At 35.2% G+C, this 110,821-nt stretch overlaps 8 protein-coding genes, 3 long non-coding RNA genes and 1 other non-coding gene across 17 annotated transcripts; 6 read left to right on the top strand and 6 right to left on the bottom strand.

Moving 5' to 3' along the window:
• Positions 1–10,763: 10,763 nt before the first annotated feature.
• On the bottom strand, positions 10,764–14,613 carry LOC140029771 (uncharacterized). The gene is made up of 2 exons (XR_011833735.1): positions 14,278–14,613; positions 10,764–11,047 (listed from the first exon to the last, which is right to left on the bottom strand). It is a non-coding gene; the product is annotated as an uncharacterized lncRNA (long non-coding RNA).
• Positions 14,614–17,693: 3,080 nt separating this feature from the next.
• Positions 17,694–28,410, bottom strand: LOC113724506 (general transcription and DNA repair factor IIH subunit TFB2-like). The gene is made up of 16 exons (XM_072073374.1): positions 28,182–28,410; positions 27,643–27,929; positions 27,375–27,542; positions 26,209–26,277; positions 24,185–24,278; positions 23,907–24,010; positions 23,768–23,816; positions 23,639–23,698; positions 22,266–22,334; positions 21,973–22,056; positions 21,793–21,876; positions 21,448–21,533; positions 19,412–19,502; positions 18,347–18,427; positions 18,164–18,238; positions 17,694–18,074 (listed from the first exon to the last, which is right to left on the bottom strand). The coding sequence occupies exons 2-16, from the start codon at positions 27,753–27,755 to the stop codon at positions 17,937–17,939; spliced, it is 1,365 nt and encodes a 454-aa protein (XP_071929475.1). The 5' UTR covers positions 27,756–27,929; positions 28,182–28,410; the 3' UTR covers positions 17,694–17,936.
• Positions 28,411–37,599: 9,189 nt separating this feature from the next.
• Positions 37,600–43,348, top strand: LOC113724513 (bifunctional protein FolD 2-like). Of its 4 annotated transcripts, XM_072073364.1 has the most exons (8): positions 37,604–37,866; positions 39,144–39,653; positions 39,779–39,861; positions 41,050–41,287; positions 41,521–41,704; positions 41,982–42,139; positions 42,278–42,490; positions 42,955–43,348. In XM_072073364.1, exons 4-8 carry the CDS (start codon positions 41,174–41,176, stop codon positions 43,183–43,185), a joined length of 900 nt encoding a protein of 299 aa, XP_071929465.1. In that variant the 5' UTR covers positions 37,604–37,866; positions 39,144–39,653; positions 39,779–39,861; positions 41,050–41,173; the 3' UTR covers positions 43,186–43,348. The 4 variants fall into 4 exon arrangements, with proteins under 4 accessions (XP_027103209.2, XP_071929465.1, XP_071929469.1 ...); XM_072073368.1 differs by lacking the exon at positions 39,144–39,653; XM_027247408.2 differs by lacking the exons at positions 39,144–39,653; positions 39,779–39,861 and having other exon boundaries at positions 37,600–37,866.
• Positions 43,349–44,962: 1,614 nt separating this feature from the next.
• On the bottom strand, positions 44,963–50,666 carry LOC113724529 (dephospho-CoA kinase). Of its 2 annotated transcripts, none has more exons than XM_027247423.2 (6): positions 49,507–50,666; positions 47,445–47,614; positions 46,942–47,296; positions 46,669–46,829; positions 46,240–46,385; positions 44,963–45,458 (listed from the first exon to the last, which is right to left on the bottom strand). In XM_027247423.2, the coding sequence occupies exons 3-6, from the start codon at positions 46,946–46,948 to the stop codon at positions 45,023–45,025; spliced, it is 750 nt and encodes a 249-aa protein (XP_027103224.1). In that variant the 5' UTR covers positions 46,949–47,296; positions 47,445–47,614; positions 49,507–50,666; the 3' UTR covers positions 44,963–45,022. The 2 variants fall into 2 exon arrangements, with proteins under 2 accessions (XP_027103224.1, XP_027103236.1); XM_027247435.2 differs by having other exon boundaries at positions 46,669–46,826.
• Positions 48,581–49,560, top strand: LOC140029067 (uncharacterized). The gene is made up of 3 exons (XR_011833021.1): positions 48,581–49,085; positions 49,288–49,329; positions 49,428–49,560. It is a non-coding gene; the product is annotated as an uncharacterized lncRNA (long non-coding RNA).
• A 1,432-nt stretch (positions 50,667–52,098) lies between the features above and the next one.
• On the bottom strand, positions 52,099–56,579 carry LOC113740521 (proteasome subunit beta type-4-like). The gene is made up of 7 exons (XM_072073348.1): positions 56,444–56,579; positions 56,278–56,354; positions 55,905–55,981; positions 54,312–54,441; positions 53,998–54,157; positions 53,726–53,911; positions 52,099–52,476 (listed from the first exon to the last, which is right to left on the bottom strand). The coding sequence occupies exons 1-7, from the start codon at positions 56,444–56,446 to the stop codon at positions 52,363–52,365; spliced, it is 747 nt and encodes a 248-aa protein (XP_071929449.1). The 5' UTR covers positions 56,447–56,579; the 3' UTR covers positions 52,099–52,362.
• A 1,860-nt stretch (positions 56,580–58,439) lies between these two features.
• Positions 58,440–58,512, top strand: TRNAV-UAC (transfer RNA valine (anticodon UAC)). Its single transcript has one exon. It is a non-coding gene; the product is annotated as a tRNA-Val (tRNA).
• An 18,879-nt stretch (positions 58,513–77,391) lies between these two features.
• Positions 77,392–82,467, bottom strand: LOC113724498 (protein GAMETE CELL DEFECTIVE 1, mitochondrial-like). The gene is made up of 3 exons (XM_072073344.1): positions 81,422–82,467; positions 78,625–78,814; positions 77,392–77,997 (listed from the first exon to the last, which is right to left on the bottom strand). Exons 1-3 carry the CDS (start codon positions 82,153–82,155, stop codon positions 77,779–77,781), a joined length of 1,143 nt encoding a protein of 380 aa, XP_071929445.1. The 5' UTR covers positions 82,156–82,467; the 3' UTR covers positions 77,392–77,778.
• A 2,622-nt stretch (positions 82,468–85,089) lies between these two features.
• Positions 85,090–85,793, top strand: LOC113724213 (eukaryotic translation initiation factor 1A-like). Its single transcript, XM_072048715.1, has one exon. It carries the CDS (start codon positions 85,209–85,211, stop codon positions 85,638–85,640), a length of 432 nt encoding a protein of 143 aa, XP_071904816.1. The 5' UTR covers positions 85,090–85,208; the 3' UTR covers positions 85,641–85,793.
• Positions 85,794–90,251: 4,458 nt separating this feature from the next.
• On the top strand, positions 90,252–91,345 carry LOC113724491 (eukaryotic translation initiation factor 1A-like). Its single transcript, XM_072073329.1, has 2 exons — positions 90,252–90,381; positions 90,537–91,345. The coding sequence occupies exon 2, from the start codon at positions 90,566–90,568 to the stop codon at positions 90,980–90,982; it is 417 nt and encodes a 138-aa protein (XP_071929430.1). The 5' UTR covers positions 90,252–90,381; positions 90,537–90,565; the 3' UTR covers positions 90,983–91,345.
• A 194-nt stretch (positions 91,346–91,539) lies between these two features.
• Positions 91,540–97,071, bottom strand: LOC113724152 (uncharacterized). Of its 2 annotated transcripts, XM_072073334.1 has the most exons (7): positions 96,542–96,881; positions 96,209–96,292; positions 95,241–95,294; positions 95,106–95,163; positions 94,408–94,448; positions 92,033–92,092; positions 91,540–91,877 (listed from the first exon to the last, which is right to left on the bottom strand). In XM_072073334.1, exons 2-7 carry the CDS (start codon positions 96,272–96,274, stop codon positions 91,809–91,811), a joined length of 348 nt encoding a protein of 115 aa, XP_071929435.1. In that variant the 5' UTR covers positions 96,275–96,292; positions 96,542–96,881; the 3' UTR covers positions 91,540–91,808. The 2 variants fall into 2 exon arrangements, with proteins under 2 accessions (XP_071929435.1, XP_071929434.1); XM_072073333.1 differs by lacking the exon at positions 91,540–91,877 and having other exon boundaries at positions 92,040–94,116; positions 96,542–97,071.
• Positions 97,072–98,085: 1,014 nt separating this feature from the next.
• LOC140028014 (uncharacterized) lies at positions 98,086–100,455 on the top strand. The gene is made up of 2 exons (XR_011832012.1): positions 98,086–98,520; positions 98,805–100,455. It is a non-coding gene; the product is annotated as an uncharacterized lncRNA (long non-coding RNA).
• Positions 100,456–110,821: the final 10,366 nt, after the last annotated feature.

The raw sequence follows: 110,821 nt of genomic DNA, 5'->3' as shown, positions 1-110,821 counted from the left end.
GATATTGATCGAGCTCGAGTCGAGCTCGAATCGAGCGGCTCGCGAGCGGCTCGATTCGTTTGCACCCCTATGTAATAGGTTCATTAGCTTGATTGCTTGCTTTTGTTGCTATGTGTTAATTTGCTTTATTAGGCTCTTGCATCTAGTCAAGCATGCTAAGTGTTATGTGCTATGTGTTTATGGGTGTTTGGCATGTCTACTCGCTTTCCATAGGCATGAATAAATGTGATGGATGAATGTACGTTTCCACTAGTCCAACGCTAGTAGGAATTCATAGAATGGGTTAGTCTAACGCTAGACCCTTAGGGATTTCTCTCGTGAGTCCATACTTGCATGTTTCACTTCATTTCATGCATTTTTTCTTAGTTTTTTAGCATTTGGTATGTTCCTCCGATCCTTTCCCTTTCATTTTAGGTTTTTGCATCTCATGCTAGTTATAGTGACATTTGCTTGACGAGTCCCCTTAAATATGGGATATAGACGAGTGTGACTTCTTCTAAGCCTTAGCACGCTTGTATTCCCTCTATAAAAGGGCAAATTGAGTCACGATTTAGGTCTCCCCGTACCCAATATGCATGAATTCCCTAGGCTCATGCATTTTTTAAATCCACTCTATCATTTTATACTCTCATCACACTTTCATTTTTCCTCACATTTTGCACACATGCACCTTTATGTTTCTTCACTTGCACACGAACACTTTTATCATCACTTGCACACATGCACTTCATATTATCATTTCACATACCGTACCTTGCCCACTCACGTGCACATTTTCATTTACATATTTATTGCCTTTTATTACTTTTTCAAACTCATGTCCTCACATTGCATACATGCATTCCATTCATTTGCATCTCACTCGCATTATTCGTGATTTCTTCAAAGGATCGTTATTGGGATTCACAATTAATGTGATTGGCACCACTAAACCTTTGAAGAGAAATTTCCCCAATACCCCTAGGTCTAGGATTTGCATTCATGTAGTGCATCCAAATGTAATAAATTCTTTGGTTAAAACAAGAAAATCTTTGATTAAATCATGCAACTAGCCTTGGCTAGGTCAAAGGGGTGCCTTGGATTTTATCCTTGCTTTGTCAAATGTGACTCCCGAACCTTTTTCTTTGGTTTACGTGGACTAGAAGTCGTTTAAAAGGGGTTTCTTTCTACTTTTTCTGATTTTTTTTTTTAAAAATTCATTTTTTGGTGACTTGGTACACCTTAACTCATTACCAAGTGGCGACTCCAATTTTTATTTCAAAAAACCCTTTTTAAACTATAATTTTGGGTCAAATCGTCGCATTCTCAATCCCCCATTTAGACCCATTTTTTCTTTTAAATCACAATTCATTTTCCAATCACAAATTGAATCAAAAAATACATTTTTAAACCATTTTATTTATTTATCAAAAAATGGGGCGCGACAGTTGGCTACTCCACTGGGGAATTCGAGAGTCCGAGGAAATTTGATTTAATCAACCTTTTTTTTCTTTTAATCTTTTCATATATCACATTTGGGTGTTTAGGATTGCATTTTTCCTTTTATTAGGATTTTTGCATTTCACGCGTACCAACTCCTTCACTTACTCATTTGGCGTATGATTGTTTTGATTGATGAATGGTTTATGTATGTGATTCCGCGCTTTGCATTGCATTTTGAGTGGGGGACTTCACTTTAGAGCCTCGCGTTGGTTCTTGATCCCTCCCCTCCAAACGAGTACTAGCATACGTGCATACGCTTTAATTATTTTTACCCCTCATTTATTTTTCTTTTAGTGGCTTGTCACGCCACTCCACCCTATTAGGATTTTAGGCGACCCACTTGGACGTGTGATCACGACACGATGTGTGTGTAGCATGATCCGATGGGTCACTCGACCTTCCGCTTTAAGCTTTGGTTGATAGCCTTTAGCTTTTAGTCGAAAGTTGAGGATTTTTGATAGATTCACTCAAGCACGTAGCCGTGACACGATATGTGCGTAGCGGTGTTTTGGGAATCGCTCGAGCCACCGACAAAGAACCTTGGGATTGATGACCCTTGGTTTCTAAGTCTGAAGGCTCGGGGACCTATGACCTATCGAGTCTAGATGCATTAGTAAGCCAAGCCTCATGCATCCATATTAGAATTGTCTAGGGTAGAGTCTACCTTACCCTAAATTAGGAAACACTATTCACGAGGGGAGGGGTCCCAACCCTCTTTCCTTATTTATTTTTGTTGCCTTTTATATTATCTAATTGTCCAAATGTGTTATGTGATTATGTGTTGAGCTCACGTTTCCTTGTCTTTTGTCTTTTGCATTCACAAACATTAAGAGATAAAAGGTCTGGCATGACTTTCTTTTAGGACCTACCCTTGTAGATAGGCTATTGCACGTTTGAATTTGTGGTGTATTTTGTTCATAAATTAATAATGCCATACCATTTTAGACCTACCCTGGCAAATAAAGGGTTCCTTAGGTCACGTTTTATTTCGAATTGCATATTCTCCTGCTTTGATAAAAATGGCATCATGCATCCACCTTAGAAAGGGAATGCCATTTAGGGGATCCCGTGTTAGGAATAAACCACCCTGTGTCTCGGATACTTAATCCAAAGAGACTTGCACGTTTACATTTTATACCATCCAAAGGGGGAGTGCACAAGGTAAGGTAGGATCCGATCATTTTCATAAAGCGATCTTAGGAATATGAGCGTCTAATGATCACTTTTTTGGCCATTTTATCAAACTTGGTAAAAATCCCTTGTGTAAAGGACATTAATTTGAAGAAATTCACAACTAATTCCTCCTATTGAGACGATATATAAATTGAGGCCAAAACTTGATTTTAGAAGGCTCATAGACTAATGCATCGCAATAAATTTTTGAAACTACCAGTGGATGGTTTGATGTTTTTCCATTCAATCCATTGGACCATTTCATTCATCAATTTCATTCAGTCTATTTTATCAATTTACCCTTTTTAGGGTCATCTGGTCGATTTTGAATAAATTGTCAATTCATTTGACCAATTTACCCCTTTTAGGGTCATCCAGTCGATTTTTGAATAAATCTTCGTTTCATTTGGCCAATTCACCCATTTTTAGGGCAATCTAGTCGATTTTTGAATAACCCACCAATTTCATTCAATTCATTTGATTATTTAGAGCAATTTTGTCGATTTTCGATAAATCATCAATTTTGTCCGATTCATTGGACCAGTTTACCCTTTTAGGGCGATCTGATTAATTCTAAATAAATTCTCGATTTCATTCAATTCATTTGACCAATTTCATTTTTTAAGATGATCCAGTCCATTTTGCATAAAATTCTCAATTTCATTTGATCAAATTCCTTGTTTAGGATAATTCGGTCAATTTTGAGTAAATTTTTAAATTCCACTCAATTCATTTGACTAGTTTCCCTTTTTAGGGTAATCTGGTGGATTTTTAATAAATGGTCAATTTCATTCAACCCATTTGATCAATTAGGGTTTCAATGTCGAATTTCAAATAGGGAAACCTAGTTGATTTTGAGAAAACCATCCATTGCATCCAGCCATTTGATCAGTTGGGGTTTTTGACCCGCGCTTCACTAAGAAAATTTGTCAATGAATTCCAATCTCTCCGATAGGAAGTTCGTCAAGGTCAAACCCGTGCGTTTTGCAAATTCTTGTATCGATTAAAAGTGATCAATCCATTCGGACGTTGTCCTCAGTTAGGACAAATGTCTCTTTTCACTCCAAATTGGCCAAATTTTTCAAATCATTTTTCACTCAATCAATTGATCGGATTCATCAGGTATGGTATAGTGCCTACCCTAGAGGATTGCATTTTCATGCTAGGCTTACCCTTGGCACAAAAAGGGCTTTCCCATAGGATATGAATCCGATTTTTTTGGATATTTACTAACTCTTGTCTTTTTCTTTTCATTTTCTTTATTTTATTGGAATAACTAAGCAAGGGTTGAATCTAAAGGCAATCTTTTCAAAAATTCTCAGGTAATATTTAAACATAGCTTCTCGTCGAAGCCCCATCATAACACGATCCCGTAGTCAAGCTCAGAGGAGTCGTGTAAACATGAGTTCACAACCGGAACCATCAGATAGGTCTGCTACTACCGCCCAACCCGAGACCATGAGTTTGGGGGTTCAGTTGACTGAGATGCTCACTAAGTTCGACAAGATGACCACTGAGATGGCGGCCCAAAGGAAATTGATTGACGAGCTAATCAGCAGCGGAGTTCAACCTGAACCTATACCCGTCAAGCAGGCTGAGCCAGAATCGTTTGTCATCCCTTCAACTTAAGTCACTGTTACTCCATCATTCCCTATTCTACCCGAGGAAACTTTCGCCTATCCCACCACAAATTTGCCATACGCTTACCCTCCTAATCCTTCATCTTTTCTTACTCGCAGGCAAGGCCCACAACCCCAAGCTACTTCAAATATACCACCTGAACCACATACCTTTTATTACCCTGCTGCTGAACCCTTCCTACCAGACCACACTGTTCAAACCAAGCCAGAAATGGGGGAATCTTTCGCTCCCATTGGTATGAAGCTGCTCAAGCGCCTTGACCGCTTTGATGAGTTTATGAGGAAAAGTCAGGGGTTGAACAAGCGAGGAGTTTTGGATTACGATGAGCTTTGCCTTTTTCCGAATGTGCGGTTGCCTGAGAGGTTCAAAACCCCTAAATTTAACAAGTATGACAGGACGGGTAATGTCCCTGCCCTCAAATCGCAGTTGGATGCTTTGCAAGGACAAGGGAGCAGTGGGAAAAAGCAACAATTCCAAAAGGAAGAGGGGGAAATCGTTTTTGTTTGTGATCGAAACCGTGTCCCAAGCTCCAGGCCTAGACAACACCCTACCTACTCAAACTCCTACCCTTATTATTCAAACCCTCATCCTGTTCATCACACTAATACCACTCAACTTCGACCTCGCCCTAAATACACCAACTCGTCTATAGCCCCTTTTCAAATATCTCAGCCTAACTTCCAACAAGTTCGACTCCGACCTCCCTACAATCAACAATTTTCTCCACCAAATAGACATACCTACAACTATCCCCAACACACTAAAACCTACAATCAAAGCCGTACCCGAATATTCACCAACCTAGGCAGGCCTCTGGACCAATTGTATGAACAATTAAAGGCTGCCGGTAGAATTGGCATAATTCCCCCTCCAACTTACTCTCATGGCGTCCCTGCCGGATACAATCCTCAGTACACTTGCGCCTATCATTCGGGAGCACCCGGCCACCCAACCACTGATTGTAGAGCACTTAAGCATAAAGTGCAAGACATGATCGAGGCAGGGGAAATAGTGATTAGAGAAGGGGCAGAACAAGGACCAAATGTGGATAAGAACCCCCTGCCAGAGTACGATAACACCATTGGGGTTATTATGGACAATACGGAATTTAAGGAGCCTGCTAAAAACTCATCAAGTGAGGCTGAAGTGTTTGGAAATGACGCAGAATTTCCCGATATCTCTGAGGGATCAATTTCCAATTGGACAGCCGAATTTCTACCCATTCAGAAGGAGTTTCGGTAAACCTAAAGGGGGTTTGTCATTCATGCGAATTCATGAGGAAAAAACTTTTGCATCTGTACTTTTGACCAAAATTTGCGCATGTAAATATTTTTAAGTTTTCATTTTATTTCCGTTTGCTTTCAATCAAAGGTTTTATGAAAATGAACAAGTCATTCTTGTCATGTTATTTTGGTTTATTCGTTTGTTTATACTTCGGTCATATTGCTTGATTCATTTGTTTGTTGTATACTTGATTGTTTATTATCCCAAATTCGTTAATTCTTTCAGATGGCCAAAAATAAAAATATTGGACCCTTTGGATATCACTTTTCTGGAATTCAATAATGGCAATCTTTATCACTCACGACTTGAGAATTTTGAACTTAAATTTCAAAGCGAGAGTGATAATGAGAAAGTATTTGATTCTTTTCAAAAATCTTGAACAACATGAGGAGAAATTCGAACCAAACCTAGAAACCACAACATTTGTTCACATTGGCACTGAGAATGGAAAAACATCATCATGAATCAGCATTCGTTTGGACAAAAGCAGAAAAGGAGATGATTAAGAGTTTGACTATGTGTCAAGGTGTACAGATGGTTGGAGGCAGGCTCGTTTGCAGCAGCAGAAATTCAATCTTTGCACACTCTAATGGGAGTTCAACCAAAAATACCGTTTGTCATGAAATGTTACAAACATGCCTGGCCTGAGCCTACGACAAGAAGTTTCATCAGCATACATTTTGAGGAAGGCGACAAAGAACTCAAGCGAACTTAGCCAATATAAGACGAAGGCAGAGGCAAATTCGCTCAAAATCAGAAAGGGCCGTTTGTTGTCCAAAAGGTATTACCTGGCGGAACAATCATTTTGGCGGAAATGGATGGTCAAACATTCCATCACCCATCAAATCAGACATGCGCAAGAAGATTTTCATTTGATCATGCAAATTTTCCTTAGAAATTCATGCAAATGACGAAATGCAAGTCAGGCCCTCTTCTTTTACATGTAAAGCATTTTATCCCTACTTGTCCCCTTTGAGCCATCAGAATTGACAAATTTTTCGTTTGGCAGCCCCTGAGGATTGCAAACCCCACACTGGGGCAAATTCATTTTGAAAAGAGATGATCGGAAAGAAAAGGAAAACCTCACACTGGGGCAAATTTATCTTTGAAAGAAAGATGGAAGAAGAAAGAACCCCACACTGGGACAAATTTAGTTTCCAAAGAAAAATGCAAAGAGTGAGAAGAAAGCAATGAAAAATGCAAAGAGAGAAAATCCTATCGAACTGGAGCAAATTTTCCTCAGTTTCTTCAAAATCGGAGACAATTTCAAAATAGTGCAATCTCAAGTGATTTCACCCCTCGTATCAAATCTGCTTTCAAACCTCAACTTTTCTTGAAAAACACCCCACCTAACCTCATTACAAAGCCTAAAGTCCTGGCTTTCGTCACTTGCTGCATTTCTATTAGAAAATTTGTTAATCAACTGGCAGGTGATGTCTATAATGCTTTCGCCTAATCTCACAAGGGAAATGCATTTTACTGATGCCAGAAATCTTTAATTCATGTTTCTGAGTCGATCATGGTCGAGATATTTCTTTTATTCTTAGGTGAAAGCCCGAAAGGGCACCTAAAAAAAAAAAAAACACAAACACAAAACAAAACACAAACAAAAAGGGTGGGGGCAACCTTGGTGAAAACCCGAAAGGGCGCCAAGGTAGGTTTTTTGCAACGAGCAAGCATGAGGAGGAACAACTGGTGACTTGGTTCATTTGGATTTCTTCTCATTTTTGTCATACTTCTGCCAATATTAAATTCAAGAACAAAGATATCCAGAGATTTGAATATGATATCTGTTGGCCAAAACTGTGTCGCTTTGTAAAAATATTCTTTTCCAAATACATTCTCATCTTTCCTCATTTGCTTGTATTCATGCCATTTTGTAGGATTAAGCACAGTTGGTGGTGTTTTACATTCTTTAGCATATTCATTCCATGCATAACATAGGAAATCATCTTGCATATATTTGATTTTTCATGCATCATTCTCTTACCATTGGATTCAGATGAACGATAAACCCTAAGGTTTGTGCAAGAATATGGGATTCAATCATCTATTAAAGTGAGTAAAATGCAACCAAGCTGCTACATGGATTTGGTGACAGGGTAAATGCGCACTTTATTGGTCTCCAGAATCGAAAGGTTTCAAAATTACAAATTCAACCAAAGCAGATGCCGCAGCAAAAGTTGGCAAAGACATCAAAAGACTCATGTTTACACGATTTTCAAGGCAAACCGGATCAAATGATGGTGGCAAGTCCATTATTTCTTCTTTTCTTGCAGGAACGTTGCATTTACAAACACAAACAACCACACTTCTTTTCGTACCTGAATCGACGTCAGAAAAAGCTCCCCAGTAAGCAAAGACGAAATGATAATTTGGCAAAGGTTGGGTGATAAGAAACAACATCAGCTATCGTTCTAGCCATAGAGATCCAAATCTCCCTCTTGGTACAAAATTTGAACTACTCTCAGGTAAGAACTCAATTCATTGTTTAAAACTCCCCAGTGAAGTCCCGTTTTTAATTTTTTATTCGGGTCTATCCCATTTACATTTCTGTTCGGGTCTATCCCGTGGGTCTATCCCATTTACATTTCTGTCCGGGTCTATCCCGTGGGTCTATCCCATTTACATTTTATTCGGGTCTATCCCATTTACATTTCTGTTCGGGTCTATCCCGTGGGTCTATCCCATTTACATTTCTGTCCGGGTTTATCCCGTGGGTCTATCCCATTTACATTTCTGTCCGGATCTATCCCGTTTACATTTCTGTTCGGGTCTATCCCGTGGGTCTATCCCATTTATATTTCTGGTCGGGTCTATCCCGTGGGTCTATCCCATTTACATTTCTGTCCGGGTCTATCCCGTTTACATTTCTGTCCGGGTCTATCCCGTTTTAAATTTTCTGTTCGGGTTTATCCCGTTTTAAATTTCCTGTTCGGGTCAGTCCCGTTTTTACATTTCTGTTCGGGTCAGTCCCGTTTAAATTTCTGCTCGGGTCAGCCCCGTTTTAATTTCCTGTTTGGGTCAATCCCATTTCAACATTTTGATAAAGAGGTCAGTCCTTGTTTCAAGGGCGGCTATCGTTGGAATCATTCGCAGCCGAATAATGCAGGTAAGTATTTGGTGTCTACTTCTTTGTCTCAAGTTTTTTCAAAACTCAGACAAAGAGGGGCAAACTGTAGAAACCAAATTTTTGGTGTAATTTCATTTACTTTTTATTTTTAGTTTTTTATTTGTAGTGTTAGTTTTAGTTTTTAGTTTCTAGTTTTATTTTGTTATTTTATCTTTAAGTTTTTAGCATAGAATTTCTCAAAAAGAAAAGGAAAAACATTCAAAAAATATGCTTTAGTCGTTTTCTTTCTTATTTAAATTCAATGTTTTCTTGAAAAATAAAAAAAAAAAGGGGAAAAGAGGAAAAAGAGAAAATTGTTCACAAAATATGTTTATTTCTTTTAAATTCAACCTTTTGGCATTTTATTTATTTTTATTAAGTTATTTTGAAAAAGAAAAGAAAAAAGAGAAAAATGATGAAAAATGAAAAATGAAAGAAAAGATTGAAAATAGTAACTTTGTTGTTTTTAGTTTATTTATTTTGATGTAATTGTACTTAAAATTGTTGTTTTTTATTATTTAGTTTTACTATTATTTTTTGTTAAATTATTAAGTTGAAAAAAAAAAAAAGAATACGCGACTTGCAAGCTGCAAAACGCAGCTTGCAAGGAAGGGCTCATAGCAGCCCCTTAGCTGCAAATACAGAGGAAGTTGCTGAGTTGTTTAGGGCTAGGGATTCCCATATAAATAGAAAAGGAGAGGGCAGCCGCAAGAGGGGAGGAACGGGAAGAGAGTTTGAGAGATTGACGGCTAGGTTTTAGAGATTGTGGTAAGGGCGGGCTGGTTAAGGAGATACGCAGCTTTCAGGGACAGTTTTTGAGAAAAAAAAAAACACCGAGAGAGGGTGGAGAAAAAGGAGAGGCTCATTGACGGCTGAGGGAGGAACGGAAATTAGAAAAAGAAAACAAAGAAAGTAAGAGAGAGCGCGAGGGAAAGGGCGAAAAAGAAAGAGCTTCAAGAATGGAGGAAGCATAGGTCTGCAGAAGGAAGTTTGGCGACTAAGCTTTGAGGGAAGGAACCATAATAAGGAGAAGGGAAGCTGCGGGAGAGATAAATAAGGAGAGACTAAGACAAAGTGAAAGTTTTCGGAAAGGAAAAACCAGCGGCGAAGGGAAGAAACGGCATCGAAAGGGCGTAGCTTTGGGCATCAACTTGATTTGCATCCATTTTTGCTTTCTTACGGTAAAAGCTCTTGCCTTTTCCTGGTGTTTTAGGTCTTAATATTAAGGTGTCGTTTCTGGTTTTGTGAGAGGAGTCTCAATCAGTTTCTAGTTGTTCGAAGTTTGCAAATATATTCTCCATCATCCCGTGGTTTGTTGTTTTATTTTTACCTTGCATTGGTTTTGTGTGTTACGGCTCCACAGATGATGCCTTTTGCTATTTATTTGTATGTTTAAGCATGTTAATGTTTGGGATTTGTGTGGGTCAGTCATTTTAGGTTTTGTTATTAGGTTGTAGATGCTGAATGAACCCAGAAAGAATTTATATTAAAAATCCGTGAACTGAAGAAGTAAATTTTTGAGAAAAGATTGCATTTTTGAGACTGATTTGGGCATGTTTAGAGGTTGAATGTTGTTGTTTTTCTGGTTTAAAATCAAGGCTTTGATGTTTGATAGAGATGTTAGTTGGGTTTGGATGAACAAATGGAATTTGCATGAACACAACAATGGTAGAGAAGTGTGGCTGGGAAATTGCCGCAAGTTGCGGTTTTTCTTTCTTTTGATGCATTTTGTACCTCGTTGCTTGAACTGAGTTTTCTGGATTTGATAAAATTCTGTTCTTGGTTGGGTTTCAATAGAGTTCAATGTGTGTGTTTGGGATTTTATAGGAACAAAGGTTAATCAGTTTTCTTTGTCTTCTTTCTTTGGAAAGTTTGAATTGACGAAGCTTGCTGTGACAGAAAATTTCTTCGAGTTTTTGCATAAAAATTTCATAAGAATTTGCGTAGTTTTTCTGCTATGTTTTTTATTGCTGGTTGTGAAAGTTTTGGTCTTTGCTGGCTTTTGTTTGAAGTCTCCTATGAACCCTGTATTTGAGAGCTTAAAGTTGCAAAAATAACTCTGGATGAATGCTGTAGCAGAAAATTTGCTTCGTTACTTCGCAGGCTCCTTTTGCTTGATTGATTCTTTTGTTGCATTGTAAAGCAAGTAGATCAGGTGGTGGCTTATTGTTTTGTGCGAATTACATTCGGTTTGGGCTGTCAAATGCGTAGAGTTTGTTTGAGTTCTCACACACAAACATATCTAGGCTGAAGTAGAAAAAAACTGCTGCATCCGTTCCTATACCTCTGCTGTTTTCTTCTCCGCAACAGCTCGTCAAGTGAGCTTTGTCATCTAATGTGCTAGTTAATCTTGTTCTGAAAAGGAAGAAATTAGATAAGTAGTGTTTGAGTTTGCATGCCTAGGGTCTAAAACAAATGAATCATGATCGAACACCTTGCTGAAATGCAAACAAGCAGGCTGCCGAAACCATTTCTGCATGTATGTTTCAGAGTTTTGGTATGATATATTTCCATGTTTTCTGGTCATTTGGATTGTGATCATTATGTAGTCTTTTACTTGGTTTAAGGTTGTGATGTTGGGTTGAAAAATATCTGATCAAAGCCGTATATTTGAATCAAATCTGGTGTACATGATGAAATGGAAAGAAAAAGCCGTGGCTGGAAAAGAAAAAACTGCAGAAAGCTTCATACGTGAATTGCAGAAGTAATGAAGGCTTTAGTTATCGTTGCATGCATGAAAAGTTTCCAAAAAATTGCCTTTTAACCCCCCAAGCTTCCCTTTATGCTACAAAGGCCCAATTACATTCCAATATCTTGCAATTTGGTCCTAGAAGTAGTTGCATTTTAACCTTTACTTGACCTTTTCTTTGCTCTTGGGCCCTTGAAGTTCCTAAAATGTTTAATTAGGCTTGAGTGCTTGGTTAATGTTCACAATTGAGTCCTTGGTAGCCTCAATTTTTCAATTCGATTGCTTGTTTGCTTTCATTAATGATCATGTTTTGTTAAGGTGGTGCTTAATTGCATGAATTTGTGAACTTTGTGTCTAAATGAGCTTGTGTTTGCCTATTTTCTTTAATTTTTCCAAATAAATTGGTACCTTAACCATTTCTTTTATTTTGGAGGATAAATAAGCCATTTAAGTCTTGTCCACCCTATTAGCACCACAAAAGGAGGCGGTATAATTTCTTTTATCTTTTTTGTCTCTCTTATGTGATCCAACGTGCTACGTGAGAATTGCATGTCTACTTGCTTTACTAGTTTTTCCTTAATTCCTTTTATTTCATTTACTCTTGCTTTTCGTTAAGTTATTCTATTTATGGGGTATGTGTACACCTCTTGGCTTGTAATAGATAGGACTTGGAGGAGCACTTGATGAAGACCTATTGAAGACATGTGCCTAGCTAGCAAATGTAATAGGTTCATTAGCTTGATTGCTTGCTTTTGTTGCTATGTGTTAATTTGTTTTATTAGGCTCTTGCATCTAGTCAAGCATGCTAAATGTTATGTGCTATGTGTTTATGGGTGTTTGGCATGTCTACTCGCTTTCCATAGCCATGAATGAATGTGATGGATGAATGTACGTTTCCACTAGTCCAACGCTAGTAGGAATTCATAGAATGGGCTAGTCCAACGCTAGACCCTTAGGGATTTCTCTCGTGAGTCCATACTTGCATGTTTCACTTCATTTCATGCATTTTTTCTTAGTTTTTTAGCATTTGGTATGTTCCTCCGATCCTTTCCCTTTCATTTTAGGTTTTTGCATCTCATGCTAGTTATAGTGACATTTGCTTGACGAGTCCCCTTAAATATGGGATATAGACGAGTGTGGCTTCTTCTAAGCCTTAGCACGCTTGTATTCCCTCTATAAAAGGGCAAATTGAGTCACGATTTAGGTCTCCCCGTACCCAATATGCATGAATTCCCTAGGCTCATGCATTTTTTAAATCCACTCTACCATTTTATACTCTCATCACACTTTCATTTTTCCTCACATTTTGCACACATGCACCTTTATGTTTCTTCACTTGCACACGAACACTTTTATCATCACTTGCACACATGCACTTCATATTATCATTTCACATACCGTACCTTGCCCACTCACGTGCACATTTTCATTTACATATTTATTGCCTTTTATTACTTTTTCAAACTCATGTCCTCACATTGCATACATGCATTCCATTCATTTGCATCTCACTCGCATTATTCGTGATTTCTTCAAAGGATCGTTATTGGGTTTCACAATTAATGTGATTGGCACCACTCAACCTTTGAAGAGAAATTTCCCCAATATCCCTAGGTCTAGGATTTGCATTCATGTAGTGCATCCAAATGTAATAAATTCTTTGGTTAAAACAAGAAAATCTTTGATTAAATCATGCAACTAGCCTTGGTTAGGTCAAAGGGGTGCCTTGAATTTTTTCCTTGCCTTCCCCTTTGTCAAATGTGACTCCCGAACCTTTTTCTTTGGTTTACGTGGACTAGGAGTCGTTTAAAAGGGGTTTCTTTCTACTTTTTCTGATTTTTTCTTTAAAAATTCATTTTTTGGTGACTTGGTACACCTTAACTCATTACCAAGTGGTGACTCCAATTTTTATTTCAAAAAACCCTTTTTAAACTATAATTTTGGGTCAAATCGTCGCATTCTCAATCCCCCATTTAGACCCATTTTTTCTTTTAAATCACAATTCATTTTTCAATCACAAATTGAATCAAAAAATATATTTTTAAACCATTTTATTTATTTATCAAAAAATGGGGCGCGACAATATTATTCAAACTGTTAGAATAATAGTTCTTCTTTAATTAATCATAGTTACTATTAGACTATGATTGTATAATGTAAATTATTGTAACTTATATTTTTAAAAATATTAGTATTATTTACTAGTTATTATTCTTATTAATATTACTAAACCATATATTAATAGTACTGGTACTATTAAATTATCAGTTACTATCTCACTATCTCATATTGCATTATTGTTATTTTTACTATTTAATTTTAACCACTTACTATTTACTATTTACTATTTATTATTTACCATTTACCACGTACTTTTTACTATTTACTATTTACCATTTATCATTTACTACTATTTACTATTTACCATTTACCATTCATCATTTATTATTATTCATTGTTCACCTTTTATCATCTACTGACTTACGACTTAATGGCATCATTCACCATTTATCATCTATTGACAGTATATTTGGCATCATTCACCATTTATTAGTATTTATCATTCACCTTTTATTCATCATTCACCTAAAAGACTACTACCTCTATAAAATTAATTCTAAAATCAAACAAATCGTCTTCAAAAATGTAAATTATCATGAAACAAACACACTTGTCACATAATCTAAAAATCAAACAAATACTTGCCACATTATCTTAAAATCAAACAAATTAAATAATCTTTTAAAATATAAATTACACATTTAATCTTAAAAACAAACCATAAATAAACATCTGACTATTAAATTGAATAAATAAAAAGCAATATAATATATAGAACTTAAAATAACTGCAAATATTATAAAATTATTACTAATAAAACTTTAAATAAACTAACCTTATCACCGAGAATATTGCTTCTTTAAAAAATTTCTTTCCGATCCACCACTCAAATCGTAATATTGCTTTTCTCGATTTAAGCCGTCTTAATCCACCACCTACCGTCGAAAATCCAAGAGATAATTATAGATATAATGGGGAAATAGGTAGAAGATGAAAAAGAAGATGAGGATTCCACACCAGAAAGAGAAAAGAGAAAAGTTTTGAGAGAGTTGGGGTTCTCTCAAGTGAGTAGATAGAGAAGAGAAAAAAGTTGAAGTTATCCGTGAATATGAGGCATGAGTCGTTATTGTCGATAACATAACATAATAGGAGTAGTGTTACTTTGACTGGAAATTGTTTTTTGACTAAATTAGTACCTTTGATTTTGTAGATCTAAAAACTTTGTGGTTGATCAATGGTGGAAAAACTAACGCCGAAAATTCAAATTGGGGCGTTAGTTTAAAAAAAAAATAAGGGCCTGGCCGTCAGCCTTTTTTTTATCAAAAAATAATAAGAGGCGCAATTGCAACCGTTGGTTACCATTGTTAGGTGGGATGGACGGTAGCAAAACTATCGCCGCAATTGAGATTTGCAGTTTTACTTAAAAAAATATTATTTCACTTTAAAAAAAATTGCTTTTTCACTTAAAAAAAATATTTTGGCCGCAATCTGCGTCCGTTGATCACAATGTGATGAACGGTGCATCACTGACGCGTCAGGGGAAAAAATTTGACGTCGCAAATTTTGATTTGTGGCGTCAGAAAAAAAACTGAAGGCATTAGGAATAATAAAAAAATGGCCGAGTGCCGCAAACCGTTGATCATATCCTGTCATGTCCTGATGAACGGTCGTGGTGAATGTCGGCAGAGATGCTTCGCCGCTCATCAAAGCTTGAAAAAAAATGGGGAGAAAATATAGAAAACTAAAGCCAGCAAAAATAAATACAAATTAATACTACTTTTATTGGTAGCCTCATATCATAATTGCGACGACCCTTGAACCAAAAACAATCCTCAAATCACACTAATTTTATGACAATTTTTTATTTTGGCAATGTTCTGAGAAATTCGCCTCGACGCACTCTATGTGTGTACATATTTTAGGGGAAAAAATAAATAATGAAAAAAATACAATAATAGATTAGTTGCAACAAAAGAATTAATTATGAGATTCTTTTATATTGAAGTTGGTATGAAGATTTGGGATAAATATCTTATCTTAATACAATATATAAAGCAGGAGCGTGGGTTTTGAAGTAAACAAATTATATCATTTAATGTATTACCTAATATGCTCTTACTTCTAAATAGAATTATATCATTTTAATTATTCACCTCTCTACAACCACTCCATATCCGTTGAATTAACTACTACTTCTCTTAAAAAAAAAAACCTACCATTTTTTAAACATATTACAACAATTTAACTATTTCCAACAAAACAATAATACTAATCATTTTCAATATCTTTTTATGAGTTGCACACACGGTGGGTGTGCCTAAACTAGAAGTGGCAAAATGAATTCATATCCACCAATCCATCCATATAAACCAACCTTAAATAGATTTGGATGATCCATATAAATTTAATGGTTTTAAATGGATAACCATTTCAATCCAATTATGTTGACGGATTTAAATGGATTATCCATGTACATCCACTTAACTTAAAAAACAAAAAACACATTTATAAAAAAGTGAAATAGAATCTTGTGAGACCCTCTATTCTTTTCTTCATAAGTTCCTCATATGTCAAATTAATTTTGTGGGACCACCTATTCTTCCTTTTATAACTTTCTCACATGCCAAGTTGCCAATAACATTAATTGCATTTTATTTGCTTCTAGTTCCTAGACTTCTTCCATCCTTTTCAAAATTATATTTTAGTCTCTAGTCTTGTTTTTTTTAATTAAACTCTCATGTAGTAATGATTGCAAACATTTATATTCTTAAGTAAAGAAAAAGCAAGAATGCATCATGCAGAGTCAAAATAAGTTTTTTTTTATTCTTTTATTTATAAAAAGAATTTTTCTAACGAGTGTCCCCGCAACATTGGTTAAGATACGTAAATGACACCTTCTTTTTTTTTTCCCCAAATCCTCATACTTGCAATCCCTCTCCCCTTATCACCCAACCCAACTATCCAAAAAAAAAAAGACACCTAATTTACTAAGTAATATAAGGTAGTCTGTATATCAATGGTATAATAAGGAGTTTCATACATTTTTAGGTACTACGTGCACATGTGATGAAAATATTTTACTTATCAAATAACATAAGATTTCTTATTAGAACTCCACTTTTATTCAAGACATCCCTCTTGAACAGGCGTGCAAAAAATTGGAAACGTAAACTTTTTTTCACTGTAAAGCCATATTCAATTCATCCAAAAGTTATAAAAATATGGTCAAGTTCTTAATTGTTCATTACTTTACAAAATGATACTTAAAGTAATGATGAAAGGTTAAATTGACCACATTAGTTAATTTTTCTTGGAACTAAACTAATTTTATGAAGAATTGAAATAGAGTAGTAGTACAAGCATTTGTTATTACCAAAAGGTTTTAGGTGATTTAAGGATAGCACTTTGGGGATCTGTATTTTTTGAAAAAAAACATTTGGATCTTAAATTTAGGATTTGGGAGAGTAAATGGATAAATGGAAGGATCATGGTTTACACTATCCATTTAAATGACATCCATTTAGATCCATTTACTAAATGGTTTTAATTGGATTGGATCAATTTGATCCACTATCCATTTAACTAAAACCATTTATCAACTATATATCCATTTTACCACTTCTACCCTAAACCATTAGTAGTAATAGTAGATTATTAGTCGCAAGTATATGAACGTAACAGTATATAAGTGTTGTAGTAGCAATTATGTAGCCGTACAAGTATGGAGTATGAGCTAATTATCTATTATTTTATCTTACGATATAAGGGTAAATTAAAAATAAAAAATGAGGATAATTTTTTTTATAACACAAGACCCATTGCTTAAGAATCATACATAGAAAGATGTAACAAATTTGAAGCACTTCCACCATTCCATACACGTTCATGCCGTGTTTTAGGTTTATTACTCCCAACTCATCGTGACTAATGCGCATTTCAGAATTTTTGCCTCTAGGATTTGATTAAAGCGAAACAATTTCATCAGCGTATTTATGTAAAAAGGAGGGTGAGAAAGAAAAGCTTGCACACATGAAAAATAAAGGGGAAAAGCTAACCAAAAGGCAAACCAGAAATATTTCGAGTCTTCGAAAACTATACCTTGATTTGCTTAAAGAATGTGACAAATTAGAAAGCAAATTAAACTGAAAATGAAAGAACTAGAAATTGCCCATAATCATGCGAGTATGAAAAACATAACGATGGGAAACCAAAATCGCTTAATCCAATTCATAAGGAAAGGACCAGAAGGGAAAAAAAATGGTTGTCTTATTAAAGACAATACAAGAAAACAAGTATAAAAGGTAAATAAGATCCAAAATTAACAAAATAATTAGTAGATATTCAAAATGTTTCCTTTCTTAAAGAACACAATTACACTGCTCTGTCAGCTAAAATTTTGATTATGATTTGTTTTAAATTCGATTTTTCATACACTGAGAGGACCTTTTGCCAACAAACTCCTCCTTTCCAGAGTTCAAGGAAAGTGCCAAAAGACTATTGCTTCTTTCCACGAAGAAACTCCTTCATGTAGGCAAAACTTTCTGCTTTCACTACAAGCCACATTTTTTTAGAATTTTCCCAGAGGAAACCACCACATTCTCTTGCATGATCGCATGCAGCCTCGAACACTTCCTGGTAGACAAATGCACAAAGTCACAATAATTTCAAATCCAAGACCAACAAGAAAGAACCTTGGTTCTGAGAATAAGCTTGATGCTTACCCTAGAGGGGAACTCTTCAAAGAAATGTGCAGGTATACACTCCACCCTATTCAAATCTGATTCCCACAACCTTATCTGTAGGATTTAAATTCAGTGGAACCAGGAAGCATGACACATCAAAAAAAGAAGCAACAAATATGGATGTATAACATATCAGACTGAAATGCCACAAGATAGAAGAACCTGATCAGTGACATTCTCAGGCACAGTAGGTATTCTCTCTGCAACTCGAGGATGTGCATTCTGTTGAAGAAAAGAAATAATCTGCAATACCGCAACAAAAAAGGAGAATGATTTTCGGAGACAAAAGATAATGCTGCATGACGTTATAGTCAATTAGTAAATTGACCAGCTAATGTTGGAAAAAATAATTAAAAAAGGACATATTACATAATTAACTGTCTAGCTACAGAATTAACTAAATCCTATGCAAACTCCATCCCCCGCTAAACATATTGAGTAAACATTTAGAGACCCATCATGAGATCTTCTGCCAAAGAATAGTAACTTTGATCTCTCTCATGTATAAGATCTCCTATTTTTTTAATTTGTTAATAACAAACTATTAACATAGAAGTGAAAATATAATAACATGCCGCCCAAACTCATCCTATAGACAGATCAAACATTATTTTGAAGTGTTTGTTGAAATAGACTGCAAAAAATTTTGGAAAGAGAGATTGCTTTTTCATTTTTGCGATAACTTGTTTGGGCCAACCACAGACAACATCCAGAAAATGAAGCACTGGATCCATTCAAGTCACACAGGGAAAGAATGCTAAACTAACAAATTTCCAGAATGTTCAACTATCGTAACTTGTGTTCCACTCGCTACTAAAGGTTCAAGTAACTTTGTTGATTTATTATCATATAATGTAACACACATAACAGATACAAATGTCTTGTGACAACAAAAAAATTTGTGTGCTCGCGTAATTTATACGTAACAAAGTTAGTTAAAATATGATTGTTAAGTCAAACATGCACAATCAGTTAGAAACTATGGGAACAAGACCAAGCCCAATTAACCACAACTACGGTATGCATGAATGCCTCTTGATAATCATTAATCACACCTATGAAGAAAATCACTCTCTACCATACATTTCTCTCTGGAAATATATATCCACACATTGTATCAAAACATCGAAATCCCACATACCATTTTATAAATTGCAGAAGTTGAGATTGGAAGGAAAAAATTTTCAAGTAACATTAAAGCTTGTAAAACACCAAATAAATACTTACTTGTTCTGCAGTTATACCATTTTGAAAAGCTTTATATAGACTCTCTTTTGTAATTGCTCCAACAATCAAGTTAGGAAGCTGGTATTCAACCCTGTAATTTGAACCAGATAGTTTATAAAGAAACAAGCAATATAATTATATAATAGGATTTAAGGACTAAAGCATATGAACTTGAAGTCAGTAACGTGCGTTTCCCAGTAAACTGTTTCTTCCTTTTCAGGAGATGATCATAAATCCCTTTTATGCAATCTAGCTTTGTATCCCAGATGGTAAGACAGGCTATCATTCTTTTTTTTTTTTTTTTTTGGTCAAAAAGTCAGACTATCATTCAACTCCATAAACTATCACTACATTCAGCAAACTATCAAATAGGGGACACAGTAGGCAGAAGTTGCAAAATCTATGTTAGCCAAATCTCTCTCTCTCTCTCTCTCTCACCCAAAAAAATAAATAAATAAATAAAAAAGTCCTTCAACGATTACATTGAGGTCCTGCAAGCTGTAAAGCTACATGAGAAAGACTAGCCAAAAACAAACTAGAGAAAGAAAGATGAGTTCTCATTTGCTCGAAGGAAAAACCAAGAACAAGAATACGACTCAATTTTTTACGAGTAAATGGACATATGGAACTACGGATGGTTCTCTAATTCCTCAATGCAAATGTGGAGCTCAAATAATTTAGGGAAAAAATAGTCAGGTCACACTATAGGACTATAGGCAATACAAAAAAACAAGAGAAAAGGAAAGCTTTGATGTTTGATTGCACTATCAGTTGCAAAAGAAAATTTCAGTTTTATTTTTCACCCCATAGAACTTTTCCACCATTCTTTCTTCAAGCCTCAAGAGAACTGCTAATGGAACTTGTGAAGAAGATTGCAAAAACGAGATGGTATAAAAGAAGTTTTCTCGTAGTCCTGCTTGACATGCAGCCTTACACAAGCTCAAGGGCAACTGTAGCACAATTACTTTGAGATTCAACGATCAGCATTGTGAAATGCTGATGGTGCTAGGAAATTTAACCTTTTTAACTTGAATATGTAATATCAGAATTGTTTTGTTAACTCAACTATGAGAACCAAAACTGGAATAATTCTGGACTACTCGCATCCTTAATGACTATCACATTATAGACAAGCGCACCTTTTAACTCAAGCGTACATAATTTGAAGTCTTCTCTATATTTTACTCGAGCAACAATATATATATATATATATATATCTTCTAACCCTTTTCTACCAACTATGGTTCCCAAAATCCTGCTGCCCTACCCTGCTGTATAAGACAAAGCTTTGCCTAATTGCTGGAAATGCAGTCAAGAGATATCAGTTTACAGGACAGGACAATTAAACCTGGCATAAACATTTAGATCAATGTTGTGTTAAAAGCTAAACTAATGAGGCAAATTTCAGGAGGATCTTTGACAAAATGTACAAGGTTCAAAGATGGATGAGAATCTCTGCCATAGAAGCTGACTGTCACCACATCCAAGATATACTAGTGTCACAAGTTGCAGGAGGATCTATCTAAAAATATATTCCCCCCAGGTTCAAAGATGTTCGAGAATAATGTCTGCAGAAGCTGACTAGGACCTCATCCAGTAAAAGACTTTTCAGATGGCTAGCAAGCTAGGAAATTTAAGGGTTATAAGTAGTTTCAGTCATTTTCAGCATACATAGTAAGCAGAGCAACCATGAATGATGGCCAAAAACTGTACTCCAACCTCTTCATTTGGTCAAGATCTAAACTTCTATGTAACTTAAACTTGTTGGAGTACGTTTCTAGATATAGCCGGTCTCAACAGACTTGTTTCAATTTGGTACAACATAACATAATTATCTACACTGCTCTACAAAATATCCTTGTGAATAGTTGATCACTTACAAAAGCATTTCTCATGAGAAGATATAAACTATACACATAAAACTGTTTAAAAAAAAAAAACTCTATTTTCATCAAGAATATCAAGTGTATCTTTTATCTTTTCTTCCTCAATGATGTTGATTTCAAGAAACTTAAGCAAGCACGGTAACTTCATACCTTGCAAATAGACGTAAGATTTCACAGTGCAATTTGGAAGATGAATATGCATACATCCTGAAATTTGTCTCTACAACAACATACCCCTGATAGGAGTAAAGTTGAATAATAATCAGTAAAAAAAATCTGCTATTTCATCAAAGTCAACTGAGAAGCCATGACATATATTAAGTTAGCTAAAGAAATGTACAAGCAAATCCACGTTTAGAGGAAGTTCCTTTGAAATGTCCAGTCCAAACAATGATAAGCACAATTTTTTTTAAGAACACAGATAATTGGGAGTAACGGCTGGACAGCATGGTAAACAAACAAAGTTCTAGAATATCACAGATAGGCTGGAATTACCTGTTTCCTGGATGATGTATCTGATAAGCTGATAGATAGATTTGTAGCCAACTTTGTGGGGATAAACCAACTCTCCTTTCTTCCCTGATAAAGAGCCAAAACACAATAAGAACTGCAGGCGGAGCACAAATTCTAGAAGACCAGCATTTGAAACACCCAATAAGCGCAACTAACACTTACCTGCTGAAGCCTCACAAGGCCCAAATCAGCAAGATCCCTAATTATAGCCCTCTGTATATCACTCAATGTGTTTATATTATAAGCCTACATTAAGAACTAAATCAAATCAAATCATGATAAGTATATTGACAAGTTACAAAATATTTCAGGGGATAAAAAGTGGGACCAAAATCATGTCCATGCCAAAAATCAGCTTACACAAAGTGATGGAACCAATATAGTTTCCCAACCCCTTTGAAGAAGTAGCTGATCAAGCAATAGAACTGATGAAACCAAACATTCTTACTTAATACCTCTCCAGTAGCATGGAAGCTTAGTTCCAGAAGAAAGGATACAAGATCCGCTGAGTCCAGGCCTCGCTCCTGCACCAAGGTGAAGAATACAAGTAAAAGGTTAAGCGTTGGTCAGTAGTATTTAAAACCTTTTAGTTGGTCATAGTTGTAGGCTCAATCACTAACAGCATTTTCTTAGCCCTAAAAGAAGATTTCCAGTGCAGTTTTATATCTTAAACCAAAACAAAGCTCAGAAAAGATTCAAATCTTCAATTAGAAATATAATCCACCTGAGATATGTAATTGAAAGATGACAAGTAAGACTAACGACTCAATAACACAACTAGTGCAATTTTGTCAAAAGCAGCGTATAGTTTTTAGTTCCCTTTCTTCTCGTTTCCCTTTTATTTTTCTCTTGTTGGTGCAAGGTTCACTCCAATATCACAAGTAGCAAAAGATAATCATTCTTTTTGTCCTTGCATGGATGTTAAAAGGATCACCCTGGAAGCACAAAACTATGGTTCAAGATAATAAAGTTTACAGTTTATTGTGGATTTGCACTTCATTGGGTGTGGTGATAGGCATAGTTGTTTGCAGGGGTCAGGGAAGGGTGTCAAAATTAAAGCCTGCTACTTGATAAATCTATCGAACTCATTTTAAGGTAATTTGTGCATTAAAGGAATAGGAGGGAAAGGAAAGGAAAGGAAAGATTTGTAAAGCCATGCCATTTTTGAAGTATATGATCCCCAGTGATTTCCTGGTTCATGAATTTGAACCATATGGCTTATTAACCTCCATTCATCTATCGCAGGTCTTATTGGAAAGACAAAAGCTCAGTCTCGATTAATGAGGGAACAGCAATTAACCAAGGAGAACATTTATCCACTCCGATTCTTTGGTCTTCAGATCTGCCCAATAATTTATTGAGCCAAGAAATTTCTTTGAACAATCTCTATCAATATAATTGCTGAATTCTACAAAAGTCAAGGCATAGTAAATTTTGAAAAGACTTTCATGGAGAAATACATATTCAATATTTTTCTTTTTCACACTTTCAAGGTGTCGCTTTGGATAATAAAAGCAAATCTTGAGCATTCTGTTTGAGCTAACTACATCATATGCACTTGCACCGCATATTAACTTCAGTATCTGTTGACATTTAAATTACTAGATTTTCATTAGCAAAGGCAAGTACCATTAATATGCATACAATATGATTGAAAAAAATATCGTGCAACCTTGCAAACTTTAAAACTAGTTTAAAATAGACTGAATTCTATTTACTATTCAAATTTTTCTTAATCTCGCAAGGATGACATTGCACGCTGGATTATCTAAGTGAAAATAAAAGCCAAAAGCCACATAAGACAAAACAAAGCCTCATGAACTGATACCTCAGAGTTGCCGATATATTCCCTGATGATATACCACAATTGTGCATTTGTATCCATCAGCTGGCACAATCATGAATCAGCATATTTTCATAAATGTAACATAGCTGAGAAAACTTGATTCCCACTCACCAAGAATTGAAAACCACCTTCAGTCAATCTTGGAGGTTCTTTGTCATCTCTGCTAACAATACGTGCTAATATTGATCACCTCTTAAAACATTTTATTCAAAAATTGAAAAAGTATGAAAAACCCGAGTAGTAGATTTACTTCTGACTCAAAAGGCCACGTTGAAAAACTTTCATCATGGAAGAGCTGATATTTGTTGTTGCCTTTTCAGCTTCACTGGAGCTTATCAGATGCAGCAAAAAACACTGTTTTGCCAAGCCAGTTATTATTAAAACAGTGGCCAAAATATTTACCAATCACTGAAACTGCAGAACAAATAGCAAGTACACTAACTCGTCAAACATTCGGATAGGAAAAGAAACAACGATTCCTACAGTTCCATTTGCAATAGCAGAGTTAAGATGCAGATGACTTCATACCTCCCATTGCTGAACTGCGTAGGCATCCAACTCCTCCAGGCTAGGCAGCCTGAAACCAGCAGTTGATGGCATAGGCTCTCTTGGCAAAACTCCACTGAAATATTCAGTCTACCGGTCATGCATATATTATTTGCTCAACAAATGCAAAGAAGACACAGCAACTGCAATACTGCCACAATATAAAGGGATACAGGTTTTACAAAGGTGCATATATTCAGCAAGAATACTGCATAGGATAACTAACTCAGAAAGAAGTTTCTGGCACAAGAACTCAAATTTAGCTAGAATGCTTCAGTGATATTAGAGCATATGCACCTACACAATTATTTATCTTTAAACATGTATTTATACAAAATAGAAGAGAAGATTGTTTTGTATTCCATCCAGCACACTTCTTGTTACTGGCAAAGGGACCAAATCAAAATATATGCAAGAACATCTAGATAACAAGTGCAGCTTCTGTGGCTGTCAATTGTATAACTCACAAGTTGACCGTCAATAACTACTACCAGCAAGTTTAAAAAGGCAGAAACATTTCTCCTTCTCTCCCAAAGCAAAAGAAGATGAGCAAAGGCAAAAAATGAAAGAAGAAATGATATTAGAAAACCCGAGGTCGAAGCATCTAAATCTCTCTGACAAGGAGGACTGGGACTCAAAAGTTTCTAAGTCTGGACTAAGGCACTTGCACTGATGCACATTTGGATATCTTTCATGAGAAAGATTCCCTGTGGATCAAATGGGTGCATCCATATTGCTGAAAAATGGGAGCTTGTGGAATGTCCAAGCCATGTCATATAGCTCTTGGTGGTGGAAGAAGATACTGAAATTAAGGCCTGTTGCTCATGATTGTATTAAAATGATCATTTGGGGATAGTTCTCAATCTTTCCTATGACTGGTGGCATTCATTAGGCCCCTTGAAGGATGAGTTCTCTCCTCCCTACACTTCTGAGGCGCTCTGAAAATGATAGTCCCGGCTATTATCTGGGATGATAGCTGGACTTGGCCATACAAAAGACGAAGAAGAAGTGAATTGCTGCAACTAATGGAATCTACTCCACCTCAGCTCTTACCTATGCATGACTATCCAGATTATACAACCCGGACTGTAGATTCTAAGGTCGTCTATTCTGCTAAATCAGCCATGAGGCACTTATCCCCTCCTGGAAACAAAGTTACCTGGTTCTCTAATTTTTGGGGGAGAAAGCATAATTCCTTGCCTGTCACAAAAGGCTGTTCACAAAGGACAGATTTTATTCTTGGGCAATTGATATTAATCCTGTATGTGAGTAATGTTATGGCACAGAGGAGACTCTTAGCCACCTATTTTCCTTATGCCCCTCTTCTGCTCAAGTGTGGCAGTATGTTTAGTCTAGGTGTTTGGTGTACAGCAGTGCTGCAGGGTAGGGATTGAACTTCAATGGATGATCAGGCATTGTTCCCAAGATAGCTTCAATAACCAGGTAATTCAGGTAACCTTTGCAGCCACAGTTTATCACATTTGGTGTAACAGGAACAAAAAGGTGTTCAGTCAACTGTTTGTCCCCCCAGAGATGCTCATCCAGAGGATATTGAAGGAAATTACGATAATAGTTGCTGGATAGCAGAGAATTCCACAAACTGTAGGAAACTACTCTTTATGTTCTGAGCTGAGTATACCCTTTTCTGTTTTTGACAGTTAACAATATTAGTAATTGTGGACATGTTGCTCTTCTGATATATAGTTGTTCTCATAGGTCCTTACAGGCTCTCTTGTCTGTTTCTGTTGTATTTGGCTTAATGGGGATGGAACTTACTTTGTGTAAATATCTGGCTGAACAATAAGAGGATAGACCTATATACATATATATAAATATTCATATGCATATATATAGACCTTTACATGTGCGTGCATGTGTGTGTGTTTATTTGTATGTCTATGCAGATATAACAACCTCTTCCAACATGAATGGGGGAAAAGACCCATTAAAGCATCTCCCAATTGTGAATAAAACAACAAAGCACACATGATAGATCTAATTCTTACCCATGCACAATAAGCTTTTGAACATTTATCTGAAATGTAGGGTTCATTCTGTAAGTAGCTTCTTTTTTCCTGCAAATATGATGAATAGCTTTCTTTAGCAGGTGAGCCAAGTCCAGTGGAAAGGGAATAAACAAGAGGCAATCAAACCATCAAAGGAAATAACCAATGGCCTAAGAAGACTAATTTAGAAACAGTGTTGACAAAAATTTGATGTTGTCAGATATTCACAGTTTGAGACATATTTTGAGGTCAAAACAACAAAATGAATAACTGGATGGCATACACAAAAAGCAGCTATGCATATATTGCTTATATATGATTGAAAAAAAAAATATTGCTTATACATGTTTAAGGAAGGTCATGCAGTAGCCTCTGCCATGTAACTTCTTCTTCATGATGCTCTATATTACTCATTTGTATCACTAATTGACTTCTGAAGAACAAAAATCTCATACTAAGAAGAAGAAGGGAGGACCACATTAGAAATTAACCATGTATCTGTCAAATAGGTTTTAACATGGCATCTATGGAACTTCATAATTTAGTTTCTAAAACAAAGGTTCATTAACAAACTTTTCAAGTCAAACGATGCCTTAGCACTTTGAGTTTGAAAGTAAACAGAAAAAGATAAAAGAAGACAATTCCTCTTAAATATATGACTGTATTTACCACGGTCTTCCCTGACAACTCTTTGCTAATTCATACAAAAAAAATAATATTTGCAAAACAAAAAAGACAATCATTCATGTCCATACAAATCTTCAGCTATCATCATAACAATCCTAATTTTCTCACTATTGTATCTTGGAAGCTAGAAAAGCATTTCTATACCAACTAAACTATACAATCATTCATGTCCATAAAAATCCTTGTTTCTCTCCATAGGAATCCTAAATTTCTCAACTTTATATATTGAAAATTGGAAAAAATATTTCTATCCCAAACTAACTTAATTTAGAATGAGTTATACATAGATAACACGATCAAATTTATCTGTATGGAAAGACTAAAAAACTACTTTGCACTGTCTCTCTACAGACCTTTCATGCTGAAACAAACAGACTGTTTCCTCAGAGTATCAACAAGAATTACGCCAACAATATCACTCTTTAGATTAAATAAAATAAAAATTAAGAACAAAAAAGGTCTAAAGGGGTCCAATTTACCGGTCAAGAGCTTCAGTCAATACTCTCAGCTGAACTAATCTATCAATAGCTACTTTGTGCTTTGACAACCCATCCGCAAGCACAGACTCTTCCAACATTTTACCAGTCACAGGCGCATCTATGAACAGCAATTGTAGAACATACCTCTTTGCCAATGGCGGCATTGATCTAAGCATAACAACCAATAACAGTGCATTAACGAATCTTAAAACACACGAAATGTTACCCAGAAACTAAGGCGTTATGATAGAGGATTTACAGTTCTAACCTAAGGATAGCTTGACAAATAAAGGCATTCTGATAAAGTTTGTCAAGCTTCATTGCAGGCAATGAAGCCACCATGTCCATAAAATTCTTCGCGACGATTTTCACTTGCGGCATCTTTTCCTTGCTTACAATCCTGACTTCTTTTTCAACAATGAGGTTGGAGAGCTCAAAAAATACTTTAGACAACTGTTGTTTATGATCTTAGACACAGTCTTAGACAACTGTTGTTTGTGCTCTTCTTGGCAGCTGGTCTGCTATGTCTTTTTCTCACAACGAGCACGCACAAACCTACACAATCCAACTGGGGCTCATTAGAAATCACCTAAAATAAGCAATAACAAAATTTTTTTTTTTTTTTAAATGATCCCCTCTCTCTGAATTTCAGTTGGGGACTTTTATCAAATAGTTGGTACCCAATGAAAACCGATCCCACAAATGCACCAGAGAAACGAAGAAAAACCAAGAATAAGTCATAAAAAATTCATGGTATAATCACAGATGAATTTGAGAACACAATATGGATTGAAAGAGCAACTTTACTGAGCTATTTCGTGTGATCATCTCCTCTGCGGATGGTGGCGGATTCACTATTGGGCTTTTTGCGAATGTGTATCTAACGTTTAACAGTGATAGATTTTATATATATATACATATATAAAGACGGATACAGAATCGATTATGCGAATTTGCCCGGTCCTCGACTTCTTGAATTATCAATTAATTATGTCAAAAAGAAGAGAGAGAGAGAGAGGAGCAATTATTAAGCATTAACAAAAATATCAGACATTATTTGGACATTTTATAATAAAATTTTTCTCGACGAGATCCTTCAACTAATTTATTTTATATACATTACGTTGTTAGAAAAGTTAAAATAATTAAACTTTTTTTTTTATAAAACTTTATAAGGTTATTTACTAATACATTCTTGGATATTTTTTTTAGAGCAAATTGCGCGAAATGTCACTAAACTATTCCGAAGTGCCGGTTCTAATCACTAAACTTTTTTATTAGCCAAAAATGTCGCTGAACTAATAAATCTGTACCGTTTTAGTCATTCCGTGTATTTATGCCGTTAGGAGAGACGGAAAGTCACTTTTTTAGGGGCAATTTCATCTACACAACTGTTAAAAAATTTATACCCTCGTGCTTCTTCGTCCTCATCTTCTTCCTCAAAGTCACAGCAAAAATTAGACCCACCTGAATTCCTCTGCCCAATTTCTGGGTCTTTGATGTCTGAAAATCAAAGACCCAGACTCCCTGGCCAGCCCTCTGAACCTCAGACTCCCATGACTTAGTGAGTACAAAGCTGCCATACAATTCTCACGTGTTGACTCCGACGAGTCAGACTCACTTCCATCCCGCAAAATTGCCACCAGGCTGGCCACCGCGCTGCCATCCAACAATGCCGACCGTCCCTCTGGTGATACCGCCAAATTGCAGACCACCAACACCACCTTCCCCACCAAAACCCCACTCCTCAGCATCCCCAACAAAATCCCAACAGCTCCAAGCTTAATGAACTTTACCCTATTGCTACTAACAAAGCTCAGATGATACAACACCAAGGCAGAGTCAACTCGGTCCCGGACCTCAAAGCATGCAACAATGGCTCCAGTGTAGACACCAAAATTTTGGTTTCGAATTTTACTTATTTAATTAGTTTAATTTGAGTTTTATTTGTTTCAATTTTAGGTTTAGTTTAGTTGATTCTTGTTTCATGTCTCTTATTTTAATTAGTTTACGAACATTTATTTTATCTATTAATTCAAAAAAAAATCATGAAAAAGAGAAAAAGAAGAAAAACGATGAAAATGGAAAAAAGAAAATGGAAATCGCATTTTTGTTGTTTCTAGTTTATTTATTTTTCATCCGATATTAATTAAATGGTTTTGTTATTTATTTTCAATTTTGTTTTAATTAAAAAAAAAAAAAGGGTTGCCGCCGCATGCAAGCTGCGTTTTATGCAGCTTGCAAACATAGGACCGAGCAGCCCCTTAGCTGCAAATACAGAAGAAGTTGCTAAGGGTTTAGGGTTGGAAGTACCCATATAAAAGGAAAAAAAGACAGCAGCCGCAACAGTGAAGGGGGGATAAAAAATACAGCGTTGAGAAAGGCAAACGGCTACGAGTTTCCATTGAAGAGAGCACGAGTGGAAAAACTGAGGATTTCTGGGGAGAGTTGAGACCGAGAGAGGGTAGAAGAAAGTAATGGAAAAAGAGAAAGTTTCAGCAAGGAAAAACTAAAAAGCTGAAGGCAAGAGAAATCGAGAGGGAGTTAGAAAAATCTGGGTGATTAAGAGAGAAAGCGACGGGGTTGAGAAAATAGGCTCGTTTGACGGCTGTGGGTAGAGAAAAACGTTGGAAGCTACAGAAAGACTGAAAGAACCAGAAAAGTTGTAGGGAAAGGGTTGTTGAAGAAGGACGGATTGAGTGGGAAGAAGGAAACCAACGTTGAAGGAAAGGAACGGCATCAGAAAAGGCATAACATCAGGCATCAACTGGGTCCGCTGCTAAAAATTTTTCCTTTTCTTACGGTAAAAGCTCCCGCCTTTTCCTGGTGTTTTGGCTTTAATATTAAGATGTCATTTCTGTTTTCTGTGGGAGGGGCTTTGATCATTTTCTAGTTGATTGAAGTTGGTAAACATAGGCTACATTATCCGTGGGCTGCTTATTTGTTTTATCTTACGCTGGTTTGTTGTTTTACAGCCCCAAAGATGATATATTCTGCTGTTTATTTGGATTTTAAGCTATCGTTTAGACTTTTGTTATTAGGTTGTGGTTGTTGAACGAACCCAGAAAGTGGTTTATTTTAAAAATCTGTAAACTGAAGAAGTAAATTTTTAAGAAAAGATTGCATTTTTGGGACTGATTTGGGCATGTTTAGAGGTTGAATGTTGTTGTTTTACTGGTTTAAAATCAAGGCTTTGATGTTTGATAGAGATGTTAGTTGGGTTTGGATGAACAAATGGCATTTGCATGAACACAACAATGGTAGAGAAGTGTGGCTGGGAAATTGCCGCAAGTTGCGGTTTTTCTTTCTTTTGATGCATTTTGTATCTCGTTGCTTGGACTGAGTTTTCTGGAATTGATAAAATTCTGTTCTTGGTTGGGTTTCAATAGAGTACAATGTGTGTGTTTGGGATTTTATAGGAACAAAGGCTAATCAATTTTCTTTGTTTCTTTCTTTGGAAAGTTTGAATTGACAAAGCTTGCTGTGACAGAAAATTTCTTCGAATTTTTGCATAAAAATTTCATAAGAATTTGCGTAGTTTTTCTGCTATGTTTTTTATTGTTGGTTGTGAAAGTTTTTGGTCTTTGCTGGCTTTGTTTGAAGTGCTGTAGGAAAATTTGCGTTTCAAAAGTTTGAAGTTGCAGAACACTTTGAATGATAGTTGCAGAAAATTGTTTCTTCATGGCTTTTTGCATCAGTTTCCTTCTACGCTTATTGCTTGTTGGGATGTCAACTTTGTATTGTGTTGGTTAGTTTAAAGTTTGGGTGATGAATGTTGGATTTGATTTCGACATTTGAAGTTGGAATAAAAGATCAGTAGTCCGTTTGTTTTGATTACAAAAACATAGCTTTAGTTGCGGATGGCTTTTATTTGCATGCATGGATTTTCTCTAAAAATTGCCTTTTAACCCCTCAAGTTTCCCCTTATGCCACTATGACCCAGGAAATTGGAAAAACTAATCAATTTGGTCCCTTTGATTTCAAAGCAATACTACAAAGGCCCAATAATGTTCTAAATTCTAGCAATCGAGTCATGAAGTAGTTGCATTTTGAGCCATTACTTGATTTTTTCTTTGCCTTTGGACCCTTGAAGTTCCATAGTGTTTGATTGAACCTGAGGGTTTATTCATGTTTGCAAATAAGTCATGTAAGAGTGTTTTAGGACTTGGTTGGTAATCTCTTTTTCTTGGTAACCGTGCATTACTTGATTGCATTTTGAGATGATTTTGATGATCGATTGGTCTAATTTGTTTTATTTGATCATTTCTAAGTTGCAAAGTGAGGAAGAATTCAATGTTTAATGGATTTCGATTGTCCTATTTACATTCTATCATTAAATTGGTGCATTAATCCTTTGCTTTGAATGGTTTTAGCTCGAGTTATCCCGTTACTTGGTGACTTTAGCTCAATTTAAGTCTTGTCCACTTTATTAGCACCACAAAGGGGGAAGGTATAATCTCTTTTATCCTCTTGCATCTCCTACGTGATCTAACGTGCTAAGTGAAAATTGCATGTCTACTTTGCTTTCCTTGCTTTTCCTTAATTCCTTTCATTTATTTCCTTTATTTTTGCTTTTATTAAATTATTTTTTTATGGGGTATGTGTACACCTCTTGGCTTGTAATAGATAGGGTTTGGAGAGTATTTGATGAAGACCTACTGAAGACGTGTGCCTAGCTAGCAAATGTAATAGGTTCATTAGTTTGGTTGCATGCCTATGTGTTATGTGTTATGTGTTACTTGCTTTATTAGGTTCTTGCATCTAGTCGAGCATGCTAAGTGTTATGTGCTATGTGTTTATGAGTGTTTGGCATGTCTACTTGCTTTCTATAATCGTGGATGAATGTGATGGATGAATGTACGTCACCACACTAGTCCAATGCTAGTTGTGGCTCATTATTCCGTTAGGAATTCATAGAAAGGCCTAGTCCAACGCTAGACCCTTAGGGATTTCCCCTCGTTAGTACATATTTGCGTGTTCACTACATGTCATGCATTTTTCTTAGTTTTATCATTTGGCATGCTTCTCGAACCCCTTTTCCCTTCATTTTAGGATTTTTGCATTTCATGCTAGTTATAGGGTACATTTGCTTGAGTGTCCCCTTTCGATAAGGAAAACGAGCGAGTGTGGCTCAAAATAGCCTTAGCACGCTAGTTCTCCTTTCTAATCAAAGGGAAAATTGAAGTCACAAAGATAGGAGTCCTTCTCGTGCCCAACTTGATGCATCCCCTTAGGGTCATACACTTGCATTCTTTTTATATCACCTCTTCACCTTTTAACCACATTTTCTCACTTTTCTCAATCCACACTTTCTCAACATCTTTTTATCACTTATTTATTTCTCATCTCACAAATGGCACTAAAAATTGCACTGATATGTATCTACTATTCTATTTTTTTTCATCCATTTACACACGAACACCTTTATTTTATCACATTTGCACACTTGCGCTTACCTTGTTTTTACATTTCGCATCCTTCATACATTTTCACACTTGCACATATTTGAGTCTTCATTTGCATTTTCCTATGACCTCTATGAGATTCTTCCTATTGGCCTTCACAAACCCATGTGATTGGGACCAAAAATCTCATAAGAGACATTTTAGATTTAGATTTGCATTTTTCTTTCCATTTTGCATCCATTAGTCATATCCAACATGCGATACATACCTTGGGTAGAAAAATTAGGAAACGTGGGGCTAAGTTGCGCAACTAACTCTTGCTAGGGTAGGGGAGTGCCTTAGGTTCCACCTTTGCCTCCTCCCTTATCAAATGTGACCCCCGATCCCTTTCTTTGGTTACGTAGACCTAAAGTTTTCAAAAAGGGTTTGTCTACTTTTTTTTTCATTCAAAAATAAAAAATCTTTTTGGGTGACTTGGTACACCCTAATTCTATACCAAGTGGCGACTCCATTTTTCATACAAAAATCCTTTTAAACTTTACTTGACCAAAACCGTCGCATTTTGCAATCCCACTAGGGCTGCAAACGAGTCGAGCCGAGTCGAGTTTTGAGCTAATCGAGCCGAGTCTCGACTAAATTTTACCAAGCTCGAGCTCGAGCTCGAGCTCGACGAGCTGGCAATTTTCGAGCTCGAACTCGACTCGAATCAAGTCGAGCCGAGCTCGAGCTCGAGCTCGAAAAAAATAAAAAAAATATTTTTATTAAAAAATAAATAAATAAAATAATATTTTTTCTGAATAAATAATAAAATATTAAGGATATATCCGTAATTTCACTATGAAAATAAAAAATAAAAAAAATATATATATAATATACGTAATTTTATTATTAAATAAAAATAAAAATAAAAAATATATATATACTCAAGCTCGCGAGCCGGCTCGCGAGCTAACGAGCTTAATATTCTGAGCTCGAGTTCGAGCTCGAGTTTGACTCGAGCTGGCTCGAGCTCGACTCGAGCTTGACTCGAGCCGCTCGCGAGCGGCTCGATTCGTTTGCAGCCCTAAATCCCACGGTCTTTTCTTTTTCACTTCCACACACGCTCACACCACATTCACACTACTTCCACACTACTATACTATCAAAAAGTGGGGCGCGACATCCAGAGCTCTCAAAACCCCAATCGCCATCTTATTCTCGTCCTGCAGAGCTAAACTGAAAATCCCACCTGCGGCATGCTCCTGAGACTCCTCAAATCCACCCTTTAGCCATCAGTAAATAACCAAAATTCAGTCAGTATTTCAAGCTTAGCACGTCTAGGAATCCTGTAATACCTCTGCCAAGAAGGAAGGGTGAGCATAGTGTAGGCAAGTTTTATCTTATTTGCAAGCCCAGAAAGAGATTTGAAGGTAGCAGCTGCTTTTCTTACCGCCACTGATCCTAGTGGATGCTGCCAGGCCCACTCAAACTGCAATTCGATTCATTAGACAGCAATTAGTATGCTGCCTCATTTCATAATTAAGGCAAAAAGAACTGGCTCTCATGTTAACATCATTCTAGGCCCATCAATGATCAAAAAAAGTTTGTACTTGCTGTGGGTTACAAAGCTATTAGAATTCAGAAGTGTAACTCAACAGAGAACTATGGCACGAAGAGGGCAAATCAGAGAGGAGAACAAAAGATGGAGCTAAAAAGAACAAATCTATTGCATAGAATCCAGAATCTGCAAAACTGTCTTTGCCTATGCTAACCAAGCGGTCACAGAAAAAAACTTAGAGGGCTGGCCAGGGAGTCTGGGTCTTTGATTTTCAGACATCAAAGACCCAGAAATTGGGCAGAGGAATTCAGCAAGTGGGTCTAATTTTTGCTGTGACTTTGAGGAAGAAGATGAGGACGAAGAAGAATGAGGGTCTAAATTTTTTAACAACTGTGTAGATGAAATTGCCCCTAAAAAAATGACTTTCTGTCTCTCCTAACGACATAAATACATGGAATGACTAAAATGGTACAGATTTACTAGTTCAGTGACATTTTTGGCTAATAAAAAAGTTTAGTGATCAGAACCGGCACTTCGGAATAGTTTAGTGACATTTCGCGCAATTTGCTCTTTTTTTTATTAAAGTCAATTCCTCCTGAATTTTTTTGAGTCAGATTACAAGTGGACAGGATACTAGCTCTAATTTTTCTTCTTGAGTTGTTTAACCTTTAGTAAGTCTATAATTTAATTTTGATGATTCTGTTTAATTTTTTCAAGATCTTTTAATTGTACAATTTTCAATCCGTACACTATCACCACAAATTTTTAAAGTTTAAAATTTCCTCCATATGATCGTCAAGTGAGATTGTGAATAGTTGAACAAGATTAAAAAATAATAATAGCAGTCCAATAATTCATGGTTATTATAAAAGCATTTGACTTGAACGACAGAGTAAATTGTACAAGAAAACATGACCAATTTTCCATGAGTGGAAAAAAAAAAAGCTTCAAATTGTAAGTAGTTCGTCTAAAGAATTATTTTTAGTTTTCAAGTTCATATATTCCTTCTAAAATTCTTGCAACTATCATCAGTCAACGCAATCATTATTTTGAAAACCTTTCTCAATTTTCCACAATTAAGACTTCCTACATTTTTTTTTGTCAATTTTTGAGAGAATTCAGACTTTTAGCAGATAAATCGAAATCTCTGAACAACTTTCAAAAGCCGGCAACTTTTGAAGGAGTCCAGGAGACTTATAAACTAACCCCCCAAACCCCCCATAGTCGATGTAGATGGCAACTTTCTTCTCGCTCGAAGAAAAAAACACAAAAGGAAAAAAACAAAAAGATGGCTGCTTTCCTTTTTTGGGTAATGAAAGCAACTGCTAATCCAATAAGTAGTAAAGAACTACAGGCAGCAACCGCCACTCCAGTGACGAAAGGTTAGCAGGTTGTGGGACAAAATCTGCACATAAAGAAGACTGCAATACATTAAGGTTCCAGGAATCTATTTTGAATGTATTGCAGATTGTGACAAGTTAGTCATGACTTGGCAGAGGCATAAGGATTGGTTCCATTCCCAGTCATGAATTTTCACAAACTGAAGTACAAACTCAATCCAAAGTCATCACCGTCTAGAGCATTATCAAAATGTCTCTAAATCATGTGACAAACACAAGCAAATAAGTCCGCTAGAAGAACAACAGTGTTTGGGAGCTGTAACCCACAAGTCAACTGCATAAAATGGCATTAAAAGTAGGGGTGAGCAGATTCGGTTTGAACCGAATTCATAATCGATTTCAAATTCAATTCGGTAATTTGAAATCGGGTATTTGGTAATTCGGTATCAATTCGGTATATACCGAATTCACCGAATTCTAATATGGTATAAAATAGGTAACGAGATTATGAATTTGGTAATAACCGATTTCGAATTCAAAATTCGGTAATTGAAATCGGGTACCGCATTACCGCGCATTCGAATACCAAATTGATATATAAAATTATATAATATATAGATAAATGTTATTTAGTATTAGTATATACTACTAATACTTTATTATATTATATAGGTAAATGCTATTAATAATAATTAGTAAATGATATTATCATCATATCATGTACTTATAATACTAATAATATATAATAATGTACAATATATTTATATTATTTTAGTATTTATTAATTGTTATATGACTACAATAATGCATAGTAATACATTACAATATAAGATAACTAATTATTTTATACATGAGTAACATACTAACATGACTAGAATTAGATAATAATTAATACATATATGTATAATACTAAATATTAAACAATAAACATAATTAGTAATTAGAATTTAGATATTGGTAATTTGATACATCATTCATATTTGAATTATTGAATATTTGAATGCGTAATCTATAACTTGCAAGTATTATTGTACTCTAAATTTACATTACATATTCACTAATCTTAAGGCTTTAAGTATAGATAAGACAAATAAGCAGTGTAAGTGAATGTATATGAATTGCACATCAATGTATTAGTATATTGACTTTCACAATAACATATGTAAGTAAATAAGTTTAATTTTGATTTGAAATAAATTATAAATTTGTAACTAACATAACTTATCACTAATAATTGTAATTTGTAAGTTTGTAACTAATATTACTTAGTATTAATCATTGTAAATTATAAATTCATAAATTATTACTAATCATTGTATAGTCTAAGGTTTATTCTAGTTTAAATTAATCACTTTTTATGTGTTCCTTAAATCATAAATTAATGATTGTAGGTATAAGTGATCAAATAAGTTAAAATTCATATTATCTATTTACTAATCTTAAGGCTTTAAGTATAGACAAAATAACTAAACAGTGTAAGTGAATGCATGTGAGTTGCAAATCAAGTAAATAAGTTTTATTTTGATTTGAAATAAATTATAAGTTTGTAACTAATGTAACTTATCACTAATCATTGATTCATTGTAATTTGTAAGTTTGTAACTAATATTACTTATTACTAATCAGTGTAAATTATAAATTCATTATAACTTCTAACTAAATTAGTTTAAATTAATCACTTTTTATGTGTTTCTTAAATCATAGACCAAGGATTTTAGGTATAAGTGATCAAATAAATGCCAATTAAACCACAAAATAATTTGAACATAAGTAATGTGTTCAATTATGAATAAATTTGGGATCAAATGAGTAATAAATGTTTAAATCATTGAGGAGCATAATGAATGTATTATAATTTAGGAGCCCCAATTTATAAATTAAAAATTACAAAATCACTTCATTTGGGAAAATTCGGATTTCATCTTCAGCTGATGAAAAGTGAGAAAACAATCATTGCAAATTTGCAATATTGCATAGTGCCGTGACTGCCGTCGCCTAGGGCTCTCACTAACACTCCCAAGTCCCAAGTCCCAATTCCCAAATCGAAGCTGCTCTCCGCCTCTCCGGCATCCGCCAGTCCGCCGCACTTTACGTCTCCTGTCGGCTGTGTCCTGCCGTGCTGGTTCATCGCTGCCGAGTGTCGAAGACGAAGCACCAAGATCTCACTGGTTCATCGCTGGTTCATCACTGCTCATCTCTGGCTCGCTTAGGTAAGTGCTCCTCTGTTTTTGGCTCTGTGTCTCTGGCATTAAAATGGGCCAAGATCGACTAGGAAATTTGTTATCCTGAATTGATAAGGGGACGAAATCTGAGCTTCCACTTGCAAACTCTAACTGCTGTAGTAGTTTAGATTAGGTGTGATATAACATAAGCTTTGTATTTTATACACAAGAAAGCTCTCTCCAGTTGTGCAGTGTTTAAAAGTCACGGCCTTGGGGAAAAATTCCACCTTTTACCCGTTAGAAAAATTAAAAAGGAAAAAACTTGCTAAACTGAAAATTTTACCTCCTTGTCCGTGGAGATTCTCAATCTCTGGTGCACATCTAGTGAAAATACGGCTCCAGAAGTTGTACCTAGGATTCTGGATATGAATTTCTGCAATGTGTAAAAGAAGAAACATCTATGTATAAATAAGCAGAAAGGTCACCTTAATAAGCTCAATACAAGTAATCAGCTCCTGAATAAGTAATGGAAAGCATTGGAGCAAGTCTAGAACATATCGAAGAGAGCAATTTAGCTTTTATAACTACAAACCAGTAGAAGGCCTACATGTGTCTAGCTTCTTTACATATTTTCAGTCTAATATTTGTAGCTTTCTCATGGCTTGCGGGGGTTGGTAGTTGCTGAACTATAAAGATTGGTTTTATATATTCTCTTAATTTGCTTCAGGGTTTTTTTTTACATAACAGATGAATTCGGTTAGACCGAATTCATTACCGTTTTCGAATTTGAAATCGGGTACCGCATGAATTCGGTAATGCCCAATTCGAAAATGAAAATGGTTTAGATTTCTATAGGTGCAATAACCGAAAAAACCGAATTCAGCGCACCGATTTACCGCATTTGCACCGAATGCTCACCCCTAAGACTGATACACAACTGCTGTTAGTAAGATCTATTTTATGTTCTTTTTGTTTCATACATGAAACATAGAGCAGGATTTGGAAAATTAAGCACCAGAAAGGTATCTCAAATATAACAACGTCATATAAGCAAGTTGGGTTATGATGACTTCTTTCACAGACAAGATTCCTGCTTCTCAATATTTGACATTACCCATTTTTTTTACCAAAAACAAAACCTTTGTCAAAGATGCTTGAAGAAAAACCAGCCCGAATATAAACATATACCAAGTAAAAAGAATAAAATTGCATCAAAGGAAATAATACGAAACGCTAGCATATAATATGGGTTAAAACACACAATCAAGAAGCTATCATCATTGTAGACTATCCCAAAAATAACCATGCCTGGAGTTTGTTCACAGCTGATCGATCTATCACGATAGAGGAGGACGCGCATGCACTTCTCCAATAGCTTGACACCTTCTTCAAGGGTCAAGTTTTCATTCCATTCCTCCCTGAGAATGGGTCGTGCAAGGTGATTACCAAAACCAGTTGCAACATGATTGTCCTCATAATGTACACCAACCATATTAACCTGAAGAACCATCACGTATGTCAAGAAGATATCTACTGAATAAATGGTAATTGCTAAACAAATTATGTATGCAATTTAGGGATTACCGTTCCAAGGTACTTCTGTCCATTTTTTACTCCTCCAAGAATAAGAGAATTCCACAGACACAGAGGATCCCCCACCCCACCCCGCCCCATTGCCACCCCTAGGCTCCACTGGTTATCCCAAGCCAAATTCCTAATTTGACACCTCGGACTTCACTTCAGCCCTAAATTTCTAAAATCCGTCGCTTTGTTTCCACCTTCTTGCCGCCGCCGATCTTTGTCGCCATTGCCGACGGCTCATCTGAAATCACCAAGTAAGTTCCCACTAGAGAGTACAAGCTCTATACACCAATTTCCAGTCTCCTCTCCTACGCTTTGTCCAAAGAGTCCAAACCTAACTCCCTATATATTCTGAATCAATTCCTGCTGTCTTCTCCAGTCCTCCATACGATCCCCGGCAGAGTTGCAGAAGTTGGGAAGGTTGGTTGAAAAAAAGGGTTGGAGTGATCTTTGTTTAATCAAGTAAGTTAATGTTCTGCAACTGGCTAATTTGGTGCAAACTAAAATGTTCACTTTTTGAAGATAAATTTGCTTGAGCTACATAAATGCATCCTTTAAAAGTCAGAATTGCATTATTGGGGTAAATGCTATCTAATTTTGATGTACAGATTCATTGAAGTATAAGAAGAAAGGGAAAAGCGTAAATGACCAGCAACATGAAAGCACTCACTAATTTAATTTCACATGGTCTATTTGTTAAATTTCAGGCAAAACACGTGCAAGAACTTTATTGGGGACTTTTTCTTTAATTCTTTTATTTGAATTAATGGATTTCCTTTGTTGCTTTCTATGTGTTTGAGGAAATGTCAAAGTTACTGAAAATTTTGGGATGCACCTCTTTTGGTAACTCCATTGTTGCTTCCTGAGATATGCAGAAATCAGGATGGCTACTTTTAGTCTATACTTTTAGTTGGAATTGCAGAAACTAGATAACTACCATTTTTTTTAAAAAAAAAATTTTTTGGCACAAGTAATGGACACTAATTATATTTTAGACGTTGAAGTTAAAAGCTACCTCTTATGTTGCTTGAAAGTTGAAATCAGTGTTCTAGATTGATATTTAGCATTCACTTATCAATTTCCTTTTTTTTTTTTTTTGCATTCTTGTTTTTCTTTTTCTCTTTTGGCTTAACTGAGGTAGGATGGAAGTAGACTGCTAACTGCTAAGCCAGCTCAAAGGTTGATTAACCATCTAGAAGACTCTATTGATTGACCATGCAACTGAAGATGTCATCAAATTATGTAAATGTAGCGAGAATGTATTAAACTGACTTTTTCTTGTTTGTTTTCTGTTATCTTTATGTATTGCAGCTGAATACATATCAATCTAAGTATAGCTTAGTATGTACTACAAAGTCTTCCACAAAATTGCTTAACAATCTTTGGAAGCAAATTAAGGATGTTCAAATTAAACATGTTCGATTTGGTGAATTGGATATGGATTTGGATCACAGCTTCTTGGTTATATTTTATAAATTTGATTTGCAGGAAAAAGATATATATATATATATATATATATATATATATATATATATAGATATACACATATACATTTATGACGTATTTATGACGTCATCCGGTTCGACCTCCGAATGACTCCGGTTGAACCCATTAAACCCTGACCCCTGAGTTCGGCCGAATCGATGTCAGGTCCGAGTATGAAAACATAGCTGAAAATCCTAAAGTGAACGGAATCTCCACTCAAACTCAAGCAGGAGTACTGAAATTTGTGTGGGCAAGAAGACTAGTCTGAAAATTTTGATTTGGAGCAAGTATGGCATCGTCGTCGGATCACAAGGCAACCGTCATCGACGGCAAAGCAGTAGCTCATACTATACGGTCCGAAGTCGCCGATGAAGTTCGTCAACTGTCCCAGAAGTACGGCAAGGTCTGAACTTGGCGCTCTTTCTTTCTTTCTTTCTTTCTTCTGTGTAGTGTTTGAGAAAATGGCAGCAAGAATTTCAGCAAAATTTTCTTGCTTGAAAATTGAAACGATAACATTTTCCAACAAAGTTAATATATGGTCCTTTGATTATCTTATTTGGATAGGTAGATAGAGGTGAGCTTAACAAAAAGGGCATAAATTGGCCTGATTTTGTGTGGAATTTGGGTGATAAACAGGTCCCAGGATTGGCCGTGGTCATAGTGGGACATAGGAAGGACTCTCAAAGCTACGTGAGTATGAAGAGGAAGGCATGTGCTGAGGTTGGGATCAAGTCCTTTGACATCAACCTTCCAGAGCAAGTGTCTGAAGCCGAATTAATCGGCAAGGTCCATGAGCTGAATGCAAATCCAGATGTTCATGGTTGGTTAGTTATATACCAGATTATTCTTCTTGTTACCTTTACAGCTTTCGGTTTCATCACCAAGCTAATTGAGCTCATAATATTTTGTTACCAAGAGATCCAATATACTAGTGTTTCATCTTGTCGTAACTTTGATTTGCCATTTCTTGTCAGTGTATTATTGCTTTCCACAAATCTATGCTAAGTAAATTTTAAAAAGCAATAATAATAAAAGAGAGAGACAGACAGACAGACAGACAGACAAGTTGGAGATTGTGATTGTCACTATTGTTGCAGGTATATTGGTGCAGCTTCCACTTCCAAAGCATGTAAATGAAGAGAAAGTTTTGGGTGAAATTAGCTTGGAAAAAGATGTGGATGGCTTTCACCCTTTAAATATAGGCAAGCTTGCAATGAAAGGCAGAGAGCCTCTATTCCTTCCATGCACCCCTAAGGCAATATACTTTGGTCTTGAGCACTTAAACGGTTTGATGTAGAAGTTTTCATAATTTTTTTCATGATATGCAACATACTTATATGGGTGAACTACATCGTTACTTGGACATTTTTGAGAGGCTCTATTTCTTGAGCAGGGCTGTCTTGAGCTTCTCTCACGTAGTGGCATTAGCATAAAGGGCAAGAAGGCAGTTGTGGTAGGACGAAGCAATATTGTTGGATTACCTGTTTCCCTACTACTACTCAAAGAAGACGCCACTGTCACTATAGTGCATTCACGTACCAAGGAACCAGAGAAAATTATCCGTGAGGCAGACATTGTTATTGCTGCAGCAGGACAAGCGAACATGGTATCAAGAATTTTTTATACAACTTTTTCCCTGTGATATAATATCATTATTGTTGTGATATGTGGCGAAGCATCTTTTTCACTATTTCCTTTGTCCTATATCCAATTTGATAGTGAAGAACACGCATGTTCGGGGTTGACATCTTATCTGAGAAGAACCCCTTATATATGCTCTTGACTTTAGAACCCTGTATGTGATGGTGACTGGTAATTGAATGTAGAGACTTTGCACCATATGTTTCTTCTACAAATATAACATTACAAAACCAACATTCAAATGACGGGATGATTAGACTCTAATCAATGCAGAGTTTCGGGCTATGTAGCTTCCTTCAAATTTCTTGGATAAATGGATTGTCAATTCTACTTGATAGAATATCACGTGCTTGGTTACATCTTGTCATAGGATGATGGACATGCTGAGATATTTTGCTCACTAAAGTACCTAATAATCTGGATTTTCAGATACAAGGCAGCTGGATCAAATCTGGTGCTGCTGTTATCGATGTGGGGACAAATGCTGTGGATGATCGAACTGAGAAGTCGGGTTATAGGCTTGTGGGAGATGTCGATTTCAAGGAAGCAAGCAAAGTGGCTGGATGGATAACTCCTGTTCCTGGAGGTGTTGGACCAATGACAGTGGCAATGTTACTCAAAAATACCGTGGATGGAGCTAAGCGGGTGATTGAGCAATAATTCCTCTTCTTAATATTTCTCATCCTAATAAAATGTCAATCAAAGCAGTCACTGATACACGGAAGAAAAGTGTAATTTACCGTTTTCCTATGTTTTCAAGAGCATCTATCTATACTGTTCAAAATCGATTTCAGGAAAAATCAGAACCAGATCACTTGTTTCACATTACTTGAGCTTTATTAATCTCATAAATATTGCCACGTTCGCATACTGGGGTTTAGTTCATCCTGCAGACCGAACTTAGTTGTTTGTAATAATCAGAGAAATCACGAGAAGAATTTTTGTTTTTTTTTTTTCTAGGCTCTGTTTAGAGTTCATGGGTTAGTGCGGCGGCTTATAGGGGTTGTGGATTAGGAATAGTTGCCTTGAGGAGGAGACGGAAAGATCAATCAATGGACGCCAAGATTGCTGCATTTGGCTTTTTAGGATCGATAACTTGGGTCAAGAGTACTGCATCAGCATGCTCAGCAGCATGAATGGGTTGCTATAACGTGCATTGTCATGTTCCGGGGGATTTATTAGGGAAACCGAAATTCTCCATTATTTTTTATAAAAATTAAGGGGGGGAAAAGGTTAAAATGGAGCTCGTTGTACAATTCAGCTGGCAAGGATCCAGCAAGGATCGATGTTAGATGAAGCCGTCAAGGGTTCCAGCAAGGATCCCTGGAGCTAAAATAGGAAGCATTGACATTGGAGTTGAGGAGTTTGAGGGCAGCTTTAGATTTGATACACCTTGGAGTTTTATACTGATTAATGGATGCCCCTTGATTGATGAAAAAGTCCTCAAAAATTTATAGACAGGACAAGAACATGACCTTTTTTCAGCAAATTGGTGGCCCTTATGCATACTTGCACGTATCCATATTCCATACACACATGTATAGATTCCTAATTATGTGCTTGACAAGGACCAGCTTCGCCGTGAAAGAGCTACATGCACATGAAAATAATAGTCACGCCGATGCTCATACAAGAAAAGACATCTTCTTTTTTTTTTAAAAAGATAAAGAATCTGATTCCTGCAAATGATCCAAAAGAAAAAAAGGAAGGGAATATAGGCACAAGAGCATCTTTCTTGGATCACATAAACTGAACAACCTTTTACAACTTAATTTTAATGTGACCCAAAAATTCAATTTTGTTAGAAACCCTCGACTCGAGGAAACTCACATCCATTTTTTAAAAATTTTAATAGACTCGAATACAGGAAAAAAGAAAAGATTAGCATTTAGTTCAAGAAGCACATAAATCTACTCCATCAACCGTCTTTTTTTTTATTAAAAAAAAAAAGTCATCGGAATCTACTCAGTGAAAGTCACATCCATTCCTTTTTTTTCCCCCTCAAGTAAGAGGTCTTGAATCCAAGACGTTTTACTTACAATCCCATCCACCTTACCACTCAACACAGCCCTACCCTCTCTCTGTCTCATGTATCAAATATACCTAGAATCCGATCTATGATTCCACCTAATGAGTAACAGCTGGGGACAAAATTTAAATATACATGATCCTGTAAGCTACAGCAGCATACTGTAAGACGTCTTTGGAAGCCCTCTCACTTTTCTTTACCAATTCATATATCACCAGTGACACCATAAATCCAGGTAATATGGGGCTAAGAAAAGTATCAAATATTACTGAACTGAAACAGAAGCTCCATTAAACCATTCTGCATTATTTTAGGTGAGGAACAAGAAGATTAAGTTCCAATTATATAGTACATTAAGGATCAGTCACATCTTCCAAATTTCACAAGGCTGAGCTCAACAATAAGAAGTTTATGAAATTTATCTCAATAAATAAATGAAATTTATCTCAATAAATAAATGAAATTTCATCACAAACATTTCCTGCATATGATGATGCCTAGAAAAATGGATATAGATGCAACAATAGCACCCTGTCTAGATAAAGCAAATTCTGTCCATGTCAAAGGCCTTGTGACCTGGACCAATACCTTCTGAAAATTTTCATTCAGATCTGCCAGTGATCCAGTGTTATCTATTAGAATATCTGCTTTGGTCCTTTTGAGATCAAGAGACATTTGAGAGTTAATCCTGCTCTTAGCATCTTCTTCTGTGGTTCCATCTCTTGCCATGAGCCGATGGAGCTGAGTCTCGGGATCAACCCAAACAACAGCAATAGGATTTGTCCACCTGTCCATCTTGGCTTCGAACAACAAAGGGACATCAAGCACAATAATTTTGCACCCCTTCATCCATAGTTTCAACACTTCCAAGAGAATGCCTGATGAGATGTATGGTGCCAGAAATCTAATTGCATAAATTGCCAAAGTCAAGGTTCACGTAAAGTTCTTCCAAAAGAATCAGTTCATTCAATTCTAATGACTGATGCACATGAATCAGAAAGAGGAAATAAATCTAACAAGCTCTTTAGACTGCCACAAGCTAGAAAATCCAAACATGATTTATATATATATGTATGAAAACTTCTCAACTTCACAGCAGACCATTTACAGGAACAATAGGCAGCAACCGAATGAACTAGTAACATATCATCCAAAATTCGCCCGCTGCAAAGCACATAAACTCTTGGTCCCTGCGAACCCTACCCATTATATCCCAAAATAGTTGGGCAGGGGGGAACTTTCCATGAGTTCAACTCAAAGTGATTCTGTTGTCGTATTTAGATAAGATACAGGCAAAGTCCAACCATAGTCAAACAGTTTTAACTGAGCATCAAACTAACAATATTCAAAGCATCACCAAACTTGAAAAAGCTATTTGTTCATGGCTACTGACCAAACATCAGAGTTTTCACTCTACATCAATGTATCATGGCAATAATTACTTCACTAATATCTAAATGCAACTTTTTCCCTTATCTAAGCAAATCACAAATGAAAAATCCAAAGATAGTTTTTACATTACCATCAAGGAAGCTGATGCCTAGTCAAAGCTTTAATGTAAAACTAAAGGGGGCGCAGCATTTATCCACAAGCTAACTAGTCACATCCGGATGTTGGAAGCTTCCATATACATCAATCAGATACCAGTTAAGAGTATGTACCTATTAAGAATAAAGAGTACGTACCTATTAAGAATCTGGCGTTTTTGTGGATCAGAAAATACAATGCGACCTAACTTCGGGCGATCCACCTCTCCGTCAGGAAGCAGGATGTCCTCCCCAAAAGCAACCACCACCTTTTTCCAACCACCAGTACCTTTTTTCAAAACATCCTGCAAGTTAAAAAAGCGCTACTGAAAGTTGAAACCAGGTACTAGTAGGTGCTCAGGTTTAATTTCAGTATGCAGTAAATTACATCATTAACACTGACTAATATATATATATATATATATATATTAGTGAAAGAAATTAAAGAATAGCAGTTGAGGTACTAGTAGTTGTAGATTTTGGGCTGTTTCAATCGGGAAAGAAAAAGAAAAGAATTGACTAGGGAAGAAACAGAGAGTAGGTTAACGAACGGGAACGATTAATAGGAATTGGAAAAGTGGGGCTTACACGGGCGATGACGTCGGCATCGACGACTGGAATACCATGGGCCTTGAAAAGATTGGAGACGGTACTCTTCCCTGATCCAATCCCTCCGGTCAGCCCCACTATCCTCATTCTCGGACCGATTGATTTCTTATTACTATGAGTAGAATCCCAGTACCAGCCTACTGATTCAACAATAATCGGGTGACTATTTTTGGCGTAACTAAATTAATCGAGTACTAAATAATTACATTAGTCCTACAAAGTGTTCCGTCGTCTTCAATGATAACAACTCACAGTTCATGAATTCTTTGTTTGGGGGGAACCATGATGTTGCAAAGCCGAAAGTAATCTGCTTCTGAGGTCCTGCTAGTAGTGGACTGGGGGTTTGTGGGAAGCGTCAGTTGTCATCTAATAAGAGTAAGGCATTTGATCCACCTAACAAGCAGCGCATCTGGTGTAGTGGTATCAAGCAGCGATGTGTGTTGAGCCCCCTATGTGGGAGCCACAGTTGTTTATATGGAACTTTGACTGCCGGATTGCCCTCTCATTTCTAATTTAGAAATCACCTAAAATAAGCAATAACAAATTTTTTTTTTCCAGAAAATGATCCCCTCTCTCTGAATTTCAGTTGGGGACTTTTATCAAATAGCTGGTACCCAATGAAAACCGATCCCACAAATGCACCAGAGAAACGAAGAAGAAAAACCAAGAATAAGTCATAAAAAAAAATCATGGTATAATCACAGATGAATTTGAGAACACAATATGGATTGAAAGAGCAAGTAGAGCAACTTTACTGAGCTATTTCTGGTGATACTCCTGTGGTTGCTCAATGATCATCTCCTCTGCGGGTGGTGGTGGCGGATTCACTATTTGATGACATCTTCAGTTGCATGGAATATCAACAGTCTTCTAGATGGTTAATCAACCTTTGAGCTGGCTTAGCAGTTAGCAGTCTACTTCCATCCTACCTCAGTTAAGCCAAAAGAGAAAAAGAAAAACAAGAATGCAAAAAAAAAAAAAAAGGAAATTGATAAGTGAATGCTAAATATCAATCTAGAACACTGATTTCAACTTTCAAGCAACATAAGAGGTAGCTTTTAACTTCAACGTCTAAAATATAATTAGTGTCCATTACTTGTGCCAAAAAATTTTTTTTTTAAAAAAAATGGTAGTTATCTAGTTTCTGCAATTCCAACTAAAAGTATAGACTAAAAGTAGCCATCCTGATTTCTGCATATCTCAGGAAGCAACAATGGAGTTACCAAAAGAGGTGCATCCCAAAATTTTCAGTAACTTTGACATTTCCTCAAACACATAGAAAGCAACAAAGGAAATCCATTAATTCAAATAAAAGAATTAAAGAAAAAGTCCCCAATAAAGTTCTTGCACGTGTTTTGCCTGAAATTTAACAAATAGACCATGTGAAATTAAATTAGTGAGTGCTTTCATGTTGCTGGTCATTTACGCTTTTCCCTTTCTTCTTATACTTCAATGAATCTGTACATCAAAATTAGATAGCATTTACCCCAATAATGCAATTCTGACTTTTAAAGGAAGCATTTATGTAGCACAAGCAAATTTATCTTCAAAAAGTGAACATTTTAGTTTGCACCAAATTAGCCAGTTGCAGAACATTAACTTAGTTGATAAAACAAAGATCACTCCAACCCTTTTTTTCAACCAACCTTCCCCAATGTTTTAAAACCCGGACCCTCAATTGAACCGGTGAAGTGAAATGGTCGAGGTTCAACTGGTCGGATCGATTCAACTCCGGTTCAATAAATAAATAAATTATTATATATATATATATATATATATATATATATATATATATATATATATAGACACACACACCTATGCACAGAATAAGATATAAATGCTAAACCACAATTAACATAACAGCAATATCCAACAATTAACACACACACCATTAACATAGTTATCCAACTTACATGTCCAATTGTCTAAATATTAGAATTAACAAAAACCAATACAAGTCTAGAAAACAATCAAAAGGTCCTTTAATCCCTGTATGATGCAATCAAAACTTTCAACCAAATCATTTGAGGCCCAAACCCCTGAAATACACATGCAATTGAGCTAATCTATTTTTCAAAACTGAAATTCCACGCAATGATGATCTATTGCAAGTTAGGCGGCAGCATGGACTCCATATTTGTGGGGTTCCTATACTTTCAACATCCAAATTCATTCCAGAAATAAATTAATAAACCACTCCAGCTCCTTTAATCCTTCATTTACTATTTTTTTTCTATCCATCGTTTGCCCCTTTATTGTGGATTTTATTTTATTCTTGAATTTTGGGGTGTTCTAGAAAGCTTTTGGGGCAAGACCTGGGATCAAGTTCACTAGAGGAACTTCAACAGATTGACAGCCAGCTCGAGAGAAGTCTAAAGAACGTCAGGGCAAGGAAGGTAAAACTGTTCTAGGAAAAAGTGCATTGGATAGGCTGTTCTAGGTGCTGGTTCTTTGTACTTGACCCGAAAAAATTGTCAAACATTTGAAAGTGGACATGATAAAACTGTTGTTTGAGAGATTTCAGTTCTTTCATCAGTTTCGTTGGATAAGAGTTGATGATCTTGACTTTTGAACAAAAATTTGCTTCACTAATTGCAGACTCAGCTATTCAAGGAAGAAATAGAGCGGCTAAAAGCAAAGGTATGATGATAGTACTGCATTTTTGTCGGTGTAGGTAATTGGAACTGCTTCACTTTTTTTTTTTTTTCTCATTGTAATATTCCTACTACTGCTCCCAGGAGATGCTTTTGTTGGAAGAGAATGCAAGGTTATCTCAACAACGAAAGGAAAAAAAAAAGGGAAAAAAGATAAACGAACCTGGTATAAGCTTCAATTCCAGAGTTTTTTTCGGCTTACAATTCCAGCGGTGAGTAGAAAAACTTCATGCTTCGGTGCTTCCTTTTTGCTGATTGCTATGGATCAAGATTGGAGTTTGGAGTTTGGAGAAGGGATTAGGGATTAGGGTTAAGCCATTAAGGGGAGAAGGAAATAGAGACGGCAGGCATGAGGCAACTGGGCAAGGCAATTTCGGCAATTGCAGAGAGAGGAAGCAGGAGCCAGCCGCCAGGAAGACCGAAGCGAAGTGCGAAGACCGAAGAGTAGGTTAATTTCGGTCAAAATTGAAAATTCAGTCAATTTTGACTCAAAAATTGAAAAATCACGCTTCACGGTTCGATCCGATTTTAACGCTTGGAACGGGTTTTTATGAGTTTGACCGGTTCTTGGTCCAAATCAACACAAACTATGGTTTTGTTTGGATTGTAAGTTATTTGGAATTATTTGGAATATTTTTACTGTAGCACTTTTTGTGATGTGATGTATGTGAGATAAAAAGATAATTGGAAAGGTAAAAAGGTGTATTGGAAATTGTAATGATGATGTAAGCAAATAAAACTGGGTAAATAATACTCAATCCAAACAAACCATATGAACCGGATCGGACACATGACCGGATCGCGATTGAACCGATCGAACTGGTCGATCCGGTCCGAATTTAAAAACATTGACCTTCCCAACTTCTGCAACTCTGCCGGGAATTGGATATAGAACCGGAGAAGACAGCGAGATTTGATTCAGAATATAAAGGGGAGTTAGGTTTGGACTCTTTGGACAAAGCGTAGGAGAGGAGATTGGAAATTGGTGTATAGAGCTTGTACTCTCTAATAGGAACTTACTTGGGGATTTCAGATTAGCCGTTGGCAATGGCGACAAAGATCGGCAGTAGCAAGAAGGTGGAAACAAAGCGATAGAGATTTTAGAAATTTAGGGCTGAAGTGAAATCCAAGGTATCAAATTAGAAATTTGGCTTGGGATAACTCGTGAAGCCTGAAAATTCAACAAAAGCCAAATAAAAAAAAAAAAAAACCCGATTCTTACCTGTTTTGACGATTCACGGTTCAACTCAATTTTTGATCGAGTATTAAACAAAAGGATTTTTAGAAGAACTCGGACCGAATCATTAGCCGAATCACGTTTCGATCGGTCAAACCGACCAATCCAGTCCGAGTTTAACAACAATGATTTTCAGTCGATAAACAAGCTTGATTTTTCCATGGACTTTTGGACTCGCCGAATATTTGCAGACTTAGGCCCAAGAGTACATGTTTTTGTCAAGTCCAAGCCCATTTGTAAAATGTCAAGAACCCAATTCCAGGAGTCCAAGTTTCGACCTGCTTTCGCCTCGTGCATCAGCAAATCGCGCGTCACTTTATTCCATCCACTCCTTCAATTTTCTGATTTCAACTCGTAATACAATATCAGATAATCCATTTGTCTTTGAGTTGGAGGTCTCCTCCATTTCTTATTCCGTCCTGAAATCTCATTCACTTTTCTTAAACCAGGATTCGAAAATATACCTTACAAGAATAGAACAAAATTAGTTATTCTTGAGACGAGACCTCAAATTTTCACAAATTTTAAACCAACTGGTAAGCATTCTATCTGTCGTTTTTCTTTGAGGGTGCATGTACATTAAAAAAAAAAACTAAGTACGATTTGTGAAACTCAACGAGCAATCTCTCAATTAATCTTCACTTTCGTTTAGTAACGTATATGTTAAATCACCTCAAATCAAAATTGGTTATGATTCACGAAAACTGCAATTGCATCTCCCGTAAAATGAAAGAGAGTCGATCATATATGACAGTGACATGGAATTTCAAAGTAATACTAAAAAGAAATCACACTAGCCTAGCAAACAAAACAGGTAGTATTATTATTATACCGATCCAAGTTCTTTCTTATTGTGTTCCCAAAATCCGGTGAAGTTGAGAAAGTACATAATAGGTGCAGTTACGCTTGGTAATATTTCATCATTCACTTTGTTTGTGCTAACTAGAGCTGTTAATCGAATTGGATAACTCGCGAGCCGAGCTCGACTCGATTCGATAAGGGCTCAACTCGACTCGTTTCTATCGCCGAGCTCGAGTTCTATATTATACTCGTTTAATAGACGAGTCGAGCTAAAGCTCAACAAGTTCATTCGAAGAATTATTTTTAGTTTTCAAGTTCATACATTCCTTCCATAATTCTTACAACTATCATCAGTCAACGCAATCATTATTTTGAAAACCTTTCTCAATTTTCACAATTTAGACTTCCTACATAGTAGATGGCTATTTCTTCTCGCTCAAAGGAAAAAACACAAAAAAAAAGGAAAGAAAAGATGGCGGCTTCCCTTTTTGGGTAATGAAAGCAACTGCTACTTCAGTTAGTAGTAAAGAACTACAGGTAGCAATTGCCGCTCCAGTGACGAAAGGTTTAGCAGATTGTGGGACAAAATCTGCATATAAAGAAGAGGCATTTTGAATCTGTTTATCCTAGACTGCAATACATTAAGGTTCCAGGAATCTATTTTGAATGTATTGCAGATTGTGACAAGTTTGTCATGACTTGGCAGAGGCATAAGGATTGGTTCCATTCCCAGTCATGAATTTTCATTGAACCAAGATTTCACAAACTGAAGTACAAAATCAATCCAAATTCATCACCGTCTAGAGCATTATCAATGTCTCTAAATCATGTGACAAACACAAGCAAATAAGTCCGCTAGAAGAACAATAGTGTTTGGGAGCTGTAACCCACAAGTCTACTGCATAAAATGGCATTAAAAGGTCGTGTTTCAAGTGCATATTTCCAAACACACTGATTTCCTTTGCATACCAAGAGAGCTGACTACCATGAGCCCTCAGCACCGACTGTTGGATTCTCGAAAGCTTTAAACTTCCACTGAGTCTTCAATGAATACGGCTGAGAAATTGTGAAACCTTCATCTGTGATTTTTGCAATCTGCAAATTCCCCAAGTCAAAGAGTTGAAGCACCAAAACTGGTTTAAATAAATAAATATAAGGGAAAACAAAAGGTTTAAATCCATTCAAATGGAATCAAACATGAATATTAAAAATAAAAGTGGACATATAACTCTAGTCGGAGGAAAAGGTGTGACAAATTTAAGCATTCACATCTCAGAAAAGTATACTTGCAATTAAAAATGGGACGGAGGACGACTAGGGAACAGATGCATTCTGCACCTTAAAACTGAAGCTATCAGAAAGACAAGCAGCTTCCTCTACTTTTTCTTTTAAGAGTTTTTCCAATTCTAGAAGGGTTTAAAAAAAGCAACTCACAGAAAGCTCCTTAAAGAAGAATAGCAACATGTTCCACCCTCCCTTAAACAAACCCGCATAAAAAAAAAAAAAGAAAACATGCATTAAAAAAAAAAAAACCAAAACTGTGCTTCTATCTAGTCTCTGTTTCACTTAGTACTGAAGCCTATAAAGTAGAAGCTGAACCGGTATCTTTTCTTTACTTATAAAAGCAAAATCCAATCAAGGTTAATCCCACAATGGGATTATGGACTCCTTTCTACCTGAAACCACCTTTCAGTTCTATAAACATTAACTGAGGTTATCATCATTAAAGAATGAATCATAAAACCAAGCACCCTTTTTGAAGCGCGCTAGTCACAGATGTTCTTTCTATAAGACACCTCTGCTTCAATCTTTCTATTCTTCTTTTACTAACATATTGAAATGTAGACTTGAATCAATGACACTAGTTACAGATGTTCTGAAGTCTCATTGAAGATAATTAAAAAAAAAATTAAAACCAGCAAAGTAACTGTTCTTGACCGTGAAAATAATTCTTTGAGCAGTAATTGGAGAATGATACCCAACTGCCGTTAGTAAGAACTATTTTATTTTCTTTTTGTTTCATACATGAAACATAAAGAAGGATTTGGAAAATTAAGCACCAGAAAAGGTATCTCAAACGTCATACAAGCAAGTTGGGTAATGATGACTTCTTTCGCAGATAAGATTCCTGCTTCTCAATATTTGACATTACCCATTTTTTCCCAAAAACAAAACCTTTGTCAAAGATGCTTGAAGAAAAACCAGCCTGAATATAAACATATGCCAAGTAAAAAGAATAAAATTGTATCAAAGGAAATAATACAAAACACTAGCATATAATATGGGTTAAAACACACAATCAAGAAGCTATCATCATTGCAGACTATCCCAAAAATAACCATACCTGGAGTTTGTTCACAGCTGATCTATCACGATAAAGGAGGACGCGCATGCACTTCTCCAATAGCTTGACACCTTCTTCAAAGGTCAAGTTTTCATTCCATTCCTCCCTAAGAATGGGTCGTGCAAGGTGATTACCAAAACCAGTTGCAACATGATTATCCTCATAATGTACACCAATCATATTAACCTGAAGAACCATCACGTATTTCAAGAAGATATTTACTGAATAAATGGTAATTGCTAAACAACTTATGTATGCAATTTAGGGATTACCGTTCCAAGGTACTTCTGTCCATTTTTTACTCCTCCAAGAATAAGAGAATTCCACAGAGGATTAAACTTATTGCGGCGATTGTACATCACTCGGGTTAAATAATTATGAACCTCTTTAGGGCCCAAGGAATTTCCATCATCCCACATGCTATCATTTAGTCTGCAGCCAGAAATAGAGATAATAAGGATTTACTACTATTTGCATTACTAGCTAAACCTGATTGACAAAAACACAGGCAAAGGCAAAATGGAAATGCTTCCAACTCATTGTTTCTTAACTGAAACCTTTCAACCAGACCAGGATAGACACTTACATTAGCTCATCAAGATAACGCAAAATCTCCTGGAAATCACTGATTTCTCCACTTGCCCCGATAAGAGAATGTTTTCCTACTGGCCTTATTCGCTCCACATTTTTGTAACGAAGGGTTGATCCATAAGAGCCTGAAGATGGGAAAGTTGTATTACATGACACAACAACTTGAGTAGGATATTTCATCCTTATAGTATATAACATTTCTGTAAGACTCAGCAGTATCCAAAACAAACAAACACCACGGTAGCCCATGCCATCAATACAGAAATTATTGCACTTGAGTGTCAGAATCGTATTACGTTGCTAAATTGTTTGCTAGAACAACTTTACACTAAATCAGAACAATCTTCATATGAAGACAGACAAATAAGAGTTTCTGTAGCCAAAATGTGAAGTATGATAACAGGTTCTTTCGGTTCATTAGCAGCATTTTCATTTACATCTTTTATTTCCTGTCCTCCTAGCAGTGACAGTTGTTTGAGCTGGTTCACTTGTCCAACCAATCTTGCTTTGCAGATTTAGTTATTATTTAACATTACTATGTTTTCAGTTAATGTGATCTGATAAGCTACTAACAGATGAAGCACAATGGTTGGTGTGCATAAACAAATCTTTGCAAATTCACTATCAAAATTTGCTTCTATCAAGCGTGCACCCCCTTGCTTTCTTCTTGTTTTGATAGTATTCCTAACTTCAATGTACAGCTGATTTCTTTGATCTTTCTAAGTGAAATACTTCCAAGATACGAGATTATTAATTGCATTACAGTGTTTTACACCTCTGGAACAATTTGTTCAGTTGCTTTGGAGTTATAGCATGATATCTAGCTTCTAACCAAACAGCTTTTGAAATCTAAATTCCCGTCCTTTTGATTGCTTTTTCTCGTGTTTACATTTATTGTACTTTATGTACTCCTCTTTTAAGAGGAGTCTATTATCACTTCAATATTGTATTTTTACTATTAAGACTTCAATCAGTCCAGTAAATTGACTCCATCGACCTCCAACAGTTACAATACTTAAAGACCTAATTAGACAGTGCACATATCAAATCTTATTGACAGGTTCTCAAAAGAAATGAGATCCAAATCTTATTCTCTACTGATGTGTACATAATACAAAAAAGATGTGTACATGATAAAAACAAGTCATTCTACAACTTCATTGGAGCAATATTCTAAAGCCACACTAACTAGACCACAAACTTGACGGCCCTATTCAAATCTTAGAATGCTATGTAAATAAGAGCAACTAAAAAAAATACAAAATGTTAGCAAAAGCAGACCCAAAATCCAAGTTACAGATCAATGGTCCACAGCATCAACTTTGATTCGTTATAAGCAGCAACCACAGCTCTTTTATTTCCTTGCTTAACTTGCTTCCAAAGTCAATGCTAAGCTAGGAGTATACAATCATATTGCAAAAAGTACAGCTTTATCTTGAAATTCACACACTAATGTCCATCCATTGCACACCCACACAACAAAGCTACTTCTGCAGGCCACAACTGCACGCGCACGCACACACACAAACACACACAGACACACAAAGAAACATATATAGATAAAAAAAAATGTAGTGAGTAATCTGACCTCCCATATCAGCAGCAATAAGAATGCCATCCTTATACTTAATCGCAATCACAGACGTCCCAGTCACATAAGGTGTCCTATTTAAAAAAACCCATAATTTCAATTCAACATACAAGAAATCCCACAAAAATTATTAAACTAAAAAACCACCCTATACATGAGAATCCCACAACGAAACTCTCAAAATCAGAGAAATTCCAAAGTTATTACCTTTAAAAAAAAATCTAAACTTATTGCTTTAACCACAAACCCTACTTAATTAAGAAAAACCCTAGATAACAAGTGATCTCCTCCACTTTAAACAAATAAATCTATAACTCAGTAAATTAATGAATAAATACAAAAAATGAGAACAAGCGAGAGAAAACATTACTGAGTTCTCTGCAAATCGGCTTCCGAACTGAGTAGTAAGCTTTTCTTAGCGGGAGCTGGAGAAGAAGAGTCCACAATCTGCAGAAATTTCCAAATCCCAGAAGATTAATTGAATAAACAAATTAAAATAACCTAATGACAAGAAAAACAAACTCAAAATCACATACCATTTTCGTTAATTTTTTTCCTGGATTTTGATTAATGAAAGATGAAAAGTGAAAATTGGAAGCCGATGAATTTGGGAACCACTTTTATTTGTTTATGTGAGAGTTTTCCTCTCCTTCAAGTAAACATTCCCAGACGGGTCGGGTTTTAGATCCATGTGTATATGGGCTGTTGTTGTAGATCGGTTTATGGAATATGGGTCCTATTTGGGTTGGAATTGGAAAAAGCAATTGGTTTAAATTTCATTTTGGCTCTCCAAATTGATTTTTATTGATTGAACCCCTATATAAGTGAAAGTATTTCAATTTGGCTCCCCTTGAAACAAGAAAATTAAAAAATGTTTGTTCCGTTTTTTAGCAACATGAAAATATATTTCATTTTGTTCTTGATTCCTTTTTTTTTTAGAGCTTATTTGATAACAAGAAAATTGAAAAAAGTTTGTTCCGTTTTTTAGCAACATGAAAATATATTTCAATTTGTTCTTGATTCCTTTTTTTTTTTGAGAGCTTATTTGATGTTTAAATAGTACTATACATATATGATATATGCCCATGGGTAAAGTAAAATTAATTAATAAATGTACATTAACAACAATTTCTCCATATGTTAATTTATTATACGTTTTTCTATTATAATGCATGCGTAGCTTTTAATTAGCATAAAAACAATGTGAAGAAGCTTGAAATATCCATCTCTTATATATAAATAAAGCATGATTAAAAAAAAGACTAGTAATACTAATAGCGTGGCCTTGGAACTCTTTAAATTTGAGTCCTCCCCGAATAAGAACATAGGCTTGGAAATTTGCCAAAAAAAAAAACTATATATTCTTTGGAAGACAAAATTTAAACATTTTTAGGCTTAGAAAAATCATCTAAAATTTGTAAATACTTTTTAACACCAAAATGAAGTAAATCCAAATATGCATATGATAACATAGAAGTCTAATTGTCAATTTTAGTGACAAATTAAATTTAGAGCACTGAGTTCCAAGACCCCCTCCAATGTGTTACCACTGAGCATTAGCTGTGTGAATTAAAGTAATTTATTGCAATTTTATCATAGAACAGTAGATAAGACATTGTATTTACAAAATACCTGAATTTGATAACGTATACCACTTTTTATTTAGGAAATGATGCTTTTATTCAAACTTTATAAGAGAAATGAAAGAGGAGGTAGCTTCGTAGTAACCTAGCTAATTTGGATAAAACGGGAGTTCCAAAACTATTGATGTTGTTTACTTTTAGCCCTTGATTTAAATTTTGTTTCCATTGGTCCTTGAATAATTGAAACAACATACTTTAAGAACTTCCGGTGACTTTAGGTTTAAATTTGGCCAGATTTAAAGGGCATTTTGGTGCATTCATAATTGAAGTATCGAGACCAAAATATAAAACCCTAAAAGAGGTAACCTTTCAATTTCTTTAGCACGCCATTACATTTTTCTTCACAAATCCTATGACCCAAAAGATTTTGATAGTGAATCTTTTAAAATGCTGAAAAAAACACCATATGCAAACCATGGTGCAAGGTTTTTTTCTTATAGTTAAAACTCAATTTTTTCTGAGGATTTGTAAAGAAAAATCTAATGGTGTGCTTAACAAATTGAAGGGTCACCTCTTTTTAGGGTTTCTGATGCTAGTCCGAAAACTTCAATTACAAATGGACAAAATGCCCCTTTAATCACATCAAATTTATGCCTAAAGTCATCAAAAGTTCTTAAAGTGTATAGTTTTAATTATTGAAGGGCCAACTAAAAACAAAATTTAGATGAGGTATCAAAAGTAGGCACTGTCAATAGTTTAGGGGCTCCCTAGATTTTTTTTTACTCAGCTAATTTTCTTGCCAATTGAGTTAGGCGTTGGAAGCACAAGGTTATGATTAGATTACTTCAACCTGGTTCTTGATAACATTGAGAAAGGGAAAAATGGTTTACCTCATAAAGATTAATTCAGCATTAGAAACTTGATTGATGGTTTAACGGATGGCCAATCAGATGCTGTGGTGTAGTGGTTATCACGTTAGTCTTACACACTAAAGGTCCCCAGTTCGATCCTGGGCAGCATCAAAACAAAGACAGGTTCTGCTTTTGAGTTACTTAAAAGAGTTTTCATATCAATTAAATTATGAGAATCAAAGTAGTCTAATTGGTGAGACTACACAAAAACCCCCCCCACTTTGCCTTCGTTGCATCTAATACATAGAATCCATATCAACTGGAGGAAGTTTCGTTGTATCCAATACACAAAATCCATATCAATTCATTAACTTTTGTTTGATTTTCTTATTTGTGATTTTCTTACTATAGCGGGTATGCAGGTATGTTATATATGCATGATGCACTGGTACTATAGTAATATTTTTACTCTAATAGTAATAGCTATGAATATATGTTACATGCATGTGTAGTGATATTTTTACTCTTTTGGATATGGATGTATATTACATGTGCATGATGCACTAATGGTGTAGTGATTTTATTACTCTAATAGTTATGGATGTATATTACATGTGCATGATGCATGGATAGTCTGGTGATTTTCTTACTCTAGCACCTATGGATGTATGTCACATGTGCATGATTTCATGATTTTCTTACTTTAACAACTATGAATATATGTCATATATGCATGATTTAAATTTCAAATTTAAATTCACGTTATGTAACATGAACTAATTCTGTTAGTGTAAAAAAAATTTGTACACTAACAGTAATTTTCTAACTATAGCGATTAATTTTTTATACACTAATAGTGTGGTGATTTTCTTACTATAGCGACTACATGTGCGTTTTTATATACTAACAGTATAGTGATTTTCTTACCTTTGATTTTTTTTACTATAGCGACTACATGCGCATGATGCACTGACAGTATAGTAATTTCAAATCCAAAAGAAATAGCCCATTGCAAATGTATAATTAAAAAGGTTTGCTCCCTAGGAGAATGGGCCTCTATTTATTCAAAAAAGAATTTTTCAGTACGGAGGATTCCAGAAGGATTCACATATCAGGATTACAAACAGGCCTGGTATAGAGCTTTTCTATACAGACCATTTAATCATTCATGATTTTTTATATTCCATAAACATTGCCCAAAGGATTTTTCAATTTGGTTCTATCATTGGTAGAGATATTATGAACCTCAACAGGAGATATATCCTCCAAAAGTGTTAATGGGATTTTAGACTTATTACAAAAAGATTCAAGGAGAAGAATATACTCGTTCAATATTATTTCACACAGAATTCAAAGTACCCTGGATATTTTACTGGAGTTTCAAAATTATGCAAGATTTAGAAGCACCATTACCAATGTCTTTGGTTCGAGAATTAAAAGTTAAATGGTGGGATGAATTCAAACAAGAAATATGCTCCCAAGAGACAGTACTCAAATTTCTTCAAACAGGGGAAAAACTCAAATGGACCATGCAGCAATTAGTGACAGTTCAAACAAAAGAAAAAAGTCCGCTTCAAAAGCCCGCTGCCTCTTCAAGTATTCAAAGGCCAAACACCTCTTCAAAAGGAAAAGTGACGGAAGCAGCAAATCCGGCTCAAGATTTTCTTCTTTAAAAAATGATGACAAATTCGGATATGCTTCAAGAATATCTGAATTATTTTAAGGAACAAACGAAAGAAGACAAAGGAATTTCAGATCAAGGACCCACAACAGCTGGATCTACTACAGCAGAGGAATCTTCGTCACCACCCACTCAAACATCTGACCCTTTTGGTGGGCCATGCGCACAAGATCCGTATGACTACTAAAAGCCAAAAGGATTGTTGGCAACATTTCAAAATCTACAGATAGCTCCATCCAATCAGATAAAGATTTCAAGATTACGAAGATAAAAAGATAAGAAGATAAGATTCAAATGAAATGAGCATTTAAATTCATGTATAAATAGATGTAGAATTTCAAAAGACAGGCATCGATCAATCTATGTGATCTGAGCCTTCCTTATTGTAAACTTTCTCCTAGCCTCCAAGAAGATCAAAAGCTTTCATTCACATTCGCTTCCAAGCCCCATGCTCACCTAATTCCTAAATTCAAGACTAGTCAAGAACTTTAATTACAAGTAAGTTCAAAACCCTCTCTTCATTTTCTTTCAACACGCCTGATTTCAATTATTTATTTCCTTCTTAATTTTCTGTTCATGCCTGGGCTGGTTCTGGTATCAAAGCTTTTCTATACAGACCATTTGATCATTCATGATTTTTTATATTCCATGAACATTGCCCAAATATTAACTTGTGTAGTGACCAAATATTAACAGAACCAGCCATTTTGGTTCTTGGTATCAGCCGGTAATGGTGTAGTGATTTTATTACTCTGATAGTTATGGATGTATATTACATGTGCATGATGCACGGATAGTCTGGTGATTTTCTTACTCTAGCACCTATGGATGTATGTCACATGTGCATGATTTCATGATTTTCTTACTATAACAACTATGAATATATGTCATATATGCATGATTTAAATTTCAAATTTAAATTCACATTATGTAACATGAACTAATTCTGTTAGTGTAAAAAAAATTTGTACACTAACAGTGATTTTCTAATTATAGCAATTAATTTTTTATACACTAATAGTGTGGTGATTTTCTTACTATAGCGACTACATGTGCGTTTTTATATACTAACAGTATAGTGATTTTCTTACCTTTGATTTTTTTTACTATAGCGACTACATGCGCATGATGCACTGACAGTATAGTAATTTCAAATCCAAAAGAAATAGCCCATTGCAAATGTATAATTAAAAAGGTTTGCTCCCTAGGAGAATGGGCCTCTATTTATTCAAAAAAGAATTTTTCAGTACGGAGGATTCCAGAAGGATTCACATATCAGGATTACAAACAGGCCTGGTATAGAGCTTTTCTATACAGACCATTTAATCATTCATGATTTTTTATATTCCATAAACATTGCCCAAAGGATTTTTCAATTTGGTTCTATCATTGGTAGAGATATTATGAACCTCAACAGGAGATATATCCTCCAAAAGTGTTAATGGGATTTTAGACTTATTACAAAAAGATTCAAGGAGAAGAATATACTCGTTCAATATTATTTCACACAGAATTCAAAGTACCCTGGATATTTTACTGGAGTTTCAAAATTATGCAAGATTTAGAAGCACCATTACCAATGTCTTTGGTTCGAGAATTAAAAGTTAAATGGTGGGATGAATTCAAACAAGAAATATGCTCCCAAGAGACAGTACTCAAATTTCTTCAAACAGGGGAAAAACTCAAATGGACCATGCAGCAATTAGTGACAGTTCAAACAAAAGAAAAAAGTCCGCTTCAAAAGCCCGCTGCCTCTTCAAGTATTCAAAGGCCAAACACCTCTTCAAAAGGAAAAGTGACGGAAGCAGCAAATCCGGCTCAAGATTTTCTTCTTTAAAAAATGATGACAAATTCGGATATGCTTCAAGAATATCTGAATTATTTTAAGGAACAAACGAAAGAAGACAAAGGAATTTCAGATCAAGGACCCACAACAGCTGGATCTACTACAGCAGAGGAATCTTCGTCACCACCCACTCAAACATCTGACCCTTTTGGTGGGCCATGCGCACAAGATCCGTATGACTACTAAAAGCCAAAAGGATTGTTGGCAACATTTCAAAATCTACAGATAGCTCCATCCAATCAGATAAAGATTTCAAGATTACGAAGATAAAAAGATAAGAAGATAAGATTCAAATGAAATGAGCATTTAAATTCATGTATAAATAGATGTAGAATTTCAAAAGACAGGCATCGATCAATCTATGTGATCTGAGCCTTCCTTATTGTAAACTTTCTCCTAGCCTCCAAGAAGATCAAAAGCTTTCATTCACATTCGCTTCCAAGCCCCATGCTCACCTAATTCCTAAATTCAAGACTAGTCAAGAACTTTAATTACAAGTAAGTTCAAAACCCTCTCTTCATTTTCTTTCAACACGCCTGATTTCAATTATTTATTTCCTTCTTAATTTTCTGTTCATGCCTGGGCTGGTTCTGGTATCAAAGCTTTTCTATACAGACCATTTGATCATTCATGATTTTTTATATTCCATGAACATTGCCCAAATATTAACTTGTGTAGTGACCAAATATTAACAGAACCAGCCATTTTGGTTCTTGGTATCAGCCGGTAATGGTGTAGTGATTTTATTACTCTGATAGTTATGGATGTATATTACATGTGCATGATGCACGGATAGTCTGGTGATTTTCTTACTCTAGCACCTATGGATGTATGTCACATGTGCATGATTTCATGATTTTCTTACTATAACAACTATGAATATATGTCATATATGCATGATTTAAATTTCAAATTTAAATTCACGTTATGTAACATGAACTAATTCTGTTAGTGTAAAAAAAATTTGTACACTAACAGTGATTTTCTAATTATAGCGATTAATTTTTTATACACTAATAGTGTGGTGATTTTCTTACTATAGCGACTACATGTGCGTTTTTATATACTAACAGTATAGTGATTTTCTTACCTTTGATTTTTTTTACTATAGCGACTACATGCGCATGATGCACTGACAGTATAGTAATTTCAAATCCAAAAGAAATAGCCCATTGCAAATGTATAATTAAAAAGGTTTGCTCCCTAGGAGAATGGGCCTCTATTTATTCAAAAAAGAATTTTTCAGTACGGAGGATTCCAGAAGGATTCACATATCAGGATTACAAACAGGCCTGGTATAGAGCTTTTCTATACAGACCATTTAATCATTCATGATTTTTTATATTCCATAAACATTGCCCAAAGGATTTTTCAATTTGGTTCTATCATTGGTAGAGATATTATGAACCTCAACAGGAGATATATCCTCCAAAAGTGTTAATGGGATTTTAGACTTATTACAAAAAGATTCAAGGAGAAGAATATACTCGTTCAATATTATTTCACACAGAATTCAAAGTACCCTGGATATTTTACTGGAGTTTCAAAATTATGCAAGATTTAGAAGCACCATTACCAATGTCTTTGGTTCGAGAATTAAAAGTTAAATGGTGGGATGAATTCAAACAAGAAATATGCTCCCAAGAGACAGTACTCAAATTTCTTCAAACAGGCGAAAAACTCAAATGGACCATGCAGCAATTAGTGACAGTTCAAACAAAAGAAAAAAGTCCGCTTCAAAAGCCCGCTGCCTCTTCAAGTATTCAAAGGCCAAACACCTCTTCAAAAGGAAAAGTGACGGAAGCAGCAAATCCGGCGCAAGATTTTCTTCTTTAAAAAATGATGACAAATTCGGATATGCTTCAAGAATATCTGAATTATTTTAAGGAACAAATGAAAGAAGACAAAGGAATTTCAGATCAAGGACCCACAACAGCTGGATCTACTACAGCAGAGGAATCTTCGTCATCACCCACTCAAACATCTGACCCTTTTGGTGGGCCATGCGCACAAGATCCGTATGACTATTAAAAGCCAAAAGGATTGTTGGCAACATTTCAAAAGCTACAGATAGCTCCATCCAATCAGATAAAGATTTCAAAATTACGAAGATAAGATTCAAATGAAATGAGCATTTAAATTCATGTATAAATAGATGTAGAATTTCAAAAGACAGGCATCGATCAATCTATGTGATCTGAGCCTTCCTTATTGTAAACTTTCTCCTAGCCTCCAAGAAGATCAAAAGCTTTCATTCACATTCGCTTCCAAGCCCCATGCTCACCTAATTCCTAAATTCAAGACTAGTCAAGAACTTTAATTACAAGTAAGTTCAAAACCCTCTCTTCATTTTCTTTCAACACGCCTGATTTCAATTATTTATTTCCTTCTTAATTTTCTGTTCATGCCTGGGCTGGTTCTGGTATCAAAGCTTTTCTATACAGACCATTTGATCATTCATGATTTTTTATATTCCATGAACATTGCCCAAATATTAACTTGTGTAGTGACCAAATATTAACAGAACCAGCCATTTTGGTTCTTGGTATCAGCCGGTAATGGTGTAGTGATTTTATTACTCTGATAGTTATGGATGTATATTACATGTGCATGATGCACGGATAGTCTGGTGATTTTCTTACTCTAGCACCTATGGATGTATGTCACATGTGCATGATTTCATGATTTTCTTACTATAACAACTATGAATATATGTCATATATGCATGATTTAAATTTCAAATTTAAATTCACGTTATGTAACATGAACTAATTCTGTTAGTGTAAAAAAAATTTGTACACTAACAGTGATTTTCTAATTATAGCGATTAATTTTTTATACACTAATAGTGTGGTGATTTTCTTACTATAGCGACTACATGTGCGTTTTTATATACTAACAGTATAGTGATTTTCTTACCTTTGATTTTTTTTACTATAGCGACTACATGCGCATGATGCACTGACAGTATAGTAATTTCAAATCCAAAAGAAATAGCCCATTGCAAATGTATAATTAAAAAGGTTTGCTCCCTAGGAGAATGGGCCTCTATTTATTCAAAAAAGAATTTTTCAGTACGGAGGATTCCAGAAGGATTCACATATCAGGATTACAAACAGGCCTGGTATAGAGCTTTTCTATACAGACCATTTAATCATTCATGATTTTTTATATTCCATAAACATTGCCCAAAGGATTTTTCAATTTGGTTCTATCATTGGTAGAGATATTATGAACCTCAACAGGAGATATATCCTCCAAAAGTGTTAATGGGATTTTAGACTTATTACAAAAAGATTCAAGGAGAAGAATATACTCGTTCAATATTATTTCACACAGAATTCAAAGTACCCTGGATATTTTACTGGAGTTTCAAAATTATGCAAGATTTAGAAGCACCATTACCAATGTCTTTGGTTCGAGAATTAAAAGTTAAATGGTGGGATGAATTCAAACAAGAAATATGCTCCCAAGAGACAGTACTCAAATTTCTTCAAACAGGGGAAAAACTCAAATGGACCATGCAGCAATTAGTGACAGTTCAAACAAAAGAAAAAAGTCCGCTTCAAAAGCCCGCTGCCTCTTCAAGTATTCAAAGGCCAAACACCTCTTCAAAAGGAAAAGTGACGGAAGCAGCAAATCCGGCTCAAGATTTTCTTCTTTAAAAAATGATGACAAATTCGGATATGCTTCAAGAATATCTGAATTATTTTAAGGAACAAACGAAAGAAGACAAAGGAATTTCAGATCAAGGACCCACAACAGCTGGATCTACTACAGCAGAGGAATCTTCGTCACCACCCACTCAAACATCTGACCCTTTTGGTGGGCCATGCGCACAAGATCCGTATGACTACTAAAAGCCAAAAGGATTGTTGGCAACATTTCAAAATCTACAGATAGCTCCATCCAATCAGATAAAGATTTCAAGATTACGAAGATAAAAAGATAAGAAGATAAGATTCAAATGAAATGAGCATTTAAATTCATGTATAAATAGATGTAGAATTTCAAAAGACAGGCATCGATCAATCTATGTGATCTGAGCCTTCCTTATTGTAAACTTTCTCCTAGCCTCCAAGAAGATCAAAAGCTTTCATTCACATTCGCTTCCAAGCCCCATGCTCACCTAATTCCTAAATTCAAGACTAGTCAAGAACTTTAATTACAAGTAAGTTCAAAACCCTCTCTTCATTTTCTTTCAACACGCCTGATTTCAATTATTTATTTCCTTCTTAATTTTCTGTTCATGCCTGGGCTGGTTCTGGTATCAAAGCTTTTCTATACAGACCATTTGATCATTCATGATTTTTTATATTCCATGAACATTGCCCAAATATTAACTTGTGTAGTGACCAAATATTAACAGAACCAGCCATTTTGGTTCTTGGTATCAGCCGGTAATGGTGTAGTGATTTTATTACTCTGATAGTTATGGATGTATATTACATGTGCATGATGCACGGATAGTCTGGTGATTTTCTTACTCTAGCACCTATGGATGTATGTCACATGTGCATGATTTCATGATTTTCTTACTATAACAACTATGAATATATGTCATATATGCATGATTTAAATTTCAAATTTAAATTCACATTATGTAAAATGAACTAATTCTGTTAGTGTAAAAAAAATTTGTACACTAACAGTGATTTTCTAATTATAGCAATTAATTTTTTATACACTAATAGTGTGGTGATTTTCTTACTATAGCGACTACATGTGCGTTTTTATATACTAACAGTATAGTGATTTTCTTACCTTTGATTTTTTTTACTATAGCGACTACATGCGCATGATGCACTGACAGTATAGTAATTTCAAATCCAAAAGAAATAGCCCATTGCAAATGTATAATTAAAAAGGTTTGCTCCCTAGGAGAATGGGCCTCTATTTATTCAAAAAAGAATTTTTCAGTACGGAGGATTCCAGAAGGATTCACATATCAGGATTACAAACAGGCCTGGTATAGAGCTTTTCTATACAGACCATTTAATCATTCATGATTTTTTATATTCCATAAACATTGCCCAAAGGATTTTTCAATTTGGTTCTATCATTGGTAGAGATATTATGAACCTCAACAGGAGATATATCCTCCAAAAGTGTTAATGGGATTTTAGACTTATTACAAAAAGATTCAAGGAGAAGAATATACTCGTTCAATATTATTTCACACAGAATTCAAAGTACCCTGGATATTTTACTGGAGTTTCAAAATTATGCAAGATTTAGAAGCACCATTACCAATGTCTTTGGTTCGAGAATTAAAAGTTAAATGGTGGGATGAATTCAAACAAGAAATATGCTCCCAAGAGACAGTACTCAAATTTCTTCAAACAGGGGAAAAACTCAAATGGACCATGCAGCAATTAGTGACAGTTCAAACAAAAGAAAAAAGTCCGCTTCAAAAGCCCGCTGCCTCTTCAAGTATTCAAAGGCCAAACACCTCTTCAAAAGGAAAAGTGACAGAAGCAGCAAATCCGGCTCAAGATTTTCTTCTTTAAAAAATGATGACAAATTCGGATATGCTTCAAGAATATCTGAATTATTTTAAGGAACAAACAAAAGAAGACAAAGGAATTTCAGATCAAGGACCCACAACAGCTGGATCTACTACAGCAGAGGAATCTTCGTCATCACCCACTCAAACATCTGACCCTTTTGGTGAGCCATGCGCACAAGATCCGTATGACTACTAAAAGCCAAAAGGATTGTTGGCAACATTTCAAAATCTACAGATAGCTCCATCCAATCAGATAAAGATTTCAAGATTACGAAAATAAGAAGATAAGATTCAAATGAAATGAGCATTTAAATTCATGTATAAATAGATGTAGAATTTCAAAAGACAGGCATCGATCAATCTATGTGATCTGAGCCTTCCTTATTGTAAACATTCTCCTAGTCTCCAAGAAGATCAAAAGCTTTCATTCACATTCGCTTCCAAGCCCCATGCTCATCTAATTCCTAAATTCAAGACTAGTCAAGAACTTTAATTACAAGTAAGTTCAAAACCCTCTCTTCATTTTCTTTCAACACGCCTGATTTCAATTATTTATTTCCTTCTTAATTTTCTGTTTATGCCTGGGCTGGTTCTGGTATCAGAGCCTGGTCAGAAATTGTTTTAATTACAGTTACTATTTATACTATATTTTGACTATTTTCTATGCTGTGTTGGTAAGCCATTGAGACTTAGTGAGACCGTTGGTAAGCCTAGAGAGTTGGTGTTCCCGGCATAAGATTCTGGTGTTCCCATAGGATAGATGAATAGAAGAAATTAGCAAATATGGCAGCTAAGTTAAAACGATGGATGACTAGATCTGATTCAAAGAATTCATACTTGGTATTAAGTAATGAAGTTAAGATGGAAATAGATAGTTCAAATTGGACTATACCTGAACAGAAAATTGAAGAAATTTACAAAGTAGGATTATTTGATTTCAAAGTAGCAATGACTATAAAAATACATGAGGAGACTCGATCTGTAAACGAACAATTTCAAACTATACATTTTTTAAATGATCAATCATTACAAAAATATATTACTAATGGATATAGATATATTCATATAGGCTTGGTACAAGTAGCCGTAAAACTCTTAGTTCATATGGGGGTTGATGCCCCAATTTTCATGGCATTAAGAGATAAAAGACTTAAAAGATATAAAAGCTTTTTATTAGCATTAATTCAAACTAACACATGTAATGGTCCTATTTATTTTAATTGTGCACCTAACTATTCATTAGACATGACATACCCATTAATAATGGATTCATTAGTCTTAGATATTCACTTACAAGGAAACGAATTTCATAAAAATTGTAAAAATTTTGCTATAATATATAAAGTATATTTTAAACTATTATCCTCTCAAATTTCACCAAAATGTATAATGGTACCTAGTTCAAAAGATGAAACAATTTTATTAGAATTACAAGCAGAAAAATCTAATGTATTCACTCCTAAAAAATTAAAATGGAATGAAATAACTATTCCACCAGAATTTTAAATAACCAATCCACAAATTCCTAGAAATAAAGAACAAACTGAAGTAGAACAAATTATTGAAGAAGTAGATGGAACGGTAACATTACAATTTCCTTCATTTAGAGAAAGACCCTCTAGTTCTTATAAATCTTATTCATATACACAACCTCCTAGGCATTCTATGACAGGCTTTCCAGAAACCTTTCAACCAGTTCAAAATCAAGATACGAATTATAAGTTTAAAAGTCCTATTCCAAAAATAATACAGACAAACAAAAGTGAATATTCACCCACACATTCACAAATGGCAGGAGAAATTAATATGATAAACTTAAAAAGAAAAATAGATTTTAATAAATTAGATGAAGAAATACTTGATGAAGAAAATAATGAATATAGAGAATGGTTTTCAAAATTAGACCAAATATGTCAGAAAAAATTAAAAGAATTATGGTATAAAGAAGTAGAAGAAAGACAATTAGAAATTTATTTTTTCAAATGGATAGAATATTATATGATTAAAAATAAAATTACTAATACACCATATAATACCCCTACTATAAATGTTCAAACTAGTTTATACAAAAAATGGACATTAGCAGATAATACTATAATTATTTCAATACATTCTCCATTACAAGAAATCAAAATTAATGATTTAACCACAGCCTCCCCATTTAAAAAAGGCAGAGAAGCACAAGATAATGCAATATTAGTTTATGAAGATATTAAAAAAGTATATTATCAAAATAATTATACAAATCAATTATTACATTCGGTATCCCAAAATGTAGAATATTTAGATACAAAAATCCAAACAATAGGAAATAAATTGGAAAAAAAGGATAGAAGCTATTCCAGGAATTTCCACACTTAAATTTTCTAATGATATTTCAGCACCACATTTCCAACCTAGAAGCCTGCAATATAAACAAGAAGAAGAATTAGTACAAGCACAAATATTAGGAAGAATTCAAAGAAGCTTAACAATTACAGACCCTAGTACATCAAGAATTCAAACATTAGAAGAAGGAAAAATTAAAGAAATTTCGGATTCTGAAGAAACAACCACTCCAGAAGAATTTTCAGACATCGAAGAAGAAGAACAAAACAATAAGTTAATAGATGTAGTTGAAGGACAATTTGATAATACTATAAATAAAATTTCTAGAAAAAAATATAAAAAACCCCAAAGAAACTATAAAAATTGGAAAATGATAGACACTAGAAATTATTATACAAGACCTACACTTCCAGATATTCAATATGAAGAAAGATCAAATTTTCACACCAGTAAATATGATGGAAAATCATTATATGAATGGAATATAGATGGCAAAACAGAATATGAGATATTAAATACATTACAAGAAATGAGAATGGCAAGATTAGCATATAAAGTAAGATATGCAGATGAAAAATCAATTGCAACAATATTAATATTAGGGTTCACAGGCCAATTAAAAAATTGGTGGGATAATGCATTAACATTAAAAAGCAAAACTGCAATATTAAATCACACTATAGAAGTTGAAGATGAGCAAGGTAACATCACTACCAAATCAGATGCAGCAGAATTCTTAATAGTAACAATTGCAATGTATTTTGTAGGTAATCCAAAAGAAGAATTACACTCTAATAAAATGTTTTTAACCAATTTAAGATGTCCAACTCTTACAGATTACAGATGGTACAAAGATATATTTTTAACACATGTATTAAGAAGACCTGATTGTAATATGTCATTGTGGAAAGAAAAATTTATCACTGGACTACCAACTTTATTTTCTCAAAGAATTATGACTAATTTACAAAAAGAAATGGGTACAGATATATTATCATTAGAAGGAGTCACTATGGGACAATTATTAGGATTTATTAAAAAAGAAGGATTAGCATTATGCACAGAATTAAAAATACAACAGAAGTATGGATCACAAAAACAAGAAGTAGGATCATTTTGTGAAGCTTTTGGTATTCAAGGTATTAGATCACCTTCTGCATTAAAAAGAAAATCTTACAAAAAATCTGATTATATTAAAAAAGGGAGAAGACAACCTTCTAGGATTTCCCATGAACCCTATTATAAGAAATTTAAGAAAAGATTTCAAAATAATAGAAATATTACTTGCTGGAAATGCAGAAGATTAGGACATAAAGCTAACAATTGCAAAGTAAAGCAAAAGATAAATGAAATATTTTCAAATGATTCAGAATTAAAGGAGAAAATATTAGCAATTATGATAAATGAGAAAGAGGAAGAATATATATCCAATGGATCTGAAGATTACAATGATGATAAAGAAATAAGTTCAGATGAATGTAATTGCAAGGATAAAAAATATATAAATGTTATAACTACAAAGGAAGATAAAGAATTTTTATTAGATCTAATCGAGAAAATAGATAATATAGAAATAAGGAAAACGTATTTAGAAAAATTAAAAGGGATAATATTAGCACAAGAAAAAAATCCAAAAATAACTGAACCCTTTAGCATTTCTAGATTATTGGATAAATATCCTATAGAAGGAATAATTAAAAAAGATACAACTCATTCTTTACAAAAGGAAATCAATGAATTAAAACAACAGGTAAAAGTTCTACAAAAAGAAATATTAGAATTATATACAAAAGATTTAAGTTTAGAAACTAAGATTACTATATTACGAAGTCAATTAGCCTCAAGTTCAAAAATACCAATAGAACCAATTCATAACCCCATAGAAGACAGAACTGAAAACAAAGAAAAAGATTATGTAAATATCATTGATAAAATAAATTATCAAAAATTGTATGGATTAGTTACAGTTAAAGTATTAAATTTTCAAGAAACATTAATAACTTTATTCGACAGTAGAGCAGATACAAGTTGTATTAAAAGAGGAATAATTCCATTAGAATATTTAGAAAAAACCAATGAAGAACTATATGCAGCTAATGGACAACCATTAATAGTAAAATATAAATTAAAAAATGGAATTATATGTAATAACAATTATTGCATAAAACATAGATTTCACATAGTAGAAAACTTAACAACTGATATGATTCTAGGAATTCCATTCTTTACTCAAATATATCCATTCAATGTAAGTAGTATAGGATTAAGTATTAATATAATGGGAAAAGAAATAATATTTCCATTTATAAGTCCTATAAAACAAAAAGAAATAAGAACATTACAAACATCCTCTATATATCAAACTATCAATGCTATTTAATGCAAAAAGAAATACATATCTGAGTTAAAAAATTTACAAAAATATATAAGAATTGAAGGACAATTATAAAATCCTAAAGTTAAACAAGAAATTAATAAAATAGAGGAATTAATTAAAACAGAAATATGTGCAGACATTCCAAATGCTTTTTGGGAAAGGAAAAAACATATAGTAGAATTACCCTATGAAAAAGGATATTCAGATAGGGATATTCCTACTAAAGCTAGACCTATTCAAATGAATAAAGAATATTTAGAATTTTGTAAAAAAAAATACAAACTTTATTAGAAAAGAAATTAATAACTCATTCAAAATCACCTTGGAGTTGTGCAACTTTTTATGTAATGAATCAAGTTGAAAAAGAAAGAGGAGTTCTAAAACTAGTTATTAATTATAAACCATTAAATAAAATGTTACAATGGATTAGATATCCAATTCCAAATAAGAGAGATATATTAAATAAATTATTTAATGCAAAAATATTTTCAAAATTTGATTTAAAATCAGGATATTGGCAAATTATTATAGCAGAAAAAGATAGATATAAAACTGCATTCACTACACCATTTGGACATTATGAATGGGTAGTTATGTCATTTGGATTAAAAAATGCTCCATCAGAATTTCAAAATATAATGAATGACATATTTCATAATCACAGTGAATTCATCATAGTTTCTATTGATGATGTTCTAATATATTCAAATTCAATAGAACAACATTTTAAACATATTAAAATATTTCTAAATATAGTAAGGAAAAATGGATTAGTATTATCAGCACCAAAAATGAAATTTATTTCAAACAGAAATAAGATTTTTAGGACATAATATAACCAAAGGAACTATTAAACCTATTACAAGAGCTCTAGAATTTACAAGTAAATTTTCAAATGAAATTAAAGATAAAAATCAATTACAAAGATTTTTAGAATGTTTAAATTATGTAGCAGATTTCTTTTCAAATCTTAGAACAGAATGTAGAATATTATTCCAGAGATTACGAAAGGATCCCTCTCCCTGGACAGAAGAACATACCCAAAAAATAAGATATTTAAAAGTTAAGATTATAGAATTACCCTGTTTAGGTATTCCAAAACCTAATGCTAAAATGATAGTAGAAACAAATGTCTCCGAAAAGGGATATGGTGGCATACTCAAACAAAAAGCAGAAGATTCACAGGAACAATTAGTAAGATTCCATTCACGAGCATGGAATATCACACAGCAAAAATATTCTACTATGAAAAAAGAAATTTTAGCCATTGTATTATGTATTTCCAAATTTCAAGATGATTTGATAAATAAAACTTTTTTATTAAGAGTTGATTGCAAATCAGCAAAAGAAGTTTTACAAAAAGATGTTAAAAATCTTGTTTCAAAACAAATATTTGCTAGATGGCAAGCTATTTTATCTGTTTTTGATTTTGAAATTGAATATATTAAAGGTGAAAATAATTCATTACCAGATTTTCTTACTCGCGAATTTCTTCAAGGGAATGGATTGTGAGTCACACAAAGAATACATTCGAAGATTACGAAGAGAAAGGGACGACCCTATTCTTCAAAGAAAAAATAAAAATATTTCCAATAGATATCATACTTATTATATTAAAAATCCACAAGGAGAAATTCAGCCTATTCCTCATCATCAAATTCAAAATCATTCCCCAGTTTATATTAGACCTAGTTTTTGGTCTGTTCAGACTCCAAAAGAAAAAACATTTCTTCTCAAAAGACAAATTAATTCCAATATTATTTTCAAAGATGTCCTCAAAAAAGCCGGTCATCTTCAGGAAGAGATTCAATATTATGACCAACAAATTCAACACTTTCGAGAGAAACTCAACAAAATTATTTATTGACTTTAATTTTGTAGATATGGCTCGCACTTCAAAGGATTATGAAATGTCTCAAAGTAAGGTCCCTACTTCAAATAGATATAGTTTATTTCAAGATTTCCCAGTTTTATCTTATGTTCAAGCAGCTCAAAATCCATCCAACTCTTCAAAAGCACCACAAACCCCAATTGCAAAAGAAAAATCTCCTTACATTATAAAATTCTTGATTCAACATATTACTCTAACTAAATTCAAAGAAGTACCTACCTATGCTACACTTAAAACACTTACTCAGAGGATTTTCCCAGAAGGATGCTATTGGTGTCCTGACGACTCCCTCAAAAATCAATCTTATTATGAACTGATTCTAGTTGACACTGGATCAGTTGAAATTATTGCAAAACCCAATCCTTCAAATCCAAAAGAAATAGCCCATTGCAAATGTATAATTTAAAAGGTTTGCTCCCTGGGAGAATGGGCCTCTATTTATTCAAAAAAGAATTTTTCAGTACGGAGGATTCCAGAAGGATTCATATATCAGGATTACAAACAGGCTTGGTATAGAGCTTTTCTATTCAGACCATTTGATCATTCATGATTTTTTATATTCCATGAACATTGCCCAAAGGATTTTTCAATTTGGTTCTATCATTGGTGGAGATATTATGAACCTCAACAGGAGATATATCCTCCAAAAGTGGTAATGGAATTTCAGACTTATTACAAAAAGATTCAAGGAGAAGAATATACTCGTTCAATATTATTTCACACAGAATTCAAAGTACCCTAGATATTTTGCTGGAGTTTCAAAATTATGCAAGATTTAGAAGCACCATTACCAATGTCTTTGGTTCGAGAATTAAAAGTTAAATGGTGGGATGAATTCAAACAAGAAATATGCTCCCAAGAGACAGTACTCAAATTTCTTCAAACAGGCGAAAAACTCAAATGGACCATGCAGCAATTAGTGACAGTTCAAACAAAAGAAAAAAGTCCGCTTCAAAAGCCCGCTGCCTCTTCAAGTATTCAAAGGCCAAACACCTCTTCAAAAGGAAAAGTGACGGAAGCAGCAAATCCGGCGCAAGATTTTCTTCTTTAAAAAATGATGACAAATTCGGATATGCTTCAAGAATATCTGAATTATTTTAAGGAACAAATGAAAGAAGACAAAGGAATTTCAGATCAAGGACCCACAACAGCTGGATCTACTACAGCAGAGGAATCTTCGTCATCACCCACTCAAACATCTGACCCTTTTGGTGGGCCATGCGCACAAGATCCGTATGACTATTAAAAGCCAAAAGGATTGTTGGCAACATTTCAAAAGCTACAGATAGCTCCATCCAATCAGATAAAGATTTCAAAATTACGAAGATAAGATTCAAATGAAATGAGCATTTAAATTCATGTATAAATAGATGTAGAATTTCAAAAGACAGGCATCGATCAATCTATGTGATCTGAGCCTTCCTTATTGTAAACATTCTCCTAGCCTCCAAGAAGATCAAAAGCTTTCATTCACATTCGCTTCCAAGCCCCATGCTCACCTAATTCCTAAATTCAAGACTAGTCAAGAACTTTAATTACAAGTAAGTTCAAAACCCTCTCTTCATTTTCTTTCAACACGCCTGATTTCAATTATTTATTTCCTTCTTAATTTTCTGTTCATGCCTGGGCTGGTTCTGGTATCAAAGCTTTTCTATACAGACCATTTGATCATTCATGATTTTTTATATTCCATGAACATTGCCCAAATATTAACTTGTGTAGTGACCAAATATTAACAGAACCAGCCATTTTGGTTCTTGGTATCAGCCGGTAATGGTGTAGTGATTTTATTACTCTGATAGTTATGGATGTATATTACATGTGCATGATGCACGGATAGTCTGGTGATTTTCTTACTCTAGCACCTATGGATGTATGTCACATGTGCATGATTTCATGATTTTCTTACTATAACAACTATGAATATATGTCATATATGCATGATTTAAATTTCAAATTTAAATTCACGTTATGTAACATGAACTAATCCTGTTAGTGTAAAAAAAATTTGTACACTAACAGTGATTTTCTAACTATAGCGATTAATTTTTTATACACTAATAGTGTGGTGATTTTCTTACTATAGCGACTACATGTGCGTTTTTATACACTAACCGTATAGTGATTTTCTTACCTGTGATTTTTTTACTATAGCGACTACATGCGCATGATGCAATGACAGTATAGTAATTTTTTTACTCTAGTAGCTATGAATATATGTTACATGCACATGTAGTGATTTTTTTGCTCTATCAACTATGGATGTATGTTACATGTGCATAGTGCACTAATAGTGTAGTGGTTTTTTTACTCTAACAGTTATGGATATATGTCAGATATGCATAATCTCGTGATTTTTTTACTCTAGTAGTTATGAATATATGTTACATGTACATGATGCATGGACATAGTAGTGATTTTCTTACTCTAGCAACTATGGATGTATGTCACGTGTGCATGATTTCGTGATTTTCTTACCATAGCAACTATAGATGTATGTCATATGTGTATGATTTAAATTTAAAATTTGATTTCACGTTATGTAACATGAGCTAATCCTGCTAGTGTTAAAAAAAAAATGTACACTAACAGTACTCTTGATTTAATTCATATTCCTCCAAAAGTTGCATCTAACTTAAGTGACTCCGCGTGGACCAAGATTAAGTGACTCCAAGGCATCACACAAGTTTTTCCTTTAATTCAGAGGCTTCTCTAAACATACTAAAAAATTTAATGGATATATTCACTTCATCCTGGTGGGAAATTTGTCAATAAATTGGCTTTTTTATCAAACAGGAACCAAGACAGGCATGCAATTCCAAAGAGAGTAGCATAGTTGATCAGTAGTTAGAATAAACCAAAACGAAGATCGAGCTGCATTAGATTTTGCAACGTCAAGCCTGGTTCCAATCAACTAATTTAGACCAGCTGAATTTCGGAGTACGTTAACCGAATGAAAACATGGAATGAAATCCCAAATAGATATCTATCTGATGCACCTATGATTCATATAACCACCTTTGCTATAGCTTCAAGGGTTGTACTTTTTTTTTATTCTGATAACTGCTCGTCAGTTAGGTACTGGGGTTCTTGATGTAATAAGTGGGAACTAAAAAGGAAGGGCAGATACCAGTCTGGAAAGGTCCATCTTCCCTTGCATTCTTTTTTTTTTTTTTTTTCTCAATTTCATTATTTCAATACAATTTTCTCATTTCTTGTAGGAGTATTCTTCATCACTGTTATTCCTGGAATTAGAGATTAGGAACTTGTACAGGCTTCTCCATCAATTGTATCAATGAATTTCCTGGAATTCCAAGCCACGTGCTCATTTCAGAAGGAATTTTGGCCCATAAACATCAAGGGATGTTTTTGTATGTAAGGAAAATGCTAGCAGTAGCGTGTGGTGTGCAAAATTGGAGAACAAGAAATGATAGGCAGGCATTTAGTCATTAAAACTGATCACCAAAACCTCAAGTGCTCGCTGGATCAGAGGATATCTACTCCCATGCAACAGAAATGGACTGCTAAATTGTTAGGTAATGACTATGAGTTACAATAAAAAATAGAGAGAAAGCGGAGCTCATGTCATGCTGTTTTCCACTGTACAGCTCTCTCAGTCACTAGTATAGCAGAATGAAAGGATAATCTACAAAGAGATTGCAGTGGCAAACATGATTAGCTTCCATGAGCTGGTACAAAATTCAGGAGAAGATGAATAAAGAAAAGAACATATCCAGAACATCCTCATTAACTAACTAAGCTTCCTGAAATCACCAGATGACTTCGCATTCATCTGCAACCAATATCACGGAAGAATTCTTCTACGTCTGCGAGGAGTCTCTCTCCTCACAAACATCTTTTCGTACTCATTTAGAGGTCTGGTGGAACCGTCTGGGGTGCTGACAAATTTCCAGCCACCCCCATTTCCCCGCTTGCCCCGTGGACCTAGTTTCTCAACTGTGTAGTTCCATCCTTCAGATGGCCGCCTCCGGCTATACTTGTGGCATTTCACCTGCTTAGCCATCTGCAAAATCCAAGCAAAATAAATTACTCGAAAAAATTCGAAATTTATCAACTACAAGTGTAGAAGAATGCATGCTTGAAGCTGCACTGACAAGATAATCTTTTCTAAACTGTTAGAAGTCACTGTTATTCCCTTCAAATTACCCCTAAGCAAACGTTATTCTTGTAGTTCTCCCACCTATTAGGCGTTACTACTGATTTCCTACAAATTCAAACTGGATTCAAACCTATATAATTTCTCTTAATAACCCAGACTTGGTAAGAAAAAAAAAATCATTAACCAGAATCAGTACAAACTTTAGATCCTTTTAAAGAGGAATCTCTAGGTAATGAAAATTTTAAGATTGAAATGCAGACTTGCAGAATAAGAAGAGTGAATAAAAGCATGGTCCTTCAAAAGGATCAAGCAATCATGACTCATCTTCAAGATGAGCAACCGCAGATTCATTCCAATGTGCATACAGTTTCATAGACTTGCTAATTTCCTCCATTTCAATGTCTTCTTTCGCTTTCTGGTACGTCCAACTGACAACTATCAAGACCAGAAAACATCTCTTTCCTTTCTTTTCATTTTATCACAGGCACTAGTATCCCATTACCAAGGTAGATGACCAGGTTACAAGCTTACCTTCATTTTGTTGAAGTTAAATCTCTGGAGAAACTCTTGATATAGCATCTCGTCTTCCTTCATGGATATTTCATAATGGACCTCATCAGGGTCCCGAGTTGTGCCATCCCAACCTTCAGGCAACACTTTGAAGTCTGGCTTGTAAGGAAGAGATGCAACATGAAACTCCCTATCATGAGAATTGAAAAATCTGCAGAACCATAAACTCTGAATTAGGGAAACAAGAAAACAGATAGCCAACCATGTCAGTTTCATAAAGAGAAATCACACACTACACCACAAAGAAAAAGTTATCTTTACATGGAATGTTGAATTGGTGGCAAAGATGATCATGCAGTAAACAATGTCAAGTAAATAACTAAAAAACCAGTGTCATAAAGAAATTTATATTAGCACAACAGAGCACATAAGTTGTGAACACATGGGAGTACAGGTGGGACTAACAGTTGGTTACAGTGAAGTCCAACAGAAATATGTTATAACATGCAGTCCAAACAATGTAACATCCACCAAACTCAGCAGCAAGATCCTATAGATAATTGTTTGAAAACGTAAACCACTGAATTGTATAACTTTCAGGAACTCTAGCCTTCGAACTTCTGCCAGAATTTTCATGGATATCAGAGGCTTCTGCAGACAAAATTTATGCAAAACATGGAAGCTTAATGGTTAGCAGCTTCAGAACTAACACATAAGAACAGAAAACATACCACAAACTTATTAAATGACTTTTCTAATCCCGAACAGGTGCAGTTACAAACTCGATATTTAGGACAGGCAAAGTAAATAGTTGACTCAGAATAGATCATTTAGACTTGCAAAAAACAATTGTACGATGGAAAATATAACCAAGTTGAACTTCTTGTCAGCAAGATGACAAGGAACATTCCTCCTTACCGTCATACAAATGAACCTAGATTACAGTATCTTGTGCCTTTTTAGGTTTATCTGAGCTGAGAACCATATCAGCCTCAGATGTTAAGGTAAAATTACTCATGAACTGATAAATCTATTGACGTCATTCATCAGCTATGATCAATCAAAGTTGGCACCATTTCACAACCAAAGAGGAAAAATACACGAGACAGTCGAATAGATGCAAGCTCTATAACTTTTCAAAATTTTGTTATGAGATAAAAATAGGGATCAGTTAACATTAGTTTTGACACAAGCATCGGAAACAATACAGTGCATGATGCACCTCAAGAAAATCAATGTGCAAGTTAAACATCGGAATGCAAGCAACATTGATCATCTGAAGCAAAGTAAAGTATGCGAAGAGAGAAAAATAAAATACACCAAACAAACATATCCACATTTCCCATTTCACAGAGTCAATAAGCATCCAAATTCATAATGCATGTAGCATCTCAGTGTCAAGTTAAGGAAGCCTGGTTCCCTTATTGCTTGGAGTCAAACTGTGTGAACAGAAGCCCATTTACAATAGAAAGTTAATAACAAAGACATAACAGTTCAAAAGTTTCACTAACAGTGAGATGTAATTCAAAATACGAATCAAACCTAAGGAATACAGAGAGACAGGACCAGCGCAAACTATGCAGAGATCAGCCAATGGCTGAAGAAGCAACTAAAAGTTGGACAATTATGTGAGTCCACAAGATGGCATTAAGAAACAGGGAAGTGAAACAATCTGAGGAATCTTTGGGCCGTGTTGGGTTTGGGCCCATTCCAGAGTTCACACAGAAAATTAGAATACACAAAGCCAGTAAATATTGACATCAAGAATCAGAGTTCACACAGAATATTAATAACTAGTTTTTGAGCACATTCCAGACAACTCTGACTCTGTAAGAACACACCAGACCAATCCTTCCTCCAAATAATATGGCACAAAAAAAAGTTTAACCGCATGGGAATTATCTCCTATTTTAGAATGTTCCCTATGATTTAAATCCAACATGGCACTCCAAATTTTGAAGGCCCACTTGCAAATTAATGTTCACTAACATTGATAAGTAGAAGTATCAAGCAGCAAACTGCTAACACACACATTCATTATTTTCTTAAAAGAATGTTAATCAACTCGAACCATCAAAAACCAACTGCTCATTATTCAGGAGAAAGAAGATTCAATTGCTGCTACCTAATTTCACCTATACAAAGGCGCACATATCAAAATATTATAATTTAATATCTTCTCATCCTAAATACATTATATCCAGCACTGGAATCTGCTTCCCAATTCAAAGCATATTAAGCAAGAAATGACCAAAAATGACCAAAAAAACTTCAACCTCAGTAACATAGAGATCAAAACTCCAACCAAACATCTGAGCCTCAACTATTACCCAATAGTAAGATAACTATTATGATAGACAAAACATCAACCATCTAAACACAGAACTTCAAACCTTATAAAGTAAACACTATAGGGTGATAGCTTCTCCTCTTCCTAAAAACACCTTGTATATGGTAGAAAACTACTTCCAAATTCACATAAATGACATAACACTAAGCAATATATGACAACAGAATCTCCAACATTGTTAGAAAGAAAGAATACAGAACAGGATGCATAGCCTAATTAAGTGGCACTAGAAATTAGGATAATAAGGTGTCAATTCCTAGTTGCATTAGCAGCAGGAGAGTCTCTTCCAATTGCCATTAACAAGGCCTCTAATTGCTTGTCCTGGGTAGAAGCCCCTCAAAAAACTAACTGTTACAACAAAGCATTTCATAGTAGAACTCAACATTCTCGAAACCAATTAATAGCATCATTAATCAATAAAAAGACTACTTTTCCTACGAAATTTCTGATGAAAAGTAATTAACTTACTCGGGGCATGCATCCAACAAAAGCTCAACCGAATCGTCCAACTTGTGGCCTAACTTCTTCTCTTCCTCTTCCTCCTCTTCTTTCAGCCATAAAATCGCATGGACCCTTTGCCTCATAACCCTGTAGTCCTTGGCAAGCCTCTCCACCGAATATACCTCGGGATTCTCCTTATGTTTCCGATACATCTCAGCCTTCTCCGAGTCCTTCAAATATGATCCTCGAGCCCCAGGCTCTCTCACTTGCTTCATCAGGACACTCATCTCCACCATCCTGTTCTTCCATCCTTCCACAAACGCTCTGCTTTTCCTATTCTCGGCCTGTAACCTCCTAATGCGCATCATCTCCTCATCCGTCCACCGCGCCTGCCCCATACCACTGCCTCCAACTCCCATTCCACCTTCTGGCCGAGCCGGGTTCGGGCCCAATCCAGGGCTCACCTGCTGTCCGACTACTTCGCCGTCAAAGTGTTCTTTGGTCAGGCCAGTAGACCATGAGGAAGAACTTGGGTTATCCCACCCCAAGTTGTCGCTGCTGCCGCCGCCGCCGCCATCGCCGGAAGGAACGCCGAAGCTGCTGCCCAAACCGGAAGTCGTACTTTTATCGTTATTCGAAGGAGGGTTTGAAGAGAAGGGTTTTTCGGAAAGAGAGAAAGGAATACGGGTTTTGAATGTGGGTTGATTTTTGGAACAACGGTTAATGGAGAAACGCGACACGAATCGATGGATAGCTCGCATCTTTTCCTTCCTCGTGAAATTGGAGGTTTGGAACGGCTGCAAACCCGGTGAACTCGGTTAAACTCAGTGAGTCAGAATCAGCTGGGAGAAGGAGAGGACAGTGGGGTTTGGGTATTGCAGAGGAATGGCGGAGTGTGTGAAGGTTTTGATTCAAAGGGTTTTTTTTTTGGTGTTATTGTTAAGGCGTGTTCTAAAGTGGCGCTTTTGACGGGGTCATTTTTTTTTTTTGGGGGGTTTGGAAAATGTTACAATTGAGGCTGAAGGCGTGCTGTGAAGGCTTTGAAATAGTGGCGCTTTAGGCGGTTGGTGAATGGGAATATTTCTGGTCTACTTGATGATTAAGTAGAGGAAATCCTCCATGCATCATCAGCCCGAAAAGTACAGCCCCATTAAGCTATTCTCATCGACCTGCACATTATACAAGCAAAACAAAAAATGGAGTTGAAGTTCATAAATGTTTTTAAATGCAAACCCTATGTACGGGGGTAGGGTGGGATGCCACCTCTAGGAAAAAAATGCACTTTTTGTTCCTAATGATTGGATGATCGATCAATTTCATCCTCAAAGTTTCACTTTCACCAAAAACACATTTATTTCTCGAACATTGTCGATTTCGATCAATTTGGGACAATTGATAAAAAACTCATGAAATTCTATGGGAAGTGGTCACGTGAGAAGCACGCTCCGTTAGTATAGCTTGTTGTAACAAAAAAAAAGGGGGAAAGTTTGGATAGAGTATTATTTGAAATAATTAATATAACACTTTTTGTGATATGATGTATGTAAGATAAAAATATTAGTTAAGAATAAAAAAAAGTTGATTTGGAAATGTGTTTATAATGCAAGTAAAATATTATTTAGAATAATTTGCTATCCAGACACTTTTTCATTCTTTTCTCCTTCTTTAGCAACGAAGAATTTTTCAGCTATTCTCACTGTTATCAACCAGACAATCGGCGGGCTAGAAGATTGGCAAAAGTGGATCCGTGCATTTTGAACTCAGATTCATGGATATAGTTTTCATACCCAAGCACTGATATCCAGCTTATGCTGGGGTACTAAACCATTGGTAAAGTTGATATGTATGAAGTGTTTGACCTGTCAAAATCTCAAGTTAAATGCATCAGCAAACCTTGCCCCGCAAATAAGGAAAAGTTGCAGATGCCCTTCAACATTAGAGATGTTCTTATGCATGTCAATGTTGCTATTAAGTAAAAAATGGATGCTACTAGTTCATCTGCATAGAAGGGAAAAAGAGAAGCCGGTATGACTCTTGCTGCTCATGAAGATGATGGCTTTATTTTTTAACCTTTGCCTTAACATGCAATCATCTTGAACAGTACAATATGTAAAACAGGGATTAGCTCATTGTTGCCTTTGGATGACTTTTGTTTATGGCGGCCAACTCAGTAGGACCATTTGTTTATGCTACTTCAGTCTACGTTTATCCAACCGGTATTCTAACAAAACAGATTGTCTAAAAAATTTAACAAGATTTCACACCAGACTCAGTAGCAGCTGGCCCCCTTTTGCATTTGTTTCGCTTGTTTTCCTTTTAACTCAGAACCAACAATGCCACCCCAAGACCACGATAATGCTGATGAAAAATTTCTCCCCTTTTCGCAACTTTTCAACTGTTTCTTCCAGCTTATTCACCTTTTTCAATATACCATGTATAAGAACCCTTCCTCTTGGACAAATTTCCCCATCAACCCATTCAAAATACTTGCACCTGTCGGAACTCTAATAAAACAGCGCCATTTTGCAGAAATTCGTTAACATCAGATTTTGAGAAGTATGTTCATGGCACAAAGAGTTCTTGCTGGCCACGAAGAGCAGCCAAGAAACCTTCTTTTCGGATTGTCGCTCCGCTGACAAGTTGTTAGTTTTGTCCTCAATCCACAATTGTAGAAGGGCATTGATGAAATCGAAGAAGCAAAAATTCTACTTCTCATTTTAATACTCCAGGTTCTCCACGGCCTCTGTTCCTGCCGGTAGAAAAATAGGGATTGAGCACGATGATAGTGCCTGCAAAACTTAGGGCTAGAAAGAATGAAAAAGAAGGCACAGAGTAGACGAAGGCGAACACAAGTTGGCTTAGTTAACAAGGACGTGCCACTTCCTCGTCTTTTGTTCAAATTCTGTTATTGATGTCAGGACTATGTTGGTGGATGATAACTTAATTTCTATCAAAAACAAAAAAGGTTCCGCTATCAATGTGAGAACTGTGTTGGTGAGTGATATGTAAGAGTGTCAGTAGACGATTTGTAAAAATTTCTCATCCCATAGGTATGTTCTGGGTCGTGGTAGTGATTAGTGATTGAAATTGAAACTACCTAAACTTTATTTTTACCAAAAAAGGGTCCTACTGCTGCTGTTGCTGATGTGAGAATGTGAAAATTATATTGGTGGGTAATATTTAAGAATCTCGCCCCCAGAGACATGTTCTAGTTTGTGGTAGTGATTCGAGTTGAATCCACCAAGACTTTATTCTTACCCACAAAAAAGAGTAAATAGCCAAAAATATTACTTAACTATTTAATATTGCACGGGTTGGTCACCAAACTTTTTTTGGGGCCACAAAGGTCACCAAACTGGCAAAAACGGGCCAACAAGATCATTTTGTCAAATTCTATCCGTAAAATAACCAGTTTTCAATGGTCATTTTGTTAAAAAGATCGTTAAATTTCAATTATTTACCGATTATTTTATTAGTAGAATTTGACAAAATGACGTCTATGACTCGTTTTTACTAGTTTAGTGACCTTTGTGACCATACAAAAGTTTGATGATTGATCGGTGCCATACTTAATATAGTTTAGTGACCTTTTTAGCCATTCACTAAAAAAAAAAAAAAAAGCCAAAAGTTTTCCTATTTCTATTCTATAACGTAAAAGTCAAAATAAATACTCACACCAACACATCGAGAAATAAAAACTGTAATCTTCAACTATTAAAAAAAGGATAGCTTTTATCTATCTCTAGGGTTTTAGAGGAAGAAGGTTTTCAAAGGAAAAACTAGAACTTTACAAGAAGGAAGAGGCAGGAAGAAGATGCCGAAGAACAAGGGAAAAGGAGGGAAAAATAAGAAAAGAGGAAAGAACGAAGCGGACGATGAGAAGAGAGAGCTTGTATACAAGGAAGACGGCCAAGAATATGCTCAGGTGATAAGGATGCTCGGCAACGGCCGTTGTGAAGCCATGTGCATTGACGGCACCAAACGGCTTTGCCACATCCGAGGAAAGATGCACAAGAAGGTTTGGATTGCTGCCGGAGACATTATCCTCGTTGGCCTTCGCGAGTACCAGGACGATAAGGCTGACGTGATCCTCAAGTACATGGCCGACGAGGCAAGGAGGTTGCAGCAATATGAAGAGTTGCCTGAAAGCATTCGAGTCAATGAAAGCGTAATGGACCCAGAGGATGATGATGGTGGTTTTGATGATTATGTTGATTTTGAGGATGAGGACATCGATCGAATCTAGATATATAACTTCTGAATCATGTTATTAAGTTCAACTTCAATACGTTCAACTTCAATGTTGTTTCGATTTCGTTCTTGATTTTTGGAACTTTACCCCTTGGAATGTTTTAGATTAACGTTTGTCATAGTTCAAGGGTGTTGTTGTTTGAACTGATGTTCTTCTTCTTCTTCTTCTTCTTCTTTTTCGTTGGGACGTTCAACAAATGGAATTATTCAATTGATATTCAAAAGGTTCAGAAGTTTCCAATTCTGATGTCCTGTTAACTTTCATTGACTACAACCAAACTGAATACCCTTTTGAACCAGGTAGTTGAGCAACACAAAAGAACATACATAGCCTTGCTTGCTTTCCAGAATAATACAGGAAAGCAAACATAGGATGCAATGCTTTTCACATCCCTCTTGCATTAACCTTTTTTTTTTGTTTTATTTCTTGTGATCTTGAAAAAAATCTTAGGAACATTGTTAGCTTGGGTTTAAGAATGTGGCTGTGAAGAGGGGATTGTAAAATCATTCATCTGCAACCTTATATCAATACAAGCTACTAGGTCTCATGCATACACTGTATTTATTCCTAGACAGGGTACAGAAATTTACTTTATTTCTAACTATGTTTTGTTGAAGATTACTTTATCCATTAATTTCAACCTAACTCTGTGAAATAATATTCCCTACAATCATCATTCTAGAATAAAAAAGGCCATGCTTCTTAATATGATGTATTTCACAGAAAGTGTTCAAAAGGTGAAAACAAAATTACAGACTGATCATCATGTCCAACTTTCCCTTTCACAAACAAATTACTGAAAGAGAATCAGTAATGGTGCTCATGTATAGGCAAGCACACCGACTTGTTCACAATTAGACAATCACCAGCAATTTTACCAAGTTCACTTCATTTACCGGAATCCATTTATTACAAGCTTTTATGCAGGACATCACTCCTAATTTTTCTAGTTTTAACCCAATTTGATACAGGAATCACTAGCTAGAGGATGATCAAGCAAAAAGCATAGCTTCATCAATTTCCCATGCAAATCTCTTTCGTGGATTTCAGCAGATCAGCACTAATCTCTGTGGATCTGGCTCAAATCATGGATCATGTCATCGACAGATTCACAATGCCTGATAAAACAGTCGATAGATTAAACTGAATTGTAGAGTATGTCAAGTTCAATACCATGTGAAGCAAGCAACCCTCTAAGTTGTTGCTTGGCACATTCCCTTAAAAATTGTTCATCGTCCATCTGCCAAGAACTAGAACTATGTGGCAAGTGGATATATTCTTGAGGAATGATTACAATTTTTTCAAGGGAAGTGGCATTTTCAGAGAAGAACTTAACAAGTTCAAGTTCACTTGTACCACCATAGTATAACTCGAACAATTTAAGATGTTGCAGTGGATAATTTACAGGTCTCTCCTAACTTTCTACCCCCATTAACTCTTTCAAGTCTCATTGCAACCGTAAAGCATAAAACTCACAAACCTGAAGGTGAGAAGGAATAGCAAACTCTACCACATACAAGAGATCAATAAACAAAAGAAAACAGCTACAGCAGGAGAAACTTCTAATACAAGGATAAAACATAAAGGAAAGATAACATAAAATTAAAGAGTAGTTATATCATCTCTAGTGGTTCCTTCTTTGGGTATCATGCAAAAGAATAAATAGACTGAAGGCTTAACATACGGAATTGTACATCATGACTTAAATCAGATACACAGGTCGCACAGAAAGTAACTAGTGTGAGGATCCAGAAGCTAAAAGGAGATAATACTCAAAAGAAATATTAATTTCCAGGCTACAGGGGAATTAGCATAAGAATTTGATAACTTTATTAGTTATTACTAGCTTCTCCAAGTTGGGCCCTCCCCTGATCAAGGAAGTCAATTCAAGCAGTCTATCGCTATCTTCAGATGGAAAAGCTTCAATTGTTAACTGCTTGAGTTTAGGAAGTTGAGGAAGTTCAATAACAAGCATTCCTTCAATCTAAGATGATCGAAACGCAATCGAAACACAAAAGGTCAAAGAAAATAAGAAGGCACAGGTAAGGAGTAATAGATAAACCGAACATAGAGAAGAAAATGTAGCCAAGATTCCACAGAATAATTTAATACTAACATCTATTGCATCCCGGCATAATGCCAAAACCTCCAGTTTTGGCAGGCGCCAGAACAGCCCAGGCATAACATCCCTGCAATGCCAACAATGTTGATGGTATCAGCTTGACAGAATACAGCGACGAGCAGTGGAACATTATTAAGCAGCAGTTTTCTTGAACAAAATCTTAAGTGAGACAATATTTGCATCACACAAAGTCCAGTTTTAGGACAGAAACAATCTCCAGGTGTTCCAGTGCAGGCTATACAAATATCCAGTGTTTCAGTGCAGGTTATGGACCAAAAGCTTCCACATTTATCAACAAATTGGACATATGCACTACCAGACGTTCAAGAAACTAGAAGAGTTCAAGAACTTCCCAGGGAACATCAACCCTTCTGAGAGTGAATGCCTTGAGGTACTTAAAGCCAGTAAATGTACGAGGGCTTTTTCCTAACGATTTCTCGCTTCTCAGGCCAAAGGCCCCATATGGAAAAGTATAATTCTCTGAAGGCACATGAACAAACATGAAATCTGACAAGACACCCCTAGCCTTTGGACATTCCTGGTAAATGCAAATTGAAGCCACTTATCAATTGCCTCTTGATGGGAATTGTACAAACCAAAATGATTCTTGAACTCATTGAACACAAAGGCGTTGTGTGATTGAAGCACTTTGTTTACCCATTGAACGTAGTTGCATGTTTTCCTTTTGCGTAAACTCATACACTTCGCTAGTAGGGGTGTAAGCCACTCTAAACTAGCCAAACATGCTTGTGTTCAAGCTTGTTTATTATTTTGACGAACTCAAAATTATGTTCAAGTTTGGCTTGTTTTGTAAAACCCTGAATTTTTCGATCTCCCTCTTGGTTAAAACTAATTAATTAATCAATATTATTAATTATTTTACTAGTTCTTTACTTAGTTTAATTATCTTTCGAAATTTATGTCAGTGTCCCATCTGATCACCACTTCTAAGGGATAGTGGGAGTTAATGGTGGTTGATAGCTTACTCACATTCTATATAGTTTAGCTAGTAACTAACATAGCATATTCTTACTTATTCCACCTAACCGACATCAATATTATAGGAGAGAAAGTTGGGATAAACTATTGGTCATGTTCATACTATTGGAGAGAAAGTAGGGATGAACATGATTTTGGGATCCATTAATTAACTTCCTTCCCTCACCCCACCTAGTAGCGGTTAATTTATCTTGTCTATAAGACCACGTCCCGACATTGAAAACACTCAAGTTGAAAATGAAACTGGATAGCGAAAAAAGACGGGGGGAGGCGAATGATCAAGTCTTTCATCTTCACACCTTGAACAAGTAAGGTTCTGACTCAATTTTCTGATTTATTCATTTTATAAATTTACTTTAGTCTAAACTCCATTGGAAACTTACCTGGAATTGTGTCTGCCACTAGGGCATTATAGTTCACAGTCCACCATGTTTCAATTAGTGTTCGGTATCAATATTTCATTAGGGATGGCAGCAGGGTGGGATTGGGATGGGGCCGGGGTTGCCTAAACATATCCCCTTCCTCCGCCCCCCTGTCACCCGCTCCCCCACCCCGCCTGCAGGAAAAAGTTTATAATTAATAAAATTTTTAGTTAGTAATTTAGTATAAATGTATAATTACTAAAAAGTATATACTCCTTCCGTCTCAAATTTAAAGTCGTTTCTTGGGACTGCAACTTTTTATGTACAGTGGACTATTATTGGCGACCGATGCTTTACTTCCAAATTTACCCTGCTGGAATTACATTAGTCAACTAAAGTTTGTGTTTTTCAAAGAGTCATAATTCTGTGGGTCCCATCTCAATCAAATGCATCTCTTCATACATTAAGGACACGCATCAATAGTGGCCTTATAAACTGGGAGTTGTCTTGCACACTCTTTGAACTTCTCTAAATGGGAATAAATAGTGGGTCCTATTAAATTTCTTGGGACTTTTTTACATGTGTACAACAAGGGTAAGAATGGAACTCTGGAAGGGAAAAATTTTAGCATGACTCTAATTTTGGGACAATGAAAAAGGTGAAACATGACATTAACAATGGGACGGAGGGAGTAATAGAATAAATATACAATTAGTAAAAGAATGTAATTAATAATTTAGTATAAATATATTAGTGTAACTAATCAATAATTTGTATTAATATAAATATATAATTATTAGTATAACTAACAATATTAATTATATTACATATGCATAATTTGATATTTATAACTAATAATATTAAATATGTTATGTATATAATTAAGATATATATATGCATATATAGACATATATATGTATATATATATTTTTTATTTAAGCAGGGGAGGGGGCGGGGGATAGTCCCCCATTCCCCATCCTGTTTTGTAATGGGGGGAGCATTTTACCGCCACCCCATCCCCAGCCCCATTAACCCCTGCGGCCCCCACAAAATTGTACTCAATACTATATTACTTCCTGTGCCTTGTAGTCCATGCATAAGTTGGCTGCTTAACATTAGGCATTTAGTCCATCGTTTTATTTCCTTTTTTTGTTGCAAACCTTCTAACAAACAAACGATTCTCAATAATCAAATCGTATCAGCTTCAGAGATTCATCTAAAGTAATAAAATCCTTACTTGGAAATTAATTTGGTAGGGCAAAAATCTTCAATTTTTAATCACTACTTTCTGTTGGTTCGAATTAAACTTCATATATTTTCAATCTTCTTTCTCATATATCTTTCTTGCATCCTAAGGCAACTTCTTCTTCTTTTTTTTGTCCTGACTTTTGTTTTATATATTGCTAGGGTTTTAGAAGAAGAAGAAAGAAGAAAGGATGCCGAAGAACAAAGGTAAAAGTGGAAAAAATAGGAAGAAGGGGAAGAACGAAGGCGAGGATGACGAGAAGAGAGAGTTGGTCCTCAAAGAAGAAGGTCAAGAATATGCCCAGGTGAAACAGATGCTGCGCAATGGGTGGTGCGAAGCCATGTGCATTGACGGGACTAAGCGGCTTTGTCACATCCGGGGAAAGATGCAGAAGAAGGTTTGGATTGCTACCGGAGACATTGTCCTCGTTGGCCTTCGCGAGTACCAGGACGACAAGGCTGACGTGATCCACAAGTACATGGCGGATGAGGCCAGGAGCTTGCAGAAATTAGGGCAGTTGCCTGCAGGTATCGTGAAGGATGATCTTGTCTGTTGTGCTTGCCATGGTTGTCTCGATTTCGATGATGAGGACTTTGATGGAATCTAGATCTTGTTGTCGCCAAACTTCAAGTTCAAACGTTCATTGTTGAGGATTTAATGCTGTTTTTGACCAAGTTTTTTTTTTTTTGGTTACTGATCTGGGGTTTTTTTAAGGGTTAAGCTTTCTTTCCAAGTCTTTGTATAATTATATTACATGCAAGCAATAAATCTGAATGAAGTTGATTCAATTTGACCAGCACAGGAAAACTGATGATCCTGCAACGGAATGGGAATCATCAAGAAGCCTTCTTTAAGGAACTTCATTATGTATACTGATTCAAAGTTTCTGATGAAACTGAGAGATGAATTGTTCCATAAGCCTCCACCTTTTTTTTTTGGTTCTAAATTTGCCATTTGGATGGTGCTGTATTAGCCTTCCAAGACTATAATGTGTAAAAGCCACTACTGAAACTAATTGCATCCAACTATGTTATAGTCGAAGCACACTGGTTATAAGTTCCTAAATAGGCAGAATAGGTGACATTACCAAATTACAGAAGCAAATACAACAATGGTGTGGGGGAACAATAAGACTTCTTCCAAACCTACACCATCACCAGCAACTCTACAAAATTCACTTCATTCACCATATTGTATTTCTTACAAGTCTTTATGTTTGGCAGCACCGATATACTTCGTTAAACCAAAAACCATACAGAAATCACTACACAGTGGACTAAGCAAAAGCAAGACTTCATCAATTTCCTGCGCGCGAATCTTGTTCATCAATTTTGGCAAAGCTAGAAAAATTCTATATAGATCTTGCACGCATCCTGGGTCACATCGATTGATTTACAACCTTCTCCTGCCTAGTGAAAAGACAGACTTGGATTCTAAATTTTGGGATTTCCTGAAGAGTTTATGATCTTCTGAGCAGCTTCTAAACTCAATTCTTCATATACCTGAAAGATAACAGAACTTGGTTATGCAAGGTTGTATATGGACCAACGTAGAGGAAGAGGAAGTCACTTGCTCCAAGGCCCTTAGCAATAAGAAATGGAGAAAAAGATCAGACAGTGATTTCAAAAAGGTGCTAAACATAGACTAATATCCTTACAACTCTCTTGTAAACTTGTTGAAATGCCTTGCAAATCTTTTCTGCCTCGGTTGGACCAACCTGTTACGCATCAAAATAATAGTTAAAAAGGACTTGGCCATTCTGGTTGTATCATTCCCCTGAAACCTCCCAAAGTTAGTGTACAAGTCATAATCCTAACCACAATGGTATTAATTTTTTTTCTTCATTTTCTCAATTGGCAGGCCAATCACGTAATACATACAATTAGGTTACACAACAAGCATGCACTAAACATTGAGATATGTAATAAATAGGTGATAGACAGGCCACATTACATGAGTATGCATAGAGCAGCCTATTTGAGCACCACCGAAACCAAAACATATACAACATGCAATAACAGCACGAATGCATCATAATACCATCAATAAAATAAGAAATAGGTCTTAGAAATATCAACTCACTAAAACCTGCTGTACAGCAATTAAACAAGCTACTTGTTGTATTGTTTGAAGCTTATATAAGAGTATTCAATCACTTTGGATCATATAACTTGTAATGAATGCACAAACTTGTCCCTCTTTACCCACTTGTTATCCAGAATCCACACAACCTTAAACCACCAGACCCATATGTCTCACATCTGCCCTCTATTCCAATGAATTCTTTCCCTTCAGATCACCTTAACTCACATTGCATTTATGACCAGACTGTCGAAGCCATTAAGAAAACTAGTCATGTCTAATGTCCAAGCTATGCAAAGGTCCATTCAGTGAATAAATTTAGTAGTCAGGTCTAACAGAATTCACAGTGCATTTCAACCAGACTTACAGAAGTCATAAACAGAGCTGGTAAGCCATGTCCAACATATACAAAATTTCCTTCTCTACTTTCAAGACTAAAAAGATCCTGTTAAACTCTTCTCATAGTTTGTCTAACCCAGCAAGATTCAGAGTCTACCATTCACAGTAATTATATGATAGTAAGAAAATCAGAAAAAATAAAACTACATTGGACAAAGGAAAAGAAAATCAAGAAGCTGAGAATACATTTGCAGTGAAGCTTTTCACCATCACAGACAAGCAGATACTTCAGAACAACATCTTCCAGTTTATTCATGGTTGTACTTGAGAGATGGATATTCTCCACACTGTGGTATTCCGTTATGATTTTTGTAGAGCAACAGCACTGTTTTTTTTTTTATCTGATTCAGTGACCAAATGAGCTCTCCTTCAGCAAGAACAAATGCATGAGTGAACATTTGAGCTCTACTATCCCATTTCTGAAAAAACCATTTTGGTTGAAGTCCTATGAATCCTCTATTTAGGCTTATCTCTTCTAACCAGTTTTTAAAAAGCATTCTGTGTCTCACCTCCTAGAGCGAGGATCCGGTATTAACTCAAGCCACAAGGAGAAACTGCAGGCAAACATTTTATTTATTTATTGGTATTATTATTTATTTTTTGAAGTATACTAGCATTTTGCTCAGGACATTTCGAAACTAATTCTGTTAATGTATCTTCTGATGTTTGGATTAGCCCATTCATGCACCAATAAATTCTGGACCATCTTTCCTCTCATATTTCTACTCTGAAAGGAACATAGCTTCTAAACATAGAGATACAAGATTGCATACATTTAGCATGGATGTACAAGACCTATACACATTTAGCTCTTCACATGATCCCACAACATCAGAAGCTGAGGAGCATCACTCTTTTGTTTTGCTCTAACTGACGATAAGTTTCAACCCTAATGCAACTGATGATTAAATGGATCACTTTTCATTGCTTCGTGCACACCTTTTGAGCTTCTACTAGGTGACTACTGACAGTTTTAAGTATTTATCTTATTTCATCAAGTGTATAAAGCAGAATGTCAACGTAGGTAAACCTCTGAATATAATTATATTGCAAGTGAACTTAAGCAGAATGTTAACTTAAGCCCAACTCAAGACACATACATTTATGAACATTATCTTGACCAATAAAATTATACTTATGATTTATGAGGAGTAAACGAAAAAGGAAAAGAAATTCCAGAAATTGTTTACGTTGTTCACAATCATCACAATTTGTATCACAATCGACATGGTTCAAGAATGCCTTCAGGAGCAGAAAAAACTGCATTGTATATTTACCATAGTAAGTAAAATGTATCAAGGACCTTATATATGCAAAGCAAGCCAATAGAATAATCATAAACATGATTAGGGAGAAGTCTACTTAAAAATGGAAAGGCAGGTTTTAAGGATTGGTGATGGAAGCAGGAACCCCAAACTAGCGTTACTACGAAGTTTCATGCCATTACTTTTTTTTTCTCCCCTTTTACTGATTTTCATTTCATACTTAAGAATGAATGCCCTACATTACTCTTTAACTAAGAACAAAAGTCATGGATGCAACAAAGCATACCTTCTTCTCAGCAGCCGACTTCAATTTGTCCCAGAATGAATCTGTTGAAATGCAGAAACATAATTTAAAAAATTGATTTTCATATCAACAACAATAAGGAAAATACATTTTGCATTCTGTATCCCGTTTCTCAGTCATGGTTCCGATTTACTGCTTCAAGAGGCAAAGTTTTAATTAAAAAAAAAGAAAGACAAGCATGATTTTACTGCAGCTTCTGTGCACATGAAATTAAGTGATGAAAAAGGAGATGGGAAAATAACCATCTAGCTGCTATGGTTGACTATTAGCCATGAAAACAAGTCTCCTTTATAACTTTGAAATACAGAGTATGCAAGTTTGCAATCTGCTCTGGATCAGTTTTCAGTTCAAAGTTATTAACTGGGACAATGTGGATTAAAAAGCTGTTTTTCTCTGAGATGCCCAAACTGTATATGTTCAGAACCTGATAAATGGAGATAAGAAAAAGATAGCCCTACAACTTGAAGATTGAACTGCTTTGTTATCAACCTATAGGTTTTACCAGTGATATCTGACAAACTATTACATTTTTTTTGTTTTTTTTGGTGGGGGGGGGGGGGGGGCGGTGTTGGGATGGAATAGGGAGGAAGAAGAGAATACTCACTCACTCCTATTTGCCACTTCGTTTGTAACATTAATCAACCTTGAACGAAATAAAAATAAGAACTACAGATACATACCATGGCTCTGAAGTGGACTATACTGATCTTTTCCGTCCCCATCCAGCAGTTTAGTTACCTAATGAGGTTTAGTGTTAGCGTGCTGCAATGTGGAACATAAGCATTCAATAGTAAACTGAAGAAAAGATGTAGAACCTTCTTATTCCCTTTAGACCGAGAAGTTGATTGCCCCGAAGATTCCACATCAAGCTGAACCAAGATAAATTTGAATTAAAAAAAGTGTATTATCAACTTTTGGCAATTCAATGAACAAGCGTCCAATAAAAATCCTGTGTATGCACGTTTGTGAACTTTCTAACTATACAAAAATATCATATTAACCATACTCACTAAATAGACAAGTCACTAAATTCCCTCAAGGACAATAATACCATGTACAAACCAAAAATAATATTGCAACAGATCATAACAAAAGACACAAAGCTCCATGTAAGTGCCTCTCCATATGTAATAACTTCTTTTGCCTAAAACTGGTATCTTGGAAAAACAATCAAAAAAATTACAGTTGAGCATCCACCCAAAAAAATTTGAACTTGACTGAACAAGAGTCTCGTTCCATTATCTCAAACACATGTATCCTCTTATACCACTCAAAATCTGTTCAGGTCATTCCTTACAGTCTAAGGGAAAGAAATGGATTACAAAACATGGTCGGATAATGCTAAATCTCTTTCTATCTTCTGCAACATTCTTCAGCACCATTAATCCAACATTGCAAGCAATTACACATTTTGGAGAAGCAACAAAAATTTAAGTTTTAATTTCTTTTCATCTAATAACTGACCAAACACCCCACAAAAAAAAAAGAATCCAACCTAGGCAGCCACATTTTTACTCCATCTTAAATCTTAATTTGTCCGGGGGAAGCCACATTGCTACTTCATGTTGAGAATTTAAACTAGAAACACAGTTTTAGTTTAATCAATCTGGTAACTAATTCCAGTTATGTTAATAGTCATCGTCCATAATTTTGAACCAACGAAAGAAAAAATCTCATCTTTGACATCCACATAAATCATGCCAACGACAACTGCAGAATTCAAAGGTTAAAATAACCAAAATGAAGAAACATTATCACAGAAGAAGAGGAAAAAACAGTTTACGCAATAATCACGAGGTCGGACAATTGGGAAGAGCTCAAGAATACGTCGAAATTCAAACTCATCCATTGCGATGCTGATTTATACCTGAAAAAGAAAAAAGAGCCAAATTCATCAAAGCTCAAATGGGTTTAAACCAATTCAGACATGAATTAAATTAACAACTAACACTAAACCCAATAACTCCACATTTGAATTCTGAAAAATAACAAAACAAAACATAAAAAGGTAGAAAATTCCTTTTAAACCCGTCTGTATATTGGTTTAGATTTTTAAATAAAACCAAGTAAAGAGACCCAAAAGCAGATCAATTGAGAAAAGAGAGAGAAAACATACTTGAGAAAATCGCGGTGGGCTTCAAATGGAAGGTCTAATTAGTGGGATTTTTTTTTTATTGTTTTTGGGAGGAGGGGGAGGAGGAGAAATCAATGAATCAGAACTATTGAGCACTTTCTTGTCTTCTGCTGAACTTCTTTGATTCGTTTTCTGGGAAAATTTCATGGATAGTCCTCCAACTATTTTCCAGATTCGAGATAGTACTTAAAAGTTTTTAAACTTTTGGTGCTTTTTTCCTTTGCACCGCTTCACCTGGAAGTCTTAAAATGAAAATTGGTGTTAGAAATCAGTATTGATACTGATAGCTACAATTAATATGTGATGGCTGGAAAAAAGAAAAAAAAAAAAAGCCGCCAAATGACTAGTTGTGAATAGGCTGTCAAATGGTACGGCCGGTTAACTCTTATCTCTCATATTTAAGATTTAGATTCACAAGCAAGTATAGATTATATTTAACTGGTTTGAAGGTGATTTAATCCCTTCCAAATTCTGATCGAACCTAACCCCTTTCCCATAATGTTAGTAGTTGTAGTTAAATACCATCGACAAAGATAACATGTATGCATAATGAAAACTATTAGATGCTTTTCCAAATATTATAGGATTGAAGATGGATATAAATACTCAAACCAATAAAACAAGTTTCATTAACCTCCCAAATATTTCTTCTTGTCTCTACTTTGAAATAATCAAATTCTTCATACTTGTACTCAATTACTTGACTAAACTTTCATATGTTTCAAAATATTGCCTTACTAAGCCAACAATTGTTCTTTTATTTTTCTTTTCTATTTGGTCCCTTTTCCCTTTTCAAAATTACACTTCATTTGCATTGCATCCTTTGCCTTCGCACTCGACTTAATAAGCACTCTACCACTTTGACAAAGGTCAAACAACCTAAAAACTTGCATCATCTAATCTTGGAGTTAGTCAAACTTCTATATCCTCTTAGTAATAGTTTGTTCTTAGGATATTTCTAGTTGGATGAAAAGAACCTCCAAAATGAGACCTCTCCTTACAATTCAAAAGTGAAGAATGAAGAGAATTATGTCTTTTCAGATGGAGCCAAATTCTAGATTTTATCATGTTTAGTGCCTAATTTGAAGGGAGAAAAATAGCTCTCTTTCGACCGAATCACAATATACAAAGTTTTCACATTTTGGTAGAAGTGCAATTTTTTTTTGGGTAACTTCGTTTATCACTTAAGTCTGCTAATTTTTTCTTAATTTCATACCTTACATATATAGAAAAACCTAAGGCTTCTATGCTCAAATTGATCTACGTGGCAGCAGAAGGGGAGCTAAGAAAATTTTGCTTCCGTTTATGCGTTGGGAATATTGATTACTTCTCCAAACAGAACGTCATTCTTGAGGACATTTTTGTCTTTTTAGATAAAATTACTACTCTGTCCAGTGGGAAAAAAGGCTCTCAAAACAGTAGCCAACTATTTAGGGGTGTTTCTGACTTTTTGCCTACCATTCTTGTCCTCTTTTTGGTAGTGTTTCCGCTTCGTTTTCTTTCTACTTCAGAAGAAGCATGATAGCAGCTAAGCTACCGCTACAAACGGTCAAAAATTTGATGAGTTTTTCGCCTAAATTACGCTTGCCTTTGTGATTTCGAATCACACTTTATCTCATCTTTGACCACAACAAATATGCTTGTAGATTTCATTATCTTCATGTTTAGCTCTACTTTTTCTCCTATGTTGCTCTCTCTCTGTTTCCGATTCCATTCTTTCTTCGTTTTCTTTCTGGTTCGGATGAAGAAAAGTACCACTTCAACTTCGCCAACAGTTGGTCAACGAATTGACGGTTTTTCCCCTAAATGATGACTTTCTTTTCCTTTTGGTTCAAAGGAACAAAAATACCACTTGAACTCCTCCACCACTTGGCCAACAATTTGGCAATTTTTTCCCATAAATTATGGTGGCTCATCCATATCCCAACCGTGAGATTGTTCCTTAAAGAGTCAAGTATAAAGTATGATTTCTATTCCTTACTAAGGATATAGGTTTGTCCTTTTGTCTTCCTTTTCCTTTTGTCTTCCATTTCGTTCCCCAGTTGAGAAACTATCAAGATTGAAAGAAAAATCACTAACAATTCATCAACTTTGTGTCGTTATCTAGTGTGTTCATGATGGCTAATAGCATTGTTAGGGATATAGATTTGTCCTTTTGCTTTCCTTTTGTTGGCCAGTAGGCAAATTTTCAACAGTGAAAGAAAAATCTTTAACAACTCACAAAGCTTGTGTGTTTATATATTAGGAACACAAATACTGCTCACAAAAAACTCCACGCTTCTTCCTCCTTTTCCTTTGCAACCTTTCCTACTAAAGGTAACTACTCATTTTCTATGTCTAATTTTTTTCCCTACTAGTATTAAAGAGATTGGATAATCTGTATACTTTGTATTTTGGTTGCCAAATTTCCACAAGGGGTTTAATTGCACTGTGAAACAATTGGTGCAGAAAAGCTTCTTATTTAGCATTCATAGACTTCCATTCAGTAGTTGATTCAATTTCAGGTCACTCTCTCCAGTCCTTCAGTATGCGCTGCAATTTTTCTCCCTAACTTTTATTGTGTTTCATATGTTAGCGATAGTTTTTCAGTTGTAAGTTTGTTTGGCCTTTTAGTATTGGATCAGTCTCATTAGTTGAATATGATAAGTTACAAAATTAGTTTGTGGTATTGTATATCTTGTTCAGTTCCTTCTATTTACCAGTTTGTTACGGTAATTAAACCTTCATGAGTCCATTTTTGTTCTTTCATTCCAGGTAAAGCCCCCTTGAATTATCAACTAATGGAGGAGGAACAATATTAGACAACTCGTTCCTTTTTTTTTTTTTTTTTACAATTACAAATAGTAAGTTTTGAATCTAATTTATATATTAAAAAGATTACCATATATAACACAAAATTTCTCCACCGATTCCTTCTAATCGAGCCTCTCGGTCTGTCATTATTCCTCGAGAAGTAGAAATAATTACAATCCCCATCCCACCTAAAATTCGAGGAATTCGTTGAGAGTTAGCATAAATTCATAGACTGGGTCGACTGATCCGTTTTAAATTTAAAATATTTCTATAGGGCCCTTTCCTGTTTCTTCTATGTCACAGCGTTAAAACCAAAAAATATTTGTTGTTTTCTTGATGTTTTCTCGCATTTTCAATAAAACCTTCTTGTAAAAGTATTTTAACGATATTTTCGGTAATATTAGTAGATGTTATTCGAACCACTCTTTTTTTATCCATATCAGCATTTCGTATAGAGGTTATTATCTCAGCAACAGTGCCCCTACCCATGATTAACTAAAATTGTTAGTTACTCAAAATTTGATATAATCAACATGCTTTTCTTTTTTTTTTTTTACTTAATTTGTTTGTTTATGAGTAATTAATAAAGGTATTTACGTGAGATACAATCTATTTCTTTCAAATACCCCGCTTTAAACATATCATGATCTTATAATACCTTAGGAGCTAATGAGGCTATTTTAGTAAAATTTAAGTCTCAACTCCCGGGCGATTGCGCCAAAAATTCGAGTTCCTTTTGGATTTCCTTCTTGGTCAATAACAACTACAGCGTTGTCATCATATCGTATTATCATACCATTGTCACGTTTGAGTTCTTGACAGGTACGCACAATTATAGCTCTGACGACTTCTGACCTTTCTAAGGGCATATTTGGTACTGCTTCTTTGATCACAGCAACAATAACATCACCAATATGAGCATATCGACGATTGCTAGCTCCTATGATTCGAATACACATCAATTCTCGAGCCCGTTGTTATCTGCTACATTTAAATGGGTTTGAGGTTGAATCATATCATTTTGAAATCTGTTCTTTCAATGCAGAGGACGAAGAAAAAAAGAAATATTCTTTGTCTAAAATAAAAAAATTGCAATTTTCCAAGACTCATTTCTATTGGTTCTACTTTATTTATCCTTTTTCTCAAAATAATGAATTGAGTCCGTATAGGCATTTTGGATGCTGCTATTGAAATAGCCCTTCTAGCTATATGTTCTGTTACTCCACTCATTTCATACAGTATTCGACCCGGTTTAACAACAGCTACCCAATATTCGGGGGATCCTTTCCCTAAACCCATACGTGTCTCGGCAGGTCTCACTGTAATCGGTTTGTCTGGAAATATACGTACCCATATTTTTCCACCACGGCGTACATTTTGTGTCATTGCTTGTCGACCTGCTTCTATCTGTCTAGATGTGATCCAAGCAGGTTTAAGTGCCTGAAGAGCAAATTTACCGAAACATATACGATTCCCTCGATAAGATATTCCTTTCATTCTTCCTCTACGTTGTTTACGGAATCTGGTTCTTTTGGGGTTATAGTTGATGGTTCTTTCTGAATTACATCTCTACTACAGAACCAGATGTGAGAATTTCTTCTCATCTGGCTCCTCGCGAATTTGAATAAAAGGATTCAAAAATAAAAAATTTGAATTTGAGGTAAGATACAATTTTCATTAATTAATAAAATAGACATGTATTTTTAAATTTAATATATTGAATCGTGGGATTCTTTGAGATTTCATCTAATATATAAGTAATTTGTGTATCTTGTTTGAGTAGATTTTTTATTTTAGAAATTATATTGTTATTTTTTTATAAATTGTTTTTTTATCGTTCAAATTTAGGATTCAAAAAAGAAAGTTTTCGCGGGCGAATATTTACTCTTCCATTTCAGTTTTAGGATTATCTCGTTACTTCTCAGAATAGATGAATTGGTCTCCGGTTTGTTCCGCCATCCTGACCGGCGAATGATTAAGATTCATTTTAATAAAATCTTTTGGATTCACAGTTTCCATCGTTCCCATCACTTCTTACTTTAATGTTTAGGTCCAAATTTTACAACGGAGCTTAGTAATGAAATTTGTTTTTGAGTCAATTTTCTCAGTCTTTATTGTCTCGAAGCTCTTTATTTTTTTGTTTTGTTCTATAATGTTCTACTATAAAATGTTCTATAAGAAGAGTCATTTAATTATGGATGAATCAGTATTGATGCTTTATTACATTGCCTTTTATGAGATCACTCATAGACCTTACATATTGGAATTCTATATCATAGATATTTTTTCTCTTTCTCTCATCCTTCCATTTATCCACAGCTTTCTTCTCTATTTTGCTTTCCAACTTAAAATCATATTTATTTTTGTAAGAACATAAAAAAAATTTCAGTTGCTACAAGGATGTGATATATCAGTCACATCTTGACTGGTTCTTTAGCTTTAGATCGAGATAATGCGAAGTGATGGGTTGGTTATTAGGGGGCCAATTTTTTGAATTCTAATCCTAAAAAAAATCAACGAGTCACACACTAAGCATAGCAATTTTCTCAAATGATTAATCAAAATGTTATTCAACCTTATACAATTAAAACTAGTTTTGAGAAAAAGAATGAAGATGTTTAGCTTTCTAAATTAGATAGAAGGAAAAGTCAAAGTTTATTTATTATTCTTCGTCTATAAATATCCAAATTTTTATGTCTAATACACCATAGATAGTTCGAACTATATAGGAACAATAATCAATTTTATCTCGAATGGTTTGTAGAGGAACCCTACTCTTTCTAATCCATTCGACGCGTGCAATTTGTTTTCCGTCGATATGACCTGCAATTTGGACTTGAATTCCCTTTGTATTTGCTTGTTCAGTTAATTCAATAGCCTTTTCATTGCTTTTTGAAATGAAACTCTATTCTTTAATTGCCCAGCTATATATTCTGCAAGAATATTAGGGTTTCCATAAGGTATTGCAATTTTTGTGATAGCAATGTTAAGTTTTCTGTTCACAGAATTCAATTTTTTTTTGTAGATTCGTCTGTAATTCTTTGATTCCTCGTGGTTAATTTTCTAGTAATGGTTTTGGGAATTCCATAAAAATTATTACTTGGATCAAATTGATTCTTTTTTGAATCTCTATACGTGCAATTCCCTCTACCCCAGAGGATATTTTCGTATTCTTTTGAACATAATTTTTAATACAATTTCTTATTTTTTGATCTTCTTGTAGACCCTCAGAATAGTTTTTTGGTTGTGCAAACCAAAGAGAATGATGACCTTGGGTTGTACCAAGTCTAAAACCAAGTGGATTTAGTTTTTGTCCCATACTCCTCCACTACTATACATATCATGATATACCATAGCTGTATGTTTATTTTTCCATCTAGGTTTTTTTAGTGAATTTATCTTTACGTATTCATCATCTAAAGATATATCTTTCATTACAATAGTTATATGGCAGGTAGGTCTTTTTATCGGATAACTACGCCCCCCGAGCCCGGAGTTTAAATTTCTTTATGGTAGTACCCTCATTGACTTCAGTTTTACTAATGAGCAAGTTGGCATCGTTGGAACCCATATTGTAACTAGCATTTGCTGCTGCAGAATAAACTAATTTAAAAATGGGATATCATGCTCGATAGGGCATGAGCTCTAGTATTATAAGTGTTTCTTCGTAGGAACGTCCACGAATTTGATCAATGACTCTTCGTGCTTTGTCAGCAGACATAGATATATGTTGACCTAAAGCATATACTTCTGTTTTTTTTTTCTTTTTTAGCATAAAGTTGCCTCCTATTATTTATTATATTAAATTAATAGTAATGAATTCTCATAAGGATCATTTTATATTTAATATTAACGACGAGATCTATGATCGCTTTTGCATGTCCTCAGAAATTTAAAATAGGTGCAAATTCTCCCAATTTGTGGCCTACCATACGATCTGTTATATAAATAGGCAGATGCTCTTTACCATTATGGATACCAATGGTATGTCCTATCATTGTGGGTATAATAGTAGATGCCCGAGACCAGGTTACTATTATTTCTTGTTCTGCTTTTGTATTAAGTTTATCAATTTTTTTAAATAAATAATTGGCCACAAAAGGATTTTTTTTAATGAACGTGTCATAGCTTACTCCTATTTTTTTTTTGTAAAGACGAAAAAAAAACTTTAATTTTTCTCTTATTTACTACGGCGACGAAGAATCAAAATATCACTATATTTATTCCTTTTTCTACTTCTTCTTCCAAGTGCAAGATAACCCCAAGGGGTTGTGGGTTTTTTTCTACCAATTGGAGCTCTCCCTTCCCCACCTCCATGGGGATAGTCTACAGGGTTCATAACTACTCTTCTTACTACAGGACGCTTACCTAGCCAAAGCTTAGATCCGGCTCTATCCAAACTTTTCTGGTTCACCCCAACATTCCCTACTTGCCCGACTGTTGCTGAGCAATTTTTGGATATCAAATGGACCTCCCCAGAAGGTAATTTTAATGTGGCCGATTTACCCTCTTTTGCAATCAGTTTCGCTACAGCACCCGCTACTCTAACTAATTGTCCACCCTTTCCAAGTGTGATTTCTATGTTATGTATGGCCGTGCCTAAGGGCATATCGATTGAAGTAGATTCTTCTTTTTGATCAATCAAAATCCCTTCCCAAACTGTACAAGCTTCTTACAAAACACACGGCTTTCTGAATGTAGATGATGATATCTATATAGATGGATCTTATATCGTACAATAAAGTACCCCATGGGTGGATATATGAATCCAAATCTGCCGAATGACTCATGTTATGATCTTTTACATCCTAGGTCTTCCCGTTTCGTCATCTGGCTTATGTTCTTCATGTAGCATTCAGACCGAATGACTCTATGAAATTACGTCGATACTTTCACATATTATGGGTAACGTAGGAGACATCTCTATTTTTCTCTTGGAGAATCTTTAGAATTCCCATTGCTTAGCTTTTAATTCGCCTCTGACCATCGAATGAAATGTGAATACCCCGTCCTCCTCTCTTTGAAAGAAGAGGCGTTTCCGGTTCTGTCGGTGCTTGAAACAATTTTGTCTTCTCCATATTACTATATCTCTAGAGTCAATAATTTTATATGAGGAACTACTGAACTCAATCACTTGCTGCCGTTACTCTTCAGTTTTCTATGAAGATCTATCCTGTAGAGGTATTCAAATTGGATCAGTGATCGATTTCTAGGTTTCGTCGTAAACCTAATTGGTTACTTCCAATTACCTAAATCAATAGTTCAAACCGCACTCAAAGGTAGGGCATTTCCCATTTTTATAGGAACTTCTGTACCAGAAACAATGGCACCTCTAATTAGAGCCCCTCTGGGATGTAAAATATATCTCTTCTCACCATCCTCATAGTGTATGAGACAAATGTATGCATTTCGATTAGAGTCGTATTCTATGGTTACGATTCTACCATATATGTCTTTTTCATTCCGTTAAAAATCGATTTTACGGTATAGACGCTTATGACCTCCCCCTCTATGCCCTGCGGTAATGATTCCTTTGGCATTACGACCTTTACCACAATGATGCTGTCCATAGATCAAATTGTTTCGTGGATTGGATTTCACTTGACTGTCTATAGTTTCATTGCGTGTGCTCGAGGTAGAAGTTTTGTATAAATGTTCGAGTTACAACTCACAAAGTTTGTATCCTTATACATTAGGAAGCAATACTGCTCAGTTTCACGGTCCTTCTACCTTTACATCTGCAATCTTTCTTGCTAAAGGTAATTACTGTTTCTCTTTGGCTAATTTTTTACCCTACAAGTATTCAATAGATTTCTTACATATATAGAAAAACCTAAGGCTTCTATTCTCAGGTTGATCCACATGGAAGTAGGAGGGGAGGGAGAAAATTTTGCTTCCGTTTATGCCAAGGGAATGTTGATTACTTTTCTAAACAGTACGTCATTCTTGAGGACATTTTTGCCCCTTTAGATAAAATAACTGCTCTTTCTAGTGGGAAAAAAGACTCTCAAAATAGTAGCCAACAGTTTAGGGGTGTTTCTAACTTTTTGCCTACCATTCTTGTCTTTTCTTTGGTAGTGTTTCCGCTTTGTTTTCTTTCTATTTCAGAAGAAGCATGATAGCAGTTAAGCTACTGCTACAAACGGTCAAAAATTTTTGTTGAGTTTTTTTGCCTAAATTACTCTTGCCCTTGTGATTATGAACCGCATTTTATCTCGTTTTTGAACCACAACCAATATGCTTGTAGATTTCTTTGTCTTCATGTTCAGCTCTACTTTTTTTCCTCTGTCGCTTTCTCTCTGTTTTCGATTCCTTTCGTTCTACTTCATTTTCCTTCTGGTTCGGATGAAGAAAAGTACTACTTCAACTCCTCCAATAGTTGGTCAACAAATTGACGATTTTCCCCTAAATGGTGACTTTCCTTTCCTTCTAGTTCAGAGGAACAAAAATACCACTTGAACTCCTCCACCACTTGGCCAACAATTTTACGATTTTTTCCCTAAATTATGGCGGCTCATTGATATCCCAACCGTGAGATTGTTCCATAAAGAGTCAAGTATGAAATATGATTTCTATTCCTTATTAGGGATATAGGTTTGTCCTTTTGTCTTCCTTTTCGTTCCCCAGTTGAGAAATTATCAAGATTAAAAGAAAAATCTCTAACAATTCATCAACTTTGTGTCAATATCAACTATGTGTCATTATCTATTGTGGTCATGATATTTTCCTTTTTGTTGGCCAGTAGGCAAATTATCAACAGTGAAAGAAAAATCTTTATACATTAGGAACACAATTACTGCTCACAAAAAACTCCACGCTTCTTCCTTCTTTTCCTTTACAACCTTTCCTACAAAATGTAAGTACTCATTTTCTGTATCTAATTTTCCCTGCTATGAATATTAAAGAGATTGAATAATCTGTTTACTTTTTGTTTTGGTTGCCAAATTTCTGCAGGGGTTTAATTGCGCTATGAAAGAATTGGTGCAGAAGAGATTCTCATTTAGCGTTCACAGACTTCCATTCAGTAGTTGCTTCAATTTCAGGTCACTCTTTTAGTTCTTCAGCCCGTGCTGCAATTTTTCTCCATAACTTTTATTGTATTTCATATGTTATTGATAGTTTTTCTGTTGTAAGTTCGTTTGGCCTTTTAGTATTGGATCAGTCTCATTAGTTGAATATGATAAGTTCAAACAATTAGTTTGTGTTTTGTATATATCTTGTTAAGGTTCTTCTATTTACCAGTTTGTTGGCTAGTTGACAAATGATCAAGAGTTACAACTCACAAAGCTTGTGTCCTTATACATTAGGAAGCAATACTGCTCAGTTTCACGGTCCTTCTATTTTTACATCTGCAATCTTTTCTGCTAAAGGTAATTACTGTTTCTCTTTGGCTAATTTTTTGCCCTATGAGTATTCAATAGATTTCTTACATATATAGAAAAATCTAAGGCTTCTATGCTGCTCAGGTTGACCCACGTGGCGGCAGGAGGGGAGGGAGAAAATTTTGCTTCTATTTATATCATGGGAATGTTGATTATTTCTCCAAACAGTACGTCATTCTTGAGGACATTTTTGTCTTTCAAGATAAAATTACTACTCTTTCCAGTGGGAAAGAAAGGCTCTCGAAACAGTAGCCAACAGTTTAGGGATGTTTCTGACTTTTTGCCTATCATTCTTACCTTCGGGGTGTTACTGTTTCTGCCAACTGTTTAGGGGTGTTACTATTTCTCTTTGGCTAATATTTTGCCTTACGAGTTGGCCAACAAATTGACGATTTTTTCCCAAAATGTTGGCTTTCTTTTCCTTCTAGTTCAGAGAAACAAAATACCATGTGAACTCCTCCACCACTTGGCCAACAATTTTACGATTTTTTCCCCTAAATTATGGCGGCTCATTCATATCCCAATTGTGAGATTGTTCCAGAAAGAGTCAAGTATGAAGTATGATTTCTATTTCTTACTAGGGATATAGGTTTGTCCTTTTGTCTTCCTTTTCGTTTCCCAGATGAGAAATTATTAAGATTAAAAGAAAAATCTCGAACAATTTATCAACTTTGTGTCATTATCTATTGTGTTCATGATGGCTAACAACATTGCTAGGGATAAAGGTTTGTTCTTTTGTTTTCCTTTTTGTTGGCCAGCAGGCAAATTATCAACAATGAAAGAAAAATCTTTATACATTAGGAACACAATTACTATTCACAAAATACTCCACGCTTCTTCCTCCTTTTCCTCTACAACCTTTCCTACAAAAGGTAACTACTCATTTTCTGTGTCTAATTTTTTCTGTTACGAATATTAAAGAGATTGGATAATCTGTTTACTTTTTGTTTTGGTTGCCAAATTTCTGCAGGGGTTTAATTACGCTATGAAAGAATTGGTGTAGAAGAGATTCTTATTTAGCGTTCACAGACTTCCATTCAGCAGTTGGTTCAATTTTAGATCACTCTCTTCAGTCCTTCAGCCTATGCTACAATTTTTCTCCATAACTTTTATTGTGTTTCATATGTTAGTGATAGTTTTTCAGTTGTAAGTTCGTTTGGCCTTTTAGTATTGGATCAGTCTCATTAGTTGAACACGATAAGTTCAAACAATTAGTTTGTGTTTTGTATATATCTTGTTCAGGTTCTTCTGTTTACCAGTTTGTTGGCCAGTTCGTAAATGATCAAAAGTTACAACTTACAAAGTTTGTGTCCTTACACATTAGGAAGCAATATTGCTCAACTTCACGGTCCTTCTACTTTTACATCTGCAAGCTTTCTTGCTTAAAGTAATTTCTGTTTCTCTTTGGTTAATTTTTTGCCCTACGAGAATTCAACAAATTTCTTACACATATAAAAAAACCTAAAGTTTCTGTGCTTAGGTTGATCCACGGGGCGGCAGTAGGGAGGGAGAAAATTTTGCTTCCGTTTATGCCATGAGAATGTTGATTATTTCTCCAAGCATTATGTCATTCTTGAGGACATTTTTGTCCTTTTAGGTAAAATTACTTCTCTATCCAGTGGGAAAAAAAGGCTCTCAAAACAGTAGCCAACAGTTTTGGGGTGTTTCTAACTTTTTGCCTACTATTCTTGCCCTCTCTTTGGTAGTGTTTTCGCTTCATTTTCTTTCCGTTTCAGAAGAAGCATGATAGCAGATAAGCTATTCTATAAATGGTCAAAAATTGGATGAGTTTTTTGCCTAAATTATGTGTGCCCTTTTGATTTTGAGCCGCACTTTATCTCGTCTTTGAACCACAACAAATATACTTGTAGATTTCATTGTCTTCATGTTCAGTTCCACTTTTTCTCCTCTGTTGCCTTCTCTCTTTTTTCTGATTCCTTTTTTTCTCCTTCGTTTTCTTTCTGGTTCGAATGAAGAAAAGTACCACTTCAACTTCTCCAATAGTTGGTCAACATAGTGACGATTTTTCCCCTAAATGATGGATTTCTTTTCCTTCTGATTCAGAGGAACAAAGCTCTACCACTTGAACTACTCTACCACTTGGCCAACAATTTGACCATTTTTTCCCGAAATTATGGCAGCTCATCCATATCCCAACCGTGAGATTGTTTCAGAAAGAGTCATGTATGAAGTATGATATCTATTCCTTACTAGGGATATAGGTTTGTCCTTTTGTCTTTCTTTTTGTTCCCCAGTTGAGAAATTATCAAGATTGAAAGAAAAATCTCTAACAATTCATCAGCTTTGTGTCGTTATCTATTGTGTTCATGAGGGCTAATAGCATTGCTAGGGATATAGGTTTGTCCTTTTGTTTTCGTTTTTGTTGGCCAGCAGGCAAATTATCAACAGTGAAAGAAAAATCTTTAACAACTCATAAAGTTTGTGTGTTTATACATTAGGAATACAAATATTGCTCACAAAAAACTCTACACTTCTTCCACCTTTTCCTCTACAAACTTTTCTACGAAAGGTAACTACTCATTTTCTGTGTCTAATTTTTTCCCCTACGAGTATTAAGGAGATTGGATAATTTGTATACTTTTTGTTTCTGTTGCCAAATTTCTGCAGGGGTTTAATTGCGCTGTGAAAGAATTGGTGCAGAAGAGATTCTTATTTAGCATTCACAGACTTCCATTCAATAGTTGCTTCAATTTCAGGTCACTCTCTTCAGTCCTTCAGCGTGTGCTGCAATTTTTCTTCATAATTTTTATTGTGTTTCATATGTTAGTGATAGTTTTTCAGTTGTAACTTCATTTGTTCTTTTAGTATTGGATCAATCTCATTAGTTGAATATGATAAATTCAAACAATTAGTTTGTGTTTTGTATATCTTATTCAGTTGCTACTATTTACCAGTTTGTTGGCCAGTTGGTAAATGATCAAGAGTTACAACTCACAATGTTTGTGTTCTTATGCATTAGGAACCAATATTGTTCAGCTTCACGATCCTCTACTTTTACACCTACAACCTTTCCTATTAAAAGTAATTATTGTTTCTTTTTAGCTAATTTTTTGCCTTACGAGTATTTAATAGATTTCTTACACATATAGTAAAACCTAAGACTTCTGTACCTAGGTTGATCCACATGGTGGCAGGAGGGAGAAAATTTTGTTTCCGTTTATGCCATGGGAATGTTTATTACTTCTTCAAACAGTACATCATCCTTGAGGACATATTTATTTTTTAAAATAAAATTGCTACTCTGTCCTGTGGGAAAAAAGGCTCTCAAAACAGTAGCCAACAGTTTAGGGGTGTTTCTGACTTTTTGCCTACCATTCTTGTCCTCTCTTTGGTAGTGTTTCCGCTTCATTTTCTTTCTGCTTCAGAAGAAGTATGATAGCAGATGAGCTACTGCTACAAATGGTCAAAAATTTGATGAATTTTTTGCCTAAATTACGCTTGCCCTTGTGATTTCGCACTGCACTTTGTCTCGTCTTTGAACCACAACAAATATACTTGTAGATTTCATTGTTTTCATGTTCAACTCTACTTTTTTTCCTCTGTTGCTCTCTCTCTTTTTCCGATTCCTTTTTTTCTCATTCATTTTCTTTCTGGTTCGGACGAAGAAAAGTACCACTTCAACTCCTCCAATAGTTGGTCAAGAATTTAACCATTTTTCCCCAAAATGATTTAACCATTTTTCCTTCTGGTTTAGAGGAACAAAAATACCACTTGAACTCCTCTATCACTTGGCCAACAATTTTACGATTTTTTCACTTAAATTATGGCTACTTGTCCATATCTCAACCGTGAGATTGTTCCAGAAAGAGTCAAGTATGAAATATGATCTCTATTCCTTACTAGGGATATAAGTTTGTTCTTTCGTTTTCCTTTTTGTTCCCCGATTAAGAAATTATCAAGATTGAAAAGAAAAATTTCTAACAATTCATCAACTTTGTGTCATTATCTATTGTGTTCGTGTTGGCTAATAACATTGTTAGGGATATAGATTTATCCTTTTATTTTCCTTTTTCTTGGCTTGTAGGCAAATTATCAACAGTGAAAGAAAAATCTTTAACAACTCATA

Source organism: Coffea arabica, chromosome 1c, assembly GCF_036785885.1.
Source record: "Coffea arabica cultivar ET-39 chromosome 1c, Coffea Arabica ET-39 HiFi, whole genome shotgun sequence".
NCBI classification, from domain to species: domain Eukaryota; kingdom Viridiplantae; phylum Streptophyta; class Magnoliopsida; order Gentianales; family Rubiaceae; genus Coffea; species Coffea arabica.
This window is presented reverse-complemented; position numbering and strand designations above follow the sequence as displayed.

What these genes read in the sequence shown, in the direction of transcription:
- LOC113724506 (XM_072073374.1), bottom strand. Translation starts at nt 27,755, where the DNA reads ATGCCGCAAGTGAAAATCGTCGCGAAGAATTTTATGGACATGGTGGCT. An exon ending in CGTGGCCTTTTGAGTCAGAA is followed by an intron (nt 23,817 to 23,906) that starts GTAAATCTACTA and finishes TATTGTTAGCAG; the next exon opens with AGATGACAAAGAACCTCCAA. An exon ending in GCTTCCATGCTACTGGAGAG is followed by an intron (nt 22,057 to 22,265) that starts GTATTAAGTAAG and finishes TTCTTAATGTAG; the next exon opens with GCTTATAATATAAACACATT.
- LOC113724513 (XM_027247408.2), top strand. Translation starts at nt 41,174, where the DNA reads ATGGCATCGTCGTCGGATCACAAGGCAACCGTCATCGACGGCAAAGCA. An exon ending in TGTCCCAGAAGTACGGCAAG is followed by an intron (nt 41,288 to 41,520) that starts GTCTGAACTTGG and finishes GGTGATAAACAG; the next exon opens with GTCCCAGGATTGGCCGTGGT. An exon ending in TCCTTCCATGCACCCCTAAG is followed by an intron (nt 42,140 to 42,277) that starts GCAATATACTTT and finishes TTTCTTGAGCAG; the next exon opens with GGCTGTCTTGAGCTTCTCTC.
- LOC113724529 (XM_027247423.2), bottom strand. An exon ending in ATGCCGACGTCATCGCCCGT is followed by an intron (nt 46,386 to 46,668) that starts GTAAGCCCCACT and finishes TTTAACTTGCAG; the next exon opens with GATGTTTTGAAAAAAGGTAC. An exon ending in AAACGCCAGATTCTTAATAG is followed by an intron (nt 45,459 to 46,239) that starts GTACGTACTCTT and finishes TTATGCAATTAG; the next exon opens with ATTTCTGGCACCATACATCT.
- LOC113740521 (XM_072073348.1), bottom strand. An exon ending in GCCGATTTGCAGAGAACTCA is followed by an intron (nt 55,982 to 56,277) that starts GTAATGTTTTCT and finishes TTTTTTAAATAG; the next exon opens with GACACCTTATGTGACTGGGA. An exon ending in TATTGCTGCTGATATGGGAG is followed by an intron (nt 54,442 to 55,904) that starts GTCAGATTACTC and finishes TCCCATCTTCAG; the next exon opens with GCTCTTATGGATCAACCCTT.
- LOC113724498 (XM_072073344.1), bottom strand. Translation starts at nt 82,155, where the DNA reads ATGCGAGCTATCCATCGATTCGTGTCGCGTTTCTCCATTAACCGTTGT. An exon ending in TTGTTGGATGCATGCCCCGA is followed by an intron (nt 78,815 to 81,421) that starts GTAAGTTAATTA and finishes ATGGTTCTGCAG; the next exon opens with ATTTTTCAATTCTCATGATA. An exon ending in TTAACTTCAACAAAATGAAG is followed by an intron (nt 77,998 to 78,624) that starts GTAAGCTTGTAA and finishes TGGATTTTGCAG; the next exon opens with ATGGCTAAGCAGGTGAAATG.
- LOC113724213 (XM_072048715.1), top strand. Translation starts at nt 85,209, where the DNA reads ATGCCGAAGAACAAGGGAAAAGGAGGGAAAAATAAGAAAAGAGGAAAG.
- LOC113724491 (XM_072073329.1), top strand. Translation starts at nt 90,566, where the DNA reads ATGCCGAAGAACAAAGGTAAAAGTGGAAAAAATAGGAAGAAGGGGAAG.
- LOC113724152 (XM_072073333.1), bottom strand. Translation starts at nt 96,274, where the DNA reads ATGGATGAGTTTGAATTTCGACGTATTCTTGAGCTCTTCCCAATTGTC. An exon ending in TAGTCCACTTCAGAGCCATG is followed by an intron (nt 94,449 to 95,105) that starts GTATGTATCTGT and finishes GCATTTCAACAG; the next exon opens with ATTCATTCTGGGACAAATTG. An exon ending in AGTCGGCTGCTGAGAAGAAG is followed by an intron (nt 94,117 to 94,407) that starts GTATGCTTTGTT and finishes TATACAATGCAG; the next exon opens with TTTTTTCTGCTCCTGAAGGC.